Source organism: Zosterops lateralis (genome assembly GCF_965231275.1).
Source record: "Zosterops lateralis genome assembly, chromosome: Z".
In the NCBI taxonomy this organism is placed as follows: domain Eukaryota; kingdom Metazoa; phylum Chordata; class Aves; order Passeriformes; family Zosteropidae; genus Zosterops; species Zosterops lateralis.
This window is the reverse complement of record NC_139800.1, coordinates 5,759,036-5,880,931: the sequence shown is the minus strand read 5'-3', so window position 1 is coordinate 5,880,931 and position 121,896 is coordinate 5,759,036. Positions and strand designations below refer to the sequence as shown.

At 39.2% G+C, this 121,896-nt stretch overlaps 3 protein-coding genes across 5 annotated transcripts; 2 read left to right on the top strand and 1 right to left on the bottom strand.

Moving 5' to 3' along the window:
• Nucleotides 1-1,223: 1,223 nt before the first annotated feature.
• Nucleotides 1,224-20,700, bottom strand: HMGCR (3-hydroxy-3-methylglutaryl-CoA reductase). Of its 2 annotated transcripts, none has more exons than XM_083883838.1 (20): nt 20,652-20,700; nt 17,260-17,455; nt 16,800-16,911; nt 16,174-16,261; nt 15,984-16,068; nt 14,314-14,419; nt 13,256-13,362; nt 12,783-12,899; nt 12,135-12,283; nt 11,020-11,264; nt 10,704-10,876; nt 10,093-10,287; nt 8,867-9,025; nt 8,523-8,680; nt 7,258-7,363; nt 6,187-6,357; nt 4,053-4,193; nt 3,792-3,950; nt 3,199-3,353; nt 1,224-3,047 (listed from the first exon to the last, which is right to left on the bottom strand). In XM_083883838.1, the coding sequence occupies exons 2-20, from the start codon at nt 17,422-17,424 to the stop codon at nt 2,993-2,995; spliced, it is 2,646 nt and encodes an 881-aa protein (XP_083739964.1). In that variant the 5' UTR covers nt 17,425-17,455; nt 20,652-20,700; the 3' UTR covers nt 1,224-2,992. The 2 variants fall into 2 exon arrangements, with proteins under 2 accessions (XP_083739964.1, XP_083739963.1); XM_083883837.1 differs by lacking the exon at nt 20,652-20,700 and adding an exon at nt 20,298-20,366.
• Nucleotides 20,701-21,074: 374 nt separating this feature from the next.
• On the top strand, nt 21,075-87,386 carry ANKRD31 (ankyrin repeat domain 31; the record flags this gene model as incomplete). Its single annotated transcript, XM_083884265.1, is given in 27 exon segments — nt 21,075-21,206; nt 23,424-23,698; nt 24,771-24,826; nt 26,707-26,786; nt 30,285-30,331; nt 30,947-31,041; nt 35,440-35,902; nt 35,904-35,928; nt 35,930-35,962; nt 37,570-37,586; nt 39,106-39,279; nt 39,704-39,831; nt 42,905-43,081; nt 45,955-46,097; nt 48,496-48,640; nt 50,207-50,268; nt 52,456-52,618; nt 56,069-56,254; nt 56,690-56,832; nt 59,386-59,545; nt 59,978-60,060; nt 60,900-60,981; nt 63,172-63,268; nt 67,026-68,076; nt 71,386-71,526; nt 72,124-72,214; nt 86,792-87,386. Coding segments are annotated over 27 exon segments (4,401 nt in total). The 3' UTR covers nt 86,944-87,386.
• A 3,351-nt stretch (nt 87,387-90,737) lies between these two features.
• GCNT4 (glucosaminyl (N-acetyl) transferase 4) lies at nt 90,738-110,027 on the top strand. Of its 2 annotated transcripts, XM_083883905.1 has the most exons (3): nt 90,738-91,245; nt 94,815-95,017; nt 105,450-110,027. In XM_083883905.1, exon 3 carries the CDS (start codon nt 105,451-105,453, stop codon nt 106,816-106,818), a length of 1,368 nt encoding a protein of 455 aa, XP_083740031.1. In that variant the 5' UTR covers nt 90,738-91,245; nt 94,815-95,017; nt 105,450; the 3' UTR covers nt 106,819-110,027. The 2 variants fall into 2 exon arrangements, with proteins under 2 accessions (XP_083740031.1, XP_083740032.1); XM_083883906.1 differs by lacking the exon at nt 94,815-95,017.
• Nucleotides 110,028-121,896: the final 11,869 nt, after the last annotated feature.

Genomic DNA, 121,896 nt, shown 5'->3' with positions numbered 1-121,896 from the left:
AACTTGCCCCGAGGCAAGGGAGATTCTCAATCCATCCATCTTGTTCGAGCAGGTGTCATTGTGCAATGTAAACATTCCCTAATCAAAGCCAAAGGGAGAAAGAGGATATGACCTTGAAAATAGTGAGCCATGTCCTGAAGGATCATGTATGTGAAAAACAGTCTGAGCAGTAGCCAGAGCTCTCAGTGCACCCCAAAATGCAGCTGGAAGGAGCAGGAGTACAGACTACCTACTCCAGTTTTTCTCAGGGCTGCACACACCTTACCAGCAAGGTTCACATCAAGGTTGAAAATTGCCCAGTATGTGTGTACTGACACACCCAGTGTACTTGTACACTCCTATGAGAAAGTAGGTGGTTTCCCAGCTGTTCTCTTTTCCAGGATTCCAGTGTGCCTGCCCAGGAGCCTGGCAGAGCCACATCCTTCAGGTACAGCACCTGATACACCAAACTTCTCCTATCTCAGCTGTGCTCAGGGTGGTGGTGGGTGTGCATCCCTGTGCTGGAGCTGCTCCCTCCTGGGGAAGGTTCAGGAATGCTCAGCTCACCAGCAGGGCCTTGCAGCACCCAGGGGGGCTGCAATACTTGGAAGCTGCACGGTGCAAAAACCTCCACAGCAGGCAGCAGGACTGGTGTGTTTTAGGGTAAAAGAGATTCAGGACACAGAGGAGAAAGGAGGTAAAGAGAGAAGCAAGGTGGTATCAGAGTAAAACACACTATTTTTAATGGTTTTTTCCCCCCTAGGGTTTTAAAATATTTTGAAAATTTGTAATATAAATGTAGAATTTCATCAATGGTAAAAGTACCAAAGTTACAGCAACTCTACAAATTCAGTTCCAGACAGGTGGATTGATTTTGCCAAGCAGCCCCCAGCAGAAGGTCTCTCTAATGCTGCAGTGGTGTGCTCTCCCCCTTGGGCAAACTGCCTGATTAAGGTTTGAGGAGAATAAATGACAACAAACAGGGGGAGTGTTCTGGTGTCACAGCCCTGGCTGTGTTCAGCACTGCTTGCCAGTGTCTCTTCATTAACTCTCTTAATTTAGACTGTCTGCATCAATAAGTCACTAAGTCATAAAAGTAAGCTTAAAATATCACAGTTAAGCCAATGTGTTTTCCATGGTTTTACTGAAACTGAAAAAGTAGTTCTGTACCAAAATGTACACAGTTTAGTAATAATACAAAAAGTTAATTCTGCCAGACAGAATGTCAGTTAAATCCACCAAAATGAACACTGAACCACCATTTATTGCCAGACCAGTGTTAAACAAAAATCATTGAATGAACATAGAAACAAAGTAATTCCAAGTTTCCTTAAATAAAAATAGTAGCCATTAGCAACAATACTGCAGGAAGATAAACATTCATGATATTTGCTTTTTACATGCCATCATAACATGTCTAGCATGTAGTATGTCCTCATGCTTGCACATTACATTTATGAGCTCATTACAATGGATATTAATGTGTAAATGTACTACAAAGCAACTCACCATGATGTATATCAAATCTGCACATTAGAAGAGCACCTCTACTAGTCACCCCTTTAGGAATGATGCTGCAGGAAACCCAGCCCAATCCACTGATTCCCCCCACAAAAAGTCAAACAAGAAAAGCCCACACCGACCAAACAAACAAACAAACAAAAAAAAATCATCAAGCATATTAATAATTTTCCTTCTGTGATTAACTAGGCAGGGCTATGCATTTAGCAGTATTCCCAAAGGTGAATCAAACCAGAATAAACCTGGGTTTTCTTTATTACAGTAAGAACACCTGAGACTGCTTCACTGGTCCAAGTACAGTATTTTATTACAAAAACTGCTTCTTACATTAACAGATCATTTCATTGAATCCCCTTAATTAGTACTTTTCATTGACAAAAAAAAGGTAAGATTTCTTCTTAAAATAAATACTCCCCGCCTCAAAAAGAAAGTTAAAAAGGAAATGAAAAGGAAAAAATCCCCTCCTTTTTTCTTAAGAACAGTGTGGTTTTCTGGCTTTGTTTTACCTCAGCTTAAACGGTGGATAAACACCTATTCTTGGAGAGTAAGTGTCAAACACCTTATAAAAAATCCCCAACATAAGGTACACAATGTGTATGTATATTCCTAAAGAGACTTCTTGTTAAGTAAGTGTAAACATCTGTTCTTGACTCTTGTTTGTTTGAATGCACTCCTATCAAATAATGTTTGAGAAACTAAATTTACTTTAATGCCTCTCTTGACACATAACTGTTTTGAAGTTACCATTTCATTTTTTTTCTACAAAGTAACAAAACAGTTGAAGACACTGTTCTTCCTACTTCAATACAGATTATATTTAACAGTTCAGAACTTTACAGATCACAAGTTTTACATAAAGGAATAACCTAAATTGTGGAGTTAAACACTCAACACTGCTTAGCTGAAGCAGCAGCAAATTAAGTACCATCTATAGACAGAGATTTCTATTAAATTAGTATCATTCAATTAAACTGTCTGTTCACATGTAAAACAGGTCTTAGGCTATCAAATTAAAACTGGGAGTTCATAGAAAGTGATTAGTCTTGCCATCACTTTAAGCAACATGCTTGTCTAACCAGAAAATAAAGATGGCAAGGACCAGTGCATTCAATCCAAGTTTACACCAACCTCTTTCATTTTGTTAATTTAAACATACAAAGTACATTACATTACTTTTCAGTTTAGTAGTTACCAGGACCTTGTTAGGTGAAATAATCTCAACCTGTAAAAACATAAGACTGACTCTTTAGAAAATGATGTGTAAGAGTAAGAATTTGAAAGCCATATTCAAGATGTCTGACAGGACTTCTCTCACAGTCTCTAATCACTGAAGAAGGTCAAGCATAACTCATCTCAAGTTTTGATCTCTTAGTTGCTCTTACACAGACATCATTGAGTTGAAAGGCGATCTTTATTCTAAACTTCATAGATTTTGGTTTGTTTTTTTCCTTGTGCACCTGGTCAATTCTTCATTTCAAAGCCATTTTTGTATTCAAGCTGCCTTTTTAGTGCAGGTTCCTTGAAGGTCCTGTAGATTTATCTTTGACCTAATAAAACAGAAAGAAAGCTACATTAGGTAGTTCAAATGTTACACTCCTCTTAAGTGCTGCAATTAGTCACATAATCATTATTGACTCTCCTGCACTTGTAAGAGGATCATAACAGCAGAGAAATACATGGGTTTTTTCCATTTTTTACCTGTTGTGGATCATGTGGCTTTTGACTAGATGCCCTGCAGCCAGAGCAGCCATTAGTGATAACTCCCCTGCCATCACTGTAGCACAGACAATTTTGGCAAGCTGACGGGCATTTTCACCAGGGTTATCTTGGCTTGCACCTTGAACCCCTAACATCTGGAGACAAAAAACAAGGCAGTGTTATGCTATGAAATCTAAGTCAATTTATGAAACATTTAGTATTAAAGTATTTCCAAATTACATCCAATCGATGAGTCTCTTTAATATTGTAAATGTCTTAACCTTTAGAGACGAGATATATGAAAACAATTCATTACAAACTTTTCCTAGTAAAGAACTGTTATTCCTGTTCCCCTATCTTTGCCTGAAAGGCCCTTAATTGCAAAATCATAATAATTTGGTGGGAGGGGGTTTACAATCTCCATTCCAAAGGAAGCTCCAGCTCTAGGCAGACACTTGTCTTTCTAAACCAAGACAGATTTCTAACATTTTCATGTAAAACACACCAAGTTTCAAGCAGCCCCATTCCCACAATATTGCTTTGCACACCACGTGAAAACAACCTTTGATTTGAGAAGGATTTCAGAACTGTACCTGCAAACAGGCCTGCTGTGGGAGCAGGTTGGTGCCTCCTCCAACAGTCCCTATTTCTATGGAAGGCATGGTGCAGCTGATGTACAGGTCCTCGTTGGTGGGACCAGTTCTCTCCATCAGGGTGATGCAGTTGGAGCTGCCCACGTTCTGTGCAGCATCCTTTAGGATAAAGAGGAGAAACAACAACCCAGACGTTTAAATCAGTGCTGGATTAGCAATTACTGAAGTAAAGACAGTGTGAACTGGTGCAAACAAGCCTACCTGGCCACAGGCAATGTAGATTGCTGTCACAATGTTTGCTGCGTGAGCGTTGTAGCCACCTATGCTCCCAGCCATGGCAGAGCCCACCAGATTCTTGTTTATGTTGACTTCAACCAGATCCTCCGTGGTTGTTTTCAACACCTGGACAGGGTGACAGATACACTTTTATTGGCCCTTTCCTCAGGCAGGAGTAGAAACACTTTATTTATGGTTATTCACCCCTTGTTTGCTCCTATATAGAGCAATTGTTCTCCTAGCTACCTTCTGTTTTTGCTCCAAAGAAGAATTTCAAATGTAGAATGTCCAAGTAACAATGGAAAAGTCAGTACAAAGAGTTTGGACTTTCACAGGCCTTTGAGAAAAGCTCACAGCTGGGTACTCTCTTTCAAAGTTTCCTTTACATTTGAAATGGAACAAGCAAAATCATCTTGGCAGAAATATCCCATTAATTTACCTTGACATGATTGTAACATCCCTGTCAAGTTGTTCCAGACACTTCCCAAATTTGTTTTGCATATGAATATGGAGCCAAACTGAGAAGTTCCAACACAAACTACTATGCTACATAGGTAAATAAATACTATACACAGTAATATAAAATTAAGTGGTCCATTTATACTATACTGACTGTATTTTAAGACTTTGAAGTAAGAGATTTATACTGTATTTAATATAAAAATGATCAAAGCTGGTGAAAAGAGATACTGTGGTTGAGCAAAAATTAAGATATTCCTGTACAGCAGGAATAGCGAGTGTTTGCAGACATCTTTGCCAAATCTGCAACACTAACAAAAAATGTAACATTTATGTATTAATAGTTCAATATACATAAATGTAGTGACATACAGGGCTGGGGTTTAAGGAAAACCTTCCCAAATTTGCTTAAAAATCATCAATGCCCATTATGAAAGGACTATCTCCCAATAACCACCCTGGAATGAAATCCTGAGGCTACAATAGATACTGCCAGTGACTCAGCTACAAAATGCCAACAATTTAAAAAGCAGTGAACTACCCCAGAAGACATGAACTATGTCAATGTATAAATCCATTCTGCACATACTGTTAGAATCCTGTGTGCAACTCTGAACTCAAAACTTTAGAACTGCTGTAAATGTAAAAGATGCAGAGATAAGGATGTTCAAAGACATACTAGAAGTCTTAACTCGTTGTTGATACAGAAACTGGTACTTCTCAGTCTGAAAATGAGAATAGCTGGGAAGGTGGAAGGGCTCTGTCAGAGCTGTGAAATCTTGAGCAGCAGAGTCAAGATACAAGTCTTAAGGATCTCTCCCAGTATAAAACTGGGGCATCATCAAATGGAATCCACAAGAAGGCAGCTCTCACACTAGGTGAAGCTGGACTCTGCCCAGAATACCAGTTCTAGAAGTTCACATAGTTTTTCAGAAGGGACTGGACAAATCACTAGGGGAAAGCAAGCAAAAAACCCCAATCAAATATGCAAACATCCACTTATAAGCTCTTAAACAAGTGTTACAATGTAGTGAATTCTCCCCTGGATATTGCCTCCCATGGCCAGTGCTGACAATCAGGAAACAGGAAATAGACTTTATCTGACACACAGAGCCCTCCTCTGAACTCAGGTGGACGAGAATCTAAGACACTGTTACAGTGGAGGACAAGCTGCCAGAGAATACAACTGGCATTGCTAATAAAGGTTATCCTTGGTCATGCAAGATGCCAAGGCAGCTTTGGAGTAATTAAACCACCTGATTGTCTTGTTTCCATTGTAGTAGGCAGCATAAAAATAAAGCCAGGTGCATGTGAGACAAAAAATGAGTGAAAGGATTAAAAGACTGGGTTTAATGACAGACAAAACACCACATGTAAACATCTGTCAAGATGTGGCATAATTTTTCAAAGGTAACCATGAAAATCCTAATGCCTTCAACTAGATATGCATCATGAAACACATGCACATTATTTCACACTAGGCACAACAAAAAACAAGTTATCTACTGTCTCAGAGAAATGGCTTATCCTACAGAAATATCTGAAAAGATGTGTAAGAACTACCCTTATCTGGAAAACAATTTTCAGGTCATACTTACGATATAAAGTAAGCACCAGTTTTGCAAAATGCATGTATTTTTATAAACAAGAGAGCACTTACTTCTCTCACAACCTTAGCTGGAATGACTGCTTCACAGACAACAGACTTTCCTCTTCCTTCTATCCAGTTTATAGCAGCAGGTTTTTTGTCTGTACAGTAGTTACCACTGATAGCTATAATTTGAAGGTCAGGAAACTCTTCATTCAGCCTTGCCAGTGCTTTTTCAGTGCCCTGTTAGAGAGAAACAGGTAATGGGCTAAGTTTATCATTTTGGGTGTAAAACAAGCTGTTCAAGGACAGTGGAACAGTATTCTTATCAGATAATCAGTTATAGTGGAAGAAAAGAACACAAAATCATCAAGAAACAGGATGGAAAACCCCCAAACAATTATGACTGTTTTTTTTCTAACCACTTTGGGAGTTATACTGGGGAGTAACTGATTTTTCCCAGTACACACAGACTCCCTGGATCCATTCTAGGTACATGGACATATGGTTACCATATTGAAGATGCAACAGGAACTAAGTGAAACATTACAGGCACAGAATGAATTAATTTTGGATGTTGGGGAAAGAGCTTCTCTACACCAGGAAATCAGACTAGAAATCTGCTATATTAGGACTTGTCTATGATCAGATCCACTTTTACAATGGTTCTGACTATTTATTCTATATGAAGTTTAAGTCTATTCATTTCTTACAGCATAAGGCATCCCAGCAATCTAAGGATCACATGTTTGCATAAAAACAAAACAAACAAAACCAGAGAACACCTCTCTGCTGCCACTCACAATTCTTTAATTACTAGGAAGTGATAGACATAGTAACAGAATAATTATTGCTGGGTAAAATCTTTGGCTCAAAGCAACACTGCAATCAGCTTAGCTCCTCCTATTATCAAAAAAACTTTTTTAAAAATAATTATTAAAATATAAAATAAAAATTTACTTTTTTCTTTCATCATTTTTTCTTGTCTACACTTGACAAAACCCAAACATTTTTATTATTTTGTGCCACGAGCACTGTGCCTTATCTTTCTGTCTTTCAGATGTCAGGTAGTCACAGGTTATTAGGCTATTTTTAAAAAGAAACACCCATTTTTAAAAAATACCCAAGAGGACTGGTCCTTACTTTTGAAATCATGTTCATCCCCATGGCATCCCCTGTTCCAGACTGAAATCGGATGTAAAGGTTACGACCAGCCAAACTGATGAGAAGTTTCTGTAGCCGGGCAAACCTGCAAGAAAATTTAACTCTTACTTGCAATCCTCACAGGAAAATTAAGTGGCAGAATGACAGTAAATCTCAGCAAACTGTGCTGCTAAATACAGAATCACAGATTCCTTTACAAATCCTTTGGAAAAGACCTGTAAGATCAACGAGTCCAGTCTTTGCCAGACAATCATCTTTTCAAAAGGACCACAACACCAAGTGTTATGTCCAGTCATTTCCTGAACACAGGGATGGTGTTTTCTTGAATAAGTACTTTAAAAATATTCACTGTAAAAATGCTCACTGCCTTTTTCTATCCCCGGACTTCAAGAAATAAAATATCCTGAACTGCTAACATAAATTTTATTCACTTGTATTCCTTAAAACATCTCATTACCAGCTATAAAGTAATAATGAAGCCTTTGGAAATGCTGATGTAAGTTTTACAGGAAGGCAAAAAGCATTGTATCTTCAACAAGTTTCACAAGTCACTCAAATTGCAGAAAATACTGCATTTAAAAAGCACCATGAGCTCATCCTGGCCAAAATACATATATATCTTTGGCTGACACCTGTTAAGGAACACAACAGGTAAGGAAATCTCCCTCTGAATCTTCCTAAAGCAAGAAGGTAATCATAAGCCCTAAAGAAGACTCTAGGGCTTGAAATACACTTATTCTTAGCACTATTTTACATTTTTTTAGCATTTCTGTCCTAGTATTAGTTTATCTTGTATTCTCTGAAGCCTCACAGATCAATTATTAATATCAATAATATCATCTGAAAGGCTAAAGACCAAATTTTGAGGTTTTTTTCTCCATAGTAACTACAGTTACAGATACTTTGCCTAGTAAAAACCACAAGAATTTGATAGGATTTTTAAAAAATGCTTAGACAAATTAATAATCTGTTATTATGCAATGTGTATCTATTTGTTGTTAATACACAGTAGTTTACTATTATCAGTGAAAAATGTTTATTGCTACCCTTGGCATGGAGCCAGAGTGACTTTTGTCCTCTTAAGATACTCACAACATGAGATAGCCAAAACAAAGGTGTAATTTCCTCTATTGCAGTACTCCAAAAAAAAAAAAAAAAAAAACAAAACAAAACAACTGAGATCTTTCTACCATCCACTCAAGTCTTATGTCTGGAAATACAGCTGGAACAGCCATTGTACTAACCTACTTGTGCTGTCAAAAGCTTCCTTCATTATTTTAAAGCCTTCAGGGCTTTCAAGCCAGACTTTCACCTCTGCAGCCTGGCAAGCAGTGGGCAACCTCACAACAGGTCCTCGAGTCATCCCATCTGCCAGAATGCGGCTCCGTGCTCCTCCACCGAGCTAAACACCAAAACAGGACAGGGACAAAGTAAGATACTGAAATCTGAGTTTCAAGAAGTCAGAAATACGTATTATATAAACCTGAATATGTTTAGGTTTATATAATGCATGTTTTTATGCATTATATTTATATGTGTTTATAATATAGGGAGGTTTTTTTAGCTTTTCAAGACACACGATACTTACACATATTGCTCTACATCCTCTGTTGGTGCTGGCTACAAGACATCCTTCTGTTGTGGCCATTGGCACCTGAAACTCTTTGTTATCCAAAACCAGGGGCCCTGCTACCCCTACAGGAATAGGCATGTATCCAATCACGTTTTCACAGCAAGCTCCCATCACCTGACAGAAATAATACAAATCACTAAGGTTACACTCCAGTGGTACAGCACAGCATGTCACATACTACACCTATGACTACACCAAGGCATCTTAGTAAAACACCCACAAATTTACCCAAAAAGCATCTCATTGCCACCTCAAAAAGTTAACAGCTACAGCCATCAACAGTTAACACTATTCAACACTAGGCAGATGTATTGAATCCTGTACAATACTAAATGTTACTTAAATGACCCTAGAATTTTAAAATTAATTTTAAATAACTTTGAATTTTAACTTGAGCTCAAGGTAGTATTATCATTCAGTTGAACTGTGGCTCATTATTAGTAGAGCTCTGCATTTCTTAGATAAGCTAGCTGCATACTTTGATAAGAAATATTTTTTGGATAACTTCCAAAACTCAGGCACTGCCCTACGTTTAAAAACATCAAGAGCAATTGAAGGTGGTGCTTTTTGTTTGCCTTTTATTTTTTTCCTTCTATATGAGTTTTGACCAAGCTCATTATTAACTCACATACATGACTATGGATTTATTCCATAGAACCAAAGACTTGTTTGGGTTGGAAGGGACCATAAAGACCATCTAGTTCCAATGCCCCTGCCAAAGACAGGGACACCTTTCACTAGATCAGGTTACTCAGAGCCCCATCCAGCCTGGCCTTGAACACTGCCAGGATTGGGGCATCCACAACTTCTCTGGGCAACCTGTTCCAGTGTCTCACCACACTCATAGTGAAGAATTTCTTCTAACATCTAAATCTGCCTTTCTTCAGCTGAAGGCTGTTCCCCCTTGTCCTTTCACTCTGTGTCCTTGTGCAAAATCACTCTCCCACTCTCTTGTAAGCGCCTTTCAGGTACTGGGAAGTGCTGTAAGGTCTTCCCAAAGCTTCCTCTTCCAGGATGAAAAACCCCATCTCTATTAGCCTTTCCTCACAGGTGAGGCATTCCAACTCCCTGATCAACTTAGTGACCTCCTCTGGACTCCTTCCAACAGGTCCATGTTTTTCTTCTTCACGTGTCTGGAAAACAGCTTTACAGTAAGTTCTGCCTGTCTACTTTGTACTCACCAAAGAATAATTATAATTCCTATAAGGAAGATATTGCAAAGATGAAGGTTCAGGAAGTTTCTTAGATAACATCTGTCTGCGAATGGATACACCTCGTTCCTGGGTTTCCATCAGGGTTTCCAGTTTGTATGCAGGAATATGTTTAGCATTAACTAAGCTGATAACCTCAGCATCAGTAAGAAATTTTGCTCCTTCCTGGAAACATAAAAGGTGGAGAGAGAAAATACAAACCCTCTTGGTGAAAATCCTTGCAAATGTTTCCAAAAGAAAAAGTGTAACAATTTTACTTCCCTAAAAAGAGTCAACTGCCAACATCAGGTTTTACAGCAGGTCAAGATATGATCAAAAACTTTCATGATCAGGCACCCATTTGTATGTGTACATGATGAAGCTTCAAAGACTTGGTATGTTATAAATGATGAAGCTGATCCCTCCTCCCACCCTTCTCAAATGACTTGAGAAGTAACTCATTCAGGTATTTTGTTTTATTCATGACCTCTGCACCCTCCCATGTTACTAAAGCCATGTAATTTTCTGAAGAATGATATTACAACCAGTGGGATTATCTAAAAGCTGGGAAAAGAACTCCAACAATTTTTTTTTCCCCATACCTGTGCATTTCCAAGTATACGAACACATTCCTCAATAGGACGTGGTTCCTTAGGTAACTCAATCTCTTCCTCTTTTCCACTGAGAGATGAAGAACTTTCCACAGGGCTGGAATTGCCAACCACAAACATAGCCTTGGCTGATGACTCCGCTAATACAGGTTTTATGACTTCAGCTGCACAAAGAGAATAAAAATGAACCCCAGGTTACAAAATCCTGAAGTCTTGATACCAAATATAATATGCTACCAAAGACTGCATAATTTATTCCAAATACTCATTAATGAGTCTAGAGTTTAAAACTATAAAAACTACCTACCACTTTCATCTTTGGGAATGAAAGCTTCTTCTGCTGGGTTAGATTTCTGATTGTTTTTCAGAAGTCCAGCCTGCTTCCTGCAACAATTTTCAGGGACCTTTTTCTGCACCATCACAGGAGAGGTTATGGGGTTCTTCAGTGAGAGGGTGGATTCAGTCTCTGCTTGCTCAAAGAAAATGTATTTGACAGCAAGAAGAAGGGCTAATCCCAGTGTGATTACTTGCTCAATATCCATACTGGCCATTCTGAAAAAAGACCAAAAAGTAAATATTCAGTATATAGAATTTGTTGTTTACAATAGCATTCTGACATTTTTTGTTTCAGAAAGGGTAATAATTCCATCATCACTTATAGTTACAGAAATTCCAGTCGAAAGATATTTTCTGCCAGGACAATGAAGTATGCTAGGCTAGGGTGAAAAAACCTTCTTCATACTATTATCAACACAAAAATCTTTAGATGTCATTAAAGAATTACCTAAATCTGGCTAGAAAGCAGCCCTAGTAGGAAAAATTACTATAAAATTTTCATTGATAGCTACATCGAATTGATTTGACCCCCATCCCACAATGAGAAGACAAAGTTCCATTTATCATCCTCTACCAACTATGGCTACTATGATGCAAGATGGTAAGAGTGGACAAAAACCCCTTGCCTAAACCAGAAAGTTCTGAGTCCTGAGAAGTAACATGTCAGGTAACACTAACTTGAATTGAGCTGAAGGAAAAGCCATAGTATGAAATGGGTTTTGCACTTAGGTGTAAACAGGCAGAACCCCTGTGTAACTACTCATGTGCAGTCTTACAATTATTTCCCTTACAATTATTTATTATTCCCTTACAATTATTTCCCACTATGCTGTAAAAGATCCAAGTGGGAAAAAACAATGTTTTGATGCATACAGGACAGCTGGATCTTGATCATGTTCCTGACTCCTTCAAGGGTTGGGACAAAGGGCCTAATATTGACATTTCTTCTGAAATGTCACCTCTGGTTCCAAGAAATCCTACAGTGTCAGACCTGCAAGTCTACAAGTCCTGTGATCTATGACAACAAGCCTCTAGCTGGGCAGCAGCAGAGATACATCAGTCACACACTTCTGTGAAGCCACCCACCGAGAGAGGTAGAACTGCCAGAGTGAAACATTGGGCTCAATTCTCTTCGGGGCATTCTCATCCAACCCCACTGAATTTTCAGTGCTGTTCTGAGCAGCTGGTTCTGCTATCCAACGACTGTGGGCGTGAACAAGAACCAAACCCAGCGACTGTATCAAAAACACAAAACAAGGATTAGTTTCGCAAATATAACTTGGTATCTAACCTACTAAGAATAAATATTGTCCTCTTCCTGTTTGGGTTTTTTTGCTAGTTTTTTCCCCCATGCTTTCCAAGTCTCTGAAGTCTAAAAGCTGATTTTTCACACTTCTAATTAACACCCTTTATGGCCAACTGTGATGCTGCTATAGAGTAGCTTTGGATGTGTCCCACCCACACTTTGTTCAAGAAATAAGCAAAGGGAGCTGAGGGTGCTGCAGGGGTATGAGGGAGAGAATTAGTACACATGAAAGAGTGCTGAGTGCCTGGCACAGAAATGGCAGAGGCAGGAAAATGACAGGTGAAAGCAAAGGGGAAGTTAATTAAAAACTACCACTCTAAGTCCAACTAACAGGCTGCAGAATACAAGTCTACAGGAAACAAAAGCTTGATTTTTGCACCAGGACACCTCACTGATTGCACAAAATTGGGTGAAAAAGAGCCACAAACCATAATCATTTTGACCCTCTGTGTGACAGGATTTGGTTTATTCTCTTCTTCTTCCAGAACACGAGCAAAATGACTGAGCTGCCAGATAGGGCGCCCCTCACGACTCTCTCTTGAAAGCTGCAAGAAAAAAAAAGTCTTAAAAATAGGTCATATAAAGCACCTATTAGATGAACCAACAAATAAGATTCTACATTGTATTTTTATTTGATCACTGAGAAATTACCAAGTCTCTAGTTAGACTTTCAGTTGTGAAAAACCCTGGATGGACAGTAAGTTACAGCAGTATCACAGGTTTACTCTGCTTTAGATCAGAACTACTGAGTGTGACTCATTTACAGGGATATTTACAAGTTACTCTCACCAGTTTACTGTGAAAGGAAGATGAATGTGCTGGCATGTGTGAATGAAAAGTATAGCCTACAGAAACACAAGGTAGAACACTAAACTTGAGGTTGTCTTGAAGTTGGTCTTACCTCTAACACCAAGGACACACAGGCTGGGAAGAAGGTCATGAAGACAAAGTAGTTGGCAAGAACAGACATACAGCCAAAGCAGCACATAATTTCAAGCTGTCGTACACCTAAACAAAAAAACAGGTTTTACATTTGAATATGTAATTAGCTATAGTTGAAAAAGTGCTGCAGAACTAAGAAAGAAATCATTAAATTGGCATTGCAGATTACAGAAGGAACTATTGTGATTAATTTAAAACAAGGATCTTAAGCCCTACTCATTGTGCACTGGCTTATTCTAAGCACAATATGTATTTATGTATTGACAGAGAAGTATTTTAAGGGGTAATTCTAAATTAATACAAATAAAGTTCACCAAAATTTTAAAACTTCATAATGAAAGCTTGCAACTCCTTACCTATTTGAGCAAAAAAAATTAGCCAGCATTAGGTACTGAACTCCCTTTTCAAAGATGGGATGTTCAGGCAAGAAGTAACAGTAACATCCCTGCCTACTCCTTCATGAGTAACCAGAAAAAGCCATGCTGAACATGCATTACACAACTGCCTTAGTAAGGATTAAAGAGCTAACAGTATAAATTGTTTTTAAAAAACTACATGCAACACCAAAGAAAGTTTTTGTCCCCAAGATGCAAAGAAGAAAATAACTTATTAACACACATTACCCTGAAAGAACCAAAATTATTTGAAGAGCAAGTGTCTGCACACATTAATAGTTATAATAAGTAACAGCTAATAAGTGCTGTTAAGGTATGCAATATAGTTGGAAAAAAACCCAACCCAAATTTTATGAAAGCAGCTGCAGAGAAGTTCATTCCTACTACACAATGCTCAAGGAAAGCCATTACTTGTATTTCAAACTTTGGTTCAACATTTACATATTATCCATATTTGCAAGAAACCAGTAAAATGAGCTAATTAGGAGACAGATAAATAAACAGAATAAATCATTCCACTCCCATGGGTAACATCTATTATTTGAAACTCTCCATATCCTGATGTCTCTCAGAGAGCCTTTTCTACCTGGAAACATTTAGATCCTTAGACTGTTTGGCTCACCTGACATGGTACCCACACCAATCACAAGACACTCCACAAGAGCATCCAGGGTAAATGTAGGGCCCAGAATTGCCATCCCACGGGAAATATTTTCTCTTACTTCATCCTAAAAAGAAAGATTTCCATCCATTAACATCAAGACAAAAACCAAATTGAGTTAGACATAGCATGACTAGTAAAATGAGTAGTATTATGGTGGTAAGGCCTTGTGAAACACTTATTGAAAATGAACTATTATGAGAAAGCATACAGAGAATGCCATTTTATCTAAGTTATTACACTTTCACAGTCTATTGACACAAAATTATTTAATTTTGATTAATTTCTCTACCTTTGCCTCATCAGTATTCTAAGCTCCTACAACACTGATGGGCAAAGACACTAATTGCAGTAAATTCAAAAGAATAACTCTTCTAAATTTGAAGACCTGAAATAGAAGGCACTTGTGCCATGTCATTTCAAAATTTCTTACAATCACATATCTGTACTCCACCTACAAAATTTCTTAAAATCACATCTGTACTCCAACTACTATTACTTTAGTGGTTTTTATTTAACTCTGTAGATGCAGCTGATAGAAAAGAGGCCACAAAAGACACTAAAACTTACTGCTGGGGAAAAACGGATTTCCTCCAGAAAGGAGGCATGATAAACTCTAGAGAGTTTGTAACTGTTTTCCTGGTGATGGTATTTTTGGGACAGCAGAGAGAAAAAAAAACTCATAGAGGAAACCTATTTGTAAAATATTTTCTTAGAAATTAGTAAAAAATACTGTATTTGCAGTTATCATAAAATAATACAGAATACATTATATTGCATATATAGACTGTACAGTCTATACCAAATTAAAATATAATAGGTAATATTTTGTCACAATTAGTGTGCACAAATGCCATGTACATTTTGTAAGTATAATTTAAAACCAGTTAATATACTTTTATTTCATAATTTGGGCTACTAGGAAATAAACATTACTAGGTATGACTGGTAATTAATCTGTATTTGATTACCAATGCAATCTCTCCTGCTAATCTCTCCTATGGTGTTGTGTTAAATGTATTAGAGCATGGATGTTCCTGTCTGCACATATGCTACATTCATTCTGCTAATGTTTGGCTTAGAAATATGCTTTTTTCATTAGTAACACTGTAACATTTGGTGTGTCTCTACATACCCGTTCCTGAGTCCCAGAAATTAACATTTTTTCTGTCAATAACCATTTTAAGGAGGACTTTGCCTAGGAACTCTAGCTACCTTGGAAGACCTGTAAGCATTGTTGATTTACAGTTCCAGTTTAATGGAGTCATGCTCATACATACAATTAAAAATGCACATGGCTGTGCAAACTGCTTTTACCATATTACTATTCACCTGAACACTGATCTGACTTGAAGACAAGAGAACACAGAATCTGGACAGAATCTGATCCTTTAGTTATTTATGTATCCCCAAGACAGTATTTGCCTGTATGTCTCTCGACCTGGATTACTCATACAATTATAAAATTGTCTTGAAAGGGGCCTTCAACCTCATCTAGGTTCTATCCCCTGCCATGGGACAACAACGTTAAATTCTGAACATTAAATTAAAAATCTCCATTGCAAGATGAACAAACAACCCAAAGTAAAACACCAACCATCCCAAAAATCCTCAAAAATAACTCCCCTGACCTGTGAGTTGGAGCTGAGAGCAAATTTGGCCAAAGCACTTGCTCTGGATAAATCGATCAGAAGCAGGAAGAATGGTAAAGCTTCACTAAAAAAAAAAAAAAAAAAAAAAAAAAAAGAGGTATATGTTAAAATTCAAGGTTTATGGTACAGGAAAAAAAAATGTAAGCATGAAATCCAGAATAACACTTACTTTAAACCTGTCAGTTCTTTATCCAAGAAGTGAATTACCACTGTACTGAAAACAAAACTTGAAAAGATTGTGAAGAGGCCAGCAATACCTTAAAAAACAAGAGAATTGGAAATTTTTTGTTTATATATATTGGAAGAGGAAAAGAAAAAAAAAAAACAAAAAAACCAACAACCAAAATGCCCCTAATTTTAGATCAATCATGACAAATGTCTCAGTGCCTTAACAGCAGTTGAAATTAACTACAAACTGAAGTAGATGCTGTTTTTACAGATATAAAAATCTAAAATTTTAAACACATTCAAAGTAAGACTCAAAATAAAAGCCATAAATCTCATTTCATTTTAAGTAAAATAAACAGCTCTATAATTTTAAGTATGTCACACAATAAACAGTTATGTCAAGAATGACATTTTCAGCGTTTATATAATCCTACACAACCTTTCACAAAAAAAACCCAAAACACTTTGATACATGAAAAACCTTTTTTCTGCTATCTAGAAAATCATTAAAATAATGCTGTTGGGAACATAAGGATTAAAGGTTTAAGTATTTGTTACCAGTTTAGGTAAACCACCCCTCCCAACAATTAAAACATATACAGCAAATACAAAAATCAGATACAATACCTAAAATGTACTTTGATCCAAGCTGCCTTAGGTTCTGAAACTGGAAATATATATAAAGAATTGCTATGCAGCGTGTGATTGTCAGGATGATGATGTCACTGCTCAGAACATCCTGTGTGAAATACAAAGCAATTCAGTTATCTTTGATACTAAGGAATAACTTGTTAAGTTTCAGTAATAAAAAAATTCATTGTGAAGCTGCATTGGAAGTGAAGTTCCAGAATAAAATAAATATCATATCACTGCTAGTCTTGCCTTAAAAACTAAAATACTAAAAGGCTTAGTCATTAGTGCACCACTGTTTGCAAAAAGCTTTAATATCCAAAATGAGAAAAGAAGGCCATGAAAAAGCTTCTGCATTTACTTTACTCCTGATACATCACAGCTTGATCATATTCTACAGAAAACTCTGGATCTACTGATGAACACCAAGTACTGTAAAATTAATTTAAATCCTTACTTCTTCAAGTTTGGGGCACTCATAATTCCAGCCACAGATCTTGTCATTCCCAGTGAACATCTTCATGGACATCATGCAGATGGTGAGGGTGACTGTCCCCACAATGACTTCCCATGGGTGGGAGGCTACAAAAAGGCCATGCATTCGGAAGAGTCTGGACAACATCTTCAAGGCTGGTGTTCCACACTTAGCAAACCTTAGGACAAAGGAATATTTTATATAAGTACAAGATAAGGTGAAGAAAGACAGAGCTCTACACATCCCGGCAAGACATCCTTCAGGAAATGAGCAAAATCACTCCAGTCTGACATGAGTGAGGAAACTAACCTTTACCTTTCCATCAATCTTCCATGTAAAACACATCTATTTCTAATATCACAAAATATATTATGATCTGCTCCTGTCTTCTCAACCTTTTTTGTTGCAATACACATCTCCCTGGTTCCTTCACTGTCTTTGCCACTGGGATTAGGTCATGCATTAGAGCATGGTGCTAATAATGCCAAGGTTGATGTTCAATCCCAATATAGACCATTCGCTCAACAGCTGAACCCAATGATGTTTGTGGGTCCCTTCAAATCAGAAGATTCTGTGCTTCTAACAGTAAGGCTTCATTACTCTCTCAAAATCTTCCTGTCATACAATTTCCATACTGCTTTGACTCAGAATTCTTGTTTTTACTGTCTACGTAAACACTCGTGAAATTCTGTTATTCCTCTGCACTCATTCTTCCTGCCAAAAATACTGATGAGCTACAAAAATTATCAATTACCCATTACTGGTAATGCTCAACAGCAGGAACTGCAATGTCATATTTCTGACTGTGTCTTCTCTACCTTCTGTTCAATATTATTCTGTGACGCAAATTAATTACATTCAAAAATATTCCTTCTTTGTCTAAAGCAGGCAAGTCCTCACAGAACAGTATTGTGGCAGTTCTTCCACCCTTTACTATTCTCTGGTTACTGGTGCCTTTCATCATCCCTTTGCTTCCAACAAACATTTATCAGAAATTTTCACAGCTGCCTTTCACACAACTAACAACATGAATGTTCAACACATCCTTCAGACCACATCCTGGTCTATCTGCTCTTTGTTGTATCCTTAGTCAAGTTTATTAAAGATCTTTACTTATGTTTTATGGTAGAGAAATAAAAATCCATAACATTCTCTCTTACATACAATAGTAACTGGACTTTCTTTCCCTCACTGCACAAAAACAATTGCTCACAAAATGTACTGTAAAGTCGAAATAATGTTTAATAGCCTGGCTAAAAGGGACAATCTGTAATTTACATGGGGCAACCCAGCACTGAAAGATTTCCATGGAGGCCTCAGGGCTCTACACAACACTGCTCCAAAGTGGATCAAAAAATTCCCTTTGTGTTGTCCTAAATGCAACAATCCATCCACAGGCTTCTGGTATTACTTCTTTTGGTCGGACATCACTAATGAAGCAGATCTTCAATGGAGAAAATAATAAACAAGGTATAAAATCTGCGTGCTCCTGAAGACACCAAATCATCTTGGTTTCCTACCCATATCGAACTGAATCACATGAGCACCATCAGCAATTATTTATTTTTCTTTATCCTTCCACAGTGAAGGTCTGGCAGGATATTAGTGGCTCATGGTGCCCAACTGGGAAAATAACTGAGAAAATTGCCTTCCTTATGAACAAATTATTTCATTTCCTGACTGAATGCTTTTTAAAGATAAAATTAAAAACCAACCCTCTCTTTTTAAAGCTGATATTTACCCTTCTGTTTCCCTATATAATATAATCTTCATTCTGTTCTGTAAATTTGTGTTCTTGCAAAGCTGTTCCACACTGACATTATCATTTCTCCTCAGCACGACAGAAGGTATCTTTGAATTAGGAAAACTAAAATAAAACCCAGTCGGAAAAATGCCTGTGCTGAAGATTTTCAAACAACACAAAAAATAGAAAAGGCATCGCACAACATCCTCTGTAAATACAAATGATTTTGAATGCCACTCTATTTCAGGAAAATCATAACTGGCAGTTACTACACAATTCTATAGAGTTCTACCAGTCCTGAAACTAGTACTACTGCTAATACAACTATTTCAGCAAGTTGGAATGATTATCTGACAATCAAAAAAGCAATTAGGAGGGCTAGAAAGATTTCAAAATCTTTTACTGAGGAATTGTTTTTCCCATTTCTAAGCAAAAATGGTAAAAATAAAATGGCTTCACATAATCAACTGGGGAAAGGAAATGCATTAATTCATTTATTAAAATAATGATCCGTAGAATCTTGTGTTATTAACAGCTGCTGCCCTAAAATACAGGATGCCTCATCACTCATCTCAGGGTTAACTGAGTGATACCAAGTCCTAACCTAAAAGAATTCTTTGAAGTTTTTGTGTTTATTTAACCTGCCCAAAGTGCAGGATGCTTTTTGCCACCGGTTGACTCTTCTAGAAAATATTGATGATTTCACACATTGATTCTGCATTAGTGTGCTGTAAAAAAAATCCAGTGCATAACAGCAGCTGATATTTCTGTTTAAAATATTTATACACACATAGTGACGTGCAGCTTGGAATTAACAAGACATAATATTAAATATAAAGCTAAAAATTAACATTTATGTAATTCTGTTGAATTTCAAAATGGTGGTTCAAAAGGGATGCTTTATAAAACCTGCCTGCCTTTGTTTTCATTCAAAAAAATCCCACGAGACTAGGAAATAAAGCAATCCACTTTGGGAATCAAAACAGAACGCAAAACACGAACAAACCCCATGTGTGACCCCCTCAGAAAACCAACCAGGGTGTAAAAAAACAAACTATACCGGTAGTACGTAATCCCTCACAGCAATTACCACCCACGTAACAGTACGACTCGCCTCTTAAATTCCCCAGGTTTGTCACAGCGCTCTCACTAACCCCAGAGCCATCCTCCGCCACGCCGCCCATCAGCCCAGCGCTAATTCCCCATCTCCTGCTCTCTGACTCAGCAGGACAACCCAGCGGCAATTACAGCGGGGGAAAACCCGCGCAGGGCTCACCCGGAGCGGCGGGGAAGGTGACACAGCGCCGAAAAGGCGTTTTTTATCAAAGAAGGGGAAGCCACCCCGCACAGGCCCATCACCACAAACACAGGGGGGATCCACCTCCCCTGGAGCCCCTCACAGCCCGCGGGGAGCACGATGGAGCCGAGCAGGTAACGGGACATCCCCCGCAGGCCGCGGTGAGGCGGGGCGGCCGCCACTCCCAGCGCGCCGCGATGGCGACGCCGCCTTTCCGAACGGCAAGCGCTCTCGGTATACCCCGCAGCCGGGGCTGGCCCGGGTGTTACCAGCCGCACGCCCTAACCCTCCCCTCCCCACAGACACACACAGAGCCCCGCAGCCCTTGCTCACCGCCGCGCTCCAGCCGCACTCCCCGCTCGCTCCCGCCGCGCCCCGAACTGCACCGCCGGCCGCGCTCCGCCCCGCCCCGCCCCGCGCATGCTCCGCCCCCCTCCCCTTCCCCGCGCAAGGACACGCCGGCGCCGCCATCGCCCGATCGCGCAGCCAATGACGGGAGCGCGCCACGCCCCCGCCCGTGCGCGTCACCCGCCCAGTCGCCGCGGCAACGGCCCCGGCCAGCGCCGCGCGGCCCCACGCGCCATCAGGAGCCATCGCGCCACGGGCCGCCCGCCAATGGGGCGCCGCGCTCAAGGCTCCGCGGCCTCTGATTGGGCGGCGGCGCGGCTCCTTTGCATGCGCCGATGGAGCGCTGCCGCCACCTCCCGGGCCCGCCCCGGGCCGCGCTGAGGGCTGGCCGCGCTCGCCGGGCTCGGGATGGGGATGGGGCCGGGGCCACGGCTGGGGATACAGCTTGGGCTCACAAGCTTGGGTTACAAGCTTGGGCTCCCTTGGAGCTCCCCGCCAATACCGCGCTTTGCTGAGGCGTTAAAAGCGTGGAAATTCCCGGTATCTGCTTTGTGGGAAGCAGCGGTGGCCCTGACTCCCGGGGCTGGGGTGAAGGCAAAGGCCAAGGCAAAGCAATATATGGCTTTGGGCCAGAGAGAAAGTGTAATTTTTTAGTTCATGAGGCATAGGAGGCTCTGAGAGACCTGCCAGGGACGCGCGTTCTTGTGTAACCTGTGCTGGGTGATCTGTAGCTGATCTCAGGAGGTCCCTGCCATCCTCCCCAGCGATTTTGTGATTCTCTTGGGCACCGAGACACCGAGCACTGTCAGGGCCGTTCCGTGTTTCTGGGGCTGAGTATGTTCATCTGCAATACAAATAACCTGCAAAGGTTTTTTCAGTGCCCCGGCTTTCCCCAAACTGCACCTCACATGTGCCACCGCACTTGGAAATATTTCTGGTGGCTCCACAGGGCACTGTGCCGTGAAGGATTAATGTGATCTTCAAAAAAGGAAGTGCTGATGAAGAAGTTTCTGAAGAACTCCACCCAAAGCAGTTGTTGCGAGTGATGTAACCGTGCCAGCTCAGTCTTTTTATCATGTAAATACGCTTTTCATCCTCATCTTCGATATGATGTTTACAAATCTTAATGATTTCCTGCTACATATTCACCTCCCCTGATAGCTTCTTTCTTTACAATAGTGTTTTTTTTTTCACTCTCACCTTCATTAGCTGAAAAGTGTAAAGTATTAGCAGTGAGATTTCTGCACTCATTAGTTAATACGTGCAGCAATTGCTCTAACTATGCATATGCACAGGACTAAGACAAACCAAACAGCAATTCGTACAGTTTCAACCATTGCATGTAATTCTCATATCATTTAAGATGACCCCGAGTGTCATCTGGAGATGGCAGGGAAAGCTGTGCCAGAACGGCCTTGGCCTGGAGAGGACAAGGACAATGTTGTAATTGACAGACAACCACTGAACTGTGCTACTGCAAATGCTGAAAACACTGCCAGCTAATAATTTGGTTATCTCAAACTTGTTCCCGCTCATGAGCCCATGAAGCATTCACTGGTAGCAATGAAGAAAGGCACTTAACCGTGGCAGAGAAGTGTTGCCAGTTTAGGGGCTCTTTAAACACAGAGCGAAGTTTAGAAAGGAGACACTTTATTCTGTGCAGGAGACACTTTATTCTCTGCAGGTGGAGTTTTCCACAAAGCACGCCAATCCTTGAAACTTTGCACTATATATATATATATATTTACATATATATATATTAGGAAACAAAGAAATCACACCTCACTCGCAGTTCATTGCAAGTTAAATAGTCCTCTTATTAATTAGTATTCTACCTTCTGCTGGTTGAATGGTTCTCTTGTTTCTCATGCTAATGTGTCTGCATGCTCACCCCTTCTCAAGTACACTGTTTTCTTGAGATGGTGGGTTTCTTGAGATGGTGTTCCGTGAATTAGTGATAAAAATCTGCCACAGCGAGACTTAACAGCCCGTGAATTGGCACCAATTCTATACAAACAATACATGTGGCTCCAGCCAGGTGACAAGAGGCACAGCAGGAGCAGCCAAAAACTCAATAGGAACTTCTCGTCCTGTAAGTGATAGGACAAGGAGTAATGGGTACAAATTAATGGAAGGGAAATTTAGGCTAGATATTTGGAAGAAATAGCCCCTGTGAGGGTGATGAGACACTGGAACAGGTTGCCCGGGATGCTCCAGCCCCAGCCGCGTTCAAGGCCGGGCTGGATGAGGCCTTGAGCAACCGGGTCTAGCGGGAGGTGTCGCTGCCCATGGCAGACGGGGTTGGGCTTAGATTAATTTTATGGTCCCTTCCAACCTCCCAACACTCTGTGATTCTCAGATCCCAGACTGTGCAGTCAAAGCTCAAGTAACCCTCCACTCAGATGTCTCCCCTCTGATGTTGTCTGGCCTATTTCACTGATAAGACACAATTTCACAACCCCCCTTCTCACTCTATAACTCTCTGAGCAGATGACCCATTTCTAACAATTAAACTGCCAGCTTTAGAAGCGCACAAGCTCGGGGGGGGTGGGGAGCGAGCCCCAGCTGAGCACAAACAACACGGTGTTTGCTGAGGGGACCCCGCGGTTCGGGCCAGCGCTGTGAGCCCCAGCTGAGCACACCCAACACGGTGTTTGCTTGTGAGGGGACCCCGCGGTCCTGCCCAGCGCTGCGAGCCCCAGATGAGCACACACAACACGGTGTTTGCTTGTGAGGGGACCCTGCGGTTGTTCCCAGCGCTGCGAGCCCCAGCTGAGCACACCCAACACGGTGTTTGCTGAGGGGACCCCGCGGTCCTGCCCAGCGCTCGAACCCGCCGCCTCCACCACAGGGGCAGCCGGGCCCGGCCGCAAGATGGCGGCCGCCGCTGAGGGGGGCGCGCGGCCCCAGGAGGAGCCGGGGGAGCCCGCGGGGACCGGCGGGGACATCGACACCGACAGCGATGAGACCGTGGTGGAGGGCTCTGTGGCCGAGAGCGATGTGGAGGAAGAGGAGTTCTGTAGGAGGAGGTGGTAATGAGGTGTCGCTGCGTAAGCGGCATCTGCCCCACCTGGTTGTGTATGTGTGTGTGAGGGCGCCGGCGGCTTACGGGGCCGCTCCTGAGCTGAGAGTTTTTTCTTTTTCTTTTTTTTTTTTCTTTTTTTTTTCTCTTTTTTCTCCCCTTTTTATTTAATTTTTTAAAATTATTTTTTATTTTTCTTTATTTTTTCCTTTTTTTTTTTCTTTTTTTTTCTCCCCTTTTTATTTAATTTTTAAAATTATTTTTATTTTTCTTTATTTTTCTTTTTTATTTTATTTATTTTTTCTTTATTTTTTCTTTTTTCTTTTTTCCTCTTTTCCCCTTTTGTTAAATTTTTTAATTATTTTTCTTTATTTTTTTCTTTTTGCTTTTTTCCTTTTTTTCCCTTTTGTTATTTTTTAAAAATTTTTCCTTTATTTTTTCTCTTTATTTTATTTTTTGCTTTTTCTTTTTTATTTTTCTTTTTCTCTCTCTCTCTCTTTTTTTTTGTTTTTGTTTTTGTTTTGTTTTGTTGTTTCTTTTGTTTTGGTTTTGTTTTCTCCGCTCTGTCCAGAGCCGCTTTATGTCCTCCCAAACCCAATATTTCTCAGCTCTGCAAATAGTTCCGTTCATTTTCACACACCTTGTGTAGCTCGGAGTTTATGCCTCAGGACCCACAGTTTTAATCAGCAGAAGCGAAATGTCCCAGAAAACAACTCGGAGAAAACAAACACTATTAAATTCATGCTAATTCCACTTCCCTGCAAGTTCTCCTTGCTGTCTTCTTAATGACATTATCTCTCGTGTCCTTTGAGATAAAACCACACGCGGATCTCTGTGACAGCTTTTGTGGCGCGGTAATTCTTGGAAATACTTCAAGCACCGAGGTACCTCCCTGGTTACGGTTTTTTATACAGAAAATCAAATACATCCCTGGAGCTTGGGGTTTATTTTACTGTCTGTGTCAGCGCCCGCCCAGGCGTGTCCCCACGAGTGCGATGTGTGCTTTCAGGTGCCCTTTGAGTTTATAGGACTGTAATGCTTACATCTCCTTAACGACCTTCTGTTTTATTTATTTTGCAAAGGTTGGCTTTTCTTAACAAGGACGTTGCTTTAACAACAGAGATAAGTATTAATAAAGGTAGGACAGGTTCTTTTTTTCAGTCTGTGGGGTTTTTTTTGGTGTTTTTTTTTTTTGTGGTTTTTTTTTTTTTTTTTTTTTTTTGTTTTGTTTTGTTTTGTTTTGTTTTGTTTTGTTTTTTTTTTTTCCCTAGACTGTTGCTTTTGATTTTGCCCGAGTCTGGATTTAAACTTGGTTGCTGCATGAAGTTCATGCTTAGGAACTGTGTGCTCTTTGATTACATTCCTAATTTTAGCTCATAATTTTAAAAGATTCTTCAGCGTATTTTTAATATTTGATTAGGTTTGCTTTTGAGTTCTCTGTTTTTCCTGTGCACTGTGACTGAGAAGTGTTTGAGCTATATATAGGGATATCCTTTTTCTTTACATGTATGTATTCTTGTGTTCGTGCAGGACAAAATAAAGGATTCTGTATGCATATAACCCTAGCTGCTTATGGTATTTTAACCCCCCCATTAATATTGCTATATCTGTTATATCTGTTCTCTTTAACATACAAAGTTTGAGTAGGGATATTTCAGTGCATTATGTTTAGTTAACCATTAAATACTTTTAGCATAAATGAATGCACACTCATTTAAGCTCTTAAAATATTCCCTAATAACTCCCATAGAGCAGGCTGGATGAGCAAGCATGTTTTAGTTACATAATCGTTTGATATTATTTCCTTGACATTTTTATATGTTCCATTTCACTGGCATCCCACAGGTTTTATTTCAGACTGGCTATTCTTTGAGTGACATATGGTATTTTTCCAGATTTGGTTGTGTTTATCTTTTTGCCAGTTTGAAGAACTGAGTGGACCACAATTTTTTATCAATCTGCTCTGAGTTAATACAAATCTTAATCTTCAGTCCATTTAAATCTGTGGAAATTCCAATGGCTGTGATTTCCCAATGCTGAATCTTTTATAGTTGCTCAATAGTCTTAAGTGAGGAGGGAGAGGAGCATCATCCCATTTTGAGCTTCCCTGTGGTTGTCCACTGGAATTAAATCCTTGCAACATTCAACATACATGGTTTGAGGCATGTCTGTTTGGCTGTGTTCCCTTTGTGGAGGGGGCATTGGTCTGAAAGTTGAGTGGGGAGTTTTTGTCTCTGCAGCTGTAACAGATTGTGATATGTTTAGTATTTTACCTCCATTATTTATATTTAATAAGTTGGAATTAGAATTTAATAATTCACAATTTTGTGCATACTTGTATAATGGTAATTTGGTGAGGAGATAGGTAGTGAAAATATTGATTTGATTAGTATTTTATTAGTGTCACTAACAACATCTTAGTTTTCAAGTATAGGGTCCAACCTTAAGAGTTTTTCTCTTTTTAATTTTTTTTGAGAGAAGGTCTTCATTTGTATAGTCATAATTTAAATTTATATTATATTATATTTTTATTAATTTATATTATTATATTTTATTGTATAGTTGTCATTATAAAATAAAATATTTAATTTGTCGTATTTTATTATATTTAGTTTGTATAAATATATTTTCATTGTATAGTCATAATTTAAAACATGATGCCATCTAGGAGTAGATGCCTCTGGATGAGGCAGGTTACCAAAATTGAAATTATTAGTTTAAAAAATAAGAGGAAAGACCTAATATCCAATGCAAAATCAGGGATGGTCCAGGAACACTAAGTGAAATAAATTTCCACTGCTGGCTGGTGGTATTAATTTTTATTTCATTCTTGTAGTTTCAAAATCTAGTGTGATAGACTATTTTGCCAGTTAAATCCATTGCATATCAGAAGTTTTGATTCATGTAGCTCAGTTACTGAGTTATGTAAAAAGTTATGGAATTATGGAAAACTACATAGAAATTAAGACAATCAAAATTTTAATTACTAGGGATTTTTTTGTTTGTGTTTTTTCCTAGGTGTTTTTTCTCCAGAAATCTGTTTTATATCGAAATTTGGTGACCACACATGTCATCGTAAGGCAGAACAGATAAATCCAGTAAGTCCAGCAATGATAATGTCTTCTCTAAGCATTTCTAATGGTTAATTATTAATAAACCCACCAGGCTTCCCCTTGAGAATATCTGGTGATTTACAGCTGAATTGAATTTCACCTCATTACCTGTGTCTGCAGGACCTGCAGTCTGCAGGAATGTATCCAAGTGTCTGCTCTGGCATTTCATAAGATCATAACCTTTCAGATTTGAGGAACAAGCCCAGGAGAAAGAGGAAGAAGTTGTGGAGCACAGACTTTTTCCTACATTCCCTTCAGGAGCTGAGGGGTAATCATCTGGGCTGACTGTGCCAGAATACACCCTGGGTTACTCATTATGAGATTAGCTGTGATCCAATGGTTGATGGATTGTTCCTTTCAAAAGGAAAGAGATAATAACCCAAAATGCAGAATAAAAGGTCTGCTTGCATGATGATGGGGTAATTATTTTGGTCCGTGGATAATTCTGCATTTCCTAATCTGCTAATTAGCTTAACTTTTAATGTATTTACTGTGGTTGGTGGCTAGCCCATAAACTTCTGTTCAGTTGAGCAATTGGCTTTCCACCTATATATGGCAGGGTCATGAAATAATTCAAACAGGTTTTTTGCTTTTAACTGTGTCTGTTACACTGTCTTTAGCCTGGATTCACCAGTCCAAAGCCCACAATCTGTGTATCCTTATTCCAGTAAAGGAGTTTTTCTAAAAAGAGCTAGACTCCTTCCTAGATGACAAGAGGTACATTGAAAAAAAGACACGCTTTCTACTGAAGTGAATGTTCTACAGCTCATTCTAGAATTGCAAATAAATTTGTCTCAACTGACAGTGTGGGAAACAGTGAATAAAATCCAAAAGATGCTGTTACTTCAAATATTTTTGTCCATAACTTTATTTGTCCATTGTCCATAACTCCTTGCGTGTCTGAGAGTTGTCTTGACTGAAGTTTATAATTATTTTCTAAGGACAGAGGGAATGAGAGAAACACACATTTGCTCTTTCCCTTTCCCCTCTCTGAGATGATCTGACTAGCTGCTTCTTAACCTTAGCCTTTGGCTTCATGGTTCTTTCCAGATTAGCCAATTCCAAGTCTAAGGACAAGTGCCCAGTTCACCAAAGAAAAAGTCAGAAAAGCAAAGAAACCCAGTACTTTTTACCAAATAGTTTAGGTAGTTCTTAGTATCTTTTGTTTGGGTGAGACCTGTACCAGAAGACACTGGCAGCTTGGTCATGCACAGCCTGGGGACAGTATAAAATTCTAAATTTTTACTGAATACTGTAAGGAATGGTCTTGGCCTGCTGTCTTTGATACCCACATGTGTACATTGCACCAATGTGGCTCTTCAACCACCTCAGGAGCCAACATGGAATGTACTTTCACAGAAGCTTTCCTTCCAGCTTGTCCTCAGAAATTATCATACATGAGCACAGCATTTAGATGTGATGTGACATGAGGTTCATGCAGAGTAGATGGCTGTGGGTGTTTTTGGGGAAAGTAGCATCTGTTCTAATTGTTGCAGAGAGTCTTAGCTTTCTTTGTACTTCAGATGGGTTTTGGGACACTTAGGATATGCAGTCCTGTCTTTGATTCCATCATGTGAAATATTGTAGTTAAGAATTTTCATCTACCAGAGATGGTAGATGGACATATATACAGATATTGTGGACATATATACAGATTTTGTGGGATCCAGGTTCTTTTCAACCAGTCATTTTCATTTTCTGTTAAAATGGTATTCTACAGTTTTTTCAGATAGGTGCAATGATTTTAAGTTTGTGCTTTCCCCTTTTTCTTACACTGTTTGGTGAAGTGCACCAAAAGTTGTTAGGTTAGGTAACACCTAACAGCTTTTAAGCATTAGTCTCTTTTTGGAAAACATCCAGAGTCCCCTCATTTATACAGAGTCTGTATAAATATATAAATCTGTATAAATATGTAAGTCTGTATAAATAAGTGTTCCAGTGAGAAATTTACGTTATTGAGATTATTATTATTATTATTATTTATTATCATTTTATTATTATTTTATTGATTTTATATTATCTTTATTATTGAGATTCTATTATTGAGATTTTGCAGGAATTTCTTCACCAGAAATGAGGGCAGGATGAAAGGCTGTTCCCAGTACTTCAGTCAGTGGTCAAAAATACCATCAGTGTAATGTATATGGTTTGAGAAGATCCCTCAACCAGTGAGCTATAAACTGATTTTGCTTAGAACCTAACTTTTTAGAAGACAAAACAGCATCTTGTTCTGAGTTATAATGGTAGTTTGCTGAGATTTTAAAGTGTCGCTCTGGGCAGTGTTAGCCAGTTAGAGAGGTTTAGTAGTTGTTCTGTTATTCTCCTGACCTTGCTTGGTCTCTGGATAATGTTGTGTGTAAATATTCAGTCTGACTCGCCTGAAGGTCTTATTTAAGGAAAATATGTAACTTTCTTCAAACCATCTCATTGCCAGGTTCTGGAATGACATCGGTCAATAATTGTTGCGCAAACTGAAGAATCTGTTCTGTTCCAGGGAGCCTTTTGGCAGTCCTTGCTACTGGGGAATTTCTACATCTTGCTTTTGAAGCGATTGTTAAGATGTTTGTTCTTGCTGGGTGGCTGGTACCTTGTGTAAGCCAGAGAAGCTCTCACTTAGTGTCCACACCAAGGTGTTCTTTCCTAAAGTCCTCTAGTGCTGTTAATATTGTCCACTGGAAGTCAATGATTTGTTTAAAATTGCAGCCAGTGTGAGGATAATCCACTGGTAATACCTAGTCTTAGCTCATCAGTGAGAGAACCATTCTGCAGTTCACTTGACTATCTTAACCATTCCTAGTTTGCCTTAGACTTTGTATAAAGGCTCCTTTTTCCCTGCTGAGGGAGATCTCTGTGTTATTGGCAAAAGCACAAAAAGCAGATCCAGGTAACAAAGGTTTGGGATTTGGCTCCTGCCGTGACATCAGTGCTCTCCTTATCCACCTGCTCTTTCCTGTGTTGACTTGTGGCAGCCCTGTCACTCAGAACTGGCTGATCTTGAATTGCAAGTTTTGAAGTTCCTTAAATATGATATTTATAGGGGTATTGAGAGCAGTATACTAAACATCACAGTTTTTGGAACACCACCATGTCTTATTTATTGAAAAAAGTTATCAAAAAAAGATTAAAACTGTGAATTGAAATTAAAATTCCTTGTGTTTTGGTCCTTTGAAGTATAAAACACCTTAAGTTCGAAGCAATCATATCTTTCTTGCTACAGTTTGTTTTCCTTGTGGGTGAATGTTTTCTTCTATAGTCTTGATTTATTTTTCTACATTTTTGTCAAATAGTACAAGCAAAAAAAAGTAAAGTAAAAAAAGTGAAACGCTTTTGTATCTTAGTAGTAATGTATGTAATAATTTGGTCTAAGAATTCCATTTCCCACCTAAATTACAGAAGGAAGATAATAAGCTTGCCATAAAACTGAGAAAATTAACAATAAAGTGAACTTTGTTTACGAACTTGTTAAGTTTTTTCTTCTTTCAGGTGCCTCAAGAGGCATGCACATCTGACCAGTCTCAGTCCCTACTGAAGTGAGTGTAATACATCACATAGGAATTCCAGTCAGGCATAATGTAATTAAATAATTCTGTTATACTTCATTAGTGTGTTATTTTATTCCCAGTGTTCTATTAAGAAAAACTTTTCTTGTTTGCTTAGAGAAGGATCTCTGTTTATGTTGGCAGTAGTTCAGTGTCCAATATGGTTCAAACTGTACTTGGACCTAATTTTATTGATGATACTACATTAATTGGTTTAAGAACATAGCCAACAAGAATAACAGAACTCAGGGAAAACCATTAGACAGATAAAAACTTGTAATAAATAATATTAGGCTTTTTGTTTGTGGAAACTATGGAAATATTTCAGTAGAAGATAGATTTATAACATAAATACAGAAAGAAGTAATAAAGAATAGAAAAGGCCATTTTTTTCACTTGGAGAACAAATGTGGAAACATTGCTAGCTCCACATAGGAAACATAGAAGTCTTATTTATTGCATGTCCTTGTAAAGAAAAGTATCTCACTAAAATAAGTGCAGCTGTTTCCACAGATTGTAACCAACCCAAAGTACTGTAAAAATGTTGCTAAGATGAGCAGATTTCAATTCTTTAAGAATTTTTTTTATTTTATTATTTAATTCTAGGGGTTGGATAAACCACTCATCACCTTCTGAAAATATTTCTAAGCCTGGTTTTTCATTAAATTCTGCAGCAGAAGAACAGCAAGATAATTCTGTAGGTATGTTGTATTTGTACAAAGCTAGAAGTTGCTCTAGCTGTGGCAAAATCACTTGAGAAAACCACTTGATAAGCTGAAGATGAGTATCCATGTAGGTTTATATGGAATCTGACTATTTGTGGTTTTTACAACAGTTGTTCAGTTTTTATATTCAAGGACTGCAAGTTTTGTCTTTGTAAGTATTTTGTTAGGACTTTTTTGAGAAGTAACTGTTTCCTCTGACCAGTGGTATATATCCAGTTTAAATTATTTCATTGCTGTGGAATTTTCTGACAGAGGTTACAGGCCACATGGTGCTTAAAATGCCTTACAGATGTCTGAGGTAGACAGGTGATGGAGTGTTCCTACTTCCTTCATTCTAACATATCCAAGAATGAGTGGCATCTGTAAGAAAAGATAAACAAAAATGCTACTGTTCCCCACGTGCTGCTACTTAAGTTGTATTTCCATTCCTCAGTGCTCCCAAAAATGTAGGACTGCCCCATCTGTTTCTCTGTTTTCCACCTGAGCTTATTTTTGGTAATCCAACAGAAAAAACTCTCACGTTATTTCTGATTAGGAAATTTCCAGGGAGTCACATGAATGTTGAAACAGGGTGGTGAGATCAGGGGGTTTGGGATCATCACTGTCCAGAGGCAGTAAGTTATTGGATTGTTTTAGCAGCATTGTCTAACTGCACTGTAATTAGAGAGGGCAGAGGCTGGGTCTCGTCATGTGAAATGGGTGGCAATTCCATCTGCTGATAGTCTTTGGAAACACAGGACTCTAAACTACAGTGAGGAAATGTGACAAAATAGCTCTGGTGTATTATTTGGTGACTAACGGAGCCTAACCAAATTTTATTGTCAGTTCCACTTAGGGAGCATGACTATAGTAATTTTTAAGGTTTGAAACTTAAGCCTTAATTAGGAAATTATGCCATTTTTTTAAGAGACAATGAAGAACTTTCAGAAGTGAAAAGTAAAACTGAAATATTTTTCTATTCTCCTAAATTTAGATATTGAATTAAATGGATTTGAGAAGGATTCAGAACAAAAGGTAAGCAACCATACAGCTGTTGACACTGATGCTGAGCACACTGAAAACTTTAAAGCTAAGCTTTATTTTCTGGGTTTTTTTTCTGTAAGAACTGTAGTTGTTAAGTTTGCAGTACATAAGGGTAGAGGCATGCATAGCAGTGAAAGTGAGGTGGGAAAGACATCATCATGAGACAGAATCTGTAAGTGATGTTATTTAAGCAGAACTAAGGAAGACAGTTGTAGCTTAAAATGTTTCCCACCAAGGAAAGCCATGAGACAGGCGGTGCATTTGGAAGGTCTCTGAGGAGGAAGAGCTTGTCTGTAACTGTCCTTTTGTTTGGGAGAGTCTTACTTGTGGCCAGAAATAGGTAGTAGCAGAGCTTCTGCTGTGAAAGACTGTTTAATGCCGGTGTCGTATCATTATGACTGTACCATCTATTCCCATTGATTTGTACCTACAAATAAAAAGTTAGGATTCTATATAAATCAGTTTTACTTGGCTTTTTTAAGGATCATCTTTAAGGTTTATGTTGGGAAAAAAGCAGATCTTTGTAGAATTTACCAAGGGCATGTTTGAGACCAGTATTGATATGGAAATTGGCCAGGCAGGGACTTTTTAACACAGTTTTGAGTATTTGGGAACAGGCATTCTTTACTGGAGCAGTGGTCACTTGGAGAATCCTTCCTCTAGCTGAGTGCCCTGAGTGTACAGTGAACAGAGTGTTTATCATACATACCAGTGACACATTCATTAGCTATCCCCCCTTACTTGATGTATATCTATTACTTTATTTTATATAGCTGCAACCCTTATCAGAAATCCCTGTGTGGAACTTTAGGGTCTTCTTTGGCTGTTTTCAATGTCCCCTGTCCTTTTTTGGTGCCTGTTCTTTGACTGCTGCTTTTGAGTAAGCACAAAATCACTGTTTTGCATAACTTCTGGTTTGTCAGCCTTGCAGAGCTGAGATGTCATCCTGCTTGCATTTTTTCATGGCTTCTGTTTGCCTAAGTTACATCCTTTTATCTATTTCTCCAAGGCTGTGCTGTTCTATTCTACTGTCCTTATCAGAGTAAAATGCTGTTATGTTCTACTGTCCTTATTGTCTTCCAGCAAATATGAGTGATGACAGGGTCAAATATTCCATCTCAAGAACAAAGGGGAAAAAATGAAATCTCCTAGGACATTATTTTCTGAAAAATACACAGCTGTTAATATAAAAATAGAGGTTTATTAAGTGAAACGTTCTCATTGTACAGGATTAGTCCCATAGAACAAACTCTAAATGCCTTGAAACAGGGATCACATATTATTAAAAGTCTCTGGAGAACAGGCAGATTGAATACATTGAGAGTATCTCCAGAGAAGATATTTTAGGAGCCTGGAGTAAGCAGGCTGGAAATAATCACTACAGTGGATTTTACATTTTGGATATTGGCTGATGTTGGCACTAGCAAGGTCTGAGTCCTGCAGAAGGATCTTGAGTGAGATAAACCACTGGCCATCAAGGGCTTCCATGTGCTGATATGAAGCAAGGTCAGGACAGATGCCTTGACAACCAGCAGTGAGCCACTGACTATCTTAGTTTTGTGTATCCCTGAAAACACAAAATAAATCTCTAAATTATCTATGCATAGAATTCTGACGCCTCACAATTAGTCTTGCTGAGTTTTCTTGGTTTTGATGATGTAGCAGCACCGATTTCTGTTGTGGGTATTCTGTCAATAGTGGGGCCAGAACCATTCAATGTCTCCATTAGTGGGGAAATGGAACACACTGCACCCTCAGCAAGTTCAGAGATGGTACTGGGAGGAATGATTGAAAGGATGGGAGAACTGGGAGGAGTAGAGTCTCCTTAAATTCATCACATGGAAATGCAAAGTTCTGTACCTGGGGAGAAATAACCTCAGGCAGCTGGGGAATAGCTGACAGGAAAACAGCTCTGCCAGAGGAGGACTTTGGAATCCTGGTGGGCCCTTTACTCTGCTCTTGTGAGACCCCACCTGGGCTACTGTCTCTGGAGTTTTGTGACATGAGAACATATCACATTTAAGGGTTGAATTTCAGTTGACTTTGGGATTTTTAGGATCTTGCAAAATTTCACCCACTCTTCAACAAATGCACCGAGCCTTTTTCTTGGGAAATTTGTAACACATATAACATGCTGTTTATACCATAGTTCTTCAAGCAGAGAAAGTTATGCCAGGGAAGTTTTCTTTTACCCCAGTTGTTTAAAGTCTAGATGAATTAGAGAAGCTGTGTAAAAATAAAGTGTAATTCAATAAGGCAAAATAAGAAATGATCTGTACTTAGAAGCAGTTTGATGCACATGTAAAAGACAGGAAACAGTTGGTGGGGGAATAATTTTTCAAGAAAGAATCAGGGTTTTATGCTAGCTTGGAAACTGAACCTGCTGTCAGATTTCTGCCCTTTCTACTTTATTGTGTGTGAACATTATCTAAATCATGTCACCAGTGGTTAAAGGTTTCTTGCATTGCCTAATATTGCCACTTGCTGGCAGTAAGACTCCAAAAATTCATTGAAAAAGATTTTCTTAGATCCAGTATTACTAGTATGAGTGCTATTATATACAAATGTTATATGGAAAAAAACATGATTTTGGTCTCTGGAGGCATCATGTTTGGTTTGGGGTTTTTTTCTGCACAGCATTTAAAACAGAGATAGAGGAAAAAATAGAAAAAAAGTTTCTTCATGTAAGAATGGGTGCTTCTGTTGAATGTAGCTCTAAGTGATTAGAAAAACAGCAGTATTCCTTTTCCAAAAACAATTACGATTTTATGTTCTGTACTCAGTGTGGAAACCAAACCATGCAGACTTCTCAAAATCCTATGGTTTTGAACTGAAGTTTGTGAGAAACAAATCCTCCATACCTGTACTGGATCCACATAAACACATAATCAAAACTCCCATATTGTGTTTTACTAACTATATATTTTAAGTTATTATGAATATGTTTACTTCCATTATTTCTGTGTGACAGAAATTTTAAATTGCTTTTCTTTAAAGCTTTATAACACCCTCAGGTTATTTGCCATTGGCAATGACATGGTATCTTTGACTAAAACAGATTTAGTCTCTTTTGCCCTGGATTTTCACTTTTATAGAATTCAAAAGCTGAAGTTGAAACTTCTTTTGAAACTGAGAGCTCAGTCTAGGTCTTGTTACTATATTGTATGAAGGAAGGCTTTGAGTCTTGTGGATTTGGCAAAAAAATGTTAATAAAATGTACACACATATTTAGAAAGAGAGATGACATCTAAACTGAATTTTAGTTACATCTTTTTAGAAAGAGTTGCTCCATTCCTTTTTGTAAAGTTTGTAAGTTCAATTTTTATATATCATGAAAATTAGGTAATTGAGATTGCTTTCCAGAAATAAGCCTCTGTCTGCATGATCCTGTGGAAGACATAATAACAGTTCAAAAGGAACAGACACCAGAAGAGACATTTCCACACATTTTACATAATTGCCACAGAACCCGCATGACCCTTGTTGACACAGATAACACAGTAAAAGAGAATTCACTTAATAATGATACAGATCTCTCACTGTCATGGCCAGGGAAGATTTTCATGGATGTATTCACTGAACAGAATATAGAGACTAGTGAAGTTGACGTCAGTGATTTGTTGAGATACCCTGGTGATTCAGAGAGTCTTAAAGTTCAAAACCCATTCCTTGACAAGTCAGAGTGTCAGAGTCATGCCTGTTCCATCGATCCATCAGCAGCTGAGAGCAGTGATGCCCTGCCAGCAGAGCTTGTGGCCCCTCTGGATGCCTTGTCAGGATCAATGGTACAAGCTGCCACTCCTCTAGTGCCAAATGGGAGAGCAGCTAAATTCAGAAACCAAGTGTTCTGCAGGTGGATGGTGACTGTATGCACGTATAACCATGGTTTAATTCATATTTGAAATTTTATGTTTATCATAAAATATAATACAAAGCAGCCAAAGATGGGAATCTTAGCGAAGAATAAATTAGCATCAGTTATTTGCATGTTTAAAGAATTTCAGTTGTTTTTGTTTTAAAAGTCCTGTGTTTCCTGTTTGGATGTATCCATGTTGTGAGAGTAGCTAAGCTTGCTGGGATGGAAATCCTAGTAAAGTTAATTTATTGGCTGATGTAGAAACCTAGAATCAGCATGGATTTTTTCAAAACTCTAGACCCTCTGTTCATCTTCTGTGTCTCATGTTCTCTCCAAAACACTATCCTGTTATTTCATTGTAGCATACCAGCATATACCAGCCATTTCCATCTCCAGGTTCCTACTGCATCCTGTTCTGTTTTTGATCCAGGCAATAGTGTGCTGTTTTCTTTTGTCATAGTTCTCACTGCTATAAATGCAAATGCTTTGCAAGTATCACAAAATAGATAACAGCTATGTCTTTCCTGTATACTAGGAAGATTATTCAGTGGGGATTTTTTACACATGTATTTAGAAATGTATTTGTTGTGCTTAGTTCTGCCTGTGCAGGAGATACTGAAAAAACTGAGGCATGCACTTGTTCCTGTCCTCCCCTGAAGAAACCAGTATGTGTGGATACAGCATGTGATCCTTCTTGTTGCCTCTTGTGCTGTGAAGGTGTTCTGTAACACAGCATTCCTGTGCAATAACACCAATGCAAAATTATGGAGAGGAGCATGGAAGGAAAGCCATAGTTTCTTCCTGTTTAGATTATAAGAAGGGAAAGAGAAGGACAGATAGGAGATATAGATTTATGCTGCAGACTATATTAAGCATCTCTTGTAAACCTGCAGCCTGATTCTCTGCTCTGTATTGTATTCAAATGATCTGGAGCTGCAAATCAATAATCGGTCACGTAAAGCTGGCTATTTAAGGTAGTTTTACAACCCACAATGGCATAAAGCATCCAAAACCTGTAAGTTAATTCTATCTTTTCCTAGTAGTATTAACTGAATACATCAGCATGTAATTAAATGTACCACAAAGATATCTAATTTCAAGGTGCTGAAAGGTCCATAGGCTGAATATCTCAGAATCATAGCACTTTACAAAGCTCTTTCAGTGAAGTATTGATTTCTGAAATTTGTAGCACGGCTGTGTGAAGATTAATGTATAGATTTACTCAAAATTGCAGTTAAAATTGAGAAGTGGAGTCTCGTGGAAATGAGATCTCTAATCTCTTGTCAAACAACAATCAACTTTATCTTTTCTTTGTGCCTTTATCTGATCTTAAAGGCTGAAGGAAGCAAATTACTAAGGAAAAAAAAAAACAACAGTTAATTTGTTAGTAAGTGTTGAATTGTAGCAGCATATTGTTCACTTTAGTCTTTTCTTACCCTTTTTTCTTTAGAGTATTCTTGTGGTGAAACAAGTATCCAAAAGAGGAGAGTCTGTACTGACTTGTAAATGCAATCAGGAGGCTGGATATCCCATATATTTTAGTATATGGTCTCTTACAAAGCAAGTGTGGGGTTTTTTTCTTTGAAATGTTTTCTTCTCCTTCGCTAACCCTGTTCCCATTGCAGATGTTGATCCATGGAAAGTACTACTCTGATAGTTTTCTAAGCTAATATATTTGATTTTCCCTAGCTGCCATACAATCATTAAGGTTGGAAAGCACCTTTGGGATCATCAAGTCCAATTATCCAACCATGAGCCATTGTGTTTGCCACTAAGCCATGTCCCCAGGTGCCATATCCACATATCTTTTGAACAATCCAGGGATGATGGTTCCACCAATTCCCTGGTCAGCCTGTTCCAGTGCCTAGCCACACTTCCAGTGAAAAAAGTTTTCCTCATACCCAATCTAAGCCTTCTCTGGCACAACTAGAGACCACTCCCCCTTTTTCTATTGCTTTTTACCTGAAAGAAGAGACCAGCCCCCATCTCAGTACGAACTCTTTGCAGGTAATTGTAGAGAGGGATAAGGGCACTGCTGAGACACCTTTTCTTCAGGCTAAACAACCCCAGATCCCATGTTAGCATGTATTGTCTCTTGGCCCAGAGAGACCACTTCTAAAAAGACAATTCCCCTCTTTAGTAATCTCTCTGCTAAATATGTCAATTAAAAAAATTAATCAAGGTATTCTCCAGGTCTGTTTGTACTGCAAGAAAGGACTAACCAGTTCTCCCACATCCCTATGAAAGCATTTCTATGCATGTGTGCTGAGGGTGTGTCCTAAAAGCTTTCAGCATTACTCAAGTATGTAATAAGCTAATGAGTACCCAGATTTCAGGAGCTTGAGTGATACATGGCAGAGTGTTGCAGTCACATGCCTAAAACAGTGAATAAACTCCAGCAACTCAAATTAACTTCTATGTAGTGACCTGTCTTTAGGGTGGGATTAGAGTTAAGTCTAATCTAACTAGAGTTAAGTCAGAATCATGAATCATTTAGGTTCCCCTTCGCACAATGTAGGATGAGGTGAATCTCTACATTCTCAGAGTAGCTCTTCCTCTTTACAAGTGATGGGGTAATGAGGATGCCTAGTGTCATCTACATGCCTGGCTTTTAGAAGGTTGAAGGTAAGTGATGTGAATCTTATCTGTAGTGGCTGTAGGTCAGGAGAGGTGTATCTTTAGAAATAACTGCTCAGCTGGGAGTTACTGAACTTCAGATGAGACATGGATCTCACCTTTTGCAAATTTTTAGGCTTCTGCAACAATGAGATGAAATGAGATTAAGACATCTCAAGCATCATATTATTTTTTAGGACAGGAGCTCATAGCCACAGGAAACTGAAATGATTTTGTTGTCATTTCAAATGTCCAGTCAAATAACTTTCAGATCGAACAACTTTTGTTTGCTGTCATCCAGTTGAGATTTATGTTTTAAGCTGTGACTCTGAGTAGCCTAATTCTCGTGGCTAATTCTGCCAGGAGCACATTGCATGGCATACTACTCCTGGCACAGAATTGCATCTTTACAGGTCTTTCATACCTGTAGAATTCCAGTTATTCTCTTAAGCAATTCCTCAATTCTTTACGGACATACAATTTTAAAAAGAGTGTTCTTGGACCTCTTTTATATACAGCATTTTTTTTAACTTTGTGCCTACCAGTTGTTTCAAATATTTCTTTTTTTTTTTGTCACAGCCTGTGGGTGGTGAGCAGAGGGAGACAGAAGAAATTTCAGATTACTTGGATGCCACCTCTAATGAAAAACAAACTGGTGAGGGACATGCATATTCAGTGGAGCTTGCAGCATGTGCAGAAACAGCCCAAACAACATCAAGGTAAATGAGACCTCTTCAGGAAACTATGGAGATTGTTTCCTCTCATCACCAAATACTAGAAGAAACAGCAGGGAATACTACTCCCAGTGACAGTATAACAAGAAACAAACCTAAGCATTATAAGTATGAGAAATTATGCATAATAATTTGTAATTTATTTTTTATATACTAATGTAATAGAGGCATTGCATGTGGAGTACTCATTTGTCATGTGAACAACTCTAAATGATCAAAGAGAAAGATTTCACCTTTTATTTAAAGATCTGGTTTCTCTCCTGATTTACTCCTTATTTAGTACTACCTAAGTTAGCCTGCTATTACAGAGTTCCTTTTGAAATCAAATGTATTCATATTCTTAGCTCTACTGTATGCATTGATTTATATAGAGAATACTTCTGTTAATTCTAAGCAGATCTCTTGTCAGTGAAATTCAGAAATCTATTTCTGAAGAAAAGAAGTATCTAGAAACCATCATGTGGCAAAAAATAATTCTGAATGAGTGTGCAGAAGCTAATCAGAGGAGAAGGAGCAAAAGAATTGACAACAAACGGAGTAAGATACTCTATGTTCTTATCATACAGATTATTATTTGAACAACTATACCAAATCAAATATAATTATTAATTTTTCTGATATATTGTGGCATGGTTTTCTTTTAAAAATATGGTATAAACTTTCATTTTAATAATTAAAGTTATTGATATTTTTTCTTCTTCTGAAGGAAGAACAGTTAACAGTTCAGCTAACAGTTAACTTGTTTGCATAAACTCCTTAAGAATCGCGAGATGTTTTTCAGGATGCAATTTTTGTTACAGTGTTTCAGATTAAAAAATTATGGTATGTTCTGAAAAGGAGAAGAGAATTGGTTTTTTGCAGAGTGAAAAGGTAGATCCTGAGCTACATTTATTTATCCTTCTGCCATTTAGTTCTGTGTGCAAAATCATTGTCAGAGCAGTGCCATCCTCAAGAATTGACAGTTTATTCTATTTTGAATGTCTGCTGTTGTTACCTTGTCTACAGGATTATAGGGCCTTTACTACCAAGGAGCACTCTATTGAAGTATTTTTATTTGCAGTACACTTTGTTAGAGAGAATGATTGCTATTTATAACCTTGCAAGGTACATGCAGAGAAATTCTTTACCTTGCAGGGGAATTTTGTGAGAGAATAAAGAATTTCCTCACTCAAGTGTTCATTCCAGCACCTTTAAGATTAGGTCTTATTTGTTTAGATTTTTTTTTTTTAAGTGCACTCAGATAGAGTTTTTCCATTTACCTACAATCATTTAAACTTCTTCATCTTACAAAGTTTGTAAGTATTCGAATTGCAACAGCTACAGTATAAATCTTAAAAAACATGAAGAAGTCCACCTCCAGTTAACAGGATTTACTTCTCTTTTGCAGGATTTTAATTATTCCCAGTGGAAGGACCATTTTGATTAGATTTAAAGTTGAATGCCTAACTGCTCATCTATTTCAGCTCGACTTGCTAGTTTCCACTCAATAAACAAGTTACTGATTCTTTAGCATGGTTTCTACAGAAGGAGTTGCACTGCCAAGAGAGGTAGATAAGTAAACTAATCCAGCCCGGTTACCTCCCTTTCACATCAGACCTGTCAAGAGCCCATGAGTCATCTTAGTTTGGTAATTCACTCTAAAAGCCACCCCATGATAAGTTTGGTTTGGGTCTGCATGGGTCACTTGTTTTGCACGAGGTCAGGTGCATAGAAAGCTCCAGGGAAGGCAAGTGGAAGTAATGGGAAATAGATCCCTTCAAGGAAGATTTTAATGAGGTAAAGTGTAACATAAAGCTGCACGTGATTCTGTTTATGTCTGTGCAGTTTAATCCCTCCTGAACTGCTTGGCTGGTTTAGACCAGCTTTGACTGGTGGCTGCATGTCTTAAATGTTTGACATCTTACAAGGCTGGACAAGCAGAGAGACTCTGTGCTCAGCTGAGGGGAACTCCTATCTGTTTTATTCTAAAATCTTCTCAGAGTCAAGAATTTAAGAATGTTTGGAATTAGTCCAGGCTCACATTGCATTACAATGCACAAAACATCAGTCTGTGTGAGTTACAGCTCTAGAAGAACTGTAGGTTTTAAAGTCTATTTATGATGAGGCCAAATTGATTTTTGCCTCTTTTTTTTTTTTTTTTTTTTTGCCTTTTTAATATATTCTCTATATTATTTACACATATATTTGTAGCTCTGTAGTCCATTATTGTATTTATAGTTAGCCCCAGTACTTTTCCCTGTGTTTCCCTACCCTGATAGGCAGAAAGACAAAACACATTCCAGAGGTTTCGAGCTGGGGTCCAAGGCCCCTATCCTATCTTGGCTCTTCCTGGGAGCCAAGGTTGAAATCAGCTCTTTGAGACACATTTTGAAAAACAAAGTTTAGTTCCTGTCTGAAGGGGGAGGATTCAGAAAAGGATTGAACCGTGTGGGAATTACCTCACCACTTATGTCTCTAGTTGGGGTGTCAGTTATGTTAATTTGCTAAACTTATAAAACTGTATCCACCCTGTATGGAGGTGTGCATTCTCTATATCTGTCTCCAGAATCCTCCAAGAAAGACCAGCCTTTATATTACCTCCTATACTAATATTGCCTTGAAAATGTGTTGTTTGATTTCCAGGTTCTTTAAGGCATCACTGGCACCTGGGTGGAATTTTAGGACTTGTGAGGACCTGCTGCAGCTTGTGGAGAGGAGCAATGTATACAGCCTGCTGTCCTAAGAGTTTTCATTAACAGATGAATTAATGGCCTAGGCCTGCACTTTGTTTACCTTCAAATGATTCTCCTGTTCTTTGTTTCTTCCCTTCTTTCTTCTCTCCTTGTTTTTTTGTCAGAGGCAGCAGCCAGGATGTTCTTCCCCACGTGTTTAAGGGAGGTTGGAATGGCAATGCTAGTGAAGTACAGAGCAGCTCATCTGTGTACTGGAAATAATTTAGGCTAAACTGAAAACTGTGATGACTGCATAATGGGAGATAGTGTTTGTTTTGTAAAATTCTAAACTAAACATTAGAAACAGTCTCTTTCAAATTTTACTTTTTACATTTAGACCTCATATTCACATTGCAGAAATGACTGAGCTGGTTGTGAAGTAATCAGAGGGGATAACTGAGGGAGCTAATCTCAATCACTATCTTAGTGTAAATACTTGCTCACAAGGCAGAGGTTTTAAAAGAGAGATGAGTAAAAAAGAATGGTGGATAAATTTGACTTTTAAGAAAAGTTAAATTATTGAATAACTGACTAGGTATTGAAATGGTCACCTTATAATGGTTTGAATGCAGAATAGTGGTTTTATTATCTCTTGGGAAGAAATGCACCTTGCAAACGTCATTAGAAAAGAAGTCTGAAGTTAAAACACTTCTACATAGTCATATTTCTGTGTGTTGAATTTCAGATGGAGTTTTGTTATGAAATGCACTACGACATCTTTTATTAAATGGCATTATTATTCAATTTGTGATGTGTTTTTTGAGATTTTCATTTCTACTAGATCAAATGAACATTTGTTTCTTCGGGAAGCTTATTTACTAACTTTGATACAAAGTGAAGCCAAGATAAGAGAGAAAAGATACTTCTCTGTGCAACAGATCTTTTACATTGTTTTTCAGGACGAGAAGCCTTTGGTAGTTCTGTAAATCCAGCTTGCCCCCTTACAGTTTCCACAATCCACAGGAAGAATGTGTGTGGTGAGAACTTACTGCACAGAGCTGTTATTCACCAAGACATAAACCTTGTAGATAGGATAATAAAAGCTGGTGGAAATGTAAATGCTCAGGATTATGCTGGTAAGTTGCAATTGTACTAAAATACTATTTTCAGTACAAGTATCTGCCTATAACTAAACAAAGCATATATTATGAGTTTGTGCAGTGGACAAGAATGTAAGTTTGTGACTGGTCAATTGATTATTGAATTTTTATTGGTTTAACTTAGTACTTTTTCATGGGAAAACGTGTAGAACTATTTATAAAAGTATTCAAGGAAAGAAAAGTTTGAGGGAGAAGTTAAGCACTTGAAATAGTTACAAAGTGATGCAATTAAGTTTATGTGCCTTAGTTCAATGATTCCATGTGTACTTATCACAAAACAGTCCCTAATTAAATAATTAACTATATAAGTCTTAAAGCTGGGGAGTATTTTTTGTCCATATCAGTGGCCAACTTGAGACATCAAGATTCAGATTTTCCAGTTAAAATTTTTCAGGAACTTTGATTTCACCCTTTACATCTTGAGAGAAGTTGAGTACTGTTTTGAATACTTAAAGTTGTGATTACTTGGTATTTTCCATTTTTTCTTTGCCTTGGGTAGGGAGAATAATCTTGACAGAGAGCAGCCCTTTGATAATGTTTTGATTCAAGCAATTTGCCTTATCCAATTTCGTGGGTGTTACTCTGTGCCAAGGACTTCACTACACCTTAATTATTACTTGGTTGTTTCAAAGATAAGACTGCTCCTAATCTGCACTTCCCTGCCTCATCCATTAGTCTCTGAAAAGTTTCCATTACAAAAAAAGAAAATTGTTTCAGACAGCTGGCTCTTCTGCTAGAAAACTTAATTCTTACAGTCTTTCCATATTGTTTTAGGAGCTAGGATTTCACCACTGTCCTGTGAGAAAGAAAAAACCCCACATTCTCCAGTTAAAGGCTATTGCATAATGCAGGCATATAATGGGCCAGAATTAAGGTTGAAATTCTGTTTTCTGGAATATATTGAGAGATAGATTGGGTCAGCAGCAAACCTGAGACTTTCACAGCACAGGCATTTGAGCTCACAGCACGACTTGTAAAGGTACTAATGTGTGCTGGAGGCAGATGAGGAAATATTTTGTTGGTGGGGTTCAAAGCCCTGTGTTGACAACTGAGAAGTGCTGATAGTGTGGGTTCAGCTGCAGTCACAGTAGGCAAGTGTTACAAAGTGCAGTGGTTATAGGTTTTGGGGTCACAGATGCTTCCTTTTTCTGCCTTTGCATATTTTGCCAGGCCACCATTTTTTCATCTCCCAGACTCTGGCTGCTGATTTTTGGTGCAAAAGGAGCAGAGCTGCACAAAATATCTTTTAGTTGTACTCCTTGAAGAGATGAGAGATTGACTTGGCCCTTCTTTTATTTTCAATGAGGCAGGTGTAATCAGAAGGAGACTTAACAGACTTGTGTCATTTTGGCACGCACTTTCACCTTGGTCTCTTTGGGTCATTGTTCTGAATATTATATTTTGCTTCTGTGTCTGTTCTCCTCCTTTAAAGCCTCCCCCCAGTGATTATCCTTATCTTAGCCTGGCATTTTTTTCCTTATTCCTATGCTATACTACTCTGCTTCAGTATCTCACTGAGTTTTTGGGATCTTCTGTTGTTTGTTTTGTTTTGTTTTGTTTTGTTTTCTCCTTTTTATTTCCTGGACATCAGCATGTAGGATATGACCATCACATTAGACATACAGTCTTGTGCTCTTAAGTTTGAGTCTTGACTCACAGTCTGCTGAGGGATCTGAGAAACAGTTGCATTAAAACTTGTGTCTCTCCTTGATTTGGAACATACACAGTGTCCTTGCAGACTCATGTTGTTAATCTCTAGTGATTATTGATTGAATGTGTTGCAGGTGCAGTTTTTCCAGGTCTTTTTCTAAGATCAGGTAGAAGATACTTTTTACTAAGGGAGAAACTAGTGCATTCCCCTAAATGCAATTTTTTATTATCTCCTTAAAAGATTTTGTAACAAACCTGGTTACTAGGAAAATACAATATTCAGGGTTGGGTTGCATGTAAAAGAGCTTTGGGATTTTCTCTTTCTAGTGAAATTAAGATAAGTTTGCTTAATAGGACTGAAACAATCTCATTAAGCCTTATTAATTCACATATTTAGTATGTGAATGACAACCTTCTGATAATGGAGAATTGTTGAAGAGTAAGACTTCATCAAAATTATCTTCTGGAGGGCATGTTAGTTGCAGAGCTGGAAGTTAGCATGTGGAAAATCCTCTGTGTTTTTCCCTTATGTCTCTCACCCTGCATGTTTAAGGACCTGATGCATGGTTGTGCTAAACCCATTCAAGGACTTACCTTCCATATTTTTCTTAAACAGCTTGTTCATAGAGTAGAATTCATGTGATATCTTGGGTTTTTTCTGTATACCTGGGTGTGAATATGGAATTTCACTGGGGATTTTTAATTTATTTGAACATTCAAACCATTCTTGGATGGATTTACAAACATTTTTATTTGGTAGTAAATAATTCATGTCTTTATTTTTGTCACTTCTTTCTCACTTACCCTTTCCAGCATAACCATGTAAATACAAGAGTGATGTGAGAAATTATCTTGTCCTTAAAATAGCCTATATGTTTTACTCCAGGAGAAATTACTAAAATATGGGATGAATCATTTTTATTCTTTCCTTTCATAACAGAACTATCAAATCTAAAACTAATGTTGTTACAGCAGCATCTGCTTCCTCAGTAGGTGCAAATTTTGCCAAAAGCATGAAATCTCCCAACCCGTGTGACGGTCTCATAAACATTTCTTCATACATCTTACTGGAATGCATCATTTTTTACCATTTCAGTATATTCTGTGAAGTCTTCATCAGAGTGACAATCTAAAGCTGACATAAATTTCTAGAAATTTTTCACCAAAATGTGAAATACATGTTTTTCTTTTTTTTGTAGGCTTGACTGCACTACATATAGCAAGTGTGGAAGGCTTTTATGAGATAGCAAATCTCCTTTTGAAAGCGGGAGCTAATGTTAATGCTACACAAAAGGAACAAGTAACACCCTTGCAAGATGCAGTTAAAGAAGGCCATTACAAGGTATATTCCACATTGAACACAAAGTGTGATCTGGGAATAGAAATTATTGTTGTTGAGTCCACAAGGTCACATAATGTTTTTGTATGGGGCTGATCTTTCTACGTTACAGGTAAATTCAGGGGTTTGCAAGTCCTCTCTGCCTGATTCCTATTCAAACCACTCCATGCTTAACAAGATTTGTCCAAAAGGAGAAATTTTTTTAACTGTTTCAGACAATGGCTGTACTACTGAGGAGTAGATTGGTATAATTTAATACTACTTCATTCACTAATATTGTAGCCACTCAGCAGAGTAACTTCTGACTTGGGCAGACTTCTGGACTATTAACGACATTTTCTTCATGATTTAGGAGTCATGGATATATGGTGTGTCATCACAGTTATGCCCACCCATGTATTTAACACCAAACATGGAGGAATATGAAAAAATAGCCTTATATTTTGTAGGATTTTAAACTGAATGTTAACTGATGTTAACTGAATAGTCAGTTTGAATTAATGGTAAAATTTCTTGCCAAGTGTAGTGGTTTCATAAGCCTGTGTCTGAATTTCAGATCCTCTTTCAGTCTCATAGTGGTCACCTACACCTGTCTGTGCATATTCCTAGGGTGACCCAAATTTATGTAGGAGTTCTGTGTGTTCTTTTTTTCTGCTGGCAGTTTTTTTCATACAGACCTGCATACACGCAGCCTAATTCTTACTGGTTTCCAAGATTTTAAAGGATTTTTTGGGGGGGGTGGCTAAGAAGTTTTCTCTTGAACATTTGATCTTTTTCACAACTGAGATGAGACTTTGTTTCTCCTCGAAAAGTCTCTCTGGAGCAAAGAGGAAAGGTAGATTTCTAGTTAATAATTTTTTCTGAGACTCGAGAGCCCCAAGAATAAATTGCAGCTTGTGCATCATAGATTGTTGCAGGTTCATGAAATATTTCTGGGTTTTGTACCTATGACACTCATGTCCATGGTTGTGGATGAAGGGACTCTGCATTTCTGCAAGTAATACTTAAAGGCCACCAACTTGTGATATTGGAAGAGCACTGATCTCAACTGTGTCACTTGAGGCACACCAAGATCATTCAGCACAGAGCTGAGTTAAAGTTATACAAGTTGGATATGCAGAAAGAATGGTACTACATGGTGGTGCTGTATTTACTCACTGCTCTCTTTACTCAGTAGCAGTAAAATTGTCTTACTGCACTGGTCTGTCAGATTCAATTTTGTTGTTTTTTGACTAGCAATAAAATAGTGATAATGATTCAGTAACATGACTTTCAGTAATCTGGTATTTGGAACTGTGTTTTTCAAAGTTACCTTCTCTGTGTGAAGTTACTACTGTAGATTGAAAACACAACTTTTGACTACTTTATCATTTTCTGTACTTGCAATATGCAAAATCAATTTATTTCAGAAAAAGTGGTAAGTATAGGAAAGATTTTCTAGTATTGCCATTAAAGGGGAGAGCATACACTTGTGGTGATGTTCTCAGTGATCCTGTTATGGAAGAATGTTCTCAACATTACTTGGTTGACAAAATCTAAAGACTTGGGACAATTTATGAAACCCAAAAGGGCTTTTGTTGCCAGCTGAACCCTTTTTATTTTACTCTGTTGTTAGGAGAATGTGTGAATTAGGAAAAATTCATTAACAATTTTCTCATTAGTAATCTGGTCAGAAGTAATGAGGGACTTGAACACACAGGTGAAGGTTGTGAGTCAAGTTCAGTCTGAAATGATAACAGATGCTGAAGAAAAATGCAGAGGTACAAGTAAAAAATCACACTAATGCTGGAATAAGATTGCAGAGTTCCCCACAGAAATGAAATAATCAGATTGTAAATATCTCATATCTTAAACAAGTATTTTGCACAGGTTGATGGAATGTTTTGCTCAAGTGGTAATTTCTTGAGTAACAACTAACTCAGGCTTTATATTTGTACAAAACCCATAATGTTGGTAGCAAGACCATCCAAATGTGTTTAATTTGAGCAGATATATGTTGTACATCAGAAATAGCTGTCAAAACTTCCTTTGCAGTCACAGAAGTCACAGTAAGCACATCTAGAGCACAATTTATTTTCTCCTAAAGTAGATATCCCAGATGGATAAGCTGACTCAAACCCTAAAATCACCTGTTATTTTCTGCCAGTTAAGAGCTATGGTAAGATGAATCCTACTCTGTATTTTGAGAGACCTTTTTTAATGGCATCAGGTTAATAACTGGAACAATTTATAAAAATAACAAGGCTATAGGATAATCTAGGGGAATGCTTGGTGTGTATGAACTAGAATAAAGAGGAATTTTAGTTGCTGGTATTGTCAAGTACAAGAGAGAGAAGCCTGTATAAGGATTCTGAAAAATACTGTCAGAAATAAAAATTGCCTGAAAAACTCACTTTTCTAGATGGCAAGTTTACTACTTTGGTATGGAGCTGATCCCTTACTAAGGAATCAGATGGGAAGGTGTGCATTAGAAGAAGCTTCTGACCCACCTATGGTGAAACTTCTTCAAAGTTATGTAGAAAAATCCAGCAGATACTCAGTAGCAGGTAGGAGAGAATTACTCTGACACGGCATTACAGCTTAAGGGAGAAATTTAGAACATCTGTTGACTTATATTTCTTTAATTTAAACTGCTAATACCTCTATGGCCTTCACTATCTGATGCCTTGAGTTACCAGTGAGCACTCCTTACCCTCCACAGTTGCTGTACATTGTCAAAGTGTAAAAGATAATGATGCCCAGCTGTTTCTTGGGCTGCAGTTTCCTTTAGATTTGAAATTAAGATGTGAAACACAGTAGTTATCCATCTAAATGGAAGATGGTGCATTGCTTGATTTGCTGATGGATGAGGTATGGTTTAGAGGTAAAGATAAAATTTGGTTTTAAACTGGCATAAAGTCTGAATTTTGAAGGATCCATAAGATAAAAAATGAGATACTAGGATTAGATCCAGATCTTAGGGGTTGCCAAACCTTAAATGCTGCTAGGGTCGGGTACAGAAAATATTACTGTAGTAATTTTAGTGAGTTTGTAAGGAGAAGGTTGGGTTAGAGCTAGTGATTAGCTAAGGAGAGTGAATCTGGTACAGTCTTGGGAACTAAGTTTGGAACTAAGTGGAGAAAGTTTGGAGGAGGCTGTTTCATCAGCAGCAAGTACAAGGTAAGCCTTGATCAGAGCTAGGATTAAGACCTAGGATTAAGTGTGGCCCATGGATACCCATGGGCCACTGTGGGCTGTAGTATTTTTAAGTCAGAAGGAGTTCCAGTCCCTCAGACTATTATCCATTACTGCCTTTCCACATGGGTGGCAATAAAGCTGTAACATGTAGTCCAGGGATAATCAAAAGAGACTTCAGGGCCTTAGGATAGCTGGCAAGGAAATCTGGTAGACAGGTGATTTTTTCCTCTCTACTTCCAGTTGTAAGCAGGGACATTGGAAGAAGCAGACAAACTTGTCTATTAATGCATAGCTAATGTCACTGCCACAATTGTGGGTTTTTCAGTAGAGGGATGGTCTGGATGTCCCCAGGCCTTCTGATGTCAGATGGCATTCACCTTTCTCAGAGAAGGAAGAGGATCTTTGCTCGTGAGTTAGCAGGGTACATTGACAGAGCTCAAAACTAGACTTGAAGGGAGACCGAGGTAATGTCAGACTTGCCCATGAGAAGCTGTCAGGTGACATGAGGATTAGATGGATGAGGTGCTACTGAGGGCTTTCAGCCTGCTGCTCTGAGATTCCTTGAGTATCCTGAAGTACACTGGAAGTCTTACAGAGAGGAGCCAGGGGTTACACTAAGTTTCAAAATGAATTGCTCATTCATTAATCATCAAGAAAATTTGAAAATATTATGCCATTTTTTACTCTCACCAAACCTGATCTGAACAAGATACTATTTGAAACAAAGATTTGACTCTGAAGTTTGATAAAGATTTTATATATTGATATGTTTTAGATTCCAGTAAAACCCTTACAAGCTTAGTAATTTTTATTGAAAACTAAATATTGTAGGCAATGTTGCATGCAATATTGTAGACATAAGATGGTATATATGTAAAGTAAATTCAAATCTCTTTTCAATTCTCATTTCTTTCTGTCCTTCATTTTCATTTCAGATGAAGATGGTTCAAAGAACATGTTAAATACTCAATGTGTAGATGATACAAACCAGCACCAGGTACATATTTACAAAGAAATCTGATTTGATCATAAACTGTTAAAGGCTTGCTGACAATCTTCAGTAAACTAAAGCATTCCTGAAGAATGTTTCCATTCCAGCACACAATGTACTAGATCTATCCAGCAGGGACTGAGAGTGATAGTCAATGTTTGGCTCATCCTTACCAGTCCTTGGGATAAGGTACAGCCTCATGAGGATGCCAGAGGGAAGTCTCTCTTTTGGCAGTTCTTGCTGTTTTTGCAAGTTCTGCAGAGCTAATTACAGGAAGCATGGTACATCAGTGCCTGTTTGTACTTGCAGAAACCTTGCTGAAACTGCTGGGTTTTGCCTGGCTTGTAGCAGTAGGATAATTATGTCTTGCCTCTGTGTAAAGTTGTGTTGGATTTTGAGAGGAAAGGGTTGGGAAGACACTGCCTTGCACAGGGGTTGCACAATTATTCTGTGAGGTTTCAGCAGGATGAGGGAGCTGGAGACAAGACACCATGATCAGTCACTTGGGCCAGTGTTTGCTTATGGAACAACAGCTTTTACCATTATAACAGATAACATCTGAGATGTAGAATGTAGTGTGCGTAAATGCATCTTTTGAAGCTTTTGAAGTTTGATGTGGTGATGATAACTGTCCTTGTTACTGACAGCTGTGCAGTCTGTGTGCTCTGAAATGTTACAGTGTAACAGCATGCATAGTACATAGTCTTAGATTATGCTTTTGAGCATTAAATGATTGATAAAGATGGTGCAGTAAACATTTAATTACGTAAACCTATTACCGAAGATTTGTAAACTGATAATTCCAGTAGTTGTGTCAGATGTTGCAGTGTGTGTTCTGGTTCTGTCTCCAGATATAAAGTAATCAGAAGGATAATGCTAATTAGTCACTGGCCTTTGGACCAGCTGTGTTTTGAGATTACCATGAGTTAATTCTGTGTGGTATTGATGTGTTATTTACCCTTCTTTATAATTTCATAGAATAATTGCAGACAGGCTTGTCAGAAATGTGAAACTAGAGCTCTGGTTTATGACCACAGAAGCAAGGCAGTTTTAAAGGCAGATCGTTAATTCAAACTTGTTCAGTTTTCAAAAATAAATATGAGTTTAAAGCACTTCAGTAATATTTATTGTTGGATTTTGCCCATGAATTTTTATTATACACCTATTTCTTAGTTCCTTAATATGTTGGTCCTGCAAAAAAGCAGCAGGGAGAAAAATCAATTAAATTTATAGCAGCACAATTTTCTTTTATTATATAGTAAAGGAATTTATGAGAAAATTAAGTTAATTATTTGGCCTGTTTTGGAGATAGAATCAAATGTAGGTGTACTTCAACATGATAATACCGGAGCATCAAAGGAAGTTTTGCTAAACATGAACAAAGCAGAAAAACAAATTTGGTGAAAAACACAGTAATAAAACTCTTAGGAACCTTTCTCTGAAGGCAGAAAAATTAAAAAAAAAAAAAAAAAAAAAAAAAAAAAAAAAAAAAAAAAAAAAAAAAAACACCCAGTTAAAAAAAAGGCTATTCTTATAGCAGAGGCTACAACAAAGAGTAAAACTATTCAGAAATAATATCTCATGTTATATGGACATCAAGTTTAGTTCCACTTACAATCCAAGGAGCTTTACAGTAAACATATTTCCCTCATGATGGACCTAATGAAATGGGCCAGACTGTTGCTGCCTCTGTTCATAATTGTTGCATCTCACTTAATGTTGTGGGGAAACTGCTGTCAGGTGGTATAGGTGGAATTGCAGCAGGAATATAATCAGCAATGGTACAGTGAAAATTCATTTGCAGAATAAAAGGGCAGCACTGGTGGAAGCTCAGCAACTTCTTTGTAAAGGAGAGGAGATCACCAATTTGTGTTGTCTCACATCCATGGTTTCTGGAGAAAAAGTGTGCACAACCTTCCCAGACTGTCTATTTAAGAGCAGTTGATTCTCAGTCAATACTGATTTGCTTTGACTTCCTCTCACAATGTATCTGTTTTAAAGTTACAACAGGATGTGACAGGGATCAACAGAGTCTCATGCAGAGTAACAGTAGTAGTTTGATACCGATATGAGAACACCTTCAGAATGATTTTTTTTACAAAACTTGACAAATCAAGTGTAATCTGATGTTAATGGAAATAAAACGAATGATCATCCCTAAGTTTAAAACTCTCTTTGCCTTTGTTTTGATATATTTCCTTACAGACAGAGGAGTCAGAATCTGCATGTGCAAGTCCTAAGAAGACAAGCCAAAAAGCAAATGCAGCCTCATATTCCAGTAGCAGCAACAACAAGGTTTCATCTGATCAATCACAATTGGGTCAAGCATCAAAACAGCAAACATCTAAGAAGTCAGGTGAAAAGTTAATATTTTATAAACCAGTGGAATTTTTTTCCAAATGTACATGAGGAAGGCTTTTTGAAATGTGTGAGGGAAAATTTGACAAGGAATATATAGTATGCTGAGTAAATACTCTAATGAATATGTAAATAGTTCCAGAAATATCTGTGCACCATTTTACAGGATACACATTTTGTTTATATTACATTCATCAGTCTTCCAGCATTGTGATTTGAGGGGATACAGGATCATAAGTGACAGCTTCAAGCTTATCCTTACCTAAGTATATTACATAAACAGCAGTTTAAAACAACACTTGATTGGTCTTTGCTTAACTGTTTTATATGTCACAGATCAAAGAGCAGGGCTGTCTGAATATTTGGCACACAAAGATCCACTTACATTTTACAGAATATAATAAAAATATATAAAATATAACCTCACCAGGCACAACTCAATATAGACTCTGATTGTACTGGTACCTTTGGGCTAGTTGTAGTCTAGATATAAACCAACTTCCATGAGAATAAGGATCTAGTATCCTCCTGTAGTTAAATTCTCTTCTGTCTGCACATGCAGCTTTTTTGTTTAGCATTTTCATCCCCTGTCTAAGATTTGCATTTATCTTGTGGCCTTACCATCACAATAGAGCCCTACTCCAACTAATCTTAGCCTCTAAATATTTTCAGTTAGTGATTTTTTGGTAAAGCTGGCACTCATCATATGTACTTTGGCTCTTTCTGGAACCAGAGAACCATGGTACTCCAGACTTGCTAAAACCAAAACCTGTAGTTCTGACAGAATCCCTCCCCTCTTAAAACCTTTTTTACCTCCTATTTGTGCCATTATGATTTTAAAAAGATTTGTTTCAAACATGTGTTTTATATTTTGGTCTCCTCTGGGATATCATGTCCCAGGCTAATTTTTTCCTCATGAGAGATTCTTCAGGTAATAATTTGTTCAAAAGAATTGATTATGCCCTTCATACCAGGAGAGCGTTGCCATTTCAGAGGTGGTGCAATAAAGTATAGCCCTTTGTACAATTGAAAGCCTTAATAAATTTGGAGTTCAGGACAATGGCATTCAGATTGCTGCAGAAGTAAAGTGGAAAATGGGATGATGTTTTCTGACTTGTGGGGTTTTCAGATTTTTTGCTCTCCTACACTTTCTTATCATTAACTGGCCTTTTAAATGCATCTGATTGTTTCTGTGTCCCACTGGTCTTCCTTATATTACTCTGTTACTGAAAAAAAATCTTCTCTTTGCAAGTGACACAGTGTCACTTTCATCTACAGTCACTTACTTAGGCTCCCAGCATTTCCATTCTGCTCATACAGGAGGAAGGTACAAACAGCTTGCTTCTTTTCTTGTAGTTCACCCAGTGGAAATAATTGCTCACAGACCCATGTGGGAGGTATTGAAGGACAATGTCCTTGAAGTTGCTGAGGTATGTCAGCCTAATCCAACCTGATTGCTGGTTACAGTCATCTCTTCATTTTATCTTTGTCCTGTACTGACTGGACTTTGTATTTGCCAAGATCTGGATCTTTCCATCTCGTGACCCACCTGGCAGTGCATCCAACAGAGAACCAGTATTTTGTGATTCACAAACCAATGTCCCATCACGCTTTTGCAAACGTTTCCTAACAGCCGTGAAGCAAACTGTTGTGCATGACAATTTAACTGGAAAACTTTGCAATTATTTCTGTTCACTTGCAGCCAATATTGCTAAGGTTCATTAGCTTAATGGGCTGTTGTGTGCCCCTTTTTTTTTTTCTTCAACGTCTCTAAAAAGTCCCTAGGACATTCTCCCATGAATCAAAAGGGAAGAAAAAGAGGAATCAGAAAGTGGAAGATTGCTCTGGGAGTTCAGACTTGACTTAGAAGCTTTTAGACAAAAGACAATAGATTATCTTATGGTAAAGTAGGTCTCAGATTGGAGGAGTACTTTAATAATGTGATGCCTTTGTGTGCTCTAGAATCTCAAGTTTTCTTTTAAAAAAGGAGCTCTTGAGTTTTTCTTGTTGGCAATACAGTGTAGGCCAGGCAGCATCAGTGCAAAGATCAGCATTTCATCAGCCCACAGTGAGCAATCTCATTTAAAACCAATATGGGTATATCCTCACTGTATGTCTGTCTCTACTATCACTTCAGTCTGTCTTTCATGTTCTTCCAAATAGTCTTGTATGACAAGCTCCATAGTTTACTTTGAAGGAAGCATTGGAAAAGCCAATTTCCAGAAGACAGGAAGAAAGGCAGCTGTCAGATAAAGAAGATTTTTGATACTAATGGATAATGCTGACTGAAAATATTTGAGAAAAGAGTTTGTTTGATGAGACGAGGAAGATGCAGAACCTAATTGTTCATAGGAATAAAAGGAAAAAAACCTCCATGGATAAGAGTTGCAGAATGCTCATTAAAACCTTACACTTTCGTGTTCCTTGAATAAATTGCATATTTTCAAAAAATCAGAGAAAGAACACCAAAAACTTTTTAAAAATATCTGGGCAGTGTGATATTGTAATAGAAGGAACAGGAGTATAAAAGTAGTATGGGTGATAGAGCTTTAGAAGATTTATATATCCTGTCTCTTTGGTAGCTGTGTGAGGAGGGGGTTGTCCTTTCTTTGTACATCTCTTTTTTCTGTTGTATCTTTTAGAATTTAGTAGATCTGTTACCTGAAGCTTCAGAATTAGAACCTCTCTGATGACCACATGGTATCATTAGATGAATGTTGTTTGCTTTGTGAACCGGTAGGGATTAAATCAAGTTTATTTGCAGTTATGGGTCCAGTTGTGCACAGGTGTAAATGACAGATTTTCTATGCCACTAAACATTACTCAAAGACTTGTAATCAGTCTACAGTGGTTTTTCACATCACAGCTGTCAAAAACCTTGTGGGGGTGTGTGTGTGTATATTCATCAAGCTGTGTGTGTATCCATCTATCTATCTATCTATCTATCTATGTATCTATCTATCTATCTATCTATCTATCTCACATCTTTTTCCTGATACAGAATTAGGAACTGATAAGGAGTCAAGTGGTGCTCAAGTCTCCACTTTTTAATAGTTTTTTAAATATCTCTATTTAGTTTATATATTTAGCAGCCTAGTAACCTGAAAGCAGTCTATGGAAAAACCTAACATATTCCCTACCTCTTTACAGTATAAAATTTCAACCTTGTTACATTTCTTGTGGCTTCCTAATTTGTTGTACCCTTGTTGAATCATCTAGGTTTTGACTGGAAATTCTTAAGTACAGGATCTGCTTGTTATCTGACCTGTTGTACAGTACCTTCTGCAGTACCTTGAACTTTTTGCCAGTTAATATTACTGAATAATTAAAGCAACAGTATTAGACACAGTTACAGTAATTCAAATGAATTATGAAGTTTAAATTTCTGTTTATACTTAAGCATTCATTGTGGAAAAAAAAATCTAATGAACACTCAATATCTGTTCAGAATCTACCAGGAAAAAAGCTATAATTGTAAATGGTACCTCTAAGACAAAAGCTGGAAGAAAGATGAAATCAAAGAAAAATGCAAAAGGGAAAACTCAGCTGCATAGTGCTGCTAAGAGAGGAGATTTGTCTTTGGTGAAGACTCTAATATCATCTGGAATTTCTGTCAATGAACAGGACTATGCAGGTTTGAAAAATACTCTCTTACAGGCTTGTTTTATACTACAATTTTACATAATCTGTAAAATCTGTAGTATAGATATGTTTATATAATATGTGCCATTTTAATAAAATTACAGTATCTTGGCTTAAAATTTTGAGGAGAAAAGGAAATCAGATTATTAATATCATGCTCCTTAGTTTTTAGAGTTTGTCTACTCCAATGTTTTGTTTCTTCTATTGTTTTTAGTACTGCAACAAAAAAGAGAGCAATGTTGCTCTGCTTAATACTGGCTGAGTTTTTCTTTGAAGTAAATTGAATTACACATTAAATAGTTGAGCTTGGCATTTCAAGATGATTATTTGTGTAAGACTTATCTTAAATGTAGAGTTACTAATTAGTGACCTTTGTGGATCTTTCCAAATCAGATGCATGCTGTATGTGTTACCTTGTTTTTATTAGGTTGGACAGCAATTCATGAAGCCTCCTATGGAGGATTTTCTGATGTGATCTTAGAATTACTGAAAGCAGGTGCTGATGTTAACTGCAGAAGTTTCTGTGGTGTTTTACCAATACATGATGCTGTTTCTGGCAATCATTTTGAGGTATATTTTTATTTTTCGTAAGATTTCCTAACACCAGTTTCCAACAGAGGGTCAGCAAAGCAAAATCTCCATTTCATTTAAGGTACTAACACAATTTTAGTGTATGTTTGCACTTAGGAAATAAACCAGTATTCTTTAAAGTGATCAAAATTGGAGAAAAAAATTCTTCAATAGTGACAGTTGAAATTGTACAGTTAGTTGACTTCTTTAATACAACAGAAAAATCATAAAAATTCAGAAACTCCCTGTCGTTTGAGCTTCTTAAAAACAGTATTAAAGTTGAACATTCTCAATTTATTGATAGTTTAGTGCTGCCGTAGGTGGGAGTGATGCACTTCACACTTAAGAGAGAAGCAATAATATGCTTTATTGATATAAAACAGTGAGTTAGCAAAGTTCACTGATAAGTGTGACAGTTGTTTAACACAATTCTATTGTTTACTGCATAGAGAACAAGGTCCCAACTGTAGAGAGGGACCTCCTGTTGAGTCATGATGTTCAGAAAGGACCCCCTTGCTTTCTAAACTCCTTCTAGATCAAGATTCCATACTATACTCAGTCAGCAATTTCTGTCCAAAGGACTACTTGTGCCCAATCAATCCTTTCTATCACTTAGCTAAGATTTCAAAGTTTAGTGTCAATTACTGAAAATCTGTTGTGACAAGGAATTTCTCTGCTTTGAGGAGCAACCCTGAGGTGTGTCCCTGCTCAAAGGGAGGTCCTGGTGTGCAGCCCATTGCTGTATGAGAGACCTCAAGGGGCCCTGGGCTGGGCACTATTTATGAAGTAAGGTGATTGACTTACAGTCATATTTTGCATAGCAATAGGATGCCCTAATACCAAATTTGCCCTAAACCAGGACATGGGGTCACTGTTGACAGTGCCCTTTGTGCCCCCAAAAGTCTGGAGTAGGCTGGATTCAACTTTCATTGCTGCCCCTGGTGGTTGTGGCTTAAGCCACCTGTCTTGAGTGGGACATTTTTTCACTAGCTCACTTTGCCCAAAGCCCTGTCCTGTCAGACTTTGAACATTTCTTGACTTTTTGACAGTCTATTTCAGTGTCTCATTACCTTAATTGTAAAAAAAATTCTTTTTTGTAAAGAAAAGACCCTGGGCCTGTTTGTTTTAAAAAACCCAATTTTTTATTAACTGGTCCCATCTAACCAAAACCATTCTGTGGTTCTAGAAAAGAGACTTTTTCAGTCAGAACAGACCTACATGACAGACCTACATCTAGTTAGAACAGCCCTACATCTAGTCCAACTGCCTGAACCCTTTGGGGCCAACCAGAAGTTAAATCATGTTAACATTATCCAGATGTTCCTTAAACATTGACAGGCCTGGGACATCGACCACTTTTCTATGACACTCCTCTGGCACAGCTTAGACCTATTCCCACTCATCTATCACTGGATCCCAGGGAGAGAAGATGGGTATCTCCCTCCCCACTTCCCAAGCTCAGGAAGGTGTGGAGAGCAGTGAGGTCACCCCTCAGTCTCCTTTTGGCCAGACTAGACAAGCCCAAAGTCCTCAGTGGCTCTTCACAGGATGTGTCTCCCAACACTCTCACCATCTTTGTTGCCCTCCTCTGGACACATTCAAGGACCTTCCTAACTTGTGGTGCCCAGCACTGCACAGAAATAAATAAAATGTTCCTTTGATGGAGTGAGTTCTGGGGAACTGAAGTGTAAAGGTGATGCCAGATTGGCTCAAACATACTTCTATTTCTGTCAGGACAATTCATGTTTAATCACATTCATCTTTTTCTGTGAGCAATGGTAAAACAAAGGGGATGATTTCACATGCTTGGAGCCAAACCATCAGTAGAATTCTTGTGAAGATATAAGTATATTATTCAGTATTTTGGGGGGAAACCAACAGAGAACATCCTGAACTTGGACTCAGCATTCTTGTCCTGATGCATTTTCCTACTTAACTGCACTGTGAGTGTAAGGAATAAGAGGAAATGCTAGAGCTGAAAAATCATACATACGAAAATTCTTTTACCATCCTAACTCTGACCTCATCAATACTTTCATATGATCTGAATTTAGGGGGTAGATAATTCTGCTGATGCCCTAATCTCATTTCCACATTTTGCAATTAAGCAAGTTTGCAAGTTTTTTGGAATTAGGAAAAAAGTTATCAGTTCATGAAACCCAAACCAATATTAAAGGAAGAAATGCACTTCTGTTCTGCACTTTGGTCTTAATGCAGTTGACCAATTCCTTTTAATTTAGATACATGATGTTTTGTAATTGTTCTGTATAACTGTAAAATCATAAAGATTAGTAGTGTAAAAATTACAAGCTTTGTGAAAATTTGTAAATTATTTGTATTTTAATGGAAAAATGGAAGAAATGTAAGATAGAAACCTGTGCTGATAATAGCCACTTACTTGTTTTATTTAATTTAGATTGCAAGTATAACGAATTTAGAGTATCTTACTTGAACCTGTATTATTTGTGATGTATGTTAGATATAACACATATAATTGTATAATAAGTTCACAACAAGAATTACCACTGTACAAATAACAAAAATGTATAATAGGCAGTGAGGATTCTGCTGCAGCATGGAGCAGATCCCAATGAGATGGATGATTCAGGAGAAAATGCTTTAGATCAAACTTATGATGAAGATATGAAAGAATTGCTGAAGTCATATGGTGCTGTGTACTCTGTACCTCCTGTCAAAACTGTTGAAGGTACTGGTATGTTAGTTTTGTAATATGAATCATAGGATTACCCTGTAGTTTTAAGGAAAAAGCATACATTCAAATAGTATGACACTGATATTTTTAATTCCATTAACTATTTAATGCTATTTATTTATTTACAGAAAATAGGAAGTGTGAATGAGTTTTGTTTCTTTCTGAGAGAATGAGGTAAAAGAATGTATTTGGATATTCAGATTCTTGTTATTATCCATATTTCCCTTCACAGGAAGGGCAATGAGTAGTTTTGGAAGTAAGTGGTAGCTTTCATTTCTTTATGCTACCTAAATTTGATCTCTTTTGCATATACAAGATACTTTTCATTAGTTGATTTGCCATTGCATCTTTGTAACCTATATTAGCTAATCCAGCCTATGATGCTGCTGCAAATTAATTTTAAATTTTATTTATTTTTTCTTAATCGTGGAGCGAGGAAATCAAAACGTCGTTGTTACAACAGCTATAAAAATGATGATGCAGCTTCAGAGACACAACATGAGAAATATAGTGTGGTAAGTATGGATAACAGTTTTGTTAAACTGCTGTGTGCTATATGACTGCATAGTGACATTTGCTGACTCAAAAATGTATAAATATAATTTAAATAATCAACCCAAAAATATTTATAATAATATATAAATAATAATTTTTAATATATTTAATAATTGATTTTAAAATATATTTATAATATAAATAATAATATTTAAATAATTAAAACAGCATCATGCAGAAAGTTAGAGTAGATAATTTGTGGTTTACATATATGAGTTTGTTTATTATCACCTCTCTCTTTTCATGATTCTTGTGCATTCAAATTTATTGTGCCAACAGTGTTCAATACTGACACACATTTCTTATTGATTATAAAAATAGAAAAAAGATGATGAGTTCTTTTAATTCCAGAATGGTTCTTTTGGAAACAGTAATGAATTTTTATCACGATGTTGATGATCTTTAGATATTGTTTATCTTAACATAAAACAACAAGGAAGATTTTTGCATAAGCTGTTGGCTCTCCTGATGTCTGTAACCTTTGTCTACATTGTCTAGATGATGCTGCCATGGTGAAATCCACTGTCCAGTCTTTGCTGTGCACTCAGAGGTTTCTGGAGGACTCTGAGCATGGACTGGTTTGAATGCCACAGCAAACACAGGCTGTGACAGTCTCTTGCAGAGCACGTTCTTGGCACTATTGTACCTCTGCCACACCAGTGCCCCATTGCCTTTACTCAGTAATTCCCAACCTGGAATGACTTGAGTCCACCAGTAGCTAAACCATGTGTCATGGCCTGTTTTGTGTGGTGCACTTGGCTCTTCTTTTTACATAGATAATTTCTGTGTCTGTTTACAGGAGTCTGTTGCTGCTGTACAGGATACAGAAAAGAAGCAGAAAGAACTGTTGCTATTTGAGTTGAGAACTTCCAAAGATGAAGGTAGACATACATTAAGTGTTTCACCTACTTTTAGTGGTTAAATATCTTTGGCAGTATAACTGTTTTTAAAACATTATCGCACATAATATATTTGAACATCCCCTCTGAAAAATACAGCTTCAGAGAATAAGACTTCAATAACACTTCTCAGGTGTGGGCACTTCCTGAAGTAGTTTCTGTTGCACAGGAGTGCATATCATGACAGAAAAGGAAGGCATGCCACTTGGAAGCATGTATCTCAAGTCAACCTAATTATATAAAAAGGGATTATTAGATAGGAATGCATACTTCTGGCAGCATTATTCAGTTATCAGCACATGAGCCCCTGCATGATCAAGAACAGTTATGTCTGTATGTAAAGTAGCAGATGCATTATTTTCATTCTGGTGTGGCTAGACTTCCAGGAGCCTGAAATAATTTATGAGAGGAAAAAAAGAGAATTCTTTACAGCAGGCAATGTGAATGATGGGCAGTTTCAGAAATGCTGCTGCCCAGAGGTGTAATTTGTCTTAGGCTATCAAATCTCAGTTCAGATTAATCTCAAGAATTTACTAAGCAGCAGTGACTTCCTAGGGGATCATGATGCTGCTGCTGAGTAGCTGTTGGAGAATGTTGTGTCCATGCCATGATGCTTCAAGAAGCATAGCTTATTATTATATTATTATTATATTATATATTAAATATATATATATTTAACAATAACATTTAAAATAAGATAATTATTACTATATTCTGGCTTATTGCCAGGATGCCTTTTTGACCAAGGTCTGTTTCCCCAGCTGCCCTTGCCCATCTAGGCAGGGCTGTTTAATTGGGGCATCTCACACTCTCGAAACAGTTTTGCTTCCTGACAGAAAGAAAGGGGTTTTTTTTAAATTTATATTCCTAAATAAAGGCTGGGGATTTCTAATAGTATTTATGAGTAAATTTATCCCTTTAAAAATAAATGTGAAATATGGAATTATGCATATTAATAGCTTCCAACTCAAATTTATGGTGTATATACTGTTAGTTAAAATAGGTGTTTTCTTGAAAAACGTTTGACAAATAGATAGATGATATATTAGGTAGGCACCTGAGCACATTTCATGAATGAGCAAAAAAGAACTATCAGACTTCTCCTTTTCAGGGATAATCAGACTTCTCTTGTTCAGGGATATGAGAAAAATTAACATGTTGGTCCATTACCATTACTGACAAAAGCATTAGTAATGTAGCACTTCTTAAACTAAATCACAGTCATTACTGCTGATAAGGCACAAGACTGAACAAGCTTGAGAAGTACAGTGATAAACTTAAAAAGTAGAGTAAAATCTCAAGGTATTTCCATGCATTGAAATCTACTGTAAGTAACAGATTCAGATTTTCTATTAAACTGCCTTAATAAGACCAATATTTACATATTAAGTAGGCAAATATTGGTAGGTACTATGAAAAAGTTTTGGGGAAACATTTTATAAATTCCAATTTAATACTATTATTTCTCATTTTACCTGATTATGTAAAGCTTGCATTGACTTTTAGAATTTCAGGAATTGGGTTACAATTTTAGCAAATTATCCCAGTGCTATCCCAGTGATATATTGTGACTTCTAACCCTCATGTTATATGTCTGAGAGATAGGGTGTATAAAGAAGAATTTATAATTGCTCTTCTTTATCATTTAACTTTATAATATGAGTTAGAAACCATGTAGAACTGGAATAGATATGCTTTTACCTTCATGTGTAACTTGAAACAGTCTAGGTTCAATAAGCTATTTTGGATTACTTCAAACAAAAGTTTTAGGCACCTTGTAAAGATTGTGTAACTTCTGCAGGTAGTCTCAGTATAATTGTCATGTTATGTAGCTACTTGCAACACAAAGAGCTTGAAATTTTTCAGGGCTTATCATTCATAGGGCAGTTTTTTTATTTATTTCTCTTAATAATTTCCTAAACAAGGTACTTGCACTTCAAAATTTTCAGCTAGGTTTTTTTTAAGTTAAAGTATTTAATTATTTTTATAAGAATTTCATTAAAAGTACTCCAATTATAAGGAGCTACCAGCATGCATTACAGTATAAGGTACTGCTCTAGCAATGTCTTCATACTTTGGCTGTGTATTTGTTACATTTAAAATGCTATTAATATAATTCCTTCTTACTTCTTATTGCCATCATGATTTTGATTATTTCAAAATATTGAACAGATGTGTATATCCAAAGGCTGTCTCAGATACAAGATACTTTGAATAAAATACTTGCAAACCAGAAAACAGAGAGGGATACCATTGCTAAAAAATACAGGTAAGTAGAATACAAGGATTGAATTCATAGAAAGCTATTCTTTGCAGTAGTAGTGATAGAAGTCATTCGAAGATTAGTATATAGTGGCATAAAAGTTAATATATGTGGTTTTCATCCAGTTTTTTTGGAAACATGATTAGTATTGGCTTCAGTTACCTCACTTAGATGAAAGAGGAGCTTCCAGGTTTAGCTAATGCATACTAATCAGTTGCTGTGCTCACATTAGGCGTTGAAATTAGGTAATGAACAATACAAAATTCTGTACCCTGCACAGCACTATCCACAAGAATCCCACCACATGCCTGAGAACAGTGTCCAAACACTTCTTGAACTCTGTCAGGCTTGGTGCTGTGACCACTGCCCTGGAGAGCCTGTTCCAGGGCCCAACCACTCCTGGTGTGAAGAATCTTTTCCTGATATCCAACCTAAACCTGCTCTGACACAACCTCAGTCCCTTCCCTCAGGTCCTGTCAGTGTCACCACAGAGCAGAGATCAGTGCCTGCCCCTGCTCCTCCCCTCACAAGGGAGCTGTAACTGCACTGAGCTCTCCCCTCAGTGTCCTCCAGGCTGAACAGACCAAGTGACCTCAGCTGCTCCTCAAACAGCTTCTCCTCAAGGCCCTTCACCATCCTTGTGGCCTCCTTTGGACACTCTGTGTCCTCACCTTGGGCTGTTGTGGCCCCCAGAGCTGCCCCCAGCCCTGGAGGTGAGGCTGCCCCAGAGCAGAGCAGGGCAGGACAATCCCCTCCCTTGCCCAGCTGATGCTGTCCCTGATGTCCCCAGGAGAGGGGTGGCCCTCCTGGCTGCCAGGGCACTGCTGGCTCATGTTCAGCTTGTCATTGCCCAGGACCCCCAGGTCCCTTTCTGTGTTGCTGCTCTGCAGCCTCTCATTCCCCAGTCTGTCCTTAGGTTCAGTGTTTCCCCATCCCAGGAGTAGAATCCAGCACTTTTCCTTATTGAACTTCACATGGTTGATGATTGCCCAGTCCTCTGATTTGTTGAAGTCTCTCTGCAGGGCCTACCTGCTCTCAAGGGAGTCAACAGCTCCTCTCACTTTTATATTGTTATTGGACTTGCCTGGTATCCCTTCCAGTCCTTCATCCAAGTCACTAGTGAAGATGTTGAAGAGCACAGAGTCCAAGGAGGAGCCCTGTGTCAGATCACTCCATTTATTAGAAGCCTCTGAGCCTGGCATGTGAGCCAGTTTCTCACCCTTCACATGATGTGTTTATCCAGCTGAGGGCTGGACATTGTGTCCAGAAGGATCCTTTGAGAGATGGTGTCAAAAACTTTACTGAAATCCAAGAAGATTACATCACCTGGCTTCCCTTGATCAGCTAGGTGGGTTACCTCGTTGTAAAAGGAAATCAGGTTTGAGAAGCAGGACTTTTTCCCTCATGGAGCCATAATACCTAAGCAGAAATTAGGAAAGGAGGTTATTGAAGAATTACATTAATTTTGCAGTGTCATGGAAGAAAGTAGCAGCAACTCAAGACACTACCTGGAGTGTCTCTGCCTCTGATTTGTTTCTTTAGCACTCCGATATTAGGAGTGTTCAGCCAATGGCCAACAAGAGCCATTTAGAGAAATGGCTTGAAGCTTGCTTGCAGACATTCTTTTTTTTTTTTTTTTTTTTGTGAGAACTATTGAAATGTGAGCTAGGATTGCTCATCTTAGTGTGAGCGTAGATTGTGTGAATTAGCTGCTTCTTGATGCTGGCTCTCAAAAGGCCTCTGTTTACTTCCTTCTGAGAAGGACTCAAAGCTGGTCGTGTGAGTGCTCACCTAACAATGTAGCATCCTATTCCAGAGATGCTTCTAGGCCAGCTGATGAGGATGTTTCCATTCCTGCTTGTATGGGCAGGGTTTGGTTTGCCATGTAAAAACAGCACTGTAAAGCTTTCAGGTAGTCCAATGGCAAAATGTAAAGGCTGGTTGAGCAAAGAGACTGAAGTGCTTCTGTCACAGGCCATTTTGCCAGCTATAAAATGTAAAATACACAGATTACACAGATAATTGAAAAAAAAAAAAAAGATTTTATGAGGAATTAGAGTTCCAAATTATCCTTGTGGGCAAAATAGTGACCGAATTAAGAAACAAGGACAGTAAAATTAATAGCCACAAAAACTTATCTGTTTTCTAGTATTGAGAGTGAGACTGTGTTCCAGAGTGAAGTGATAAATATTTCTGGCTATTGCAGATATCCTGCAGCTAATGTAGCAGCCGTCCATCAGTAGTAATGAGCTATATTACAAATCACATTATATTTACTTTTAATTATTTATAAAGTTAACATCTTATTTTTAATTAATTGGCTTACAACTTTTGTCACAAGAGCCATAGAAGATCAGATCATCACGTTTTCCATCTTCTAGTTGTTCAGTTAGTTGGCTCAGAAAGAGATACTACTTAGATTGTTCTTTTTCTGTACTAAGATGTAGGTACTAGCATCTTCTGTACTAAGGTACTAAGATATATCTTTTGCTTGAGAAAAATTACCAAAAAAAAAGTATTGTATTTGTTAGTGGCTGTAAGTTACTTTGTCATTTTAGTCACACTGGTTTTCCCTCTTCAATTGCAACTTCTTCTGTAATGGTATAGCAATAAAGCAACAACACTTCCCATAGCAAAACCTGCTAAAAAAGTGTGTGTAAACCTCACTGGCCTGTGTAGAAGTCCGTAGTTGTCACAGATGACTCAGTGATTGACTGTTTGCTGATATATTGGTGGTACATGTAGTCTGAGCACGTGAGATACCAAGCAGTATCACAGCACACACAGCAAACACTCCCCAGCTGTGTTCTTTCTGTCCCTGTTCTGAGCCATCTAGTCTTGGTGTCCCTTTGTCCTGATCCCCTCAACAGTCTCTTTTGAGACTGGGATGGTGTTAGCTGCATGGAACTTCTGCAGTGGGTGGCCTTAGAAAGAAACCATACTGCAATTCCCCACAACTTGTGTGCTTCTGTGTCTTCCCAAAATGGTGCCAGAGTGGTAGTGATGCCACTTATCCCGTGAAGAGGAATTAGGAGAAAAGAGTGTTATGCTAAGTTGATGGCTCTTCTACCAAAGAATATGGTGTAAATTAAGAATTCCCTTCCAGGAGAAAGGAAGTAAAGTCTCCCAGGGAAGTGGTCTCACAGGAAGGAGGCTCAGTCTGGGAACAGGGTCTGATGAAGGGTGAAGCATTCCCAGATTACACAGGCTACGTTCTAAACTGTTCTGTGCTCTTTATTTAAAAGTCTTATAGCATTATTACAATGAAATCTTTTGTTGTGTACACCATAAAAAAACCCTTTTAGTATCATCCTTCAGGAGCTCATCCTGCACTCATTTTAAAAGGCTCCATAGTAGACCTTCAAGACATGCAATTCAACGTGCTACTGTGATTTGTGGTGAAAAGAGCAGTTGGTGATCCTACAGGCACAGCTTTGATAGGTTGAATTAATGGTGATTTAGGACTATATATCCTGTGAATTAAGGAGTGGTATAGGCAAGGCTATTTCTGAAGTTTTGATGATTAAAATTCTAATTCTATAGGATTCCCACTTGCATCTTAATTCAGTATCCTACTATGGGATTCTGCACTCTGTTGTCCATAAACCTGGGATTAAAGCATTAAACTTCATACATGATAAAAATATTGTTCAAATTTTAGATGTTGGCAGAGTCCTTTGAAACATATTCTTGTTCTTTGTGGGTTTTGTCTGTTAAATTGTTTACAGTAACTCCACTGTCCTTATTTTTTTATTTTCTGTAGGGCTTCCGTGGAATCATTTAAAAGAGGTGCACTAAGGAAACAATTAGTTGACCTTGCTTCTAGGCAAAAGAGCCTGTTGAGTATTGCCCAAAACCAGGAAAAATTAGTGCAGAAAATACAAAATTACAGAAAAACAAAGCAGATGTTCAATTCATCCTCAGAGAAGCAAATCTCAAATTTAGTTATTTTTCATGGAAGTGATACAAGACAAAATTTACCTGCTAATGAAATCATGTGTCCTAATGCAGTTACATTGAGTATGGGACTTGGTGCCAGCGTGCCTAATGGAAACAGAGTAGGAGCACATGTCTCTTTAGAAAATAGATTTTCAGCTCAGGAATGCATCCAGCATCCACACATCTGCTTGGATGACACAGCAGCAAATAAAGAAGCAATTACAAGCAGAAAGGCTTCTGATCATGCTTTGGCATCTGAAAACAGGGGAAGAGAATATCCCTTTGACAACACGTCAAGGCTGACAAATGCTGCAGAAGTGATGACATTGCCTTCAGAACCTGCTATTTCCACTGCCAAAACAAAGTGCTCTCAGCAAAAATACATTGATTGTGTAGCAATTGTAGGACAAAGAAACAAGTCTTTAAATCCCACTTCAGTGGCCAACACATTAAATGTTGTAGAACCCCGAAGCACTGTTGTCAATAAGAATGCCTATCAGACAACCAGTCACTGCAGGCAGGTTCTTCCACAAGAGGATCTGCACAGATATGTGAGTAAAAAAGCAGCTTTCCAGCAGCAGCCACAGCAAGCAATTCTGTCAGCATCTACAAGGAACTCTAATACTTTGCAGCAAATGGTCTTTCGGAGTAGTGAGAATTCATTTAATGCCAACCTGGTGCTTACTAATCTTACCTCAAATACAGACTCTCCAGCAAATATCAGTGAGAAATCTTCACAGAGTTATGGTAATCAGGAATGGGAACAAAAACGAGTGAGATATGGATGGAAGAGTAATAAAAAGCATCAGCTGATAGATCTGCTTGAATTGGGATGGATAAAGCCTGGAGAAAATGTTTTAGAATTCAAACTGGAGGTAATGGTTGAGAAATAATAATATTAATGTTAGTGCATAATGAAGATACCCCACACACTAAAAGGGGGAAAGAGCAATTCTCATGGTTTAGTCTGCATCTTCAGCACTTACTAGTAAATATTTTTATTCATTGGTTTTAGATAACTGTTCATGAGTTTAAAAGGAAAATCATATGGATGAAGTCTTCAGTCAGCCCATAATTTTAAGACCAAGAATACTGCATAAGTAAAATTTGTATTTAACTTTGCATGACCAGTTTGCTAATATGTCTTATTGCTAGAACTAGAGTGGGATCTTTGATTGATCTACATTGTGAAATACCTGATTTTCGTACTGGAAGGAGCAGGAATGTAATTGTTATGACTTAATGTCATTCTTGGAAACAACTGTCAAATCCCTCAAATAAAAAACATGACATCAAGGATTTCATAATGCTGTATTAGGCATGAATACATGCAAAATTACTTGCTTACAAGCTTGCTAGTTCTATAAGCAAGCAAATATGGTATGAACCATATCTGAAAAAAAGAAACCCCTCTTTTTTAATACAAAGGCATTTCCCTGTCCCTCCAAATACAGAGCAGATTTGCACAATAGCTGCCAGGGGCCTGGGTTAGTATTGAGTATATGAGGGAATCATTGACTGAATTCCCAGATGTGAGCTAATGTGATGGTTTGACACTGGCCAAGTGCCAGGCACCCACAAAAGTCGCTCAGTTGTCCTCTCCTGCCACAGCTGAGCAGAGGAGAGAGAAAAATTTATTGAAGGCTTCACGAATTGGGATAAGGACCAGGAGAAAACATTCCACAGGCAAAACAGGCTCAACTTAGAGGTACAAGGTGAATTCATTTATAACAAAATCAGAGGAGGATAATGAGAAGTAAAAATAAGCCCTTAAAACATATTTTCCTCCAGTCCCTCCCTCCTTCCTGCTGACAGCACAGGGAGACAGGGCGTGGGGGTTTTGGTCAGTTCATCACCCGAGGTTTTCCTCCCCTGCTCAGGGACAGGATCCTTCCCCTGTGAGACCACGGGGTCCCTCCCACGGGAGACAGTTCCCTGTGAACTTCCCCAGCCTGGTTCCAATCTCACCAGCAGCAGTCCCTCCTAAACTGCTGCAGCCTGAGTCCCTCCCACGGGCACACAGTGCCCCCAAAACTGCTGTGGGGTGGGTCACTCTTCCACGGGGTGCAGCCCTGCAAGGACAGGCTGCTCCAGCCTGGGAGCAGGGGCCCCTCTCTCCATCGAGTCTCCCACAGGAGCACAGGGATCCTCCTCCTCCAGGGATCCCCCTGCTCCACATGGGCACCTCCCCCAGGGGCTGTGGGTGGATCTCTCTATCCCTGTGGATCCCCAGGGGCTGTGGGTGGATCTCTCTATCCCTGTGGATCCCCAGGGGCTGTGGGTGGATCTCTCTATCCCTGTGGATCCCCAGGGGGTGCAGGGGCACAGCTGCTCCACCATGGTCTCACCATGGCCTGCAGAGGAATCTTGGCTCCAGGGCCTGGAGCAGCTCCTGCCCCTCCTTCTCCACTGACCTTGGTGTCTCCATGTTGTTTCCCTCACATGTTCTCACTGTCTCTTCTCTGGCTGTGTCACCATTTTTGCTTTGATTTCTTCTTAGATCTGTTATCACAGAGGCATTACCAACATCTCTCATTGGCCCAGGCTTGGCCAGCAGCGTGTCCATCCTCAGAGCCATCAGGGATTGGCTCTGCTGGACATGGTGGAAGCTTCTGGCACCCTTTCACAACAGCCACCTCTGTGGTCTCCCTGCTACCAAAAACCAGGCCATGCAAAACTAAGCTAGTTAATTTCCAGGGTAGGATATTGATAAAAACATGAAAAGTTCTTTTCAGACAACTCACCAGTTCAGTTAATGTAGAAAGAACTACTTTGCCTACACCAATAATCTCAGGAATGCTTTTCTGCTCAAGCTGCTATTTCATGTGCTCTTGTGTTCTGGAATACAGGGTAGTGTAAGTAACAAGGCTGTACATCAGATCATATGATGGCTATGGAGACATGTAATATTTGAAGAACATGTAATATTCCTTTGAACTGCAAGATGACTAAGTGGAAGGATGAAAAATTCAGTATGCCTGCTGTAATTTTTCAAGACAGTTGTCTGTGATAGGAGCTTGATGCATGTGGATCCTAAGGTATCCTAACCCAGTGCTGCAAGTACTGGTGTTTGGCATGTAGAGAAGTCAGTTTAGTGTCAGTTTCATCTTTACTAGAATGAAAATGACACCTATTTATGTCTTGGATGACAGTGCTGTAGAAAGCAAAATTTAGAAAGTAGTGTCTGTTGCATTGCAAAGAGATGATGAGTACATTTCCCTTATTTATCATTATAGTGATGTACTTGATAACAATATACAGCTGGTACATAGTCGTTACTTAAGGTTAGCTTTGGGCAGGCAAAATGCTATTGTGTGCTGTAGACCTACGATATGAAACTGTGAACTCGATTGAGTGCTTATTGAAATATTTGGGTTAATTGTCTCAATTTAATTCTTAAAGCAGCCCCAAGCCAGTACAGTAGGAGGTGGTTCAGTATTTGCTAGTGCATCATTCTCTTACTTGGATTAATTAACCTTATGAATGATAAGTGACCTTATGAAGTTCTAACAGAGTTGCTAATTGTTGCATTATTTAGCTGTGTTGGCTCCAACTGAGCCAATATGACAAATTCATGACTTACTCAACTATAAACAACTATAACTTGTGCTTCTGGAGAGGTGTAAATGTTTGCAGAACTGGGCTGTATTAACATTATGAAAGAGGCATTAACAATAAGTTTGTTTGTACTGAATTTTGTTCAAGGTAAGGCTCTCAGGTTCCTCCTAAAAAATGTAAGTGATATCCCTTGATATAAGTGAATTTTTTGTGCAAATATGTTTCATGTTTGAATGGTTGCTGAAATTTCACTCTGACATACATGTACCTCATGTTGCAGTTTCTCGTTGCAAAATGTAAGTGCCTGAGTTCACTATTGCAAAATAATTTATTCAAGGCCTTGTTATGTGTAAAAGGAACTAAGATACAAGTACAGTTCTGAGAAATACACGTAGGGAGATTTGTCCTCTGATTGGCTAAAGCATATTATTCTGGTGGAATAAATCATCTTATTTTATACAGTTTTTGATAGTGGCATTAAATTACTTAGCTTTTTTTTTCTGAGAGAAACAGGATTAGCTGCAACTTTACAGCTATATCGTTCCTTGTCATTATTCATGTTTCAAGGATCTTATTTAATATTTGTTAATTTATGAATTTAAATTATTCCTTACTATTATTTTTAGGATTTTAGTCATAAGGCTACACTCTTAAAGAATGGCAAGATCAGGACCAGTAAAGGACAAATACTACAGAATCCAGTTCAGTGGGTTAAAGATCTACTAGGAAGTGATATTTCTGTGACATGGAAGTATGTGTGGAATAAGGTAGGTCTGATTTGATTCCCAAAGTTTGCAATAATGAATGGCTGTAACAAGTTTCACTAATCTAGAGCTCTTTACTGTTCTTAAAGCAAAAGAGGGTACAAGCCTAAATTTAAAATTTCTTACTTTTAATGATTGAGCAGCAAAGAAAAAGCTACATAGCTATAGCTGTACAGTGGTTAACTAGTCATGAGTGTTGACAGAATATGGAGTGCTCACACTGTAAACTAGCAGGGATTTGGAAGAGTAGCTTTAAAGAAGATTAAGACTGATAGAGAAAGCTGAAAGGTTGTTTGAATTTAAAGTATCAAACTTATTGAAATATCAGGGTGTCATGCACGACTGTTGCAAAAACACTGGCAAAGTTTAAAGGGCATTACAGATGGGCTGGATTATGCTTGGGGTTTTTTAAGTTAGAATTCAAATTAGCATAATATCTCCTCGGATCTTGACAGATGCAGATTGGGCTTACAAGTGCACAAACTCGGTTTTAAAAGAAAAGGGAAGTTTCTACACCTATAAGAAAATAATAATAAAAAAAAGGCCAACCAAAAATACTAATTAAAACCATCAGTTATCCATATAGATTTCTTTGTACAGGTTACATATCTTGGAACAGAATTGTCAAAATTTAGTGTCAGGGAAGTGTCCAGTGACTTGGAGTTGCCAACACAGAAAGGAAACTCTTTGGGTAAGTACTGCTTAAAATCTAATATTCTTCATAACTGAAAGGAGTAGAAAGTGATTTCCAAAGAACTTAAAGCCCAAAATTCCTCCATTGCTTTCTGATTTTTTCTGGGGTATATGATTATCACAGGTGTGGACCTTGAAATGTAAATAGTGCCAGAATTTGTATGTGAAGTCTAAAAAAGTACACTTTTTCCATAAATTTGTTGTGTGAAGAGAATAGTTACTAATGATTTGGCTGTTATGTAGAAAATTTTTATGTAACACTTTATCTTAAAATATTTATTATAAAGTGAAGTTTTGAGTAAGTTATTTTATTTTTTTTTTATTCTATTGCAAACTCAGATACACTAGCATAAGCTTTTATCTCATACACATCTTTAAATCACATTGAATTATCTGTGTAATGGAAAATCCCAGTATGCCCAAGCAACACAAATAACTAGGATGATATTTTATTCTCTAAAAATAAATAGTCAAAAGAAACAAAGAGCATTGATATGACAAAATGACAGTGAAGAATTTTTTCAGAACTGCCTAGCAAACTTAAGAACTTCAGTCTAATTTTCATAAGCACTGTGTTCTCAGGGAAACACAAGTCCCTTTGACAGCCTGTTATACTTGGAGTCCATAAAGCTTTTGGGATTGTTTCTGTTAATTTGATAAGACACTACACTTCATGTGAACTGGGATACCAGGGTTGGTCTGCTTTTAACATACCAAAAGTAAATTTAAAGATAATAGTTCAAAACAACTAAATTGATATTCAAACTAATGTGTTCTACTGGTGTTTGGTTCAGGCTAAGATCTTCCAGGTGATGAGTTTATTTTGCCTTGCTTCAGTAACTTCAGTTTATACCAGGTGTTAGAAACTGGGTTTAGTTTCTAACCAGGTGTTAGAACTGGGTTTAGTTTCCAAACTTTTTTGATGGACCTTTGAAAATTTCACTACTTCTGAATTATTTGTGTTGTGAAAAATGTATGATAAACATTGTAACTTCTAGACCAGAGAAATCAATTTATTCAAAAACTACTCTTGACAAACAAAAATCAGTCTGAAGATCCGTAAGGTTTTTCCCAAGTTGTCCAGGGTCATCTGGAAAAGAATATTTGAGGAAGTTTTTTGACATCTGATTTAAGATGACAGTAACCACTGCCTAACCATTAGTCTTAGGTGAGAGGCTGAGGGAAGGAAAGTCGAAGTGTTTTCAGTTTCAGTTTCATTTCAGATACTACGTGGTCAAATATGTAGAACATTCAATAGTGCCCTAAATTGTTTCAGAAGAGAATTAATCTGCACTGTTGTTTTGTGAGTACAGTTCTAGTCATTGGGCAACCCTAAAATGGTTTGCAAGCTCAGTTCATGAGTTGCTTGTTCCAAGTGCTTTTTCCAACAGGCATTTTACCTGCAGTCAACCTGCTCAAAAGCAGAGGAAAGTTTGCTGGTGTAGGTGTGAACTATTCCATGCTGCTTGCCTGGAGACATTCCCAGGAACTCTTTTATCTTTCTAATAGACTTAGGGCCTGTGTGTATTATATAGTAGAAGGTTTTTCTGCTTTTTAGAGAACCAAACTTTTTTCCTTGCTATATTAATGATTTTTTTTTCTGTGCGTCCCACAGCATTGATAAAAAAGAAGACTGAGGCCTGGGAATTGGAGTGATTTTGGAGGAGAATGCTATTATTTTAAATACTCCTCTTCCAATCTGCTTGTAGCTTCCCATACCTTGGCCAAGTGTTCATTCAGCTGCTCTATAAAGAGCGTGGAGAAGTGGGAAGAAAATGATATATGCAGTGGCTGCATCTAGCCATCTTGTAATAAAAAAATGCAGCTACCAATGAACTTTTTTGGACAGCTCAGTTTAGGAAGTCTGTCCTAGGAACCTCTACCCAATCAAGGCCCCTTGGGAAGAAGAGAAGGAGTTGCTGTTCTGTGGTGGAGTTTTTCAGTTTTTTGAGATTAATAAGGTGCTTTGAGGTTTATATAGCATCAAACTTCTAGCTACCTTAGGGGTCTTAGTACAAAAAACCTGAAGAGCCCATGAAGTAAAGCAGTCCCAGCCCAATGCAGGTATTTAATGGAAGCATCAGAGATTGCAATTTTGGAATTGGTCATCTAAATCTTGACTAAATTTCAGTGTATGCATCTTCTTTGAGTCTGAATCTTTTGTCTCTTCTAAGATCATGTAGCAGAAAGCAAGAATTACTGTATTCAAGCTGGCCTGAAAAGTAAACACTAAGCAAATAAGCAGTACTTTTAGACTATCTGTATGTAGGAAAACAGAAGAAACAGTTATTATATGGCTTAGAATTTCTTTGTGCTTTCTGAATGATGACATAATGTTTGCTAAAAACGACCAAGAAATTACAAAGATTCAGAAGCAGATGCCAGCTGAAGAACAGATGTAAGTTGCAGAGCAAATGCTGGTGTTAGATATTTCACATTGAAATTCCAGCACAGTGGCTTAAAAGAAAAGCTTATTCAGTTGTTACAGTCAGTAAGTGTGATATGCACATTCGTTTTGCACATTGCTATTTCAGGAAGGCAGTCTTTAGAAAACAGCATGACGAGTCCAATTCTTATGCTCAGGCAATCCCTTACTGCCTTTAATAACCATCAGCCACCTGTAAAGATTAAAACAGCTCTTGTTCACCTTTACTTCATGAAAGGTCGGAAAGTTTTATTGAAGAGTATTTTCAAGGGAATCCAAATGACTTCTTAATGGCTGAACCATAAGCTGTTTTGAAAGGTTTATGTTAGTGTTATTTCAGGTGTGGAGTATTAAATTTTCAACCAAATGCAGTAGGAATGCTTGAAAGCAAGTAAGAAAATTATACTATGATTGTATGTGATATGGTTTGCTTCTGTTTTCCTTGAGGCAAGCAATGAAACACATACGTTTGGGAGGCTACTTTTCAAGTTAGAGTTTTCTGGTGTCTATCATAATTTTGACAAGGAATATACAGATAAAAAAAAACCCAAAAAACAAAACAAACAAAACAACAAACAAAAAAAACCTACCCAAAAAAAACCCGCCAAACAAACCAAAAACCAAGACACAATCATCAACAGCAACCACTGGGTTGTAGAGGAACAAAGGAAATTCTGCCCTTACATGTGTTAGGTGGTATAAGACTGTCGTGGTTTGAAAGCAAAATGAGTGAGACGTTCCAAGTCAGAAATACAATTTAATAAGAAGAAAGGTAAAAAGGCAAAATAAAATAAAATAAATGCAATAATACAAAAGAGCACTGACAGAGTCAGAATACAACCTGAGCAGGGTGGTGGAAGCAGTCCAGATGAGATGGTCTTCCTGAAGCAGTGATCCTGTAGACAGGTCTGGTAGCTCTGGTCCTCTGGGAATCCAGTGGGTAAGTGCTGCTTGCACTGTCTCAAATCCCAGCTTATATCCATGTGGGAATGTTTGACTCCTCCCCCTGGGCAGAGCATCTCACAATAGGATGAGGAGTTGTGAAGTGGGTCCTTGATGGCCCATTAAACAGAGATAACTCCTGGAGGGAGTTACCTGTGAGTCATGGGCAAGGCATTGATGGGCCATTAGCAGAAGAGCCCAAAGGAAGGGGCATGGGAAGACACTGCCCCACCTGGTTTCAACAGCTCATGAAGATGGTGATAGAATAAATACTTCGTGTACATCCTACACTATAACCCAGAACAAAGAATAAGTGAACATACAGAGAAACAAATTAAGAAAAATAAAAAGCATAACTTCTCTGTGCATTAAACCAGCAGTGCTAAGTCATACTTTTAGTTGTTTGAACAAAAAGTATCTTTTCATGCTCCCAGAAGAGAATTTTCTCACAAGAGACACCAGCACTGTCGGAGTCCTGGTAGTGGCTCCATTGCTCAGCCTCTTAGGAGCTTTGACCTGAGTAATATGCAGCCAAACACCACATCCTTGCCACAAACACAAGTTGTGAGAGCTGTGAGCTGGAGAAGCAGCTGTTGCCAGGGAATTTATGAGTAAGTGTTTTTTTAGCAGTCTAGAAAACCTAATGGTGGATGCAAGGGCTATGCAAGAGATACGAAAGGAAAAAGAAAAGTAGGTGGCATGGAATTGATTTGTGTGTGGGAGGGAAAGAGTGCTAGGGAAAAATGCTGCTGCTGCTGAGGGTTTAAATTGATCTAAATGACCCAAGAGCGACAGTTTTTAAAGCTCAATATGGTCAACTCTCCTGTGTCCAAATTAGAAACATTTTTGCTATTTTGGTGTAGTTAACAAAATAACTTCATATCGTTTTGAGTACTCAGTGAAATGTCTGAAGGAGAGAATAGCATAGAGAAATGTCTTCTGGATTTAGATGGAGAAATATAATACATAAGCTAAAATAATCTTGTGTTATCTAATTTAAAGGGTGGTGTGGAAATGCTCCTGAAGATGCTCTGACCTTTGTGTAGTTGAAGAAGCTTGTAACTTTGTCTTTTCAGCTTGTAACTTTGTGTTTTCAATGCATTTTTACATCAATTTCACATTAAGCCCTATCTGTAATACTTGTAGTTGAATTGAACAGTGCCTATTCCACTTGATCTGGTATTTTTGCTTGTGATTACACTACAAAGGGACAACCCTGAATGACCTCAGTGCAAAATTAGAGTGATCAGCTCCAACCCCAGTGCCAAGTAACACTGCACTGCACAGGTAACAGTGTCCAGCCAGGTCTGCTGTGGGAGGCAGAAAGACAGAAAACAGAAGAGAATCTAGTCTTTGTCAGTCATTGTAAACTAAAAATGCATCCACATTTTAAAGAAATTCTTAATGCTTCTGTACATAGGCCCTACAGCTACCTTGCAGAGAATTAAGATGAGAAACCTTGGCAGAAAATGCTTTGTTATCCCTTTTAAAAATTCTTTTTAATAGAAGCAAACTGGCTTATTATCTTAAGTGCCAGGGCAGAATATTTGGAGGAAGGTGGTCTTCAAAGTTACAAAAAATAGATTGTGTAGTACACTGCTACATTTATTTACATCAAAAACCCCAGATTGAACGGCTCTTTGATATTAATGAAAAGTAATAAAGGTTGTGGTTTATAGGTGTTATGTTTCTCTGCTGAACAAATCAACAGCCACGTTGACATTTTCTCAAATATTCTGCCTGACAAAATGATGGTCTTGTAGCATGTATGGCCATTGTCACCCTACCATCTGGGTGCTCAGTCCTGAATGGAAACAGCAGGAGTGTAATTTTGTAGCAAAAGTAACCATTAGCAGACAGTGGAGATGATGCAAAATTAAAGATACATTATGATAAAAATTAATAAATTGGAAATTTGCAGAAATGTTGTTCCATATATAATTTTTTGTTCATACCTACTATAATTACTCTGTCAATTGAAGAGAAAAGCTGTTGAACGTGAAGTAAAATATGTAAAAATTTCACCACCTTCTCAGTTTTGACATCTCTGCCTTGTGGATCTCAAATCTTTTGTATACAATTCTGAGTAGAAGCTTCTCAAGTTTCACAGTCTGACCAATTTTTTTAAAATAAACTGTAAAAAGCAAACTCCTATTTCAGAAGGAAATTCCTTTGCAAGTGCCTCAGAATTAGTGCTTCAATAAGTCTCCTAAATGAAATTTTTGTAAGTGCTATGAGAAAGCCCATAATCCATAGATGGGTTTACTGCATTGGTTTGCCCTCTAGTTCTGTTTCCAAAGAACTAGACACATACACAATGCAACTGCTGTTTTACTTTGTGCTAAATAAAATCTGAATGTGAAGCTCAGCTGTATAAATTGGGTTTAAACCAGTTTACTTTGTGGGCTTTACTAGTCCTGGAGAATTATAGAAAGGTAATTAATATCAGTTTTCTTGATGGTCAGTTGTCCTGTCTTGTTCACCAGTACCAAGCTGGGATGCTGAAATGGCTGACTTAACAGGAAAGTATTTAAATCCACATGAGTCATTCCAGTAAAATGAAACTTAGCTATTATATGTGTCAGTACCATCCTAAAAATGTAAAATCAAGCTACCAGAAAACACTGCATGTGCATATTTGCAACAGTCTTCCATTATACTTTAAATTGTAAACTTTTCATGACAGGGATCTCATATGCATATTTGAATTGTTGAAGATACTTTGTAACCTAATCTAAACAACAAATCCAGCCCATTGTACAATAAGATATTTACTGTACTCCACATCAGAAACCTGAGTCCTGGTTAGGCTCAGACAATTCTGTCACAAGTTACTTTCACTAGAAAACTTTACTATTCTCTTCTTCATGTTTTTGGAGCAAAGCAGGAAAAGCTGATGAATAACATTCATGATTGAAAAATCAAGATGTGGATTTTTCAACCTGAGAACATTATTGTTTCTAACAAAAATGGCATAGCTTAAGCTATGAAGCATTATTGAGGCAGTAGCTTATCATGAGCAATGGCAACAGTGATGTGAAAGAGAAGTACTTGAAATATTTAAAAACTTTCAGTGAACAAATCACATACAAACAAAAACAAAACCCTGACATCTAATATATAGTTTTTCCTCTGTACTTATAGTAGAATATTCACCAACTACACTATGTCCCTATTTATGTGACTCTAAAAGACAGGGAGATGAACTATATATTCTTTTTATTTTGTACTTTAGAAGAAAAGTGAGATTGTAGACAAAAATGTCTATCCATAATATTTTTCAGTCTCTGGGATATTTCAAGGTGCAACTAGTCCACTGTTCTCTCTTCTTGATGGCTTACAGACAAAATTCTTGAATATACTTTCCAGTAAAGTACCAGGCATTTGCTTTATGTGCTTACATAAATACTTTACAAAGAAGTGTACAGTTCTTTGTGCAAAATCTACAAAGCTGTATTCTCCAGTAACTGCATACCATGGCTGAGGTACAAGCTTCCTTCATCTTGCTTTTCACAATCCTCTACCTGCTGTTGACTGTCTGCAGGGTAGGAGGTAAAATGTCACATGATTGATTCAGACTTGAGATATGTAACCAGCAAGAGCCAAACAAAAATCACTTTCCAGAGGGCCAAACCTTGTGTGTAGGTGAAGGAGGGTGGGGGGAGAAACAACTATCCAGGGCTGCATGCCATGGAAGCCAATTCTAAGTATCTAATGTCTGTATTTCTTGTCTGTAAGCCAGCTTTTTTCTGAAATTGGAAAATTACTTCAGAAGAAACCAGATGATCCTGTGATTGCACAGAATTGTAGCCTAACACAGGTTCAGTGGGACCTTTGGAGGCCTTAAGTCCAACCTTCTGGTCAAAGTAGGACCAGTTTCTAAGTTAGAGAAGGTTTCTTGATGCCTGGTCTAGTTGAATTCTGCATATTTTCAGGGGTAGGTATTCCTATGCTTAACCATACTCATGATGAATTTTTCCCCCATCTAGATGGAAACTTGCTTGTAAAAACTTTTGCCCCCCGCCCTTTTTTTTTATATACAGATACTGTGTTCCCCTAAGAAGTCCAGCTAAGAGTACTTAAAAGTGACTCCTAGTTGAGTGCTTTGAACATTGGCTTTCTGGCCTTTTTACCTTGTGAAAAAAGTGGTACAAAAATCCTTTGATAATTGACCTATCTTCTTAATTAATCAGGGGCACTGTAACATTTTCATCTGCTTTGATGCTCTCATCCTGTAGAGACTGAGAGGAGACTGAGACAAACAACTGCTGTAGATTATCTTCCTGGAATAATATGTCTTTTCTTGTCTTATGGAAGGAATAAATGCAAGGCAGTGTGGTACACATCAGGCTTCAAGATGCACTGGCTTCACCTGCTGCTTTGCTTTAGACAGACAGCACAGACTGTTCTGACATCACATGGGTAATATGAAGTGAAAATATTTAGGAGATTACCTGGTGATTTTACCTGGAGAAGTGTTCAAATTTTATCACATTTTTATGTTGTGGTTTTTTTTTTTTTTTTTTTTTTTTTTTTTTTTTTTTTTTTTTTTTTTTTTTTTCTCCCCAGGAATCGTTTTTAACAAAGTTATGACAAAGCTTTTAAATGAAACTATTCAGTTTTTCAATCACCATGTAATAATGGTGTAGGAGAAGACTCTAGAAATTGTTCTGAGATTGTTCATAAAACTCCACAAATGAATCACAGCTGCTGCAGATTTTGCCAGTACATGAAAAACAGGAGCTGTTGGTTTTTCAAAGTGCTGTTCTGACCTGAACTGAAAACTTGATTTGTAACTTGTCTTCTGTTTCTTCCAACCTGCATTTCAGTCTGCTATAAACTGCAAGAATTTTAAAGTGTTCTGGTTTTAACTACCCAAGTTTGGAGCTAGAAATTTTTATACACTATTTTATACACACTCATGGCACATTAATTTCAGGTTTTCTAAAATGGTTAGAAATAATTCTAGAGAACCATTTTCCTTTCAAGTGAGTATACAAGTGATTCATTATATAATCAAGTCTACAACAATAACATAATAGGTTAAAAAGAAAGAATCATATGTTGGGAACCTACACCCTTCTAGTCATACCAAGAAATAGTCTCCTACAGTTGTTTTTAAAGCAATCTCTGGGTCTTTTAAGATAGGATGCTAGTATATGCTTTTGTTTATGTTGAGTGCAAATTCAGTAATATTGATATTTAAATAGACTGATTAACTTAATTGAGAATCTGAAAGGTCATCTAGACAGCTGTGTAAAAATTTTTTTTGTGAGAAAAATGGAACCAGCCATTTTGTTTTATTTTAGAAGTACTTATTTTATTTTGTGTCTTCTTGATATTGGCATATATGTCAAATATACCTCTATCACCCTTTGGGGACAAAATCATCAATAGTAAAAAAGAGCTATTAAGATTTAAATTGTCATTCTCTTTCTCTAAGAGGCTATTGAAACATTGCTGGATTTCTGCAGTACATTGGTGGACTTTGCTACATTGTTAAATGAATAATGTAACAATATCTTGATGCACCAATCCAAGGTCCCTGAAAAATAATAATTCAGAATGTGTCACATACTAAGTATTTGTTACTGGGTAACAGTGATGTACCCCCCGGATATGCAGAAGAAGACAAAAACCAGTTACTGTTTAAGATCATGATGTAGGCAGAAGGTTAATGGAAAATAACATATTCATATCACTCATCTGGATAATGCTCTAAAGAAAGCTATAAAACAGTATTTCTATTGTGCATTTTTCAGACATTTAGAAACAGCTGAACTATTAACTGTGTCTTGAAAAAGCATAACATCTTTGGGTACATTTGTGGGAATAATACTTTCTACCATATGAAACATAAAGTAATTTGAGATTTCAGCGTAAACCTTGAAACTGATGTTTTGGAATAAAAGGCATGAATACTTGGTCTCTAATCATACCTGCAAGTCCTTTTCCCATGCAGACACAGAGCAACAAGAAAGGCCACTGTTATGGAGTACTTTAAAAGAATAATAATTCTAAACATCTACTATTTTTTTTCCTCTTTGTGACATTGTTCTTGCCAGTGTCATTGGGGGACATAAAGAAAACATGAACTTCCAAAGACTACTATCCTTTATTGAATGGAGAAAGAAATGTTTCTTTCTCAAATATACTATTTTATCTAGAAGGAATGGAATAAAATGATTAATTGTGAAAGTACGAATTAAATTCCACATTACTGCTATGCAAATTTCAGTTATAGGTAGATGATGAACTGAACCTATAGATCATTCATGATGAGTCAAGCCTGATACGTGAAGAAAAAAAAACAGGATAAGGTATTATCAGGGGGTGCTCTATGTCCTTCTGGCTGTTCTATGAATTATCTGGTCATTATAGTCCATTAAGGAGCTTCCGAACTGAAATGATTTATTTATTATTATGATGCTGTAAATAACCTTTGATTTATTGTTTCAAAGGTTCATAATTACCAATGCAAAAAAATGCAGTGTGTATGATTTTGGTCACTTGGGGAAAAGATACTTTCAACATTGGGATGGAGATGGACACAAAGGATCACAATGCAATTAGTCAAAATCTCTGCTGGCCTGTATCTTGTAGTGGGTGGACACACCTTAACTTCAGGTGTCTGACTGACATGATTGGTCTGTTCATTAGAAAAAGTTGTGTCCTTACTGATTGTTTAGTAAGGACAGAGACTGTGGACTCCAGCATTTTAAGATGAAAAAGAACTGACATCTATATCATGTGAAGTGAATCAAGAACTGTGGGGAGACCTAAAGAAGAGTGAATGGATTTGGAGGGGAAAAGTTATTAAATTACTGGGAAAACATTATATTTTGTCAGATAAAGTTCTGGTTGTACAATGGCCATCTATCCACACACATCTTTTTCCAAAATACCAGGTCTCAACCATCTTTTCTTTCCATTTGATACATCATGAATACAAATTTAAGAAAACCTGAAGAACACAAAAAGCAGTTACTTGCTTTCACTCAAGCCTCAGGAAAATATTAAGTAAAATAAGTTATTGACATGTCTGGAACAGAATAGAACAGAACATTGATATATTCTAATCACAGGAGAGAAAAACAGCAATATGTACCAGGCCACTGTGTATCTGGGTTAAAGGGAAATAAGGCATAGGAAAACTTTAGTTTCAGGCTAAACTGGCCAAAAGCTCATATTCCTCTAACTGAGATTTCTTGTTTATCCTTAATAATTGTAGAATATAATGAATAAGAATATAACAGCACCCTGTTGAACTGCTCTGGTAAATTTTTCAGCTTGGTTAGTAATTTTCAGGTAGTAATCCAGGTTCTAGTGTCCAGGTTCAGTGTAATAGGAAATAGGAACACTTAATCTGAAAGAAAAGTTACTTTCAAATTTTTCACAAGTATGGGCAGAATTATTGTGCCTCAATCCAGTAGCCTATTTTTAAAGATTCAAAAGGCCCAAAACTGTTTTTCATGTGAGGTGCTGGCTGTCATTTCTGAGGCCTTATTTGGTCTGAATAGACGATGCCTGTTGGAACCCCTGGATTGTGACTGATCTTCTCTAAGTTCTTGAGGGAAGTGTGGATAAGGCCCAAGAAAATTCAAAGCACTTACGACAGATTTTTGTTCTATTAATATTCTGCTGTGGCACTCTAGATCAAATGCTGTCACCTTTAAATGTGTTGTTCTTAGATCTTCTCTTTGCTTACGCATCTGTAGCCTGTGTCTGGACTAGCTGTGCTGAAGCTGGTACTTTTGAGTCAGAATAATAAAATCTGTGACTGTGCCAAATACTGCAAATCAGTTCATCTTTCCCTTAGATCTGATAATAATCATTACCTGTTTTATAGAAGCATTTAAACTAGATTTACCAATGCTTGTAAATTTACTCAAATATGTTGCCTAAACTGCAAGGGCATTTACATTCTTTTACTGATAATTTACACCAGTAAGATAGTTATAAAATAAACCAGTAAGATAGTTATAAAAAACTTAACCATGCTTTTGGACAGTCCCTGTACTTTCTTGCTTGGGAAAAATAAGTTAGATACTAGTGAGATTTTTAAGACCTGATCTTCCAGGAGCTATTTTCATGATCAGAAAATGGTGACTCTACACTGAAGTGACAATCTTATCTTCACTGACTAATCTTTATGCAACTGAAGATTATGGTCTGACATTCATGTAGTTGCACCACTAATGGAAATTCTCCCTAAGTGCAATTTTCAGATTCTTAGGAGCCACAGCACTTGTTTCCACTTGGAAGCACAAGTTGAAAACATTTAAAGTGGTTTCAAAACTACAAGACTAAAATAGATGCCTTCAAAGACAGAAGAGATGTTGATAAGCAGGATGGAAAAACTATCAAGAGACAACATGTATTTTCCCCATATTTATGGAAAAAACCCCCTCATTCTGATATTGATACTTTATCTAACAGTTCATGAAGATGATAGAAAACTGACAGAATAGAGTGGGAAATGCAGAGAAAGACCCTGCCTGTGTGTCTAAATTTACTAAGTCTGCTTTTGTGCCTGAGGCACTGAGTTTTGGATAACAGTATAGAAACCCTTCTTGGCTGCTTACAGCCTCTAAACTGCCAGTCTTTTTTATGGGGATTAGAGTTAACAGTCAGCAAAGTGCAGGAAGAAAACCTCAAAGTGGGTATCAGAAGATTAAATATAGTAGCAAAGGGAGAGAGAAAGGGGAGAAGGACTTGAGAAAGAAAAATGCAAAGGACCTTAGTCATTGGTGTCAGAGGAAGAAACATGGGGGCCAAAATACTGATTCATACCTACTGGTGAAAGATTTCTGTCTGTAGATATAGAAACTTTGTTCTCAAACACTGGTGTCAGAACTGAGGAAGGCAGCTTTAGGATGTATAAATTACTATGGTTTTGCTAGATGTTGACTCTTATCTAAGATTACTGAGAAGTCGAGAATATAGAGATTAGATATATTAATTATCCACTCAGGTAAAGTATTTATGGTGGAATTGTGATGTTTAATCAACAAAATGTTAATCCAATGGGTAAAACATAAATTTGACACAAAGGAATCAACAGAGAAAGCTGTTAGCTGCTGCTGAAAACAGTGACTTGAATAGATTTATTTGGTCTTATCTTTCTTACACTTCACATTTGAATTGAGAATTTTTAGTCAGTAAGTTAAATCATTAAAGTACAGAGAAGAGCATTTCCAAAGTAAATAGCATTTTTTTTTCCCAAAGAAAATAGCATCTTTTCTCCAATTATGATCTATCAATACAGGATTTTAAATTAACTTAGGGCTTTGCTAAGAATTTTCCTTCTACTTTCATACAAAATATGGACATTTCAGAACAAAAAAAGAGCAGTTTTTCAATGAACTACAGCAGGTTGAAGTTATGCCTATCATGCTACTGTATACTCAGTATTAATGAAAATGTTTCATCTCAATTTCTACCAGTTTATATATTAAAAAAAAAAAAAAAAAAAAAAAAAATCCCAGGCATACTTTTAAGATCGTTTTTACCTGAAGTTGTCTTTAAAACTATTTTGTGATTCTTTTATCCAAGCATTCCTTGTGCCCTTTAAAACATCACTTCTAAATGAGTGTATAAGTTGGCTTCTTCTGGTGTGACTGACTGCTGCTTCATAAGTGTGAGGAGTGTTGTAATGTAACTTTTCGCGTGGGTCTTGTGCGCAGCCTGCCCAACTTTGCTGCAGTCAGTGATACTTAAATATATTCCAGACATCAGATCATACATTTGGTTCCATTATGTACTGTGTTATGTGTACTGAACGTGCACTGAGCTTGTAAGATACCAAATACAATCCTGTCCTCACTGGAGTCAGAAGTTTTGCCCTGGGTGTCATGGGTGTGGAACAGCACAAATCCTCACACACAAGACTCTGTTTGCACCTCTGAACACCAATCTCTCTCTTCTGATAGCAATTTGCTACTTCACTGGCTTTGAGTGGTGTGCTCCTGGAACTCAGAAAGGGAAAATCATCACCAAGTCATGGAATTAAAATGTTTAACACCACCAAACAGCACTGTTTGTTTTAGCACTGGCACCAATGATGTTGTCCATTCAGTGAGTATATTTTGCTTTTTGGAATTGGTGCAGATGATGCAAATGAAAAATGGTGGTAACAAAGAAAGACTCTTGGGATGGCATATGATAGCCCAGTAATAAGTACAAGCTAAATGGCCAACTGATGTCACTTCAAGCATGTTTTCTCTGCATTTTGACAAGGATTTATCTTGACTGGTCTAATAATTCTGAAATACATATCCTAGTTTGTTTCTTGAGACACTTGAATGTTGTTTGGACACAATATTATGTTGTGGTTTGTTGTTTTGGTTTTGTTGTTGATTTTTGTTGTTTTAAATGGAAACCATCTCCACTTTCATGAGAGTTCTCTCTCTTGACACTGTCTGCTATGTGTGACAGTTCTGCCCTCGCTGGTAATTTTCTGTGTTTGGCTGGTTGTGGCAGCTCAGCAGCTCTGTTACTTTGTGCAAGGATACCAAAGGGAGAAAGTGGGGATGAAAGATGTATGAAAGCAACTCTGAAATCTGCAGTTCCAAGTGCCTTTTGGAGTCTGTGCTTTTATGAATCAATGTCTTCTAATATTTCTTGCTGGATCTGTACAATGTTACTTTGTTACTGATTTTTAAGTGAGAAAAGTTCAGCTTCTCCTGGACTGAAAAAAGTACTTTAAATTTATGCATTGCAATAGTTAATTCAGTCCAGCAGATACTCAAATATTAAAAATACCTATAGTTCTGTCCTGCAGTTTCCTCTGTACAGGTGTAGACTTTCCTTTTTATAAAGTTATTTCAGGATAGGCATTCTCTGTGAGAGAGATTCCTTATTTTGAGAAAGTACATTGAACATGCCTCTTTGTAGGCATGATACATGAAATTCAAGCTGTATCAAAGAACAACTGCATTTTCCTATAACATAATTGGAAATGTCTGGGATGGCTAACTTCTCAGGCTGGGCACCAGGAGGTGTCTCATTGAAGACTGGATCTCAGTGAGACATACTGGTAAGATGTTCCAAGTCTTACCCCACAAGATTCCTATGGTACATTACAGATTCTTAGGGATCACTAAGGCCTACAAGGTTCTGACGAACTGCAAATGCCTTTTTAGTGCCAGTGATTGCTTTCCATTAATCTAATTTACACTCTGTAATCATTTGCATTCATTTCCACAGGCTCTTCTGTCCAGATCAACTCAGTGGAAAGCCTGACACATTTTCTTCGATTCCATGAGGTAGTAATGGTACAAAGAGAGGAGTTTCTACCGTGCTCTGCAATGGAAAAGCACTGGAATTTCTACAAAGAATGTAAAGATTTTGGATTCTAGAGACTTCTTGAGTGCTAATACTTTTTTCTTTGCCATCACTTAAAAGTAAACATTTGAGTTTTTATAACTAAGTACTTTGCTACTTTATCATTTTGATAAATCATTTGTCCAGCACTTAGGATGATGTTTGGGTAATTGGTATGATTTTTTTTAGGTAAGTGAGGAACAGGAAAGTACTTAGTAGCAGGCAAGGATAACAAGGATATTTAATTTTGTGTTGCAAAATTAAGAAATAGGGAAATAAATAGGACTTACACACTGATGCTCATTGTGAGTTATATTCCAGGTTGATTACTTGGTATGAACTTTTAATTTAAGATTAAAGTAACTGCCCAGGTTTGATGGGGCAGGACAGAAAAGACAGGCATCAACACTCACAGTCACTTCTTACACCTAAAGCTGGAACTGCTGTGGCTGAGCTTGTGCTATCAGAAATTGCAGTGCATGTTTGCATAATAACATAAACTGTTAGGTTAGGCAAAAATCAAGATAAGCAGCCTTGAAAATCATCAGCAGCTTTGCTTTATTTGGCATATATATATGTATATAGTAAACATTTGAGAAGGAGGGGAAGGTACTTGGAGAGGTTAAAAGAGGAATCTTAGCTATTGGAAGTGCTCAGGAAAATTCCATTCATGTTCCAGCCCGATCTCTCTGGTAGGCAGAAAATGTGCTGGCATATGACAGGAAATGCAATTAGCCTGTTCGTGGAACATGAATTTTTCCAGGTAACAGCATCTTGGATATGCATCCCAACCTCTGGGGGATTTCTATTTGTTTTAATTCTAGAGTGTTTGAATCTGCCTTAGCAGCATATTTGTAACACATTGACTGTGGAGAGTTACCTGCATTCAAGTGGTATTCTTGCTCTTTCATTCTCTGGATTATAAAAAGAGATGGAATAATGTTACCTGCTACATCTAACTCCAGTGAAGAGGATGGGAAGTATCTCCTGTTAATACATAATGTCAGCAAGCTGTTTGGAGTGTGAAGAGCTCTTCTGCAAAGATCTGATTAGTGTCTTACACAGGAGTTGGTTTAGGGAAGTGAGAGGGGTCTGATGTGCAGAGAGCTAGTGTTGTGCCCTAGGATGCATGAGCAATTACAGCCTGATGGGAAATAAGAATAAAGAAATGCCAATTGCCTGGAAGTCAAAAAAGGTAAAAGCTGCTGAATGACAGGTATTTTGTAATGTCAGTTTCACAAAGAAAGAAAATGGAGTGTTCTCACAACTGCAGCAGCAAAACAGACCTGAAGGCATATAGTTTCAAAGGAAGTGCTCATTCAAATACTGCACTTTCACTGAAAAGTAAAAGGTATTTGACTGTTAAAATGACCTCTGAATTACATGTTTGTTTACATTACATTTTTTCTTTGTTGCAAGATGTCTAATAAAATTAATGTACAAAAACTGGGAGAATTTGACAAGAATGTTTTGGTCCATTATATTAATGTGATTTACATGACCTAAGGCAATCCTAAGATACAGTGACAGAAAATTGAATTGATTCAAGCTGAGCAAAGAGGTAAAAATGCAAAGTGCTACATGAAAACCACTGTCTCTTACAGATGCTCTATATGAAAGTAATATACCAGTGAGGCTTTCATCAGTTTTTAAATTGTATATAAGCATCTTGAGAAAGGCATTAGCTTCACAACATAGGGCTTAATATGACTAACAAATGTAGGATTCTGCTCCCAGGTCTTAAAACTGTGAATATTCTCTAATCTCCCTGCTGGAATCCTTTGATCTTAATATAAAGATCCATTAAGAGATAAAAAAGCTTACATCATCATGTTTTCCCAGTGTAAATTTTTAAGTGTAGTTTTGCATAAAAATGTAAGTGGTTGTCACTGGTCAGAGTTAGGCAGCTGTTGGTGATGCTAATTGCAGCAGAGTAACAAAGCTTCTGCACACAAGTGGCAATTCCTCCGCCCAGCCCCTTCTGCTGCTTTCATGATTCAGTTCTTCTACTTAGTAGACCTCTTCTTCACTCCTAGACTGTGAATTAGCTCTTATTTTATGTGGTGCAGGCTAAAGTAAAAAAGGATATAAAATGCAAAAAGTAAGGCAAAACTCCTGGCATTCTGACTGCTGTTAAGATTCACTCAGGGAATAGAAGGAGAAAAAGGTGATGCAGTGAACAAAAGCCACAAATTCAGATTTGCATTTCCACATATTTATTTATTGCTGACATAGAATTAAAAAAATAAAAGTCAGTGGGGAGATTAATACCAGTAAGGAAGAATGCAACACTCAAAACAAAATAAGGAGTGAGGAGAAAGAGAAGCAGCTGGGAGGTAGACAATACAACACAAGATCCATAGATTTCAAGGCCAGCAGGAAATAATGTGACCTCCTGAGCAACACAGGTAAGAGGGCATAAAGCTCTGTAAGCAAGAGAAACACATGGAGAAAAGTAAAGGCAGGTGCAGTGAGAGCTAAAGTCATTCCAAGCAGAGGATCAACACAAAACATTCCACCTTTTTGCCAGGCAAAGCAGAGCAGGTCAGGGAAGAGAATAATGGGAATGAAAGCCAGCTTGGGAATGGTATTTACAGTACTCTAAGGCACAAATCCTGCTTGAATTTTTGATGGTAGAAATGCAGCTAAGGAGGAGGGAGAGGGATGAATAATGTTGCCACAGGAGTTTGGATAAATTCTTGAAGCAGTTGCAGTTGGCGAGTGTTTCGTCATGATAACACAAAGACTTTTCTTCTGGTCTGCAAACCTGAATACTAAACTGGGGGAAGATACTCTGTTTAAATCAATAGAATGAGCATCTGCCTACACGAGACTTGGGCCCTTTTTTTTATCACCAGTCGTCAGTTAGCAAGTTGGGTAGGAAATGATGTAGGTGATCTGAAATTTGAACCACTAAGTTATTGGCCATATAAAGAAAAACATGGCACAGGAAGGGAGTAAAACATTTTTAAGGAATGGGACTTAAGAACAGGATTCAAAGAACTTTTATGTGATTTTTTTTAACTATACGTTTTTCTGAGTTATGCATGTGGGATTTTTAGTTGTGGTGTTTTTACACACATATGTTTTTACTAAAACTTTGGCTTTGTCTGTGGCAGGAGGTTTCACCACTTACACCAATGCTGCCGTAGCAGAGTAATCCACAGGTGAGTTTTAGAGCATCTGTGGCCTTTTGATTTCACTTACACATTTCTGTGGTGAGAGCTCGAACACCCAGTTACATATAACTTGGTCACAGTGGCTTATGCAATTACCAGCCTTGATCCGAGCTGTCACAGCGGTGCCCAGCTGCAGGGCCAGCCCTACAGGAGCAGACAGATGCTCTCCGGTGCGCTGGCGTCTTCCACATTTCCCACCCGCACCAGGGCCCGAGGCTCTCTGCGAGCAGAGCCAACAGCTCGGCCTGACCTTAAAACACCGGCCTGAGCCTGGGAAGTGGCTGGGGAGCCGCAGTACTCCACAGCAGCGCCAGGTTGTTTCACTGCTAAATAAAAATAATAAAACGTCCCCAGCCAACCTGCTAAAGAGCAGAGGTTTAACCCCAGGCTGCAGCAGCTCATGCCCACCCGCCCCGGGAGCGCAGCAGCTCGTCCCTTTTCCCGGCTCGGCTCCCAGGACAGAGGACAAGGAGCCTGGGCCGGGGGCTCATCCCCAGCCCCAGCCCCGTCTTGCCGCCCGGTCGAGCGGGCCGTGGTGTTTGAGAGGCTCTCGGGCCGCGTTTGCCGGAGGGGCGGCGTGTTCCTCCCGCTCCCAGGTGCTGGCCAGGACCGTCGCCTCCCATTCGTCGTCGTCCTCCTCCTCCTCTTCTTCTTGCCTGCCAGGTTTCGGGGCGGGCGCCGGCCCTTCTCTCTTTTTTTTTTTTTTTCCTCCACGTCATGGAGGAAAAAGCTGTGCCGCACACACATCACACAAGAGCGCCCCTTCGAGCCGAGCAAGGCGCCGGCCCGGGACGGGCGGAGATCTTTCCCGGGTGAGCCCGAGCCCGGCGGGCACATCCCGGGACAGCAGCAACGAGAGATCCCTCCTCGCCAAGCCAAACCCTAAACTTCGCTGGGCGACAGCAGCAGCTCCCGTCCTCCTCCCGGGGTGCTTGGGGTAGGCGCAAATTTGGATGCTCGGCCGTGGCGGCGGAGTTTGGGAGGAGGAGGAGGAGGAGGAGGAGAAGGAGGTGGAGGAAAGGGCGGAACTGTGCGGCTCCGCGGGAGCGCAGCGGGGCGGTGCTGAGCGGGAGAGAGAGAGAGAGAGAACGAGCGGGGCCGGAGCAGCAGCAGCAGGAGGAGGAGGAGGGTCGGTACCGATGCTGCGAGAGAGCTCCGGTAAGAAGCTGCAGTTTGTCTTAAAAGTTAGTTAAGGGGGGGATTTTGCGTCCAGGTAACAGGAGGAGGGTGTCCGGAGCCGGGCACACACCTGTCCGCAGCTCTCGGCTGGTGGGCGGAGTGCCCAGGTGTGGTGGTTTGATAAGCTTCTCTCCAGAAGCAACAGTTGTACCAACTCAGAGGAAGGTTTGGTGAGAGGAGTCGGGGTTGCTTGTGATGTTGGCATTTTTTGCGTTTCTCAGTAAGTTGTTCAAAACGTTCGTGTAGCCGCTTTCGAAATTGCCAAGTGCACTTAGTCATTTCTTTAGTAAGAAATGAGGTTCTTTCCCCTTGTGGGGAAACAGAAAGTAACAACAGCAAGAATCTGTCAGAACTTTTTTTTTCCACTCCTCGAAGAGAGACGGTACCATCTTGTCCCTGATTATTGGGTGAACAGAGTAAAGCTTAGAAAAAGACATTATAGGGAACCTCCACTGTGTCCCACCCGAGGATCTGCTCCACTGAACTTCCTCTAACTCTTTGCAAATGTCTAATTCATAAACCAACCTGTTCCATTTTGAGATAGGCATGTTTCCTTAATAGTAGGGTTTTTTGCATAAATAAATTTCCTTAGTAGTCAACTCAGGAATGAAATCAAATCCTTTTTGCATTTCCTTGCTTGTGAGAGAAACGGCTGAGGGGTAGAGGTGGTAGATAAACTTGCAGCTGAAGTGGGGGTGATTAACAAGAAAGACCTGCTAGCTTCTTTCAGCAGGGGAATTACAGCAGTCAGGTGACGCTGGGAGGCAAAAGATTTAAAGCAAGTGCAAGACAGTGGGTTTTTACACTCTGCTCAAGCGAGCTGTAGCGTGTTGCCCCCCACCCCCACACTCCCTAGTCTCTGCATGTCAGAAAGCTTATGTGGGTCCAAAAATGCCTGGATGAAAGAACTCAAAATTTCGTAAGAAACAGACATTTGTAACCTGTCTTTGAGAACTTCTGAGCTGTAAGGAAATAGAACCGGAAAGGAACAGTGGAGGAGGTGTTCAAGAGTACTTGATCTCTCTCCTGTTTCCAAGCATCAACTTTTGACTACTATAAAGAGACAATATCCTGGGCTGGATGGGCTCCTTGGATATGATATGATTGTTCTTTCATGCATGTAGCTTTTCTGAGATGGTCATAGAAAGGAAAGTGAAATGCTACTACATTTGTGCAACTGTGGTTTCTGGTTTTATACGTCTGATAGTGGTGGGTTTTTAGCCCAGTTCTCATGTATTTTTGTGTATGCTGCCCGGCTGTAAAGGCATTTAAAGATTACCAACAACCCTGGCTAATGCTTTTTAACATATGGATAGTATAAGTTAGTAATTCCTAAGGATTATAACTTTCTGAAAAGCAGTAATGGTGATAAGGAATACATTCAGGTCTCAGTTGCTTGGGTTGGCACCACCTCTGTGTGATATTACACTGGATATCCAGATGCCCAAGAAATTGGTCCACACACTGAAAACTGCTTGTGTACCAGGTCCTGTAGGCTTTGTGGTTCATAACCTATACTATGCACACTATTTTATGGCCTAATATGTGCAAATTATTCTAGTCAACAGGGTGGCTGTGCCATCCTGTAAATGCCTTGCTGAGAGGCAAGAGACTGTGTTTGAAATAAGTAGCCCAGGTAACTTCAGAGGAATTAAGCCTAAAGCATTTACGTAGTAGTTACAGCCACAGAAAGAGTCGTCAGGAGTCGTATGGTGACTCCAGCTTTTCAGGTCTTCCAAGAAATATTGATAAAGGAGCTAAGAAATGTACCAGATGAGTCATAAAAAGCTCATTTCTGCAACATAAACAGCGGGGTGCTGAATCCAGCAAGGGAGTGCATTTTGCGTAATTGTCAACAAGTCAAGCCTCATCAGACGTCTCCCTGAAACACTCAGAAATGAAGAAGGCTTTGCCAGGGTTTTCAGTGTGACCAAGTGGGAGGCAGAGCTCACTCTGCTTTTGGTGTAAGAGAGACACCCCTGGAGAAAGAGGAGCTCTCTTAATTCCACCACACCCAGATAAGGGCAGCTGATGGGGTAAATGCCAGCCTGTCAGAAACTCACCCACCCTCCTGCAACATGCTCTCTTGTGTTATCAAAGTGCTGTGTGGGTTGTCTGGTGGGTCAAGTACAGCCTGTGGCCTGTGCAGGATTCCCTGGTGCCAATCAAAGACTTTTTTCTTTTGGATTGACTGAGGAGTGCAGTTGGCCTGTGTGTGTTTTTGTATTTTACCTTATTGTTTGCTGGGAGAGGTCTTTCTGCATGCTTGATTTCCAGGCAGGGACAAATCAGCACCCTAAATCTTACTCAAAAGATGCATAGCTGTCTGCAGACCTTTTCCAGTTTTGTATGTGCTGGGAGCTTTTGTCTCACAGAAGAAGATGTCCCATCTTCCTAATTTTTAAATCAATTTATAACACATGATATAATTGGCCACTGTACCCTCCCATCATACTGAGAAAAGATAAAGTTGACCCAGCTGCTGTCTTGCCACATTGCATCTTATGCAAACAGAGAGTGCCAGTATTAAGTATTAATATCCCATATTAAGGAATCTGGACACTGTTATCTCTGTATAATTTTACAATGCTGGGGACAATGAGCTAAGGCAGGACTGCAGGATCCCTTGGATCTGTGACACCCAGAGCCCTCTTTGGGGCTTGCTTATGACATTCCGCCTACTTCAGTCACTAAAGTGCAGTTTACAATATTGTATCAGCTGGGAGACTGGTGTGTGTATTTTGGTCAAAATGTGAATGGAAAGGAGGAGAATGCTACATATGCCTTAGGAGTAATGCTGAAGTGCTTTTCTTGAGGGAAAATACTAAGATAGTTGTTTGTGGTATATACAAATAATGCATTGTTTAGCTCCTCAAATTTCTTTGTAAGCATCACACAGAGAAAAGTTAGATATAATAGCTCAGAAATGTATTTCTTGCTGTAGAGACTTTGTATACCTTACAAAGTATTTATGTATAGGTGAACTTCCAGTGCAGGTCATCATATCTAAAGAGAATTTCAGGAAGTATAATGAGGACTGTGGGTCTTATAACAGTAGCCCAAACTTCTGGCCTTGGCTTAATGTCAGAGCTATTTTATTATTATATAAGACCTCTGAGACCTGGAGTCTTGGTACCTGAAGTATTGTGTGCATCTTAAACTTGATGAGGCTTTTAACAGACTCCTCATGTCCCAGTGCTTTCCTGCCTCTCCTCAAGTGTCTTTACTCTTCTAGAGAAGAAAATTAGGTTGCTTTGATGTGATCTGTTCTTTTTATGGTGTTCCTTTCTTCCTGCCTTCTTGGTGCTTAGAAATGCTACGTGAGTAAACAGAAATATATGCTTCTTATACAGATAATGCCTTCCACAGCTTAATAATAACAATAAAACCTTCCCAGCCAACCTGCTAAAAAGCAGAGGCTTATTAGTTCAGAACTGCAGCCACAGCCACCCCTTGTGCCCACCCACCCTGGGACTAACCATGCCAAGCCTCCATGCTCACTATTTTTCAGCTAACATTTTACAATTTTCTTTTTCAATTTGTGCAAGAAACAATGTCATCCCTGCTACTTCTGTGTCCATCCCCTACGACTTCATGCACATTTGAAGCCCTGATGCTGGTGGAGGCTGCAGGCAGTGGCAGGATGGACCAGACATTGGGACTTTGCTCACTGAACTGGCTGTACCCATATTGATGCCCTGGGACAGAGCAACTTAAAGAGGGGAAGAGAGACCACAGCAAAGCCCAGGAGGTAGGTCTGCAGCTCTCTTTGATGTGACAAGCTGTGACTTTGAGGGGAGAAATGACTTGAAGAGGGTGATTTACAGCAGGGGTTTGCAGACAGCAAACTGCCTTGGAGCCTGTAGGCAGCTTGGTGGTGGGGTGAAGGAAATGGAGAAATATTTTGAGCTGTTAATGGGAGCTTTTCTGCTGTGTAGTGCAGTTTCTCCTGCTTCCCTGTTTAACAGGAAATTTCCACCCCCTTTTTATGGTGCGACTCCTTGCCAATGAACACAAATTCTGCCCCTTTGGGTCTAATTTTTATGTTATTCTATAGTTTAAAGATTAACCCTCTCTTCACTGTAGTACTATTGCTTTAAACTCCCATATGAGGTGAAAAAAAAGCTATTAAACTCTAGATTGCCACAAATTAGAAGGGACTATATTTGTTGGAGTATATGTTTGTTAGTGGGATTTTGTTTGTTTGTTTTCTTGACTTTTGCCTTTATAGTAACTCTGATGTCCTTGGCAAGCAGGGATATCCCCACGTCACAGTCAGAAAATTGAAAATCTCAATGTATAACCATCAGGCTTGGAAATTTTGATGATTATCTCTGGGCCTTCTCAACACTTTCTTGCTTTAAGAGGGCTGCAAATCCTCTGATTGGCATGACACAGTAGTATGAGATGTACCAAGGGATTTGCTGAGACACTTTTCAGGCCTCCAGCAAAAGAGGTCTCATGAAAAGTTATGGTAAAGCATTTCAGATTAGTTGGGGTTGCAGAGGAACCACATTCTCTCTTGTGCTGCTTGTATGGCCCTGCAGAAGTTGCTTGCCTCTTTTCCTGGCCAAAGAGCTGAGACATTGACTTTATTTACCTTGATATATCTCTGGGACATGAACATGTTGAAATTGATGTAAGATGTTTTGCTGAAACTATGGGGATTGCCACTGGAGGCAAACAGAAAGGAGAATCCAGCCTTTTCTAAAGAGCCTACAGAGAGCTGGAACTGAGTGTTAAACAGATAAGCAAAGCAATTTACAGTCTGCACAGGAAGCTCTGCTAGGAAATAGAGATCCTGTGCAAGAAAGTGTCCTCATGATTAGTACTGGGACAGAGTTGTGTGATATCCATAACTGCCAGATATTTGGTGAACCTGTGTTTCCCAGGCAAGAACCTGTCTTTCCATTTCCAGAAGCAAAAATCACACTTTGCTAAACTGTAGTAGTTTCTTACTGTTTTTTTCATTGGGACACTGTGTTGTTTTAAGTCTTCAGGGTCTTAAACTTGGCAGGTTTATCATTCAGTTACCTCTAAAGGTAACGACATATTTTCCCACATCTTGCAGTTAAGTGTTTAAGTAATTGAAGTTACTTAGCTCTTTAGTTGTCTATCATTAAGAGAAAATTTAAGTAAGTAATTTTACATCAGGTGGGCAAGCCAAAACCAGGGGGTGAGATGTGCAGAATGAGGCTGGTGCTAAGTGTGACTGTGTTAGAGGGGCACAGGCTGAGGCCCCAGTGCAGGGCAAGTGGGTGGAAAACCAGATAAACTTGATAGAATCAACTGATTGAGATTTAATGCAAATAAAATGTACTGCAACAGAAATCCCCTGATGCCTATCAATAGATCATTTTGCAATGGAAATAACCAGCTAGCAGCAGTAAAAAATAGCACGTTAATAAATTAACTTTTCCAGTTGGCAGCACTGAATAGTTAAGTAGTGGTAAAAGTTTAATTCAGACAAATAGTTTACAAAACTTAAAATAAACAGCTTAGAAAAGGACAGGATTACTTTTCCTCTTCCCTAGTTTCCCAGGAACATCATCCCCTCTGTCTTTCCCATAGGTCTATCAAGACCCAGATGTGATTTGTATAGAACAGAGAGAACCAGGAAGAACTAACTAAATTTTTTGCACAGTTGGTCATGCAAACCACTGAGTTTGTACTGCTGTGTGAGCAGATGTGTGTATCTCAGAGATATTTTATCAGGGGGAACTTTCCCAAAGTATTTGTACTTGGAGGAAAGGGAATTGTTCCCATAGTTCCTGCTTTATATACTAATGGTGTTGCCTTCTTAAATACTCTGTGACCTGGTTTCCAAGGCAAAGTGTAGACACTGTTTTTGCCTCAGATGCCTTTGAATGATGGGGGTGTAATAGGTTGGAGAAAGCACTTGTTCTGCTACTCTGATTTTTGTTTTTGCTGTTAATGCTACCTACATGAAAGTACTTACTCTTATCAATCCCTCTCTCCATTCATCCCTTTTGTAACTTCCCAACCTCTGTTCTGCTGCTCCTGCTCTTCTCAGCATCCATAACCTTTTTTTATTTTTTTAGCCTAGGTGACAGCAAGAAGCTTGATTCATGCTATACATATGCAAGAAAGAATCACATGCTGGAGTAAAAGTGCTCCTATTCCCCTACATCTTCTCTCTTTCTATCATCTCCTTCCACACACTTGCACTCAAACTGACCTTTTCACTTAACTCTTGCTCTGTGGACAGAAGCAGGCTACCTCACAACTACCTCACAACAACTTTCACAGCAAGCACTAGGTATTTCAGGTCCACTGAGGAGAGAGCACTGCCTGCCTGCAGCCTGAACTTTCCAAGAATCCCTATTCTAGTAGCAGTCAACACGTCTTTTCAGCCCATGCTCTGGGTAAACCAGTCCCAGGTAGATGTGACAACAGACCAAGAGATGGTTCCCACCATTGCTTAAGTAGGAAAAGAAGTATTTTAAATTTGATAATGCTGTGCATTAGGGGAGGTCCTGGCTTTTGTTTTCTGGAGCTCAGTGTAGCTGGGGGTTGGGATTGGACTTTTGCTTGCCTGCTGAGCAGATCCTTCAGGAAGGACTGGCAGAACAGGGAGGGCAGTGGACCTTGTGATACAAACCTTATGCTCCTCAGGAAAGGAAATTATTATTGCAGCCAGACAGGCTACAGACTTCCTCAGGTAGTCCTTAGGTAGTCCTTCCTTCTTCCTTCCACCTCTATGCCTGCAGCTAAGCCAGTTGCTTCCAATATCAAAGGAATGCCTTTCCCTCTCAACGGTGTCAGCTCTCTTTGAGCAGAGATCCCTTCTTTTTTTTCCTTAACAAAACCCAACCTTCAAAGCAGGACTTTTATCCTTCTACCTGGAGGTTTATCTGCTTTCTTAGCTCTACCAGGCTCTCTGCTTCCTGTGGTGGACCTGGATGATTCATAATGGCTCCAACCTGCAGGCCACATCCAGGGAACTTGTGGTGGGCATTGTAGATCCACCTGGAGGCTTCTACCTTTAACCACTGAAGCCCTTGAGTTTAGTGCAGCACAGGCTGTATCAGAAAAGACAATGAGGAAGGGGAATGGAATGCTGGGGAGTTGAAAAATTTTGTATTTTCTCAAACAAGGTAGTTCAGAAGCTGCTAATTCAGTGTGCTCTGAATACAGACAAACTGGGAGCACCTCTGCACTGTGTGGATGGCAGGTGAGACTTGCCATGTTGAGCAAGAAGAGTGTGAGAGTTGGTAATTTGTTCCTGCTCAGGGTGAAGGGAGCTGTAGACTCCTCCCGTGCAAGAATGACATTGGCATCACAAAGTTGCACAGACTGGGAGTCTGGATACAAAAGGTTTGTGGAAAAAGCAAAAATAATAGTGTGAGGAGCTGCAGTAAAGCCTTGGTGTCTCACAGGGCTTCACTGCAGGTCTCCAAATGTCTATTATTAGAGTCTTACCAAAGTGACAACTCGTCTTCAGAGACACAGTGTGAGCCCAGAGCCTGCCAGGTTCTTTGTGCTGATGAAGGGAGCCTGTCCATTCCTCTGAGCTCTCAAATGTCTCCTTAAACACTTACACAAGGGTGGCCTCAAAAAGAGCTGAAGCTTTTGCAGTGCAGGTGTATATGAGCCATGGAGGTCAGCCAGAGCAGGATCTTGGTTCTCTGAGCTCACTCAGACTTGTGCTGGCCAGAACAGCCTTCCTGGATTTTCCCCATTGCATCTGAGTGCCACTCTGGGATGGAGGAGCTGCTGGGGTGTTCCTGGCAGAGGACAAGGGTTGGGTGGAATACTCCTACCCCTGGAATTCTTCACATGAAAAGTGCAACAAGGCTGTGTCATTGCAAGCAGAGTTGGCAGAGCTGGAAGTTGTGGTGCAAAAGTTGGGCTTTTTCCTGGCTTTTGTTTGCTGTGACCATGGCTTTTCCAGGGATGCTTCATGCAGCCCATCTCACAGTTCATGCTTTGGGATGAATTGGTGATCCTTTGCAGTTCCTGCGATATTTCCACCAGCTGCAGAATGCTTCAGATGCTTACTTTGGGCAAGGTGTGCATAGCAGAGCAACTAGGATGCAGAACAGGTTCTCTGCTGTTTTTTTCAAGGCCAAATCTAGAAGTAGTCTGGGTAGTTTCGCCAGATTAAGTTCTGCTTCTTAACATTAGGTATTACTAGATGTTATGTGACAACCTCAAGCAGTCTAGTGGAAATGTTCCTACCCCTGGTGGGGGAGTTGGACTAGATGACATTTAAAGGTCCCCTTCCAAGCCATATATTTCCATGTTTTTGTAATTCTGTGAAACAACCTATGATGGTGTCGAGTTTCTCAGTAGGAGTGAGAGTTTAAACTTGATTTTACCCTGCAGAAATGGAGGTACATTCTGTAAAAAATGCTATCCCAAATGAATTAATGTGTGTGCTCACAGGGGGTTCTTCAGTTTGGTCCACCACATCTCTTAATGTAGTTTCATATGACTGCTGTGTTCTTCTTCCAATTAAAAGCAACAGCAGTTCCTATTTTTTTCTTTCAAGGGCTGTGTGCTTACAGGCAAATGGATAAGACTTTGCTCCCCTTTCTGTATGTGTGGTCTGCTTTCTTCCAGGGAAAAGATTCTGGACTGGTAGGAGGTATCCAGTGGTACCTAGATATGCAGTTCCCCAGCTGGCACACAACAATTTCTTTGCACAGCATTGAGAAGATGTAAAGTTATTAAAGTTCACTTCTCAATGATTTGGTAAATACAGAGAAAATTCTTGTGGGCACCCTCAAAACCAATTTAAACCTTGCTTACACTGGTTGGTATTCTTTCCACTGCATCTTAGATATTCAATATTATGAAACTAATAATAATAAAAATAATATAGGAGTCATAAGCTTCAATCTTGCAATAACCTTGATACCTGATATGTGGTAGTGTACAGTGGCCTTAGCAAGAGTATTTAGATCAGAATGCAGATAAAAATGCAGGTGAAACAGCAGAATAGTTTTTCAGTTAGGCAGATTATCACTCCCTCTTAGGGTCTGCTTTAGAGGTCAGAAGTCCCACTGCTGCTTTTACAAATTTTTACAGAAAATACTGGTTTTTAAGTTATTAAAAGATACAAATGAAGAAGCAAACATTGTTCTAATCTATCCTAATTTTGATGAAAATACCCTAATCTGTAAAATAAGTCGAGTGTGTATTTTTGTCCTCTGTAATACTTTGTTCTTCAAAACTGAATTTCTTTCAGAACTCAGTTTAGTTCAAACAGAAAATCCTAAAGCAGGAAGTATTTCTGTTGAGTTTGTAAGACACATTGACTTGAGGCAATGTGGATGCTTTTTGGGGGTGCCAGTGAAATGCAAAATCATTCAGTTCACATGGTTCAGAGAGCAGCATATTCAGGGTTTTCCAGCCAGGTTCCATCTGATGTTATCAGCACACCTTACCATTTTTAAACTTCAGCATCACAGAAAACACACTTAGAGCTTTGCTGTCAATCAATTGCAATTAATGCCTGAGGTTCAAGGCTGGAAGCTTTTAGCTGGGCCACTTCCCAGCTACCACTCTCCTGAAGTTGGAGTCCTCTCACAGGAAGCCTGAGGACCTGGGGAATTATTGTTTTGTGTTTTGCATTACAGTGCTAGTGATAAGGGAAATGCAGATTTTTTTTTTTTTTTTTTTTTACATAATAAATTGATAATGGATCAGTTCATCAGATACAAATGCATGTGTTTGTTTTTGGCCAGCATGGGGAGGGTAAAATCTGTGAAGTTTATTGATAGGGTGGTGCAGAGGCAGGAGAAGAGAATTTCTGGGAGCCCAGGTTTGGAAGGGCTGTATAACCTGGGGAGGATCTGGATAAAAGTCTTATGTTGGGTGAAGACCTGGGGCTCCTGCCCTCCTCAAGTCCTGGGACAAGCAAATGTACCTCAGGAGTCTTCTCACATGTAGAAAAGACAGATTTTACAGAGCAAAGCAAGATGTCAATGCCAAGCTCATAATACAAAATCATAAAATAAATTCTTGATACAAATGATGGAACTTTGTCTGCGTATTGGATGGCATCACCTGAGGAAAAGGTTTGTGTGGGCAAGATAACCAGAGTTAACATGTGGTCAGAGCCACCCAAGATAGATGCTTTGGGCAGCAATAGGTTGCTGTTCTCATCTACCATGTTCATTTATTCTGTGTTCCCCTGGAGAGGACAGTACAGTACAGTGTACAGTACATCTCTGTATGTATGAGCAGGGCAGCAGGGCTTTGAGTCTGCATGTGACAAAAAATAAAGTTTTTCAGCCAAGTCAAAACCTGACAAGGTTCGTGATGGCCCTTCTGTCCCAAGATATTTAATTCCCTGGTCTCACACTGTTCATCCAGAAATCCCAGTTTTTGCTGAAGTTAATTTTATATGGACAAATGATTTAGAAGGGAAAAAAGGTGATGAAGGGTCGAGAAAGTAAGTCATATGAGGAGTGACTGAGGGAGCTGGGGTTTTTTAGCCTGGAGAAGAGGAGGCTCAGGGGTGGCTTTACTGCTCCCTACAACTACCTGAAAGTAGCAAAGTGGGGGTCAGCCTGTTCTCCCAGACACCCAGCAACAGCATAAGAAATGGTCTCGAGCTGCACCAGGGAAAGTTCTGGTTGGATATGAGGAAGAATTCCTTCATAGCAAGAGGGATGACCCTGGTAACTACAGTACTGTCAGTCTCACTCCAGTTCCTGGTTAAATGATGGAGAAGATTATTCTGGGAGTTACTGAAAAAATCCTGAAAGAAAATGCAGTCATTGGTTATAGCCAGCATGGCTGTACAAGGGGAGGGTCCTGTTTGACAAACTGATTCTTTTTAAGGTAGCTCCTCTAGCTGATGATGTGATATGACGTGATCTTTTTGGATTTCAGTAAAGCCTCTGATACTGTCTCTCACAGGATCCTGCTGAATATATCATGTGATGGGTAAGGAACTGGCTGACAGGTCAGACACAAAGGGTTACAGTGGATGGGGTGGCATCAGGCTGCTGACCTGTCACCAGTGGGTTCCACAGAGGCCAGTGCTCTTCAGCATCTTCACCAATGACTTGGATATGGAATTCCAGATAAACTCAAATATATAAACTGGGACACTAAATTGGGAGAAGCTGTTGAACAAGGCAGAGAGGCACTGGAGAGAGATCTCAACTAATTAGAGGACTGGGCAATCACCAATCATATGAAGTTTGACAAAGGCAGGTGCTGGATTCTGCATCTGGAATGGGGCAAAGCTGGGATGTGTGGAGAGACTGGGATGCAAAAGTTTGGGAGAGCAGCCCTGTAGAAGCAGACCAGTGGATCCTGGTCTGTGGCAAGTTGAACATGAGCCAGCAGTGCCCTGGCAGCCAGGAGGGCCACCCCTCTCCTGGGGACATCAGGGACAGCATCAGCTGGGCAAGGGAGGGGATTGTCCTGCTCTGCTCTGCTCTGGGGCAGCCTCACCTCCAGTGCTGGGGGCAGCTCTGGGGCCACAGGATAAGAGAGATATAAAACTACTGGAGAGTGTCCAAAGGAGGGCCAAGAGGATGGTGAAGGATCTGGAGGGGAAGCTGTATGGGGAGAGGCTGAGGTCACTTGGTCTGTTCAGCCTGGAGGACACTGAGGGGAGGTTTCATAGTGACCTACAACTTCCTTGTGAGAGGAAGTGAATGGACAGGCACTGATTTCTCCTCTGTGGTGACCAGTGGCAGGACCCTTGGGAGCAGTTGGAAGTTGTGTTGGGAGAGGTTTTAGTTAAGGAAAAGAGTCTTCACCCAGAGGGTGGCTGGGCACTGGAAAAGCCCCCCAGGGAAGGAGTCACAGCACCAACCTGACAAAGCTCAGTGCTCTGAGGTGGACCATGGTCTCAGACAGATGGTGTGACTCTTCGGGTATCCTGTGCTGGGCCAGGAGTTGTAGTTCAGTGCTTCCCGTGAGTCCCTTCCAACTCAGGACATTCTAAGATTCTATGGCTTTGTTTGGTTTCATAGCAACAGAATGCTTGGCACTGGGCAGAAGCTGGCCAGGGCTGGCACAAATAGAGAGGTTTGGGAGAAGTTTGGAATGTGTTAGTTTTTTCCCCTCCTTTTTCTTTGTCCAGACTTGCCTTTTTGAAGGAGAGAGTAAGAGAAGATTCCCTCCTTGATTTAAGCAATCCCTGTTCAGCCAGGGGTAGTGGGTGTTGTCCTTGGTAGCCAGGGAGACACTGGGCAGAGGCTTGGGGTGGTCTTCACAGAAAGATCACACCACACAGGTTTTCTCCCTCCAAAGATAAAACCAGGGCAGGTTACTGTCTTTCCCTCTACAGGGCTTTTTCTCATATGGCTGAAAACCTGCCTTTGGCTAACCAAAGGAGCAGCTTTTAAAAGTGATTTCTCTTCAGGAACATAGATATATAAAGGAAGTAGGTGAAGGGGAAACACAGATTAGACATTGGGCTGGGATTAATTTTAAGAAGTGATGAAGAAAAGCACCTGCTTGCTATGGGGGAATGTGGGATTTTTGGCTTCATAGGGATGTGAAAGCCTCACTTCATTTTGAGGATGATGAGGCACTGCAACAGGTTGCCCAGAGAGGTTGTGGATTCCCCATCCCTGGAATTGTTCAAGGCCTAGTGGAAGGTTCCCTGCTCAGGGCAGGAATTTTGGAATGAGATTACCTTTTAAGGTCCCTTCCAATTCAAACTATTCTATGATTCCATGAGATCTGAGGTTTTTTTCTCTGTTAGCGTACCTGGAGACAGTTTCTACAAAATAGAAACTGTGCTTTGGTTTCTGCAAAATAGGTGTGTGTTGGCTTACCCTGGTCTGTACCTGGCAACCCCCAGGTGAAACAAGGAGGCAACATTTCCTTCTTTCTGTTGCCCTAGAATAAAAATATTAAGGACAAAGGTGCACAGGGACTGGCAAAGTCAAGGGAGAAGAGACAAATGAAAAAGCTCTGCCTTGACAAGCTGCAATTTAAATGTTGCTACAGCTTGCTAGACCTGACATTTAAGGGAGTGCTAAAGATGCCCAAGTTAGTCTTGCCATTTATTTGAATGCACATCTCAGTACTTGATTTTACGAGCATATCTGAGATGTGGAGGCATCTGAGCCACATCTACTGGCCCCACCATTTTATTGGCTCTGGAACCACTCTGAAACAACTTCTGTTCAAAAGAAAATACTGGGAGTTGTTCAGTTTAAAGACAAAGTAGAGCTTCGTTTAAACTAAGTAGAGCTAAGTTTACTGCTGCACTTGTATGTGGTTCTGGTCTAATTTTGATTCAGGGATGGTAACAATGCTGATTACATTCAGCCAGTAAAGCAAAGCTGTATGGGAGAGGATCTCTGTATTTAGCTTTTATTGTTAATGTGCTAAACAGGAATGTTATTAAATAACATGCTGTATAAAAAGGGGCCACGTGTGTTTTTTTGGTCACATCCAAGGCTGTGTCACATGGCAGAGAGCAGGAGTAAGTGCTATTGCTTACCATTACCCCTTCTGCCTTCAGGAGGATACATTCCTTCTGTGTTCATACCAGTGGATGAAAGTGCTATGTCTTTATCCACTTCTGTCTTCAGGGCAAGTTAGAAATATTTCCCAGAAGAAATCTGAAGAGAGAAAGGACTTTGGGCTTGTCAGATCCTGTTGGCACAGGACGGGAAGAAAATTCATTTTCCCTTTGACATCTTTATGAGACAGCTCCAGTGTTAGTGATAATGAGGTGTTTGAATTCTAAAGCTTTCAGATTTATGCTTTTTTAAAAAAACAATACTAATGTCTACCATTAAGCACACATTCTTTGCAGACTTAGTAGACATCTCTGTGCTGCTCCCACTGAATGCCTTGTAGTTACTCAGGAAAATAAACAATCCTTCCTACTTATATGGATGACAGTAATGTTTTTGCCAATTCAGGGGTTGCTGTACTTCACTTTGTGGCTCATTAGAAATTTTAAAAAGGTTTGGAAAAAAAACAGTGGGAGTCTTGTTCTGATACTCTTATTTGGTTGGAAATCATCTAATTTATTGCCTTCCCTTAGCTAATTCAGGGGAATTAAATTTTAAAGTTATGATTAGGAATAAACTAGAGATTACCAGTGCCCTTCCTAATAAGGTGGTGTTTATGCTATAGGTAGACTGGTGTGGACATGTCTTTCTTAGAGGTTGGAATGGTCTCTGATGATCTCTGATTTAAAATAACACCATGTCCCTTTTTTCTTGCAGAATGAAGACACACAAGTGGTCCTACAAATGTCCCTCACGAAGGAAGATCTTGATTCTGTGTGTTACTGGGTGGCTGATTGCACTCCTGAAGCTCTTCCATGTTGAAAGACATTTTTTTCCCTCTAAAGGCATCTACTTAGTTGAGCACTTCTTGAGCACTTCTTCCTATGTTAGAAACAGATATTCATACCCTAGAAATGAGTTCCAGTATGAAATTAATTGTTCATCTATATATGAACAAGATCCTCATGAAATTGGCAAGAGTTTAGAGATAAGAAGAAAAGAAATAGTTGATTTAGCTGATGAAGATGTTGTAGCAATGACAAGTGACTGTCAGGTGTATCAGTCACTTAGGAAATACCACCTAAAACCTGTTTCTCCAGAGGAGGAGAGTTTTCCAATTGCCTATTCTTTAGTTGTTCACAAAGATGCAGCAATGGTAGAAAGGCTCATACATTCATTGTACAGTCGTCAAAATATTTACTGCATCCATTATGACCAAAAAGCAGCAAGAAGTTTCAAATCTGCTTTGAACAATCTAGCTAAATGTTTCCCAAATATTTTCATTGCATCAAAACTGGAGACAGTGGACTACGCACATATTTCACGTCTGCAAGCAGATTTCAATTGCTTGTCTGATTTGATGGACTCTCCAGTTCCTTGGAAGTATGTTATCAATTTGTGTGGCCAGGATTTCCCTTTGAGATCAAATTTCGAGTTGGTTGCTGAGCTGAAGAAACTTGGTGGAGGAAACATGCTTGAAACTTCAAAGCCAAGCAGTAGCAAAAGAGAACGATTTACTTACCACTATGAACTTATGAAAGTGCCTTATGAGTACATGCAGATGCCTGTAAAAACCAACATTTCCAAGAATCCGCCACCTCACGACATCGAGATATTTGTGGGCAGTGCCTATTTTGTTTTAAGCCGGGAGTTTATTCAATATACCCTTGAAAGCTCACTTGCAAAAGATTTTTTCGAGTGGTCAAGGGACACATACTCTCCAGATGAGCATTTCTGGGCCACCCTTGTACGAGTCCCTGGGGTCCCTGGGGAAGTTCCAAGGTCATCCCAGGATGTAACAGACCTGCAGAGCAAAACTCGTCTGGTGAAGTGGAATTATCTCGAGGACTACTTGTATCCCCCATGCACTGGCACCCACCTTCGCAGTGTCTGCATCTATGGGGCTGGAGAACTGAGATGGCTTCTGAACTACGGGCACTGGTTTGCCAACAAGATTGACTCCAAGGTGGATCCTGTCCTGGTGAAATGCTTGGCAGAAAAGGTGGCAGAGCAGCAGAAGGAGTGGGTGCATTTGTCCTCTGATGAACACTTTCTGCACTTGAGTTCTACGAATGCCTTGACGTAGCAGTGCTGTGTTCTCTGTGTGCACAGCACCTACAGTTCTGCTCCCTTGACCTGCTGCAGGATGGCATTGAGAAAAAAGTCCATTCCATGTGGAGTTCCATATGGAAGAGTCCATTCCAGGGCCCTGCAGAGCCAGGTGCCTGGCTATTTATTTATGACAAGTCATTTCTCTCTGATTAACTGTTTTGCCACAATAAACCTGTAATTGTCTTCAGGGTGATTCTGAGATGGTGAAGTTTGCTTTTGGAAGCTCTCGTGCTGTCTGTCCCAGTGGAGTGTTTCAGAAATGTATTTTATTTCAAGTGTGTTTATATCTTTTATAAGAAACTCCAGCACTTCTGTCTGCTTGTCTTCTTTTCCTTCATTTTTGCTTTTCTTAAAGGAATAAAGGGAAGACCTCTGTATCTGCTACCTCAGGAAAACTGCAAGTGCCCATCTCACAGAATAAAACCAAGGGATCAGCATGACACCAAATGAACCATGTGACCTCACCTGAAGTTCCACACTTCTTGTCTGTGGGAGCTGCATAGATCTTTGCAATGTGAATATGACTGAATGATATAAGGGAAAGAAAATCTCTAAATACTGGATTGTGTGTACCATTGTTCTCTTCTCCCAGCTAACTTGTGCCCTGCTTTTCCTTCTACGAAGCTTGTGATCAGGTGCCGTGCCAATGCTGTTGGTTTTCAGGGAAAGTTGTTTGAAGCAGTTGTGCACTGTTGAGTGCACACAGGTGTGTGTTCTCCAAAGTCAGAACACATATGTGCCCTAAGGACAGTCCCTGCAGCCTCTTGGGGGAGGAATTCATGCCAAAAGAGGTCAATCTTCATTTCTTTCTCTGCCTGTCGGAATATCTTCCTGTGAAATCCCAGTCCTCTTGAGGCGGTGTGTCTGCACACAGTGGGTAACAAGTGCTGTTTCTAGCTGGTGTTCAGCAGGGTGGTGCCTTGAAGTGCAGAGCACACAAAGCTGAGCAGTAATCACAAGAATAGCCATACTGCAGAGATGAACACCCTGCATGAAGTATCTTTGTGTGCAAGTCCCATGGCTATGCGCTGCCATGACCCCAGGCTGGGAGGTGCCTGGATGGGCCCTGGTTCAGCTGTAGGGCAGGAGTTCTCCAGCAGCTCCTGCTTCCCATGGCCCTGCCAGGCCTCCTGATAGTGGAGTGGCTCAGGAGCCTTCTCCCAGCTGGGTTTCCCCATTCCAGCATGAGGGGAGTGTCTGCAAGTGCAGGGGTCTCTGCAGGAACTTCTGCAACTCAAATGGCATCACAAGTTCAATTTGGTGATTCCGGTGGATCCTGGGGTTTAGCTTTCTCCATGCCACTGTCTTTTTCTAGCCATCTATTAAGGGATGTTTCCCCATGAGTGACTTTGGGATATCTGTATCTGGTCTTACTGATCCACAGATGGCTGCAGTAGTGACCATATATCAATGAGAAATCTGTTCCTTACTCGAGCTGGAAGAACCAACTTGCTTTTTTGGTTTCAGTTTCTTTTCATAAATTTAGCCACAGTGAAGTCATTTGTGGCTCAAAACTGGTTTGAGAGTCAGGGTTCTCAGGCCTTTTTCCATGTTTGTGACACTGATTTTCAGTAAGACCTCAAACAAGCCACCTGAGTTTTCTGTTTCAGCTGTTCCTGTTGTAAAATGGGAACTATAATCTTCTATAGTCTTGCTAAAGCACTTTGAAACCTGTGGGTGTTGTGGGTTTGGTTGCACAATACTAATTATTTAGTATTAACTTATTTTGTGGATAATTTATTATCCACAAAACTATTTATGGAGTCTGTGGCTGCACAGGTCAAGTATTTCTTAAATGTACTGTTTCTGAAATAAATGGGGATTATTTTTAAAGACTGTGTTGCTTATTTCAGTGACATGCCATGTCTGCCCAAGGCTGTCCTGGCTTGATGTAATTTATAAATACTTTGAACAAAATGAAATATTGATAGTATTTACAGATTCATATATTAGTACTTGCATATAAAATAGAGTCTTTGTGTGGTAAAAAGGTTAATAAAAGAATGTTAGGATCCCAGAGGGCCAAGCAACAGCCTTCTGTACATACAAATTGCTGCTTAATGATATATTTGAAATTTTGCATTTATTTAAGCTGGGTTTATGTATGTATATACACATACACTCATTTGGCTTTAATTGTAGTTGTTTGACTCACCACAAATTTATAAAAATAATCCACCAGAACATTAAGTTTCATTGAAGTATATGATTTTAATCAACGTGCAACTTTGTGCTATTTTAGTTGAATTGGGTTGAATGATGAATCATTTAAGTAGTTTGGGATAAGGCACCCCATTCTCCATGAGGTGGTGAAGGGGAAGATGTAGATGTGGCACAGAGTGAGACAACATCAGCCACTACCCACAGTGCGTCTGCCAAATGGGGAAGTGGGAGGTGTGAAGACACAGCTGCAACTTCATGAAGTCCTGATTTTCTGGCTAATTCTTGGTATTCCTGCTGCCCTGAAAGTAACTTTAAAGGCTATTCAAGGCTGTAGAAAGGCAGTTCACAAAAATGGATGAGGATGAAAGGTCCTCTGGTCCAGCTTCTTGCTCACAACAGGATCAACACTGAATTTGAGCTCTGGTTTTCTTGGGTTTTCCAGACACTCTTGCAAATCTCTAAGGAAAGAGGAATATTTTCCATTGTTTCCAAAGAAAAGAATGGTCAAAATATAAATTTTGAGTAGTTTTCTCTCTGGTTTTTGGCTTTACATTCAGCAGTGTTGCCATACTGATGCCTGTATCACAGTTAAGTGATTAGACTACAGGAGTGGGAAACATCTTTATCATCACTTCTCTCTACACAGGTAGGTCTGCCATTGCTGGACCCAAGGCATCATACACAATCTTTCTGTGAGGAAAGTGGCTGAAACTAGTTTATGGCAAAACAAGTAAGTTTTATTTCGGCTGAAACTTAGATTATAGCCATTTAACCTGCTCTCACATGTTTTGTTGGGGTTTTTTTGGTGTTTTTATTTGTTTGTTGGTTGGTTTTGTTTTCCTTAGTAAAGCTGAGATTTCCTTTTCGTCTTCATTCTTGTCCTCATTTCTGAAAGATTCCCCTTGTAAGTTACTTCACAAATTTGAAGTACATATACAATTACACATACTGATTTTTTCTGTATTTGTGCTGCTGGAGAAGCACTGTGCTGGTGCTTCTTCCACCCACCCTGCCCTGTGCTGCTCACATGGAGAATCTGGACTATCAGCTGACCTACTTTTCCCATTCAGGAAGGATGCATAAGCAGGGAAGTAGCACTGCTCCTGGCTGTCACCACTGGTGTACATGTCCATCCCACCATTTAATAAGTGTCTTGAAAACAGCAAAAATGCTGAATGCATTCCAACACAGAGAAATTAAACAAGGAAGAAAAGGAAATAAGGAGCTTTAGTGAAAGGGATGCAGAGCCAACATTTGTACTACTTGTCTTGTTAATGAATTTATTAGGCTAGACATGTAACCCAGAGAATAGTATGTACAAACATAAATGCCTCACTATGTATTTTCTTTGGCATGGGAATAAAAGGATGTGAAAGGAAAGACTAGGAATTAGACATCTAATCTGTAATTGTAATTAAAACAGACTTGGCCTGTTGAGTATTTCTATGACTACAATGTTATTACTGTGGCATTTAAATCACAACGTATAAACATAAGAAAACCAGTATTTGGGCAGCAGCTGTGGAGTATATGTGGCTCACTAAGGTATATTTACAGAGTGACCTTGAGTTTTATCTCAGGTATAATATATGTTTTAACTCGATGTTTTTACAAAACTTGGGTTGTTCTTGGTGATGATAATTTCCACTCATAGAAGTGATGCTTCAGAACAATGTGATCTGTTACTGAGATGCATAAATCTGTACTGAAAGTACCCCAGTGCTATTTAGCATTTCAAGCTGACAGTTACACACTCTATCCCAGTCCTGTTTCTTCAGAGCTACAAAACTCATTTCTTATGGCTAAGGGACACTCATCTTTATAATAACTATCTATTTTTAGAAAACAGAGAAAGCAAAACCCACAAAACTTTGTATGAAGCATTTTCTCAAGTAGGTAAGTCTTTGGCAAGTTTGTGGTTGCAGGAGGAGGGTGGAGGTGGACTCTGTGAGAAGATGCCAGGAACTTCCCAACATGTTTAACAGAGCCTGTGCCAGCCAGCTCCAAGATGGAATTGTTGCTGAACAAGGCTGAGCCCAACGGTGATGATGAGAGCACCTTTGGGATAACATATTTAATAAAGGGGAAAAAACCATACTGAGCCACAGCAGCTACAGCCAGAGAAGAGAGGACTGAGGCTGTGAGAGGAAGAGCTCAGTAGGGACCAGGTCAGTGAAGGAGGGGCAGGAGGTGCTGCTCCACATGCTGGAGCTGAGATTCCCCTGCAGCCCCTGGTGTAGACCATGGTGAGGCAGCTGTGCCCCTGCAGCCCGTGGAGGGTCCATGGAGGAGCAGAAATCAACCTCCAACCCACTGAGAAACCAACACTGGAACAAGGGGATGCCCAAAGGTGGCTGCAACTCCATGGGAAGTCCACACTGGAGCAGGGTCCTGGCAGGACCTGTGGCCCCATGGAGAGAGGAGCTCACACTAGAGCAGGTTTCTTGGCAGGATTTGTGACCTTATGAGTGTGGTGCCTTAAGTTTTAGCTTTCATGTTTTTCAGATTCTGTGCTGTCCAGGGGTGCAGTTCTGAGCCTCACATTAAGTGCTGGTGAACTCTCTGCACAGAGTAGGGAGACAAAACAAATCCTTTTCTTGCTGAAGACCAAGGGCAACTTTCAGGCCCAAAAGCACAAACAGTGGGCTGAAGGGAGGAACTAGAAGGATGAGACCTCACAGCCTGAAACTGTAATTGGACAATTAAACTCCAATATGCAAAAGGACCAAAACTTACAAAAGTGTAAGATCTCTTGACCATTCAGCCATTCTGGGACCATTCTGTGACCATTCTTTGTCCATCTTGGGTGTAGCCCTGGTCAGGATCTTGTCCTGCCCAAGGTGTATCCTAAAGGCCTTTTAATAAATCCCTACTTTATTCTCCATCTCTGTCCAGTCTCTGTTTCAGGTCAGCCTTCCCAAGGCATCAAGGGTCCCACTCTGGAGCAGGCTGTGCCTGAAGGATTGCTCCCTGAGGAAGGCAGGCATGCTGGAGCAGTTTGTAAAGAACTGCAGCATGTGGGAAGGAGCCACACTGGAAAGGTTAATGAAGGACTTCCTCCTGTGGGAAGGACCTCATGCCGGAGTAGGGAACAGTGTGAGGAGTCCTTCCTGTGAGGGGGAAGGAGCAGCAGGGATAACCTGAGATGAACTGCAAACCCCCTTCCCTATTCCCCTGTGCTGCTGGAGGGGAGGAGGTAGAGAAAATCAGGAATGAAGTTGAGCCCAGGAAGAAGGGAGGGGTGAGGGAAGGTGGGGTTTTTAATGATTTGTTTCTGATTTCTCATTTCCCTAGTCCTGATTGGTAAGAAATTTATTTTCCCCAAGTTGAGTCTGTTCTGTCCATGACAGTAATTAATAGATGAGCCATCTCTCCTTGTCCTTATCTCAACCCAGAAGCCTTTCATTATATTTTTTCTCCCCAGGCCAGCTGAGGAGGGGAGTGACAGAATGGCTTTGGTAGGCAGCTGGCATCCAGTCGGGGTGAACCCAACATAGATGGGAAGGAGGTAGATGATATTTTTTAAGGGGAGCAAGGACAGTAAGTTTTATTGCTACTGAGCCCCCATTTATATCTCTTAGCAGAGGCTTGTTCAAGTAGAAATGCTTACATATAGCATGGTTGCTGCTGCTGTCTCTGATTGAGGTGAGACTTGAGTTAGTACATTTTAAAAACAAAGATAATTTAGCAGAGAAATTCCTGAAGCCTGTATCAGTTTCTTGTCTTGTAAAAAAACAGGTGCTTAAAAATTTACTGGAACTTGACTAGGGGGTTACAGAAAGACGCAGGGGACTGTGCTGGTTGCAGCAGAGAGGGCAGAAAAAGGAGCATCCAATTTTCTTGCTCATGGCTGGTCAATGGTTTTAGTGATGCTTTCTGTGTAACATGTAGTAACAAATTTTTAATATGAACTAATTTGAAAAACTGTTGACTGACTTCCCCTTTGCATTTCCATCATTTGCTTCTTACACATGTGGGCTTACTTAAAAGACTCTTCCCTGGGCTACAATTAGAGACCTCATTGTGATTTAAATTAAACAACAACAGCTTTTTTTATTGCCGAGGCTCTTTTCTCTGCCTGAATTTGTGCTCTGAGATGGAAAGGATGGCAAGTCTAAGCTTTACCTGGGGCAATGAGAAGATGAGAGAGTATACAGAGATGCTGCAGGTGGCATTATTACCACCATACCAGCTGTTATGCCACTAGATTTATAGCTGTTATGCTATTAATGTTGTTGTGGCATAACAGCTGGAAAATAAGAATAACTGCATCTTATACTGTAGAGGTTTAAATCACCATTTATAAATAACTGTGACAGGAATTGGAAATCACATTTGGAAATAACACACAAATATTTTAGCATCGAGTTGCTAGGGACCATAGGAAGTAGGATGAAAATACAGGTGGTATCTGTATTTTTATCTGATGCATGGAATAATGAGATCCATTGCAAGACCTTTCAGATATCAGAAAGCAGAAGTACTCTTGCTACAGAGGTTTGATGCAGCAGAATTGAAGGCCCCAATTTACTTTCTCCAAACAATGTTGGGTTTTTTTCCCTACGGTTGTTTCTTACCTTTTAATGCAGCACTCTCAGCTTCTTTATGGCTGTAAGACACCCATCTCAATTAAATTTTATTACTTATTCCTCATTTACTCTAAGCTGCTTTAGAGTCCAAAACTTCCTTTCTGTCCCTGAAGCAGTCCTAAGGATTCTTAGTGCAATCAGCATGTGCCATGGGTGGATTTCTATTTAATTGACTCTAGTGGGGCATGTGCATATGCTCAGCTATCCTGGGCCTGAACTGGTACATTCATGTGCTCAAATCAGTAGGAGATTAACTATATTTTACTCCACTTGTATTTGAAGGGAAAATTATCAAAAATATCCTTTGTTCCTATGGCAAACCTAACTTCTTCCTCTTGTGTAGAATTCTGTATATAGAAGATATATAGGTCAGTATGTAGATATAGATGATATATAAGGCTGTGTCAAGAAAATGCATCCAAAAGAGTAAAATCATGTACATAACACAAAAAAAACCCCAAACCCCCCCCCCAAAAACCCAATAAAACCCCAACAAAACAAAACAAAAGCAAAAAAAAAAAAAAAAAACCAAACCAAACCAAACAAACAAACAACAAAAAAACCCCAAACAAACAAAACCAAAAACCAACCAACCAACCAAAAAACCAACCCAAAAAACAAACCCACAAAAACCCCAAACAAACCAAAAACCAAGAAATAAATAAACAAAAAAGCCCCAAGGTTGCTTTGGAAAAGTAATATCATGCAATTGAAAAAACAGATGATGCTGTGACTTGAATGCTGATAACATACAGCTGTTATTGTAAGAAGTTGGAGTGACTTGTCTGACTTTCGTATTGCTAACAATATTCTTAAAAATACACTCTTAGTTCCCCAGCTGTTGCTCAACTGGGATGTGGGCAACTGGGATGTGGGTGCCTACAAAGTTGTACTCTGTAAAACCATGAGCAGGCTTTGGTGGTTTATTTCTTTTCTAGGTCTCAGATGCCAGAATTCTGTATTGTAGAGCAGAACTAGAAAAGCTGAATGTGTCTGTTGGCATGCAAGTGACTGGACAAGTCAGCCTCTTGAAGTTGGAGCTGCCTCCATGAACCAGGCTGGAGCAGGAATCAGGCCACTCAGCCAGCAGAACAAGCATTGTCTCTGTTTCATTTCATTAGAGCACATCAGCATTATCATTTTCCAGACCAGCCAGCTAATTGTATTATCTGTGTTGTTTTTATTGGCTGAAGAATCATGGCATTCTCTCTTATGGCTTTCTTAAATTAAGATTCATTTAGAGTCTCTGTACATAGATCTTTGGAGCAGACACAATATGTCTTCAATTACTGCACGTCTTGTCCTCGTTGGAAACCAAGGCAGCCAAATCAGGTTGTGCAGTAATAAAACCATAGAGCTGAAGACATGAAAAACAGAGTCATCCTGAAATCGAGTAGCTGCAGCATTTTACTTCTCTGCAGTCATTGAGGGCAGAGCTTTACATTCAGTTTCAGAAATCTGAGACATTCAACAAAGCAGAATACCAAGAAGAGTAGATATTAAAGCAATATTTATCTGGATCACTTATCTGAAAGGTCTTTCTTCACTCTGTGTGAAGTGATCTGCTTCCATTTCAGTTGTTGGAGAGACATGCACACCACAGAGTTGCTCTTGGCACTGTGGCACCATCACCAGTTTCCCCAGTGCCTCAGAGGCTGTGCTGTCCCCTGCTGAGGCACTGCTCACTGCAGCCACTGTAGGGTGAGGGGGCAGGAGATCTGTCCCACCATCCTGGAAATGATCCCTTTGGGCAGTGATCCTTCCTAGCAATGTTTCAAGACCATTGGTGTGGACAAACACGACAGACGAGCTCAAGTGTTGCAGCCTGGGGAAAGAGAGGAGACAAGGTTGAGCTGCAAGGCTCCCAGCAAGAAAAAACACTCAAGCATAGAGTCATGTTCCCCTCAAATAACCAGATACAGGAAGTGGGGGTTTGGGTTGTGATAAAGTGATAAGTGCACTTTGAAAGCCAATTTAACTTGCAGCAAGATCTCATTTGCTTAGCCCAAGAATATTTGACCACGACTTCAACCAAAGAGTTTTTTCTGCTGTCATATTTCTATTTGTGCTTGCTTGGAGGTTTTGACATTTATTTTTCAAATCTGTTTCAAATTTTTCACAGCTGAACTCTTGAGTTTTGCATGATATTCACGTCCAGCTGAGAGGTAGAGTGACACGATTTGATGTCTTCAGCTGCCTTTCCATAGACTTTCCATATTTTGCAAGTTAGCTAATGACAGCATAAAGTTTGGGTATTGCTCACAGAGTTTGAAATGAAATGTTTTCTGTTAAACAGGTGGCACTTTGCATAGTGTCTGAGAGGGATGGCTCTGGATATCCACTCTCCTGGGTAGGTTCTCCTTCAGCAGAGGTGTGAAGAGAACCTTTGCACTCCAGTAAACCACAATGACTGCTGGGCTGTGAGGGGAAAAGACACAAAAGAGATTCTCTTTTGGGTGCTGTAACTGAACTCAGTGTCCAAGACTGGCTCAGCTGGCAGCACTGGTGATAAGATTGTGTTTGTCCACACAGTCAAGCCACAGAGATGTGAGAGGCACCTGCTCAGAGAGTTCAGTTGGTATTTGGCTATTTTTGCATGAGGTCAAATAGTGATGCCATCCTGCAGTGGTGTCAAGACAAAGGGTAGGGCACCCAGGAGCTTCTCTTACCTCCAAGGCTGGGATGAGGATAGGTTTGAAGACTAGAGTGCCAAACCAGGGTGAGTTACACAGCTGCTGGGTCTTTCCATGCTGGGTTACTTCGCTTCACAACAAGCTGTTCCAGCAGTCTTTCTGACAGTGGATTAATTCCTCTTTCTTCTGGCTGCAGGGTAAATGCTGCTGCAATATTCTTTTATTTCTGTTTTCTATTCGAGTCTCATTGTTGTGATCAGCCATTTGTCCTTTTGTGTGATGTGTACAAAAAAGCAATTCCATAAGCATCTCCTTGCTGAGAAATCCTGGAAGGCACAGCTGGGCCATTGTTCAGTGCTGCAGTTGACCCTGCTGATGGGAATGAACCATGTGCTGAATGTTTAATGGAAACTGAGTTATGGATGAGTGGCTTGACCAGATAAAAGTAAAATAGCACCCAGAGGGAAGGGAAAGCAGCCAAAAAGAAATTATGTCAGTGCTTCTGATAAATGGAAATACCTGGCTTTTTTAACCCCAAGCGGCTTGATCTTGGACCATAAGTGAAGAAAATAAACACATCAGCTGCTACATATTGCTTAATCTAGCAGGCAGAAATATAATGGAGGTCTGGTGGTTGGAACATGGTGCCAGATATTCAAAATAGAATTATAACTCTTTTTTCAGCAAAGGAATTTCACTTTAGAACAAATTGTCGAGGAGTATGTTTGATGCTTTGTCATGTGAAGATAGTAGTTTAACAGTCATTGCAAGGCTTGAAATGGGAATTGCTCTGATTTTTCATGGTTGTACTATGCAAAAGGCAAACTACATTTGCTTAAGGCTGCAGATAAAATCATAGAACCATCTTAGGAAAAAAAATACAGCTAAACTCAAGTGGGAATGGGAGGTGTTCATACCAAGCATTATGAACATAAAGGTCCCTTGTGTTAATTAGAACCAGTGATGGTGGTCTGCACTTAAAAGTGGTTAGCTTAATTTTTTCTGCTCTTGTTCAACCAGCTGAAACCATACTAGCAGGAGAAGTCACACCTGTTTAGCAATGTAGTTTATCCTTATGTAGTTTAATCTTGTTAGGACAGAGAATAAACAATAAAAAGAATGATCATCTGTACAGCACATAAAAAAAGCAGCTACATCATTACCAAGTCATAAGCCTGATCAAAGATATTAGACCAATACAAACACTTCAATGTGAAGGTCAGAAGGGAGTTTTAAGGGCTGTCAGTCACAACTCATGGTGTTCCTGAGCTGGGGATTGGGGAAAAGTCTGCAGCTGGCACTTGTAATTTCTGCTCCTGCAGCAGTAGAACCCTCCTTGTGAGATTTGATGCTGCAGCCTTCCATACTAATACACCTACTCAGAGTGCCAGCCCACAGGCTGAAGGAGTCACCAGCTAGTGGTGCAAACTCAGTCTAAAAGCCAAGCTGAAGCTTTTGAAGTCATATGCTGCTGAAAAGCTCTAGCTGAAGTTAATGGAGAGGCTGCACAGTCACACCTGATTCCTCCTTGGTGTAAGGTAATCACTTTCTCTCCCAGCACAATCCCACTTCAGACTTCAAAGTGTTGCTCTTGGCTGTTTGTTGCCTCCACAGAGATCCCTTTCCTGACACCAGCTTGCCTTAAAAATCATAAATGAGGCTGACTCAAAGGCTTCTCAGGCAGCCCTGAGGGTCACAAAGCAATTTTTCCAGTTCTAGAAATTTTTCTTCCATTTCCTAAAACAGACTTTTAGACTTCAGTTTTCCAGACTCTGTAGGGACCCCCTAAGAGAAAGATTACAGTTTAACTAAATATTAGGAAGAAAGAGAAATGGGGTAAATGAGCCACAGAAGTAAAATATAATTTCTTCCTGTAATTCAGGCTGTTGTTTCAGGAGCATGCTTCAAGGGGCTGATCCCTTCCTGCAGCAACTCAGCCTGTTTTATTACTTGTTTTCCAGTGTCATAAATGGCTTCCACAGCAAATCAGTTTTACACTTCTGTTAAAAAATATTTTAAATTTAATGACTCTGAAATGGATGTTGATGTGTAGGGGCAGTTGGAGTGTTTGCAAGTGGACAATGATCCTGCAGCTGCACTGGACTGAACAACTGGCTTTTCCCCATGGGCAATCTGCATCACCCTACATTTATGAAATGTTTATTTCACAATCAAATTGGTTGAAAAAAAGAGTTGTGGTTGTAGATAGTATTCTGAGAGCAGGACTTCTTTGTGACGACAGTTTTTCCTGGGGCTGGTGGCACAGCTGAAGGACTTGCTCCTGCAAGAGGGCTGGCAGGGGGCAGGCAGGGAGGGATAATCCCCCAGGCAGGGCTGTGGCATGGCCAAGCAGAGAGAGCTCTGCATCCCTCCCTCCCTTCTGGGAGAGGAGGGAACTCTGTGAGGCCAGGAAAGGAAGCTGGGGGCTGCAAAGGATGCTGTGCTAGAAAGATAAAGGCTGGGGAGAGGACAGGAGGGTGTGTCGGGTGTGTCTGTGTGAAGACAATATATTTACTCTCCCTGAGTAGTATAAGATGCAGATGGTATGAAGGCTCTTTTTCTCCACCACTTAGTGTGCATTGTGTTGGTATAGCTTTTGTCAGTATTTTTCCATTATTACTTTTATTGCTTTGAAAAGTGCAGGTTATTTAAGACAACCTCCAGTTTAAGACAGTGGCCAATATCTTAATCACATGCCTGGGATCTGACCTTCTTCCTAGATTTACATGTGAAGAAATAGTAATTTTTGTGGGCCTGAATATAACCAAAATAGTGCTAATGTCTGTATGCTGTTTTTATTGTGCTCAAGTGAGCCACCATTTAAGTGGCATTTGTTTTGTCTTTGTCCCCTCCCATGCCTGTGTAAACACAGGCAGTGCCTGAATTCTGTAGTTTTGCCGTTGCAAGTGACCAGATATGAGAGCAAAATATGAACAAGAGTTAAGACATCACAGGTGCAGAATGTCTCTGAAAAGAATGTGTTTAAAAGTAAAAGAAATTAATTTGCTTGACTTCTGCTCTGACAAAGCCATTTAAATAACATCAGTTGGATGATGGTTGGAGTTAGATTTGAAGCAAAACTCTGAGCTTGATATTAAATAATCTGGGGTTTCAAGGTGGTTACCAGTCAACCTGTTAGAAGATTTCTGCTGAAACTTGCTGTTTTACAGAATTCTGGACTTCTGGCAGAACTATTTCCTCTGCAACCATTTTGACTTCCTTTTGGAAAAAAAATGCTACATTTTAAAGTTTACCCTGGGCTTTATTCTTCCTTACATGTGAAAAACTCCAGTTTCCCCACTTTTCAGTGAAAATATTACCAAGTGCTGTGACATTGTAATAAGTATTGTGCTATTGGAAGTGAATCTGTCTGCCAAATGTGTTGAAGAACAGAAGTGTTAATGAAAGTTATGCAAACAGATCTCAAGAAACTTATGACCAAATATTGATAACTTGATGGCATGTATATACTCTATAAATCCTCTCCAAAATACATTCTTCTTCTGCTGACCCCTTTTCCACATTCTTCTGTCCTGATTTGTCCTATATCAAATTTCTACCTGCATTTGTGGCTGAGCAAATTCTGCTCTGCAGCCTGTCTGCAACACGATTTGTTCAGATAAACTCAAGAAGAATTAATTACCAAGGCACATATTGCCTTTGACCAGGGGAAAAGAAAACCTGATTTTCGTATTTTTCCCATGTGTGCCCTAAAATAAGCAAGAAAATAGTATGAACAGTAGCTAGGATGTTTGACTTGTCACCCCAAAGAGCAGAACTGGATTGTTCAGAACACATACTGAATGGGGATGTCACCATTTAAAGTGGAAATGAATCCTGCAAAGCAAGCCAGCAGTAAATAATAAATAAACCTCTATTAGGATGTGAACCTCTGCAAAACTCCTGTGGCTCTGTGTATGGGTGTGCATGTCCTTGTTGCCATGAGTAAACATCTGACTCACTGCTTGGCAAATAGATTTTCAGTCGGGCCATGTATGGTGAATAATGCAACAGTTACCAATGCGATATGAATTTCTGGATGCTGAAAGTTGTTTTTGGTTCAATAATTTATGAAAATTAATCATGCTGTCTCCATCAGCCTTGGGAATGTCTGCAGCATACATCAGCCCAGAAGGTCACTCTGAGGATTTTTAAATTTCTTGCTTCATATTGGCTTCCTCCTACAGTACTAAAGGAAAAATGTGTCTGCTCAGTATATTCTGCCAGTTAATATAAATAGGTACAAATAGATGTACATGTGTATGTTTACACTGTGATCCCATACACCCTGATTCGGGGCTTCATGTCCTTATTTGACCTATCACTTGTTTAATTTGTGTTTATTTCCTTTCTTAGCCTACATAATTGCCTTGCAGTCACCTAGAAACCCCCAGAGCAGTTCTTGTGCTGCTTGTGGGGACAGAGCTGCTGAGCAGCAGACTTCAATGAGGCTGAGCTTGTCTGAAATAAATGTGATTTTAGACTGCAGAATCCGGGGCCAGCAGGACTCAGGAACATGAAGTCCATCAGGAAATGCACGTAGGAAACAAATGCAATAAATCCTGCTGCAACTGCACTGCCCAGGCAGACCCTGGAGGCTGCCTTTGGAGAGCTAACAAAGTTATGGCCAGCTCAGTCTCCTAATAGCAATTTGCTTGTTATCTGTCCATGTTAGCTTACATTCACCTTACTCATGTGCCCTTCCTAAAGTTATCCAGGGTTTTATAGCCCACAGAACACCACTGCTTCTCTTGTCCCAAAGGACAGGGTTGTTGTCTGAGGAGCCTGTTCAGCTCTCCTGCAAATTGTTGGAACCCTGTTCACTGAAAATTTTAGACTTTCTATAGCAACAAGCACTAACCCCTTCAAAAAACACTACATTTAACCTAAAGCTGTAAAAAACCATCCAAAATTAAATAATAAAACTGAGGTTATAAGTGTGCAGTTTAAATAAAAGTTTAAATAAATAATATTAAATAATTAAATCAAAAATTAAAAAAAATAATAAAACTAAGATTATAAGCATGTAGTTTAAGTAAAAGTGTGTAATTCCACATAGTAAAAACTTAAGAGTTAAAAGTTTTAAAATATAGTAATATATATAAAATACAAAATAGAAGTCTTAGAACAAACTCTAATCCTTCTTTTTCACCTTCTTCTTCACAAATCTAAATAGTATTTTGTAATAAAATAGAAAAGTCCACATTACAAACCACAGGTAGTCAGTTATTAGGTTAAAAGCAAAAACAATTTAAGTGTCATTTCTTAATTAGACAACTTATCCTTAAAAACCCTTGTAAAGAGAAAGATAAAAGCCATTTTTAATTTGCTAGCTAGAAGTGCTATAAAAACTCACAGCTTGTGAGACTGTAATATAAAAAAAGAATTAATAGATGTCTAAGTCCAAACAAGAAATAACACCTCACAAATTTAATCCCAACCCTAAAAAAAACCCAAACAAACCCCAAAAACTCAGCAGAAGATGCGTGCACACCCTTCTGCCTGTAAGCCAGGTGTGCCCTTAAATAACATGTGGTTTAAGTGGTGGCCCTGGTTGCTGGGCCAGGGAGCAGAGTAACTGAGCTGAAAACAAATCTTGGAAAAATTACTGTGTCAAATGCAGGCAGAAAGATAAACAGTGAGGAAGGGTGGAAAAACACCAGGAAG

Excerpts from the sequence above, each read along its gene's own strand:
- HMGCR (XM_083883838.1), bottom strand. The coding sequence starts at position 17,424 with ATGTTGTCCAGACTCTTCCGAATGCATGGCCTTTTTGTAGCCTCCCAC. Across the intron at positions 14,420-15,983 it reads CTCTCAGCTCCAACTCACAG|GATGAAGTAAGAGAAAATAT; the intron begins GTCAGGGGAGTT and ends CTTTCTTTTTAG. Across the intron at positions 10,877-11,019 it reads CATTCCCAAAGATGAAAGTG|CTGAAGTCATAAAACCTGTA; the intron begins GTAGGTAGTTTT and ends CTCTTTGTGCAG.
- GCNT4 (XM_083883906.1), top strand. The coding sequence starts at position 105,451 with ATGAAGACACACAAGTGGTCCTACAAATGTCCCTCACGAAGGAAGATC.